The 144,179-nt window shown below is 29.5% G+C and overlaps 2 protein-coding genes across 4 annotated transcripts in view; both read left to right on the forward strand.

The window, feature by feature from the left end:
• Window positions 1-229: 229 nt before the first annotated feature.
• LOC129966718 (NPC intracellular cholesterol transporter 1-like) lies at window positions 230-75,374 on the forward strand. 3 transcript variants are annotated; one of them, XM_056081246.1, is made up of 27 exons: window positions 230-387; window positions 2,077-2,248; window positions 3,413-3,659; window positions 5,684-5,932; window positions 8,452-8,675; window positions 12,328-12,414; window positions 13,366-13,660; window positions 14,661-14,793; window positions 16,102-16,304; window positions 18,531-18,707; window positions 22,439-22,499; window positions 25,450-25,578; window positions 29,405-29,587; window positions 29,679-29,793; window positions 36,152-36,279; window positions 38,241-38,387; window positions 38,465-38,554; window positions 38,651-38,844; window positions 38,925-39,055; window positions 39,167-39,278; window positions 43,105-43,169; window positions 46,710-46,857; window positions 49,120-49,351; window positions 51,246-51,359; window positions 52,375-52,534; window positions 53,134-53,234; window positions 75,258-75,374. In XM_056081246.1, exons 1-26 carry the CDS (start codon window positions 301-303, stop codon window positions 53,232-53,234), a joined length of 3,984 nt encoding a protein of 1,327 aa, XP_055937221.1. In that variant the 5' UTR covers window positions 230-300; the 3' UTR covers window positions 75,258-75,374. The 3 variants fall into 3 exon arrangements, with proteins under 3 accessions (XP_055937221.1, XP_055937219.1, XP_055937220.1); XM_056081244.1 differs by lacking the exon at window positions 75,258-75,374 and adding an exon at window positions 67,743-68,945; XM_056081245.1 differs by lacking the exon at window positions 75,258-75,374 and adding an exon at window positions 65,863-66,861.
• A 9,386-nt stretch (window positions 75,375-84,760) lies between these two features.
• The window catches only part of LOC129966376 (NPC intracellular cholesterol transporter 1-like), a 69,044-nt gene continuing 9,625 nt past the window's right edge, over window positions 84,761-144,179 (forward strand). Inside the window, exons 1-20 of the mRNA XM_056080798.1 lie at window positions 84,761-84,833; window positions 102,460-102,631; window positions 104,354-104,600; window positions 108,781-109,029; window positions 110,244-110,467; window positions 121,256-121,550; window positions 123,506-123,638; window positions 127,052-127,254; window positions 127,335-127,511; window positions 129,925-129,985; window positions 130,776-130,904; window positions 134,606-134,788; window positions 134,870-134,984; window positions 136,720-136,847; window positions 137,737-137,883; window positions 137,972-138,061; window positions 140,827-141,020; window positions 141,103-141,233; window positions 141,338-141,449; window positions 143,082-143,146. Coding sequence (XP_055936773.1) covers window positions 84,774-84,833; window positions 102,460-102,631; window positions 104,354-104,600; window positions 108,781-109,029; window positions 110,244-110,467; window positions 121,256-121,550; window positions 123,506-123,638; window positions 127,052-127,254; window positions 127,335-127,511; window positions 129,925-129,985; window positions 130,776-130,904; window positions 134,606-134,788; window positions 134,870-134,984; window positions 136,720-136,847; window positions 137,737-137,883; window positions 137,972-138,061; window positions 140,827-141,020; window positions 141,103-141,233; window positions 141,338-141,449; window positions 143,082-143,146 — 3,115 coding nt within the window. The 5' untranslated portion in view covers window positions 84,761-84,773. The remainder of the gene's footprint in view (window positions 84,834-102,459; window positions 102,632-104,353; window positions 104,601-108,780; window positions 109,030-110,243; window positions 110,468-121,255; window positions 121,551-123,505; window positions 123,639-127,051; window positions 127,255-127,334; window positions 127,512-129,924; window positions 129,986-130,775; window positions 130,905-134,605; window positions 134,789-134,869; window positions 134,985-136,719; window positions 136,848-137,736; window positions 137,884-137,971; window positions 138,062-140,826; window positions 141,021-141,102; window positions 141,234-141,337; window positions 141,450-143,081; window positions 143,147-144,179) is intronic.

The raw sequence follows: 144,179 nt of genomic DNA on the forward strand, positions 1-144,179 counted from the left end.
TTTATGGAATTTTATAAAATCCTTGAACTAGGTCAGGTACTTAAGCACTTGTTGAATATTTTTATGCCCGTAATCGGATAAGCCTTTTTTTTGCGGTTGCCTCGTGTAATCCCAAAGGTCTACGAACAATCAGATGCATTGAGCAAATATCATGTTAAGAAGCAATACCAGGTAAATAGTTTGAGTTTCACATTCTTTCAGCTTAATAGTTGAAACAAAACTACAAAAATAAAGTCACTATTCTACTAGCACTCAACAAGTATTAGTCAAATTTCACTACTAACTGTTGTCTTATATTATATGAAATTTTTAAAAATCTGCTGCAGAATGAATTGGCCAACTGTCATTGCTATTTTCATCTACTTATTGCATCAAGCTTCACTCGCCGTAAGTGCTAAGAACTACTTTTATTTATTTATTATTTTTTTATTTATAGTAAATAATTTAAGGCCTATATTTATAATTAGCTCCATTTTGTTACCATTTCGTTTGCTGAGATTAATGGTTGTTAAAAAGCTCAATTAAATTTCTTGTACAACTTGGTTTTAATGGCTTCATCGGTAAATATTTTAAATTTTAAATTTTGATTAAAAAACATAACTCATACTAATTTATGAATCTTATATACATGTCAGCTCCAGTTTTCAATGTGACTTTTCAATGTACTTTAACTGTGCTTATAACTTAATTTTCAATGCTTTTAAAATACTTTCAAACAATTAAAATTATTTTTATACCAAAATTTTAAATTTGCATCCATGTAATAAAATTTCAGTTCAATTATCACTCGCTACTTGCATACAAGATATGTTTTCATGGTATAAGCTCCAAAAATAAAGATTATCTTTAAACCGAATTTAGGATCAAGAAATAAACTACTTTGGCACATTCTAATAAAAACAATGTTTCTTGTTTTTATCATTAAATTTGAAAGATCATCATAAGTTCTATTGTGTTAATGAAATACTTTAGCAATTCTTAATAATTTTCTAAAAATTCCTAAAGTGTGATTTTTAGCCATGAAGAAATCACTTTCCATTAGAAAAATATGCAATACACTTTTTATAAATGTATATGGATTACTATTCTTTTTTTTATAGAACTGTTTATAGAAAAAAATGTCCCTTTTCCCCAATTATTTCTTTTCAGGACATAGCCATTTTTCATGCATCTGTTTTATATATTTCTTCTGACTTAACAACATTTAAAATCCTTTAAATTTTTTTAGGCATAATATCCACGATTGTTTTGATCTCAGAGTCTCTCTTGTAATTTAAAGGATGTCAAGTTTCAATATGCAAATAAATGCATATGAATATAGCTAAACCATTTAATAAAAATATAATTATAAAAAGTGACATCAATTTGTCATTTTCTCTGTAAAAATTAAACATGAATAATTAAATATGAAACTATAAGATATTTGGAGCCATTTTTCCAAATTCCAAGTAATTTTATTTTTAGGTTATCAGCATACGATTTGTTGATCATAAATTTTATTGTCTTAAGTAGTTCACTGTTTACATGAAATTGCTGTTTACTTAGCAAGAACTATCTGTAAATTATAAATAACCGTTACTTTTTTAGTAATATCCGCACGCAAGGTGAGAAGTATCAGATGACAGAAATTCCTTATTTTTATTGCAAAACTACGGAATTTCACACGAAATAGAAAGCAAGAGCTTATTTTCAAACAATAACCAATACAAATACTTATTACTTATATTACTGTTATTTGTTATTATCAAGAGGTGAAATTCATTTATACCTTCCCTTTAGCAAATCCAGGACGATTTTAAACATTTTTTCTTCCTCCAAGTAGTTCACTAGACACCAATTAATCTAATCTTGCGATATCTGAACATAAATTAAATTAACAATAAATACAATACGATAGAGAAAAAAGAATAACCATCTTTGGCTGATGCATCATTATATAAAAAAAATCTATCTTTTGCTATTGGAAAATCTCTGACGAAAACAAATAGTAAAAAATGGTTATAGTTTTATAACAATAGTTTCAAGATATAGATGCCTGTATAGTTTGTTATATGTTAATTTTTTTTTTAATTTTAGGCATTGCCCAAGGAAGAAGGTGAATGTGTGATGTACCATCTCAGTACATCACGCAAACATGTCCCAAGAGTCTACAGAGGGCCACCGAAGCCACTACAAAAAGATATATTTATCGAGGGAAACATTACCGCTGTTGAACTTCTTGAAAAGGCATGTCCAGAATTTGCTTATGGTAAGCTGATATTTATATCAAAATCAATATTTACCGTATATTAAGTATTTCTACATTTTCTTTGTTAAGTTTTTAAAACTCTTTTCAGACTCTCTTATTAGCACAAAAAGACCCAACAACATTGTTACGATATCTACGCGATTGTAGCCGGCATTCAGAATATCAAACAACATCATGGAGATATAGTACAATATCATGTACTTATAGGGTGAACATCAATTTCTGAGGGCTGAGGAAAATAGATACGTTATTTTGTCTAATTTAAAATCTTAATTTCTATGAATGCAATAACATCCCAATAATAAAATTAAATACAAAACCAAATCGAATACAAGATTCCTTTCTTTCCCCAAGTCCGTGGATTGTTAGTCCATGTATTTATTGACATTTATATTTTTAAAACCATAAGGAAAACTAATGAGTCATCCGCACAATAACTAAATAAATTTCGCTAATTTTTCCTTCATATAACAGCTCATAATCTTTAAATGTGCCGGCGTACTGGCATAGGGGTAGCACATCTTCTGCGTCATCTGGGTGTCCCGGGTTCGAGTGACAGTTTGGGCATGATTTTCTTCCTGTTCTATCTGTGAGATGTGTGAATGTGCCCTCCTGTAAAAAGGGGTTGTGCAAGCGAATGAGAGATACGTGAGTAGTCAAGTTGTACTTTTGGCCCAAGTTGGCTTTAAGATAAAAACAAGAGGCTTAGGTCGGCTTAATCCTTAGGCTTAAATCGGCTGACTTTGAACAGCGGGCTTGTCCGTGGCAAGTGCCATAAGAAACAATAACAATCTTTAAATGTAACATCAAAGGTCAACTGAGCGCATTCTTAATCTTTATTTATTTAAGTGACCAGTTCATATGTTGGTAAGATTGAAAAATTTTCAAAAAAACAAACAAACAAACAAAAAAAAAACAATATTTTTACATCGAAAAAAAAAAAGTCGAGCGATACCCGGTCTTCCAGATATTATGAATAATGAGATAAAATTCATTCTAAACATCTTTTTTTGCTTGAAAGTTTTATTTTGACGAATTTTTTACATGAATGATATCTTCAAACCTGTCAATAATATTGACCATAAGAAATTCCTGTAAAATTAACTGAACTAATAAATGAAGTAAAAATACTCATTTTTTTTTTTTTTTTTTTTTTTGTCTTAGGTAATGACCCTCACCTTTGCTGCAGTACTGAGCAATTGTCCACCGTACAAGAACAGTTTGAGATGCTTGATGCTTTAGGATTTAGTCGCTGTCCGTCATGTTTGCACAATTTTCGGCAACTCGTCTGCTTTGTGAGTTGTGCCCCCTGGCAAACCCGATTCATGAGCGTCACCAACTCAGAGTGGTTTGATGTTGGAGATTTCAAAGAAGACGTAGTTTCAGAAGTAGAAGTACATTTAGCAGAGTTGTAAGTTTATTTTTTTACTTAGCAGTTTACATGATTATCATTAACACTATAGTACTTAAATATTATGTTTTCAAAAAAAGTATTTTTGAAATAATTATATCGAAATCATTCGTTATTAAAAATATTTTATAATATATCTAGCATTAATTTTAATACAAAGGCATATTTTATTAAATCTAATACAAATATATGAAATTAGCGAGCATATATTTAATTTTTGCATATTACTCTAATTTTTATATACAAACAAATTTTTTCTTGAAAATTTTTTTTAATATTTTTGTATAGAACTAGGAGGATAAAATATTTCATAATGAAAACATTAATTTTAAATCTAAAACGTAATGAAATATCAAAATAGCTTACTCTGTTAGTTTTGCCAAATAATATTAAAGAATTTGATGAAGATCGTTCTTGTATGACAATTTCATAAAGACATTGAAGAAGATTAATTAGATTCCAACATTTATCATAAATTTTGAATAATTAAATAATCATATTTGGAATAACTCTTATTCATAGAGTTATCCAAAATCATATAGTTATCCATAATAACGAATTATTATGTTATGTCACAGCTACTTAATAAAATAAAGAAGTTAATTGACATTATGCACTAATATGTGTAAAAAAAAACTGATACCGCTTTAGGCTGACTGAGGTTTACTTTTAGGTCAATCTTCGAAAGTCATGTCCTTGATGATCACAGAGAGATCTGGGAAGAGAAAAGTCCATTAGTGTGTTTAATGACTTTATCATGAAATTCTATTCTCCCTCTCCCCCTTCTTCTGTTGGATGGATCTGTTTTTAATCCTTATTAACTTCCTGATTTTTATAGTAAATTGGTACATGCTACTGCATTATGAAATTTTCTCTCATTTTCAAATCCAAACTCCACTTTTTATTTCATTATTTTCAACATACACTCTGCAAAATTATTGATAAATTGCTGCTCCGTGTTTACCACTCTACGACCGAAAGAATGAAAATCCTTAATGACGATGGCAATATTTTAACGACATCCAAGATTCCCTTTCCTAAGTCTACACGTGTCAAAGAAATCTCTTTCAAAATCTCAGAGTAAAATCACTGAAGGGTAAAAGTTCTCACACTCTCTCTCTATATATATGTGTGTGTGCATGTAATGATATCTCTACATCTAAATTAAATCCTAATTAATTTCTTAATTATTATGTTAATTCAACCCATATTAACTGTAATCTAAAATGTTTCCTTATTTACTGTTCCAGTTCCACCTTTTTTATTTAATTAATGCTGCAAAAGATCTGTAAAAAATGCTTAAATAAACGGTTCTCACGTTCCGATTGAAGGGATAAAAATTGTCAAGCTAAGCGAATTCTTTTAAAAGCAACCTATATTCCCCCAGCACGTGTAAAATATCCCTATCAGAATCTCACCATATATAATCACTGGGGATAAATATTTCGCTCCTTCGCTCTTTTGTTGTAATGTAAAGAGGTGTGTATATATATATATATATATATATATATATATATATATATATATATATATATATATATATATATATATATATATATATATATATATATATATATATATATATATATATATATATATATATATATATATATATTATTAGTACTAGTGATTACTTTTTTCAATTCCTACTATTAGTTAACTCTCTCTCTCTATATATATTTATATATCTTGTTCAAATTTTCAGTCGTTGATAAAATACTTTTTATTCATCCACTCAAGTTCAAATACATTTTTTAAACTTGTAGTGGATGACACTTGATGTTAATACAGTTTTTTCAAATATTAATTCATTAATTATTAAGTTTAATTAATTTTTAATGCTTTAAATAGAATTTTAGCAATTTGTAATGAAAATTGAATCAACATGCAGTAGCTCAATCGGTAAAATGCAAGGTTTTCTGTATTTTTCACGCGAAGGTGAAGAATGCGAGTTCATTTCTTGCGGAAGTAGGAATTGACTTAAATTTTTTTATATATATATTACTTGTTCTTTTTCTATTTAGATATGCGTACACACTTTTTGAATCTTGTAAAGGAATGCAAGGTCTAATTCCTGGAACTAAATTGTTAGACTTCGTGTGCGGCGCTTGGGGTAGTTCTCAGTGCAGTCCTGAACGATGGCTGGACTTCATGGGATCCACAGTCGACGAAGGTGCTCACTCTCCTTTCAAATTTAGATACATACTTCATGTTGAAGATGAAATAGAAGTTAAAGGTCAAGCAGTGTTTCCCATTAAAGCACCTCATTTCAGGTTAGTATTACGGAATTTTTTGGTCGTTCGTAGCATGGAGTTAATTACTTAAAAAATGTGTTTTAAAATATTTTTTTGTGTGTGTCTTCTTCGAAACATCACATTAATGCAACACTTGATCATATATTATCCAGGCTTCAGTATTAGAATGCAGAATATACTATAACATGAAACAACATAAAAATTTATGAGCGAGAATACAAATATTGGATAGAATTTAAATAGATTCTTCATTTCTTTAGCAAATCGTTCTTATGAAGTTCAACTTTATTCAATATATTTATTTTTTAAAAGTCTTAAGAAAGTAATAGAGAACTTCTCATAAAAAATGATTAAGATTTTTCAAATATTAATCAATATTTATCGAATATTAAACAATATATATCTTATATTTATCTTTATTAATTATGTTCACCACCATTTCATACCATTCATTGTCAACAAATCTTGTAAAAAATTTTTGCGACGTTTTTTCTTTGTTGTGTTGCGAGTTATATTAGTTACGTGAGAAACTGTAAACTATATAAGAAAGCTGCCTAATGGTCTTAATATTGCTATAATTTTGTAATATTGCTTCCCTGAGCAATTAATTTCTTCATAAGGAAGGAAGACAGTTTTACAGATGGCTCTAACAAATGTTGAATGAATGCCAAAGATACCGGTCTTGGTGCAAATATGAAGGACTCAAAATATTTGAGAATATTAGTGTTAGCTCCATTAGGACTCGAGTTCCGCAGTTTTTTATAGAAAATTTGATGTTCTTTCACGGGAATCATAAATAGCCGAATAAATGAATCGAGTAGCATGAAAATTTGAATGAAATCTCCCTTTAGAGTATTGATCTCCAGGGAGTTCTTTCTGATCAATTAGCGCTATTACGATTGTTTAGTAACGAATTATTGTTTAAGTCTTATTTATTGATGCAAGTGCTCTTTTGTATACGCTTCATCTGCATTTTGCTAATGTTTTGTGCTTATGCTGTCGATATATGTTATAGAGCTAGTTGGGTTTGGGGGTTTTTTCACCAAATATCCACCCACTGGACGGTAATTTCTCTAATAATATTAAGTCATATGGGGTCCCCAATTCTACATTTGAAATATCGAAGAAAAAGATGTTTACAGCATCCCTTTTATATTAACATATCGTATATCGAAAACATAAGAGATATCTAATCACTTGTTTTTTATATTCTATCATTACCTTCAAATTTTACAGTATGATATGAATAGTAATTTGAGTGTTAAAGTAATTTCAAATGTGAAAATCTGCTTTGTGATTTCTTTTAATGATTAAAGTTTGTCAGTTGTAATTCAACAAGCGTTTCAATCAGACAGCTTTGCTAAAAATATAAGATTTATATTAAATGTGATCTGAAAAGGTTATTTTATGTTGATCCTAGTATGTTAATTGTTTTGATATTTCTGCGATTATGTTGTTACGTTGTTGTTTCATATCCCCCCGATAAGAAGAGCTATATCGCGTCTATGAAACTGTACATCCGGAAGAAGTTCAATACTAATAATGGATTGTCAATAAGATTCTACCTGAAGAGATCCAGACAAACAAAAATGTGATCAGGTGAAGCCTCTTCCGTCAAACACTTGGAGCAGACTTCAAAGCTCTTAGAACCCTCAGAATATTCCATAGTTCTAAAGTCTCAATTGAGAAAGCGAGTAAGAGTAGTCTGATCCTACCTACTACAATCAAGAGTCAGAGAGTCCCCTGTACGACTGCTCTTATAACAGTGAAGCACTGGCGGGACAAGCCAAGTGGTTTTGTTTTGGCTTTTAACTCCCTAGGAAATTTTTATGTAGGTTAGAGTTTTCAGTACGCACAGAGGTATCACTAGCTCCTGTTTAGCCAGGAGGTCCTGTATAAGCCAGTTAACAATACGCTACATGAGCATATGCTTTTGTATCCTGGTTATGTTACTGGACTGCGAACCACAAGGTCCCCATCCTCGCGCATTCCAATCTCCAAATTGGTGACCTCGGACGATGAACCTTCAACCTTCGTAACAGCTGTTGTGGCGCTATCTACCCGCAACCAAAGTCGTCAGACTCACTTGACGCAGCAACCCAAACACGCTCGCCATAACGCTTGGCGCTACTCAAAATGGGTACAAACGCATTAGAATCAACAGCCAATAAATACATCACTACTCAACATCCATATCGTTCGTCTCACCTCCGACTCACTGGAGGGAGAGTCTGTGGTGAATGGCATATAAGCCAGTTAACAACTACGCTACAGGAGCATATGCTTTTGTATCCTGGTTATGTTACTGGACGGCGAACCACAAGGTCCCAGGTTCTATCCTCGCTCATTCCAATCTCCAAAGTCCACGAACTTATTATTCTGGATGACAGCATGAGAATGTATCCATTTTAGGTAGATCTGATGAGACAAGGGAAGGCGTTTCAGTATATTCCTCACATTATACCAGTTGTTAAACATCTGAATTTCAGTTTTTTTTTGCATCTCATGTTGTTTATCATGTCTTTTTCAATTCCTAGATGTTCCGAAGCTCCTAACCCGGATTCAAAAGCTTGCACTTGCTATGATTGTGAAGAATCATGCACAGCCAAGGCTTTGGCGCCTCCCGTTTTTCCCGATGATCCAGAACCATTTAGAATTTTCGAAATGGATGGCGCAGTTTTCTTTTCAATACTAGGCTTTGTTCTGTACTTCATAATTATCACTGGGATATTTTGCTTCATTAAAAAGTCTGGTTCTAGAAGTATGTATCGCAAAATTTGCAATATTAAAGAAAAATTTATAAAGTTTCTATTTATTAGGAAACATAGGATGATATCATAAGTTTTCTATTAAATAAGTAGTTTCAGTTAGGAAACATATTGATGCATGTGTTCTACAGATAGCATGAGACTTTTAATGAAAAAATAATAAATTAATAAATTGGAACGTATGCACCCCAGTGATATCAAAAGAAAAATACCGATTTAAAAAATTTAATATCTAGTTTGAAAAATAAGTAAGGTATACAAAATGTAGAAAAGGAAATAATGTTCAAAAGTTAAATCAAGTTAAACTCATTTAATAAAATACTTTTATCTTTCGATAAAATGTGAATGTTCATAAAATCAGATCCATTCTTTTTTTTTTTTCTTAAAATGGTTTTAAGCAATTGGTAGTATTAATTATTTTTCATAAATGCAAATTTCAAAAGATAAAATACTATAATCATCTAAATATCTGTTTTGAGTTTTTATAGAATCTTCCTTTTTTAAACTACTTGTCATCTGAAATACAGGAAATCGGGAAATGTTATGCATCTATGCTTATTCGTCCATGTGATAACTCACAAAAATTGCGTTAGATGTATGGAATTAAATACATGATTTTGATACCAAAATATATGTTTTTTAGAAACTTTGGGATGTATCCATAAACCTATGAACTATGTGAAATCAATAACTCAAAATCACGAAGAGCTATTTAAATATGTTATGTTTTCTTTGCATAAAGCTTGTTTGTTTGTTTCTTATGGCACTTGCCACTGACAAGCCCACTGTTACGAAGACAGCGATTTAAGCCTGAGGGGGAACGTCTCTTATTTTTTATAGCAGCGCCAACTAGGGCCAAGAGTACGACTTTGCCACTCACGCATCACTCATTCGCTTGCACAACCCCTTTTTACAGGAGGGCACATTCACACATCTCACAGATAGAACAACAGAAGAACAACCATGCCCAAACCGGGACTCGAACCCGGGACGCCCAGATCGCTACCCCTATGCCAGGACGCCGGCTAGCATAAAGCTAAATATCTATATCGTATCTTGGACAGAATTTGTCACTGGAGAAAGTTCTTTTTCGAATATTGGCAGTCTGTCTTTTTCCTTATACAATGAAATTCAACATAAATCCTGCTATGCTATGCAAATATACAAGAAAATTGAATTATTAGCCTATTTTCTGTGTGTGTTTTTATTTTACAAGGATGGTTCTTTAAATCTGCATAAATAAGGAAATCAAATGGAAAAAAATAATTAAAAAATAATTTTGAGCTAAAAGTTTTAACTAAGCCTTTTTAGTTATGTGCATACAATCTATTATTATTTGTATATTTTTTTAAGTACTTGCTTCTTCAAGACAGAAATGTAAAAAGTGAATTATTTTATTGATTCAGTATTATGTTATTTATTTAAGACTATTGTACAATGAGGGATAATGAAACGGCTGACCAATGTGAACAAAGACTTCAATAGAATCGAACTACTAGCTCAGATAAGAAGACAGGATAGTAATGGAAATAACAATTTAGTAAATGCATTATAAGTGGAACAGCGACTATTATTGGTACTCAAAAATTACTATGAGAGATAAGAATTAGTGTAAATCTGGCTTGGAACCATCTGTAATATGTTACACTTATGAAAAAATTCGACAGCAGATGCTTTATTATTCACCTGGATCACTAAACGATCATCCCAAAATGGAAAAATTATTTTTACGATATCTCCGCCATATTATACGGCATTCAGAATATTGACATCTTGTGCTGATAGAGCACTGATCCTTACTTTTGGCATAAACGAGCATTTGAAGTTATTTTTTGAAGCGCATTAGAAAATTCATCTCCTATTCTTAAAAAAACATAATTCCAAATAACAGAAATTATCACCGAAAGAAGTTTTTTGCCTACAAAATTCAAGATCAAATAAAGAACCAGGTTACTTTTACTGACAAACAAACAGCCAGTTTTTTTCAATATTATTAAATTTAATTCATGGAGCAATGAATGTTAGATTGATTAGCCATGGTACATTTTCTGGATTTGAGAACATCACACTATCTTCATGCAAATGCAATAACCGTTTTTTTTTTAAAGTGTTTTGATGCATCTTTTTACGAACAACGTACTGATGCCGTAAACAAAATGAAAATTACAGATCTAAGGGAAGTTACCTGAAAAATGGGCTGTGTATTTTTTCTATAAGATGAGTTCTGGAATATAATGTCAATTATCTGCTAGAATTTCAGAATTCACCACCACTTCATGGAATCAACCTCAAAACTTGGTGTCAAAAATCGATACATCTATATCTCAGCTCAGTAAATGACATCATTTAAGCTTGTTTCAAGGTCATCCTTCGTTATTTAGCAATCCCATCCAAGGGTCATTTTAGTCGTAATATCAATTGGATAAGAATATTGGGAAAATATTTCTTACTAATGTAGTGAATAGCTTATAAGTCAGTTAACAGCTACGCTACCCGAGTAATTGCTTTTGTATTGTGGTCATGTTACTGGACTGCGAGCCACAAGGTTCCAGGTTCTAATCTCGCGCATCTCAATTCGCTACATTGGTGACCTCGGACGAGTAACCTTTAACCTTCGTACAGCTGTTGTGGCGTCATCTACCCACAGCAAATCAAAGTTGTCAAAATCATTTGACGCAGCGACACACAACACTTTGCGCAACAGCAACACTCACCCACACACGCTCGCCATAACGCTTTGCGCTTATCAAATGAGTACAGGCACATTAGACTCAACAGCTAAATACATCACCACTCAAGAGCAATGTCGTTCGACTCACTGGAGGGAGAGTCTGCAGTAAATAGCTTATAAGCCAATTAACAGCTGCGCTACACGAGCGATTGCTTTTGTATTATGGTCATGTTATTGGCCTGCGAACCACTAGGTCCCAGGTTCTATCCTCTCTCAATTCAATCCAACACACTAAAAATATCTGTGATGCCCTCATATATGCTTCTTGACTTCAAAAATGTTTCAACTCCCTTTAATATTGGTCTTTATAATTACAACAGACTCAGTGTCAGTTCCTATATGTTGCCGTACAATTATTGGATCAACTATACTTTGCCTATGAACAATTGGATATTGCTCCAGAATTAGCATTACAAAATATAGATTCATCTATTTTTAACGTTATCTAAATTTAGAAAAAGGTTCACAAGAATATGCTTTAAATAACCAGCATATAAATGTCAAACTTGTATAAATAAAACGTGATACTTTTATTAACATTTGTTTATTCATTTTATAAATAGTTAGTTTGTAATTTTATTTGTTATATTTTTATTGATTTTAATTTTACAAATCACAGAAGATGAAAGAATTTTGTGTATTATTATATCTTTTATAAAAGTAATTTGTACGTCAGAGATGCGATTAGACAGCAAAGTATTTTCATTCCGAGCAATGTTGGTTCAAGTATTTTGTATGAAATAAAGTATACTGAGCTCCTTTAATACTTCTATTACATATTTATTTTTCAAATTTGATTTCAATAGATTTTTAAAGTGGGATATTTATTTATTTGCTGCTATAACTATGATTATCAGTAAACTGATTAGATTTTTGAATGCATTTTAATATGCCTGTGTTTTTTTAATATTTAGGATCAGAGCCAGACCATACTTCACATGCTGCCCTTTCCAGTTTAAACTTAGGTTCTTTGGAAGAAATTGATCCTCTCAGATCAAAAAGTTTGGCTTTTGTCATTTTTTAAATTTTAATTGTCATATGTTTGAATTAGAATTATGCTTTAAATTTCATTTTTGTTATTCAGATTTAACTGTTTTGTTGTAATTCTAATAAATTTATTTAATACAAGATAATTGTCAGCCCTATATAGTTACTATATAATCACCATAAATAAGTTTTATTTTACAAAGTACCATATTATGACATTCGGCATCCATATAATACAATGCATTTCATTGTCACTATATTACATATCTAGACAGTATTCTACAATGTACAAAAATATTCCCGAAATAATTTTACCATATCAGCTGATGCAATTTGCAGCTGTAATTTGGTATTTTAACTATTTATTTTAAACTAGACTTAAACCCTTTTTAAACTTGAGAAAAATTTACAGGCTTAGATATGAAGCCGTGTTTACGTCACTGAATAAGCACATAGAACATCAATGCTATATTTTCCTTTGATAAGAGCTCCACTCACATATAAGCAATTATGTATTATGTTCAAGTACAATAAAGAAATATAAAATTCCTATGTAAAGTTACAAAAAAAAACACATGTGGTATGAAATGCTGAAATGAAAACTGAAGCGTTTTTCAAAATGAGCGGTATAAAAAAAAATGTTACTTAAAGAGATTTTATTGATTCTTTCATAGATTTCCTTCAACTGAATTTATTGAATGAATATTAAGAAACTGGATCGCGTATTTGCTCCCCTCTGTAAGATAGTCATTTCTTGGCATTTTCCATGTCTTATTTCTGAATGCTTTTTCTTTGTAAAATGACCTTATCTTTGCAAGTAAGATGATATTAAAATCAAAATACAGAAAAAGTATCAATAAATAGATTCTGTTTAATTACAGCATTCATTTTCTGTCTTTTAAATTTAATTCATATGAAATTACCATTTCTGAATATTTTGTATTATCTTATTTTTCACATTTCAGACCCAATAATTGTGTCCAGCCTTGATCGTCAAATGCTATCCCAAAAGTTGTATAGTAAATCATCTAAGCCTGTCGGAAACTGGTTGGAAATACACCTAGAAGCCTTGTTTACATCTTGGGGTATTTTCGTATGTAGGAAGCCCATAACTGTTATGATCTTATCTCTTTTCATCTGTAGCATTTCTTCGTTAGGTTTAGTTTTGAATTTCAATGTCACGACAAATCCTGTGGACCTCTGGGTGTCATCCAACAGCGAAGCTCGAAGAGATATGGAGGATTACAACAAACATTTTGGGTGAGTGATATTTCTTATCGTTATCAAGTGATTGAAGAGAAAGCGCTGCAACCTGCAGAAAATTTCATCACAGAATAATGTTATTGTCTTGCTTTATGTTCTATAACTTCATGTGTGATGTCTACATATTTGTTGTTAAGAAAGATAATATAGCATCATATAGAATAGATATATCTGATGAAAATTACAAGATATGCATGTGTAATGAAAAGAATAAAACCATGACTTATTTACTATATTAAAGAAACAAAATTTATTGGTAATGCATCAATATCCATTTCCAATGTATACAAAAATATACAAAACGATGAAGAACTCATGAGCAGAAATTTGGGATATTTTCTTAATTAACGATGCATTGAGAAAACTTCTATTATTATTATTGAACCAACTAAAAACCAGTTGGAATAGAAACTGCATCTTTTCTAAATTACAACAAACGCTTAAAAATTGAGTAATTCTTAGATACAAATATCAAAAATTATTGAATTTGATGTTCCTGCTAACGCTGCACAATGCAACTACAAATGTTTCTTAGTACATCATGTGGATTCATTCTTTCTAAATGATTGATTTGCACTTGTCAAATTATGGCTAGAATGGACCTATAAGATATAATATCTGTTTCCTCTTCTTTTTAATTATATTTTTATAAATATTCAAGCAACATAAGTTTCCAGTTAAATTATTAATTAAATTAATGCAATTACACCAAATCATATTTGTAATTATTACAATAGCAGTTAATATATTAATCAATTTGAACTATGGAGCATTAATATATTTTAATAATTCTTTAAGTGAAAGTTAAATAAATGTACAAATTTTTATGTTGTCCTGCATTTTACTTCCAAAAGAAGAAAAATAGATTATTTTATTTCTAAAATACTATAATGCATATGCTCAAGCAATACTGGGAAAAAATAAATATCTGAGAAAAGGGTGTTGGGGTGATTCATGCTGTATTTTTTTTTCCTCCATTAAACAATTCATATTACAGGCCTTTCTACAGAATTGAACAAATCATTATTACCCCAACGATTCAAGAGTCATTTTATCATCCTATTGTTATTAATCATGAATTGAAGAAAATATTATGGGGACCTGTACTTCAACAAGATTTTCTGTTTGCAGTAAGTAGTAAATGAAACTTCTTTTATCGTATACTATTGATATAAAGATTTTTAAAACAAAGTTTTCTCAATTAATTTCTAGACTCTCTACAATCAAATGTTAATTTTTGAAAAAAATTGTTATGTTGGTTTCCTAGCATATGAATCAAAATTCTCATAGTAAAATACATTTTAAATTTATCAACCTTATCAAACTATCATTTATCAACTTTCTTTATGATTAATTTAAGTTATTTTAATTTTCCATTTTGAAGTAATACAAAAACTTTTAAGGGGTGGGAGATAGTCATCTTAGATTTAAGCCGCTGTCAGATGATGAGAATTGCATCTAAATGGCTCTCCTTCTCCAAGGCTCAGCATCATATCAGCAAAAGACAACAAGCCTACCTATATAACGAATTTCTATTAGAATCGAGTTTTTTTTTCCAGTAGAAAAACTTGAGGCGTCACCATTAGATGACGACTTGCACTATGAAACGTTTTCATATTTCTATTTTTTTAATTTTATTGCTTTCAAGTATTAAATTATATTTGCAAGATATTTACACACTTTTCTAAATTTCACAGATAAAAGGAGATATTTATGTTGGCAATTAAAATTAATGATTAACTTTCATAATTCTAGCAGTATTGTTAATGTAGAAAACAGATCTTCATAATTTTTTACTTGTAAATCAGTGAAAAAGTTAAATTAATCAATGCATTTTATCTCTCATGTACAAAATTTTCTTGATTTTGAGTTATTTTCACCAGTATTGAACTTATCATGGTGCTGTTAATAAATTTATAATCAATTAGTAGAACCATTTATTTTGAAAAATAAAGGAATTGCTCATAATTTAGATTTAATTTTAATTGGTCCATTTTTTTCTGCATTTTTAAGGAACAACTTTATTGTTAGTTCTTAGTACGCTTTTAAATATATTCCATTGTTCTTATCATTAAAAGTTCGTCTTGAATTAATAATTTTATATTGAATAATCATGCTTCATTTGAATGAAACACTCATACCTGAAAAAGGTTTGGATAGATTTAGGATAGATTTAAAGATTTTTTTAGATAGATTTTTGGATAGATTTAAAGAAATAGAAAATATTGATGTATATTTGAAGAAGAAAGATCGATTTTAATTTAAATGTTTTATTTGATTTGAGAAAATCATTATTTCGGTAAGATCTGTATTAATATACTATCTACATTTCTTCTGAAACTATGTCACTCCTGTATTTTTGTTATAAGAACCAAAATTAAATATTGTTTAATTTGATCAAATATTTATCTGTGAAGTTCTTTTCTTTTTGATTTCAGGCCTTTGATCTGCAAATGCAAATTGAAAATTTAACTGCTAACACCGGAAACAATACCATACATTTAAAAGATATATGTCTGTCACCTCTGAAACCACTGAATTCAGCATGTGCAATACAAAGCGTTTTTGGATTTTTTCAAAATAAAAAAGAATACTTTCTCAACAAGACTGAATACTTAACACATTTCAAACGCTGTTCTCTGTAAGTATATATATGTATATATTTAATAACATTATTGTCCATTTTAATTTTCTCATTTAGGAAATATACAAAAGAATTTAATGTAATCGTCAAAAAAAAAAATTCAATCGCCAGAATTTAAAGAATTTTTACATTCCAGATCTCAACGAGTTCAAAAAGCATATTTATGGAATTACGTCTGTCTGCCTGTTTATTTCTCGATCTGTCGGTCTCTCATCCGGTCGGTCCTAATCCAAATCAGCGATTAATTGGCAAGAAAGAAATCGCCAAAGATCGAACCTTTATAGGCTCTTTTGTAATTATTGTTCATCAATAATGACATGTGATTATTAATGCACAAATATCTTTATTAAAGAGTATACTAGACTAAGGTCACCTGTGGATTTTATAACCCTTTAAAGGGCCATTTTTTTTCTAGTCATATTATGTTAAAATATTTTTAGGCCTGAAATTAGAATAAGAAAAGGGATTCATTTAGCTTATTATATACATTTAATTTGATTAATTAATTAATTTGGTTCATTAATAATTAAGTATGAAATCAAGACACATCATTTTGTCTGAGATAAAGAACTGAAGCATCTAAGTTTCTGACTTACTAAAAATTTTTGTCAGAACTTATGCCAACCTACATAATTTCATACAAAGATTGATAAATTTGGTGGGAAGCATACTTCCCACGGCCCTAGAAAGGGTTAAAAGAGATTTAGCTTTCTTTTATTACAGTTACAAATTTAATAAAATACTAATAAAATTATTTATTATTTTCATATTACAGTTATAAGATTAATAAGAACCTAATAAGTAACTAATGAAGTTACTTATTATGTTCATACTACGGTGCTGAAAGGGCTAAAATGAATCCTTGGGATAAATCTCAGTAGATGAGTAACAGAAAATGATGCCGAGCCGATCTCATTTTGTAAACATTACAAGTCATGTAATAGGGTAGCGACTTGGGGATAAACAGTGGATATATACCTTTGGTCTTGGGAAGTACAATGAAATCAAAAGATAACTGCGTTTATACCAAATTTTAAAGTAAAATAAGATGAGAGGAAAATAAATAGCAACTTACTCGAAGTATTATTTTCAGTTGTTAAACCACTGATGGTGGTTGAGGGTAAAATAATATTATATCTCGAAGCTTCTAAACCTTGTAACGCTGTTTTTTTTAAAGTGTATAATAATTTTGAATGATATCCATAGCTGTATTTATTAAACGGTTATACCCATTCAATCAATGCAGATCTTTGGAAGGCTTTTTTTTTCTAAATGATAAATGAAGCTGCTCCTTTCACAAGTATAGACGATAAGCTAAATTCAGTATTACATCAGCTTAAAGGCAATGCAAATTATAAATATCCGAGCAACTGCGGCGCTCATTTGCCATCTTTCACTAAAATGGCATTTCATTATTTTATGTGCAGTAAAAGTTGGAAAAGTCAATTTTTCAGACATTAATTCGGTAAAAAATTTAATCTGGTTAATGTATTTAAATTTTTTATAGCATATAGGCCGAGCAGGTTTGCTTCATGTTTATCAAAATAGAATTTCCTATTTGGTTGCTCACTTATTTTTTGATGAGCTAGAAATTTGAAATTTCTCATCTGTCTCGAATAACAATGCCTTATTTTAATAGTTTCAGAAATTAATTTTCAATAAATGATTCCATGTAATAATTAAATTTTGATTCCACATAAATAGTTCCATCTAGTAGTGACTCTGCTGGTGTGGTGTGGTGTGGAGAGTGGGGTGCCAGCTCAGGTGTCGTCCTCGCCATCTGACCGCGGTTCGAAATTACGAGGTCCATCCCAAAATAGCCCTAGTGTTGCTTCAAAGGGGACGTTAATATAACCAAACCAAACCAAACCTAGTAGTGACTCTGAGAAACAATTTATTTCTAGATTATAATGAATAGACTTTTAAAATTTAATTAAAAATTAAGAACTAGAGTGCAGAAAATTATTAAAATAAATCAATTTCAACGATACGAATACAATTATATAAATAAAAGCTTTTCACATTCAAGAATTTTAATAAGAATTTTTTTGAATGCGAATCCTTTACTTGCAAATAAAAATGAAACTCACACTATCAATTTATTATTCTATCGAATTAAACAATCTGAAACTGGAAATACATCAAATTTATTTTCGAAAATCTGCTTATATTAATTTAATTAATACTGTTGAGTGGTACGTGATTTTTTTTCTTCCGTTTTAGTACGCCTCAAAATCCTAACTGTTATGCTCCATTTGGAGGACCAATCGACTCAGCGGCTGTGGTACTTGGAGGATATAAAGAAACATACGATTCAGCTGAAGCATTAGTTATTACTATCCCTGTCACAAATTATAATGACGACAGTAAAAATTTGAAAGCTAAAATCTGGGAATCTAAGTAAGTTTTTGTGCATGCTATTCAATGTTTCTATCTATGCATATTTTCAATTTCTTCAAAAGTATTCAATCAGGGCAGAAAGTATCAGAAATAATGTTATAAAAAATACGAACATATTCAATCAGAAGATGTCCGTATATTTTAACAGACATTTCTCAGAAGGCATTTTTTAAAAGCATGTATGCATCTCCTTTTGGAAACATCTATTATAATATATTTTCATAAATACTTTAAAATATTAGAACAGTCGATTAAAACATTGCTTACCATGGTCAAGTATGTATTACTCCCCCGGAGGCTGTGATATATTTTTTAAATTTTATTTACTCCCTTTTTTTTTTTTTTGTCGTCCACCGGTGGAAGAGACCTCATATGAAAATGAGTAGCTTGTTACCTGCATGGTGATTGGTTCTCGCCACATTAACGGGTGCAGAAATGGTTGGAGTCGGCTACTTCTTTCCATTGACAGGACTGCTCCTTACTGGAAGGGTTTGTACCGTGGCCGATGATGGCCCTTAGGATTCAACCTTAGTTTCCGCCAATGATGTCGCGGCGTCCAGTCGTTCAAATTTAATCCGAATGTCTTTAATTAAGTAGGGCGGAAAATACTTGTGTGGTTATTCATTTTTTGTATGTCGCGTTTATTTGAGACATTTGTTATATGATGTAAGGTTTGGTTAAATTGTTTTACTTTGATCAGTGTGTTAGCTTATTTTGATGTCTCTCCCATATGAATGACGTAGCAGTCACTTAAGTTTTTTTTTTTTTAAATTTTATTTTACATCTGTGAAAACCAGGCTTTCATACAGAATATATTATCAGACACCCATTATAAAATTGTCGTTCAAAACATTGCAATCTGGGTATGAAGAGGGAAATACCCGTGTCCATTCTTAAATTTTCAGCAAAATCATTTAACAAACAAGCAAGATAAAGCTTGATTGTTAAATGATTTTCAAGATAATAATAAACCTGAAATATTATTATATTTTTAAAAAGATGAAAGACAGTACATTAGAGAATCATCTAATGCCATCTTTAGAAACTGAAGAAAAATTATAATTATATTCCTTCGTCGTGCTCATTTGGATATAATTGATTATTTTTTAAAACATGAAGACAGATTAGTAGAACTATAATAATGCAGCAATTTTATAATTTTTGGTTTACTTAATTAATCAAACTTTGTAATTGGTCACAGATAATTACAAATAGAATGCAAACTACCTTTTTGTTACAGTTAAGTAGAACTCGTGTAGGCTTTTGAGTTAAAATAAAAAGGAATCAAATTATTTATGTTTATACTTCAATGATAGAATAATTATTATCTTTGTATATATAAATTTCACATCACTGTATCAAATTTTCATGCATCACTTTGAGATGCTAAAATCATTTTTACGTCATACTTACGCATTTTTATCTTTATATATTTGTGCTTATAATTTAATAAGTGATCTTTTTTAAAATCTTTTATACTTTTACCATTTGAGTGGCGCAATACAGCCAAATATGGTTCTAGTGCCAATAAATCACACAAAAGCAAACAAAACCTATAAATCTTGAAATCTAAAGAAATTTTTGAGACGACAAAATTTTTAATAAGATGCAAAGAAATTAAATATGCGTAACAAATCTTTATCTTGCAATTTTGTGTTAACTTTTTTTAAACAAAGGAACAACGCAAAACACATTTCCTTTTCTAAAACATCTTTGTGCTGAAACATCTTTGAGACTGAAATTGATATGAGAAAAATATTATCAACTTAATTAGAGGAAATTAATTTCATGAATTTATAATTAATCAAAAAGTGTAAACGTTTATTAGGACTTGAGATAAGAATCATTTTTATAATCTCGACAATTTTAGTATCAGGATGCACCAATTTTCTGTTCAACATTAGGTTTTATCACATTTCTATCTCAAATTTAATTGTTAATGTGATTGTTAAGATTATAGTATGTCATCAAAATGTTTATATATCTTTTTCTTTCTTTTTCTTTGGGGTGGGGGGAGATTGTCGACGGGAGATATCGGTTCTGATCAGAGGTAGTAAAGTAGTAAAGCAACTTGAATAAAACTTAAAACAGCTTATTTAGATAAAATAGCGTTTGAAAGACATTTAAAAAATGATGAATTAATAATTAATTGATAAGTATATTTCCCTTGGTATTTAAAAGGGTTAAAATAAATTTACTTTCTGTATTTTCTATTTATTATGATTGCTCAATTCAGCGCTTATTTCGTTTAATATTGTGATTTCTTTGAGATGCCGATGCTTTCGATTTGATATCCACTGCATTTCAGATTAGAATGAAACCCTCATTCCAATATTATGAAATGTCAGCAGATTTATCGCTACCTCTTTCCTTTGATGCTGCCGAGGTATTCAGCGTCTTTTTTTTTATTAATCGGAGCTATGTTTGTAAGTTTGACGTCCCCTATCAGAAAATTAAATCATGAGCTTTTCATAATGGATCTCGAATAAAGTATAATTGTTTCATAGCTAAGTCGGATTTCAGCTCTTTTCTAGAGTCATGATGAGGAATAAAATTATACACGAGTTTCTCAAAAATAGTTGGAATTCAGCGTTCATTTCCTCAAATGTTGCACTTAAACGTATATTTGCAATTTCAACGCTTCAATTAATAAGCTAAGAAAATGCTTGAATACACTTTAAATTCTCCTGAAATTAACCACAAAAAGTTTTGAAAATTTGAATTTTTATACTGTCCTCAAACTGAAATAGTATCAATTAATAAAATTTTCCTCTTACATTTATCTGTATACGAACAAAGCATCATGCTTTTATTCACAAATTTTTCAAAGAAATTAAAAGACAAATTTCTTAATTTAGATGATTTTTTTCTTGTTTCTTGCTCGTATTGAAGGATTCTTTCACCGTGCGTTTCAGGGATAAAAATCATATTACAATAAATTAATAAAAATGCGTAATTAGGAAATAATAATGCATTCTTTAATCATTGAGTTTCAAAAAATGATCAAATGTTACGTTACTTGAAGTGTATGCAGAACATATTCAAAGTGAATATTTTCAATATCTATACAACGTTGCCATCTCCTTATAATAATTGCACATTCGTGCAACTGAATTATGATTACATACAGTATATCTCATTAGAATTTCGAAACTGCCCATTTCCAAGCAACAACCGTCGACATGTCTAAGTGAATGACTATATGCATGAGTAACACATTTCTTTCAATTCATCTGATTGAATCATGTAGTATCAGAAAAATATTAGTTTATGACGGATTTTCTGATTTGAGTAATTTTGCATTTCAAAAATATATGTTTCCATCTACACTTGTGATAAATCTCTCTAAATTTAAAAATAAACATTTGCAAATTTCTTATATAGAGGATTGAATGTGTGTGCATAAATTAATATAAACAAAATAATTTGTGAATTGAGATTTTTTTTAACTGTAAAGGGGTCGCATAAAAATGTTTTTTTTTTTTTTTTTTTTTTTTTTTTTGTTACCAACTTTTACAAAAGCCAAAATATTTTTATAAAATTACTTCTTTTTACATATAGTATGACTAGAAACAATATTTCAAGAAAAAAAAAACGCTTCTTCTATTTCTTTGGAGAACTCTACATATGTTATACTGTCATATTATACTTTTTATATTAAAATATTTTATCTTTATTTAATTATTTGAATTTATTTAATTTTTCACAACTATAATTACTATTTTTTTCAGGTTTCTGAGTTTTATAAAAAATTACTCCCATCCATTAATGAATGTAGCTTTTAAAGCCGAAGTAAGTTACTTTCTAAATTTTAAATTGCAAAAACTTTCATGAAAAAAAAATATATATAAATTCAGCCCGCAATTATTCAATGGTAATTGAAATGTGGTTGAAAAGGATCACTTGCGTCAGAGCAAAAATCGCCAAAAAAGTATTCTGTTGTTATGAGTTTGAATGAAGGAAATAAGATTCAGTTTCAGGAATATGGAAAAAATTTGTAATTTGTTAAGAACATTCCTTAAGCTTTCTGATGAGGACATCTAAAAACTGCAAACTGAGCTTCTTTCTTATGCTGAGAAATGGACATTCTTAATCATAAAGAAGATCTTAAATCCGTTCTTTTATTATTCTTTCCTTTTTTCCTATCTAATATGATTTTTTTTAAAAATTTATTAATTCTTTTTTATCATTTTTCTTTTAAAGCTTAGGCTGTTTTTTATTTATGTTTTCTCAATTGGATGAAAGCAAAATGTTTATGAAAATTAACTGGGGAATGGTCTATTTATATGTTCTTGCAAATATATTTCAAATTGATTTGGATTCAATATTATTTTTATTACACATATATTAAATAGACTTTAAGTACAGCTTATTTTATGTCGTTAAAATATATAAAGAATTAACATTTTACACTTTATATAAGTTTACATAAAATATTATTACAGCACCATTTTGTAGGAAAGATATAATTAAGTTCTTAAAGAATATATATAAAAGTAATGATATCTTTAAATTCTAATTAATGTATTAATTTTTATGTTAATTTAGCCCACAATTTCATTCTAAAATGTCCTCTTATTTCCTGATCCAATTCCTACTTTATAATTTAATTAATACTACAAGCCCTCTCTACAAAACTGCAGGTTCTCACGCATCAAGTGAAACGATAAAAATCTATAATGTTTACCACAATCTTTTAAAGATACTTCATTTTCCTTATCTTAAATCTACACGAGTCAAAGAAATCCCTATCAAAATCTCATAATAAAAAGCAACGAACGAAAAATCTTTTTGAGTTTTCTGTTCTCGTGTCGCGATGTAGACTGACGTAATTCTGAGCACTTATTCTTGTACATAAATTATGCCTTCCGGAATGGAATAAATCGAAGTTTAAAAGTTTAAAATTTTAAAAGTTTTTATATTTGGTCATCCAACTGCTCAAAAATATTTATAATTTTCCCAAATGTTCTCGCATTTTTAAAAGAAGAGAGTGCTTTGAATGATTCTTTTTTTAAAAAAAGAATAAGAATAAAAGGCTTTATGCACAATTTGATATTTAAAAACAAAGTATCTATGCATCGCTTTTCTATTTCAAAGGTTACGTAAACGATAGCTGGAGAATATCAACATTATCAGTTCAAGCGCACTAATGATGTCGATTCAGCATTTATGTCACGCTTTTTGACAAATATTTTCAATTAAACTAAATAACGAACGCATTTAAACCTTGAATTATTAGCGTTTCTTATCACGTTCATATTTCCTCTATCACGGCTTGCACGATTCCGTATAAATTATTATTGTTTCTTAAGAACGACAACATTCTCGAAATTAATTCAACCTGAAAGCATTTGGAAAGCGAGTTTTGCAGTTTGATTCCTGCAATCATTTGCAAGGTTTTAAAAATAACTTCTTAAATCACATGACATCAGATGTTAGAAAGCGTAATCATTTACAATTAATTCTGTTGTCATAAATATTTTCATTATCGTTTCGAATAAAAATATGACGATATTACTTTGAAATCATACACTTTTTTACTAATCTATCCATTCAGGTTTGACGGGAATTGTACCTGAATATTCAGTCTGCAAAAAATACTAGATAGACTTTTCTTTTTAGTTATTCATAAATTTAAAAAAATCGGTTCATGTTATTATTATTATTCAATTTTTTTAGCCCACATGAATTGTGGTTGTAAAAGTGTGGAAAGTTAACAAAAAAAAAGTAAATGGCCCCATTCATACGGAAAACTATAGGACTTACTTTCCTGATGTGGAGTCGTATCCAATTTCACATATTTTTCGGTGTCAACCTTTCACAATAAAGTATAAATGTATGGATGGCTCAATAATTCATTTGCATGCTTTCTTTTTAACTAATGATAGAATCACTATTCTATTGTTCCCTTTACTAGTATAAGCGAATAAAAAAAATCTTAATTGAAAGGATCAAATAGATTTTTGGAGTCTTGGACAGATTCCAGTTAGGTGAACAATTTTTAGTTGAGTTTTAGTTTAAAAAATGCTCTTTCTATATTCGCATGTTTACCGCAACTTTATAACTATACTCTTGATAATTTTACTTTTATGAAACCCAAGTCATATATAAAGGAAATTTTTATTTGGATAATTTATTTAATTCCTCTATATATAATAGAACTTTTTTAAAAAATAATCTGTGTTTGTACTTAGATTACTGTAATGAAGTTTATTATTTGACTGTAATTTCCTTGATATCGTTTGAGCAATTCAAAAAAATTAACTTGTAATATTTTGAAAAGACAGTGAAAAAATAAATAACGAAATTAAAAGTCAAGTTTCCTATTTTGAAAATTTGCTTACAATAAATTATTTTCATGTTTAATAGATTACTTTAATTTGATTATAACTGGGTGCTTGGATCTAAAAAATATTTACGAATGCAGATGAAAAACATTCGAACACTTTTTACTTGTAATGCTAAATTAATGATTATGTTTTAAAATTATGTTTATTACATAAAACGATAATCATATTTTAGAAAATTGTAATAATATATGCAAGAACTGTTGATTACCTTTATTTTCAATGCATATATCATCTGAAAGAAAATAGGCTAAACGTTTTGTTACGAAATGTTAGAACGTTCAAGTATGTTTTAAAAATATTCAGTAAATTTCTTAAGCTCAGAAAATGTAATTGCATAATATATACTTCAAATTGCATGAAAAGTCATTCTGTATCTTCTTCATTCCAAACAGAGATCCATAGAAGACGAAATCGAAAGAGGGAGCAGATCGGATCTTTTACCAATAGCTATCAGTTATGCATTCATGTTCTGCTACATCACTTTCACTCTAGGAGAATATCATGAATGTAAGACACTGCTGGTGAGTTGTATTCAAGCATCATGGAAATAATTTAAGAAACTGATAGTAACCTATTTTATGAGCAAAATTGAAAAGAGTCTTTCACTAATATTGTTTACATCTATTAATTTTAAAATAAAAAATAAGGTTTTATTAATCACACATCCTGTTGATAAAAGATTTGTTTTCATAAATGCTAAATAGTAGCTTTATCTTCACAAACAAATGAGTGATATATCATCAATATTTTATAAATTTGTTTATCATAAGTATTTTTTAACGAATTATCACAGGTGTTTTGAATTAAGTGTCGTAAAAGTTTCGAATTGTGTTCGAACCACATTTAGAAAAGAACAATCTTGAAAGAAAAATTCTTTATTTCTTTACATTTTCTCCCAACTTATTCTAATGATTTAAAACATTTTTTTTTGGTGGAAGACGTTCAAAATGCGTGCTTAATTTTCTGGTACTTGTGTAATAGAATATCAGCTTTAACCACCAGAGATTCAGTAAAAATTCTAAATTCACTCCAGAGATAAATTTTTCTTAATTATTGTTCGCTAATAGCACGTAGTTCGCTAGTCTAATAACCTTGAATACTTCCATCTAAAGAGACAATAGGTAGCAAAATTTGTAAATTTTGGTGATTAGTATAAAGATTAAATACCAGTCAATTAATTTTAACTTGCTGTTATTTTTTTTAATACATGCAATGTACATTCATTGGAATAATCCTTTAAAATAATTAAAGCCCTTGTGTTAAATAACTCAAAATATTTATGATAAACGAAGTCATGAAATATTTATTATATGAATTCGTTCTTCGATTTATCTAAATGTGAGTAAAAATATTTATCTGATTTCACTACTAAGAAGCAACTTCTACTAACATAATATTTTGCCTCATAACATTTGTTGATACAATTAAGGAACGATATTAGTGTATGCATACTATAAAGAGTTTATTTATCTTATTTTGCGTAAATTCTTATTTTTCTATGTGTTATAGAGGTTTAAAATCAAAAGTGTACTATGTTGTACCTGTGATGATGTGTTGTTTCTTTGATTCTATGTTGTATCGCCATAATGTGTTGTTTCTTTGATCGTGTCAGAGATACAATACATTTCTTATTTAGAGGAAATTAGGAAGCATTTACATTTAAGCTCATTTCTTCATATTTTTGAAATTATTCTTGTTTATGGCAAAAAATGACGCAATTATCATGACAACTATCATCAAATGCATCCATTAAACAGGGATGTATTTGCCTCATTCAAAATTCATGAATCCAGACACTGAAAAATTGGATACTAATTTCAAAAATTAGATGTAAAGTTTCTACCATATATGATGTGCCAACATTGGGTCACTAAGTATAATTCTGATGATAACGCTGAAGGTTTCGGTGTTATAAGCTTTGTCCCTTTTGATAAAAACATTTTTACTAATAATGAATTTCTATTCCTAATTATAACAACAAGGTGATAATTAATCCATATCTCATGCATGATTCAGCTATTGTAGGTTCTTCAATACATTCTGACCTAAATTCTTGTCATTCTAAATACAATAGTATTTATCTAGTAGAGATATGCCTTCAAAATGTATGACTTTCCCCAAGAGTCAATAAAAAATAGGAAAAAGTAAAAATAAAGAAGTTAAATCAAATTATCATTAACAGTCCTGAAAAAATAGTTTTAGAGGCATTGAAATCAAATGATACCCCCCCCCTCTTTCGGAAAAGACGAATATTCTCAACAGAATTGAGAATTTGCAAACAAAGCCAATAAAAAATTAATATTGGAAATTGATCTAAAGTACGAAGTTCTCTTCTACATAAGTTCTGGTTTTCTTTGCCATGTAATTAAGCACATACCTGTCATGTGCGAAAATAAAAATCTGAATATATATGGAGTTCAGTGCCTTGGGGAAGATCTACAGTTTTATTCCTGAACTGGGAGAATGTTCGAAACTTTTAGGGGGACCAATTCCACTGGTTCTGTCCTTGTTGTTTCTTATGGCACTAGCCATGGGCAAGCCCCACTGTTACGAAGACAGCGATTTTAAGCCGGTGGGGAGGACCTGTTGTTTTTACAGTAGCGCCATCTAGGGGCAAAGACGACTTAGCTACATACACGTCACAACCCTTTTTAAGGGGCGGGCTTCATTCACAGATCTTAATTTAGAACGATAACTCCCGATCCAGTTCCCTCAGTGGTATCACTCTCGACATGGAGGACTTAGTGACCATGACAGATTCCACAGCCACCAAGCAAAGGGGTATCTTCGGCCGGCGGGGTTCGAACTCGCAACCAAAGGAACGCGAATCCAACGCTCTACCAACCAGGCTATTCTGGCCGGTTCTGTTCTTAAATTCAATCACCAATTTAACAAATTTGCAAGTAATGTTTAAATCATTCAGCCTCTATCTTTGTTATTGTACTTATTGTATTTGTAGAGCAGCAAAGGAAAACGTTGTCTTTTTTTGGAAAAAGAGAACGTAGAAATGGATTTTAGACTCTAGATTTCCTTCAAATGCGCATTCTCAGCAAAGAGGCGACTTTGTTTATCAATCACACAATTTAATAGCGATGTGATGATTTCATGATATAAAAAATGTATATAGAGATGTTTGATCAAAATATTTCTTATTATGGAAAGATATTTTAGGGTGCCAAAAGAGAATAAATAAAATATACCAACAGTAATTATCTCCCCAAATTTTTCTCACATATTCTCTAAAAAAAAGGTGTTATCCCCATCCCTCTGCAAAGCATTGTGGAACTTGCATTCGGCCACAAATGCCTTGCATGACAATGGAGAACAATAGTTACGAAGGATTCATCAAAGGGCTTAAATCTAGAAATTTTTACTGAATCTGTTATCTTAATCTGGCATACGATTAATATAAAAGTACTCAAAAACTGAATAAGTATCAGAAACAACCTATTTTTATGATCCATCAAATCCAAAATTTGACATAGAATTATAACAGTAGTCGTATTATCGCATACTAAATTTCATTTATTTATGCCATTTTAAGTTATTGCGCTGGCATACATGGATAAGCACAGAATGACACACGGTCAACCTTTTGACATATCTGCCTCAAAATTTGATACGCATATACATTATAAATGCCACAACGTAGTTTTCTTATTCGATTGTATGATAACTAGACAGACAAACTTCCTTTGTATATATTTCGTACAAAATTTCATGGAATTTAACAAATTTTCTGTTAAATCAAAATGCCAAATTATATCTCTTTAGATTAAAGAGGTTTTCAGTTATTGAGTTAATAGAAAAGAAGAAGTAATTCCAAAAATGTGTTTTTCGAATTAAGAAAAGTTTTAAATGTGGAGATCGTCGGAATCTCAAGTTCGAATTTTTTTTGGTGATTATAGTACTTTGTATTAAAATACGAGAAAGTCAAACCACTGGAGATATTCCTGTCCTGAAATGCTATTATTTAGACTATACCTGATTCATTATATCATCAGTGGATGGGCATTAAACCGTATTTCTAAAATTGTTAATAAAATGTTTCTCATTTGAATCAAAGATTTGAACTGCATTTTGAATTTTCAAAACATCAATAGGAATAAAATTTGGAATATTTCATTATTAATTAAGTAATTGCGATAAATATCAATTTTTTAAAATTTTAATGTCGCTTTTTTTTTGAAATTCTTATTACGATTAGTTTTCTTCAATTCAACTAGTCCGACAATCAAAAAATTACTAAATTGCATATATGAAAAATTATTAAAATATGCATTACTGAGAATATCTATTTTGAATCATGAGAGAAAAATAAGATCTATTTATTTTTCTTCTGAACAGGTAAAATCTAAGGTTATTCTTGGATTCGTTGGAGTTCTCATTGTGCTTGTTTCAGTATGTTGCTCCTTGGGCTTCTTCTGTTTCCTTGGAGTTCCAGCTACATTAATAATAGTAGAAGTCATACCATTTTTGGTATTAGCAGTTGGCGTAGACAATATTTTCATACTGGTACAAGCTTTCCAGGTAATGATATTTCTCAACAATATTCACGTCAGCGTATGTGGGATTATTATACAACATTAAATATAGCAATATTTCCATTTTAATGTTGCAGAGAGAAGAAAAGAAAGAGGGCCAAACACTAGAAAAACGCATTGGTTTGGTAGTGGGAAAAGTTGCCCCAAGCATGCTGCTTTCCAGTATTTCGATGTCCACCTGTTTCTTTATTGGTAAGAAATTTTTTTTTATTGACATAAATATTCAACTGAGGTAGTTACCTTGGCTATGTAAAATTGGTACTCTGCTTGGCCAAAGACTTCATCACTTATGACAGCAGATCTTTTCATATGAAGCTTCATACATAAGATGCTACTTATATTAATTTATAGAAATTATATATATATATATATATATATATATATATATATATATATAATATTAATTTCTATTTTGCCTGAATATCTAGGACCTCTCCCTCTCCCTCTCTCTCTCTCTCTTTATATATATATATATATATATATATATATATATATATATATATATATATATATATAAGTAATACATAAATTGTTCTTAGTCCAAATTATCAAATAGCAACAGTTAATTGCAAACAAAGTACTATATGAACGTTTCAGACTGTGCTGACGTTTCTGCAATTGCTTTTAATTTAAAGATTCACTAATTAACGGAAGTTCAAAATAATATTAGAAATGCTCTGAAGAGGATTTGCGTGTCACTAAAAACTCTATTCAGTCAGAGGAAAGAAAATTCAAAAGAAATAAAGAAATAGACGTCAAATAGGAAATTCGATAGAGCACGAAAATAGGTTTACCTATCCCAGAGAGGTAATTTCTATGATTAGAAAGTAAAAATTGATGACCAACTAAAAATATTTGTGATAAGTATTAAGATTAATGCTTGAATTCTCGCCTAGCGCGAAAAAATCTTACTAACCTTCCAAAAACTCGCCAGAATTTCGCCATTTTGGATAGCTATAAGAAATGGTAACAAATAACTTTTAAAATTGCACTAAAAATTTATCAGAATTATGTTTTGCGAAATAAATATCGCCTCCGAAATTAATTTTTTGTCCAAATAGACAATCTTTCATCGGGTTCAAATTACAAAGAATTGATATAGTTTGTTGTACGCTAGTTGTTCATCAACCGTTCTACCTTTCTGTTAAAAAAAATGCACAACATTTCATAGTTAAAATGAAAAGTGAAATTCTTGACTCAAAAAGTATTTTAATAGCTTACATATATTAGATTTTTCTCTTTATGCATATAATTTGGTAATTGTGCATAATCGTGATCGCTAATAGGTACTTTCATAATTAATGTTGCTTATGGTATATAGTCAATACATAAACTAATTATGATTTTATCGATACATTATTTATTTAAGGATTCGATTTATCATGTAATGCATATCATGCGGACGTAAAAGATTTTAGTGATTTTAGATGGTTCATAATAATCAGTTTATAATAATTGTATAAAATATAAACAACGTAACGTATTGTAATTCTTACAAGGAGTGTTCAAATATAAAGATTCGAAAAAACACTGTGAGTAAAAATGAAGACTTTATTCAAAGTATGCACCATATGCCTGAGCACAACGATCCCATTGATTAACGAGGCGAAGCATTCCTTGTTCCCAGAATTCCTGTGGCCGTGACGAGACCCAGTCCTTCACAGCGTCCTTGAGTTCGCCGTCCGATTTGAAACGCTTCCCTTTCAGATGCTTTTTCAGGGGACCAAACACATGAAAATCGCAGGGTGACATGTCCAGGCTATAGGGAGGATGATCGAGCTGCTCTCAATTGAACGTGGCCAGTTCCAAGTTTTACCCTTCCGCCTGTGTGTGGATGCGCGTTATCATGGAGCAAAATCACGCCCTCCATGAGTAGACAGGTTTTTTCTTCTTGATGGACCACGGATAATACCGCGCTGCTCCTCAATCGGGGAATTTCGCAATGTGAAAGCCACCCTGTCTTCACATGCGCTGCCACGTCAATTGGACGGCATTCTTTATAAGAGCCACTGCTCTCTCCTGCGCATGTTCCGATCTACGCCGGGAACGCCAAATCGCATTCCTAGATATCTCGCTATGTTCTCCCATAGCGCCATAGGCAAATATGTTAACGGTTACGTTGTTAAGACGTTTCGTACGTTTTCATTTGAGCACCACTTGTATTACATACTTCCAGCCTTTGGCGATCACCTGGTTCGCCTGGGATATTGATTTCAAGTAGCTTAATTTCAACTAAATCTCTTAAGCATAACTTCATGATTCCCTCAACAATTTATTTTTAAGCATTAATTTGGGATAGATATTAAAATAGTGTTAACTGTCCAATTTTTTAGGGTGCAAGAACCGTTTTCACGAAAATATGTTCCATGATATTATAGCGCTATTTAAAACATAATTTCCTGTTTGATAGATCTTTTAATTTTGGAGGAACTATAATTTCACTTTCGTCATGTAAACTAAACAGACACGAAATCAAATCCTCCCTTTTCAACTTTCATTGCCTGTTGCACGTTAAATCCGTCATGACCAAATTTCCTCCTGGTGTGGTGTGGTGTGGAGAGGGGGGTGCCAGCTCAGGTGTCGTCCTCGTCATCTGACCGTGGTTCAAAATCACGAGGTCCGTCCCAAAATAGCCCTAGTGTTGCTTCAAACGGGACGTTAATGTAACTAAACTAAATCAACTTTCATTAATGGAAGTAAATTGAGCCATTAAATATTTTGTAAAACAGTGAAAATAATTGGAATTTCAGAGTAATATAATTAAACAAAAAAATACTTTTAGAAATTTCCAAAATTATGGAAAAATTTGCTTGGTTATTACATTGGGCTAGCAAAAGGCAGTTTTTAAAATTTTGAGACGGTATGAAAATTATTTCTGTGTAATAATATTTTCAGAAGTTATTACAGAAAATTACTCAAATATTTTAATTTAATTTTTAATTAATGGGAATTCTAATTAAAGTTTTTTAAAAAAATTAATCTAAAATGCGCATTTTTATCCTCCAATTTATATCTATATCATATTTAACTGTTGTAAGTCAAATGGACCGTCTAATGGAATGCCAGCATACATATTCGGATATACAAACACACACACGCACATATTCTTTCATTATTAGTAGAAATAAAATTAAGTAGTTCACGTTTTAATTGAGTTAATCTTTGAATTCAATTTTATTTATAAGTAATTAACAGAAATTAGCCATAAAAAATCTTAACAGACTCGAATATTTTTCCAATATATGTTAAAAAAAGAAGTGTCCAGAATCAGAAATCAAATATTCTTAGAAAATCAAATATTCTGAGAAAAATATCAATTTTTTCTTGCTTTATTCTCTAAGGTCAAATAACTTACAAACAAGATAACATCTTTAAGATACGCATACATATATGAGTGCATATATGGCCATAAAAATTTCTTTCGGGTCACAGCTGGTTCATTCAGTACTTGTGTACTTAGCTGTACAATCTCACATAGAACGAACGACACAAAAGAGTCACTCTGACATGTCTCTAGAATTACATGAATTCTTTTTTTTTTGTAGTGATTATAATAATGTAGATGTGGTTTTCACAGAATGAGTGAACAAAATGTTTAATTCCAAAACAAACACTATGGCTGATTTAAACATGTTAGCTAATTTTTTTTTTCTGTATTTATTTTATTATTTATTTCAATTCTTTGTCATCATAAATTTCGCGTCATAAAAATTCTGCGTTTTATGTATTTCCCTGCTATTAAAATATTGAATGATTCTGTATTTATGTAATGGTTCATGAACTTCAGCTATAAATATTTTCGAAATTCTTTTAAAAAGTTATTTTTAAGTACATTGAACTTTCTTGGTAATCAAATTTCAATCGCAAATAAATTATATAGCTTCGTTTAATGGTTCTTTTTTAACCATCGAGATCGTTTATTGGAGATAGGGTTGTTATTTTGGGAGATTGAGTGAAGAGTGATTGTTTAATCAGTTTTAAACAGATTTTTACAAATCATTATATTGATTAATTTAAGAAAAAATGATGCCATTAAAAATCATAGTTTTTATTTTTTGAAGTATCTGGAAAAGAATCATAAAATTGCAATTTTATATTATTTTTTTACAAAATATATAATAGTTTACCGAATAAAAATATTTTAAATAAATTTTTTCATCCAATATTCGAGTCAAAATGCTTTATCTCCATTTCATTTTTTTTTTTTTTTTTTTTTTTTTTTTTGTAAAATTATGAAAAACATTTTAAAATATCTTGAGCTGATATTTAAAATATACGCGTTATACAAAATATGCAATTTTTTTAAAAAAATTTTTTTGCATCTTAAAATGAATTTCTTTGTCAGCTAGTTGTAATTAATTATAAATTAAATATCGCGAACAGTAAAATTAAAAATTTATATTCCTTTAGTACTTACGGTAATTCGCAACAGAGAAAATACAAAAAATATATTTGAAAAATCTATATTATTCTTAATTTTTAATATTTTTTTATCGTCCAAATATTAATTTAAAACATTTCATTTAATAACATTAATTTCCTATATTTCATTTTACAATTTCATATAATTTATTTAATTTCTTATGTTTATTTTATTTGAGATTAAAGGTTATCACTCATGTACAAAGCATTATGCTATTTGTGATTGTTTATATATACATGAACTTTAAAAAATTTTGAATGAATCATGAATTCCTTCATTACTAGCATGGAGAGGCATGGCTAGATCTGTCCTGCGCAGAATTAATCGAACAATCCACCAATTTACCGACTTTTGAATTCCCGTAATCAATTGCTTCTCTTAAACCGATCATTTTTTTTAATATAACTCATACTTAACTCAAAAAATCCTATATTTACTATTTGTCCTTTTACTATCATATGTTTACTATTTGTCAGTTAAGCTATTTCGTTAGAGAAATTACATTAAGACAATTAGTTGCTGTTTACTGAAATAATATAGTAAATATTTTTGTTTGATTATCATTTTATAATTCTTCAAATGTATCATTTTTGATTGCAAACGGATTGCAGAATCGTTAGAACAGAAAAAATGTCTTGTGCATAAGGTATAACTAGGTTCATAATAATTCGTGAGAGAACCTGAAGACCATCTGGGTTTCTTGTTCCTCAGATATATCCTTATGGTTTCGTCTTAGTTTTATTGCTATTAGCAAGTGTATTCCAAGGGAATCATAATCCTTCTTTCGCCGGTATACTATATAGCATGGAAACTCCCGATTGCAGTTGCTTTTTCATATACTTGCCTTATTCGAGCTTATTTTTAAAACATGTTTGATTTAAGATCAACACGAAAAAGTGGTTCCCTAGCTTTTCTGATTCTAAAGCTAGCTTTTCTGATTCTAAAGCTAGCTTTTCTGATTCTAAAGCTAGCTTTTCTGATTCTAAAGCTAGCTTTTCTGATTTTCTGAGTAAACGTGGTTTTTTCCAAAGTGCCCTTTGAAAAACTATTACAAGTACTTTTATAAAATATTTAATAATCTATGCATATTTAATATAAAAATAATTATATATTTGAGTTCAATTAAAAATTTATGAGCGGATACAGGGCTAGCATAAATAAATGGCCAGATATTTATTAAATATTTATATTTTCAAAACTATCACACATTATATAATCAGTGATACATGAAAATAAAGTAATGCATTCCACTTTTTTTTTGTTACAAATTTTTGATGCACGAAACTTCATAACACGACAACATCTAATCTGTAATTAAATTCGTTCAAGTCATTTTGAAGCTTTACATTTTCAATAGCGCTTAATGCAGTATTAATGCATTCTTTAAGTTCATTGACTGTTTTCGATAAGTGAAGGTTATAGAAAGATCTTTGGTGTAATCCCATAAAGAGAAATCATATTAGGTACGATTCTGAGACTTTGGTGACTATGTGATGAAGGGTAAATCAATGTTACCTACTCTTTCAATCAGACGTTGGGGAGGCTCTTCACTTAAAAGCTACGAAAATCCCAATACCAATAGAATAAGTTCCATCTCCTACTGAAAGATAAAATTCGTACTATCCTCCTGTAACATAAAAATAGCCATATTTCCATTCTCAGATAATTGCTACCTTTTGAATTATGTTAAAAAATAATTTAGGACATTTTTCCTTATTTTCATGTATCACTATTTATATCAAGTGTAATAATTTTGAAAATATAATTTTTTTGACATTCAATCATTTATATATACTAAGCCTGTATGATAATTACATAAATGCATTGGTAATCTTAAAAGGTATTTAAGAAATTGCAGAGTATTATCGCATATACATTCGAAATTATTCAAGTAGAATCCCTCATCATAAAATGTAGAATAAGGTATAAGAAACATAGAACCTTTTACATAGGAACACAGAGTACATGATATTTAGCTGACAAAAAACATAAAAATTACCTGTTTGCCAGGCTTACGCTAGATGTCATGACCTATGTAATAGGATTAAAAATGCAACAAAAACAATAAGTTTTTAAACTTATTGTAAACATTATTACTTTTCATTATTTTCATGCATTTGATTCTAGGTACACTGACTGAAATGCCAGCCGTCCGATTATTTGCCTTATATGCTGGTGTAGCGTTGCTAGTGAATTTCTTTTTGCAGATGACATGTTTTTTGGGACTTTTCATTTTAGATTGCAGAAGGGAAGAGGTAAAGATATTCATTTTTTCATACTTCAAAAAATTTGCTTTAATTTCAAGAGTAATAGTTATATCTTGCTCTACCTGATAAAACATTGACATTTCAGATTACATATTAATTAGTAGTTATGTTTAGAATTTTAAAAAATATATAGATAGATCTGCAATTTAAGGTGCATTTTAATTATTAATATATTTCACTTTAAAAAAATACATTTCTGAAAATTATAGAGAAATTTAAATAGACATCGCATTTACACTTTTTTTGATTTAAAAAAATAGAAAAAAATCCACCTTGAGATTTCAACGAAATTTCTTCCTTTTGATGTCTTTCTGAATCAGAAAAAAATTATTTTTGAAGTCATATCTGAGCGCAATCTCAATTAGCCTGTTAACAGAATTTCAGAAAAGACAAATTCGAAGATTGAAATTTGGTACATGACTTGAATACCAAAATTGCAAATTTATATTTAATAGTGTATTTCAGGATGCAATTGTAGCTTTAAGAGAGGGCACTATTTATTATAGGAAATTCAAACTATGTAGACAGTTATTAATCTTTTGCTATTCTTCAAATGATGACTGCCAATAATTAGGAAATCCAACATGGTTGGAATTCCTAAACATCCCTAACTTTTCAGGTCTCCCAATGTTAAAGAACATTATTGTGTCCTAAAAATGGCTGCTAATTAATGAAGAAGATATACTTTTTCCCGTGTCACCATTACAAATAATATTCTCCAAAATAACATTTTTAATGCTTAAAAATATAGCAAATTCTATACTGAGCAATTATTTTTTTACAATTATTACAAGAATCTAGAAGGTTGTCCAGACATTTACTTAGATGCCTTTAGTATCTTAAATTATGACAGCTGTTATTTTATCAAGGTGTGAAAGATCACAAATGTAGGGACCAACATCAATTTATTACAAAAAGCAATGCGCAATGATAATTATTTTTGAGCGAAATGGCCGCGAAGATTCAGGCACTTGTGATGAATATTTAATAGATTTCCTATACTTTCTTTAAAAGACGTTGCCGCCAGTCATATGAGAGGGTTTTTAACGGTTTTTTTAAAGCTTCCAATTAGTTTGAAATTAATTATTTTTATTTCTAACCAGCTCTTAAATTGAGAAAAAAAAATGAAAATTCTTCGGCTCTAAGCCGCATTCTCAATGAAGAAAGTCACGAAATAAGATTGTTACAACGAAAGATAAAGAGTTAATTAAGTCGTGGGAAAGAAAGAGAAGATACTGGAATCCCAGGCTATGGGATGGTCAGCTTGTTCAAATTTGGAAGGTGAGAAATTTTTTTTTAAAAAGAAATTTCAAGGAATATCTAGACTTCAGAGGAGTTTAAAGGCGAATTAAGGTTCATCTGTTATCACTGGAGAAATTTTTTTTCGAAGAGAGTATACGAAACTTGATCCCTTAATATGACATATGCCTGCAACTACGTCTAAAATTAACGATCATTAAACATAATTTTTAAAAATAAATTCATTTTGCTTTCAACATTTGTCTTTTTATACTCCATCGGAATTTGTATAAAACAGCCCTAGTAATTATTGTAAATGACTTCATTTAAGCTTTTCATACTAAAAATTCTGTACTATAATCTTAAAGAAGACATATAATTAATAAAATGCAGGTGTCAGACCCTCTATTCTATGCTGAAAAGTTAAGATCTCTTTGACTAAATGTCCGCTAATTTTCATGGCATTTTCCATGGATAATTGCTGCATTAAATATATTTTGATTTTTATTTATATTACCCCGAGGTGACATTATGATACATATAGCCTTACATCTTAAAAGGTCTATTTCCTTCTGTAAAATTATTTTTAATAATTATGTTCGCGAATTTCATAATGCTGTTGGTTAAATTTTTATCATTTGAAATTAGTTTATAATTGTTTGTCTTTAAGTAAAGAAAGCTTATTCATTAATAAGGAAAATTACTTACAGGAACGTAGAGTGGATCTTTGTTGTTGCTTCAAAATTTCGAAAGAAGGAGAACTCGAAAATATTTATTTTAAAGATGGTTTATTATTTAAAACTATTAAAGAATTTTATGCTCCTTTTCTGATGGAAAACTCCGTGCGATACATCGTGGTAAGATTTTTAATTATTTTGAAATTTTCTTATGAACTTGTTTCCCAACTTGATAATGCCATTTCATATATTTTCAGATGATTGCTTTTGGAATCTGGCTGTGTTCATCTGCTGCTGTAGTTGATAAAATTGAAATTGGATTTGATCAAAAGCTAGCTGTTCCAGAGGTTATATAAATTATGACATTCTAAACTTTTTCTTCGTCTATATTTTATATTTTTAAATGATGTATACATTATTTATTTATTTCCTATTATATTTAGGACTCTTATATGCTGAAGTACTTTCTGTATTTAGAAAAATATCTATCAGTCGGTCCTCCTATTTATTTCGGCATTAGCGAAGGTTACAATTATTCTGATACCAAGGCTCAGAAAATAATTTGCTCTGCTCAAGCCTTCTGTGAATCCAATTCTATAACTTCTGAACTTGGCAGAATGGCGAGAGTGAAAAACAGGTATTTAGTCACTTTAAATTTAAAAAAATCAGAGTTAAAAATGTATTTTGATGTATTTTAAATCTTGATGAACATTTCAGGACGTTTGTAGCTTTTCAACCTATTTCATGGCTGGATAATTATTTTGAATATTTACAAGCGGAAACCTGTTGTTATGAATTCAAAAGCAATGGAACGCACTGTCCATCTTATGTCGCCCATCAATTTAAAGGTATCTCATTATTATCATTTCTTATATCTCGAAAATTTTACTTGATAATCTCTTCCAAAATCCAGGTTCGATTTTCTTATTTTTTTCTAATACCCATTTTTGTTTTCTAAGGTTTATGCCGATCTTGCCGAACTAGAAAACCATCTTCCTTGTCTGAAGCGGAATTTAATAGAAGACTTAAATTCTTTTTATCGGATTCTCCTTGGGAAAAATGTCCAAAGGCGTATGTATCTTTCATTTACTGTATTCTGATTACTCTTCAATTTCTAAAATGAATTTACAGTAAACATAATAAATCTTATATAATTTTTATTTCATTTATTATATATTATTTGTTATGTTTGTATTGAAAAAATTCTTCAACAGTTGCTGAAATCTTCATTTAGACAGTAAGAACTCGTGTTATTTTTCGAAACAAATTTGATTAAAACAATGACGAGGCGATCTTTCCGTTTATTAGTTTTGCTTTAAATATTAACGGGCTATATTAAATCCCATTAATCATTCCACTTAATTTCCACCAAATATTTCAGGTAATTTCTTTTAAATTATGTTTTACATACCAAAAGTAAGATAACTGTGAAGTAAAATTAAATTACAATGAAAAAGCATGGAGATGGAGATAATTATTTTATTCCTCAGAAACAATATCGAAATGTCGGAAAAATAATTAAAAAATTTTTGTAGATAAATATTTAGTTGAATTTTTTTGAAAATATAGTGAAATATATAAAAAAAATTAAAGATTACTTTCGAATTTTTCCATAACCTCAATCATAAATAAAAAAAATCAAGATGTCAATATCTAAACTTCAAAATTTGGTCAATGAAAATGAATAATATATACTGGATGAAAATTGTTTGAAAATTCGGGAAAACTCACTTACTTCTTAGATAAAAGAAAAATAGAGCAATGGAATAAGTGCAGCATAACCACACAAGTAAAATGAAACGGTCCTATAAATCAGGAGTAGGGATTGCAATACCGGGATACCGAATACCGGTATTTTGAGCCATTTGTACAATTTTGTAATACCGGTATTCACAAGTTTAAATACCGGTTTTTCGGTATTTACTAGACATTTTTAAAATAGTCTCCACTATATGTTCAGAGATCGCGAACATAGCAATATAGTATAGGTTTTTGTTTTTATGTCTCCCTAACGGGCGAAATTAATTAGCTAATTAATGGCTTAATTAATTGCTTAAATATAAATTAGCGAAACATGGATTATCCCTGAAAGAAAATATTGTATCCATAACGGCTGATGGAGAAACAATTATGAAAAAGTTGGAAAGTTGATTGGCGAAAATCAACAGTTGTGCTATGCGCATGGAATTCAATTAGGAGTAATAGATGTATTATACCAAAAAAAATAAAAATAAATAAAGAAAGAAAGAACAGAAGAATCCAAATACTGTGGATATAGAAACTTCGGACTCCAACTTTGAAAAGAGTAAGAGTGAGAGTGATATTGACAATGTAATTATTGAAGAAGATATTGCTAATGAGGATGAAATATTAACCTACCAAGAATTACTTCCTATAATTTATAAAGTTTGAAAAATTGTTAAGATATTTAAACGTTCCCCTATAAAAAGGATATATTGCTAAAATATATACTAACTGAAAATAAAACAGAATATATGTTAATATTAGATTCTAAAACACGTTGGAACAGTTTACTCCTAATGATGGAACGATTTTTGAAACTGAGAAATCCAATCCAAAAAGCAATAATCGACTTAAACCTGTAAATTATTTTTTCAGATAGTGAATTCGACTTAATATCCAGAACTATATCAGCTCTACTTCCAATAAAACTGACTATTGAGGCATTATGTGGGAGAGATTCTAATTTATTAACAGCTAATGCAACAATAAATTTCATGGTGCAGTCACTGAAAGAACAGCGCACATCACCATCTGAAGAATTATATATTACATTGAAAAATCGCACAGAAGAAAGGCATACCGAAATTGAAAATGTCTTATGGTATTTACATAATTATAATGATTTTAAAAATGAAAATGAAAAAGAAGAAAAGAAAATAACCAAATCAAATCTGATTAAGTTCAGAGTAAATTTTCTTAAAATTTTAAACCCACAAACCGATCCACATTCAGAAAAATTCGGTTCAATTATCGAAGATTATGATGTCACTACTGTCGATAGTGATAAGGAATTGTCTCTTGAACAAAAATTAGAATTAGCGATAAATAAAAAAAAAAATTCAACGAACCAAAATACAATACAGAAATCAGCTATATCCAAAACCATCCGACGAGAAATCGATTTATTTGAAAATGAGGGATTTAAAGGTAAATGCTTAGAAAAAGTGTATCGCGCATTGCTAACAGTACCACTAACTAGCGTAGATACCGAAAGAGCGTTTTCAACAGCTGGTCATTTTTACACAAAATTACTTTTCATGCTTAATGACAGTACAATTGATGCATTATGTTTCTTAAGATCCATTTCAAACATTTGTAATAATACCACAGACTGAATAGTGATATTTACACTTTTTTTGTGATTTAAATAAATAAGATGTTTCTTTACTTTTTTGTGATTATATACTGTTATAATTTATAAGTTACAAATTATTTTTTGTGATATTTACACTCTCTAACAAAATTGGCAAATAAAACAAAGAAACACCTGTGTTTACTTTCTTTTTCTAAAATTTCTAATACCGGTATTAAGATTTAAAAAATACCGAATACCGGTATTGAAATTTTGGTCCGGTATTGCAATCCCTAATCAGGAGGTTGGATGTTAATGGATCAACAAATTGAAAAGTGTCAAGCTAGATTGCAAATTAAACAAACGCCACTTTAGTTAAACATTTCCCAAATTGAAGATTATTAGAATTAAATTTAACAGAATTTGATAAAAATATAATTATTATTATAAAATTTTAAATGAAGCGTGGGTGAAGCATAGCAGTTTGTGAATTATTGAAGAAATAATTGTGAATAAATGCTACTTATATTTTTGCGAAACATTTCGTAATTTATTGATATTAGGTATTAAAGTGGTGTTTGTTATATAAGACAAGTCCATAGATGGCAACCAAGAAATTTTTGGTAATTTTCAAGTAGACAATTATTAATTTTCTGAGCATTTTCTACATACGGAGTTCCTAAACAAAAAACAGCATATCTCATTGATGGTAATAAATATTTTTTATTGAAATGTCTTATTTGTAATTGCTTAATAAAAAGCTACTCTCATCTGTCAGTTTTATTTTCTGCACAATCAAATTTGCGAATGTCACTGCCTGCTCAAAAAAAGTTACATGATGAGTTTTTTTTTTTTCCCCAAAACAATCAATTTTACCAAATAGTTGAAAGCGTTTTAAAAGCCAAATTCGACAAAATGAATAAGACTTAAAGAAAATAACATATTTTTTTATATAAAGAAAGAAATATTTGTAAATTTGTGTTAAAATTTAAAGTCATAGAATACATTATTTTCAAATTCTGTAATTTTACAAATACTGGACCAAAATTGATGCACCTGCATTCTTATATAAAATTACTTTAATCAATTTTAGTGTTTGCCTATTGAAATAAAATTTATTGGATTTTAAATTTACAGGATTAAAATTTAATTTCGGTATTATATTCAATCATCAAATCTCGAAAAAACACACAAAACTCCTTTTTAAGAAAATACATAATTTGAAATTAAACAAAATAAATTTAAAAAAAATATTTAATAAATAATGCAAACTAAATATTCGTTGTTTTTGTTGTTCTTTGGAATTTTTTCTGTTTTGTTTTGTTCAAAGATATACAAAATTTTATTACACGGTGATTGACAAAAAGACATTTCTATTTTTGATGTTTTCCTTCAGATATTGTTAAAAACTATATTATAAAAGAATATTATTTTTTTTTTAAATTAGATTGTTATCAGTCATAATGTATGCATACATCAAAAAGTAATTAAAAAGATTGTATTTCTTTTCTAAAATGTATACTTCTGCTTATACTGTATGTTATGTTTTGCACTAAAACCACTTGTTTAATTATTTTAAAGTGGAAAAGCTATGTTTAGTTCTTCAATTGATCTATCTTCTTCTCAGAACTCCACAAAAATAAAAGGTGAGTTGCAATTTTTTTCTTCTTATAAAGCTTAAAATCTTTTTTGATATTCGGCATCTAATTTTAATTTCTTATATATTTACAATGTCACAAGGAACAAAATATTATGTTACGATTTTGCAAACTGGATAATCTAGAGTAAGCTTATCTTTGTAATTTTCTGCACCAGGTTATGAAGATACATAAAGTCGAATTGACAGAATAAATGAAAATTCAGTTATTAAACTCAATTTTGCGCTAAAGAAATGAATGGAGCTATGAATCATTAAGACCCAGATTTGATCCACGCATAACGATAAATCCGTCATGCCAAACGTCCTCCCGCTGGTGTGGTATGGTGTGGAAAGAGGGGGTGCCAGCTCAGATGTCGTCTTCATCATCTGACCGCGGTTCAAAATTACGAGGTCCGTCCCAAAATAGCCCTAGTGTTGCTTTACAACGGTACGTTAATATAACTAAACTAAGCTAAACTTGACCAACTCATACTTTTCGCTTAATTGAGCTACGCATCATATTTTACGAACATTGAAAGTAAACGATTTTTTTAAGTGATGCCATCTTACAGAATGTAAGTAGTTAACAAATTTCGAAACTCATTGGTTTTGAAAGAAATCCTTTTTTACTTTTATATACAAAATATGCAAAAAAAAAAAAAAAAAAAAAAAAAACCCAGTGTAACCGTTAAAAAGTTTGAACCCAAGATTTTGAAGAATCTATACTGACAAATCAAACCTCTCTGTCCAAAGAATTCCTTTTTAGAATTCTGTCTGTCTATGAAATAGATAATTGAAAAACGCTTTGATATATATATATATATGGGAAATTTCGTATATATACTTTGCCATATGTCTGTAGATGTCTATGAAAGTTTGAGTGATATCTATTAAGAGAAAGTCTCTCTGCCCTAATATAAGTGATTGTAATACCCATAAAAAATGTGGTCAAATAAAATTTGGTTCACAATTTTAACGTCTAAAATGAAAATTCCTATCAAATTTGATACTAGATCCGACAAAGGGTGTACTGCGTATATTTTATGCACGAATGTAAATGCAATGATTTAAATAAATGAAACTGCAAATGTGATTTTATGATCACACTTGTAACTTTATGTTAAGCTTTGGTTTCATTGGTCAGGAAAAAAGGCTTCCAAATTATTATTCCATTCTCACATACGTTTGGTATTGTGTATTAACCAAATGATGGGGATACATCGGTAAAGATCGCAAGCTAGATTGGTTAAAAAGATAGATTCAAGAGGCAGATTTATATTTTGTCATTACTGTTCGCCAAAGTCATACAAGGCATCTGTGGCTTTACCTAATGTCCACAGTTTTAAAGGAGTTAACACCTTTATTAGAGAATATGTGACGACGTTATGGGGATACTACTCCTTTTGGTTGCACTGTCATGTGATATGTAGAAAAATGTATGTGGTTTTTTAATCATAGTACTCTGCACCCTGGTCCTTATACTGAGAAAAAATAAGAACGACTTCCATTTTCACATTTAAAATAACCAACAGATTTTTTTTTTATTTGAGTACTAAAATTTTCAATTCCAAAAAGAATTTCCACTTAAACAAATATTACCGCAAAAAATCAATTTATACTACAATCATGGACATTTCAAGTTTGCATTAAGACACATTTTATAGGAAGTGGCAGTCAAATATCTTAAATGAAAATGTATAATATTGATGTCGCATGTAATGAAACTCTATATTTAGAATGAAAGTTACTTGATTTTATTGAATTGTTTTTTACTTTTTCATAAACGAAGAATGCAAAGATCAAGTTAAGAAATACATATATGACATTTATTAGGCCCATTTTGGAGTATGATTTACCAGTCTATTGTTGCGCCTCAGCCACCAATTTGTATAAATTGGAGAGAGTTCAACTCAGCGCTGCTAGAATTATAACTGGACTGACACATAGTTGCCTCAGATAAATTGTCCCCTATGAGTTTAATTTGCAACCTCTCTAAACTAGAAGAAAGGCCAACCTTATCAAATATTTTAATAAATTCTCTAGTTATGGTCAGCATAGTAAAACCTCACTTTACCTAAATAACTGGTATTCAAATCAAAGATTTAAGACAAACAGTCCCTTCGGTCATGCCAAACTTATGCGTTTTCCTTATGGTGATGTTGAACCTCACTCCTTAAAATCTTGTCTGAGCCCCTCAGAGGGACTCCCCAGAATCTACTTTCACTTTGACCTTTCTATCCAGGTCACCAAAAGGGGACTTGATTTCAGATCATCTTAGACAGCTGGCCTTGACGATCATCAATGAGATTCCCGATAATGCCATAAAAATCTTTACGGACAGCAGCAGACTGAATGATCATGCTGGTAGTGGCATCTACATTGAGAAGCCAAGGGATAAATTGTCCATCTTACTCCGAAACCCTGATTTCTCTTCCGTCTTCAAGAGCGAATTAATTGCAATTGAACACTGTCTTGAAACTATTCTCAATGAAAATGACTTCGGGGACCTCTGGATCCTTTCGGATAGTCGCAGCTCCCTTCAACACCTCCACAACTGGATCACAGTCGGAGATAAAACAAGTATTTCTATCCTTATCAAACTCAGGCTTATTTCAGAGTCCCATGATGTTCATTTTCAGTGGATACCTTCGCACATTGACATATACGGTAATGAGCATGCAGATAGCTTGGCCAAAGAGGGTTTCAGCCACTCTAGTTCTTCCTCTTCAGTCCTCACATTTTTAGAACATCAATCAGTAGTTACTGCTGAACTTTCAAGGGAGTGGAACATCCCTCCTAGCCATCACTAGTATGTGGGCAAAGAGCCGGTTTCTTCGTTTGTTCTCAATTGTGACAGAGCCTATCGAACGATAATGTCCAGACTGAATACATCTGGAGAGATCCGAGAGATCCAAACATATCTCGTTTCTAGAGGGAAGAAAGACCTTTGTGGTTTACTCTAAATGCCATGCTCAGCAAGCCTCTTCCGAGCACATCCTGGACTGTTTGGGACTTTCCAGAGAGGACATATACTCCTCCCCACTTCTGGTCCTCGACTTTCTCCGTGTCAAAGGTCTAATGAATCTTGTCTGACTTCGTCAAACAGCTGGAAGATAAGCCACAACAACAGAATGCAAAGAGAAACTACTGCAATCATTATTGTATTTTAAATTGTGATTTTAACAAAACTCTATACTTCAGATCTCCCTGAGGCTGAAAAATACATTTTTGGAATTATTCTTCTCAGTCTATCTACGAACACGATATCTCAACAATGTTTCGAAATGGAAAAATGAAATTTTGTTCTGAAGTTTTAACATAGATTTATAGGTTTCTATTAAATTAGAATGAAATGCATTCCCAAGAATTTTGCCCAAATTATATCTGAGCTGAATTCGATGGCTCTTGATCTGTTTTGTAAAGTGCAAACGCATACGCATATTGGCTCACAAATACATTCATCTTTAGTATTCATAGACATAGAGGTAGAGATAGATACTTACATACGATAGATAAATATTTATTTACAAGAGATTTCTTCTTTCAGCTACGAACTTCATGTCATATCACACTGTCCTGAAATCTTCTAAAGATTTCTATGAAGCTTTAGACTGGTCAAGGAAGATTGCTGTTAATTTAACAAAGATTTTAAGAAACGAATCTCATAATGAAAATGTACGAGTTTTTCCGTACAGGTAAGTTTTTTTCTACTTTCAGTGTTCTCATTTTTCTAAATCGTTATGAATCGGATAAACATATTTCAAATATTAGTGCTTGGAATTTTCACAGAAAGTGCTGGACCATATTCAACGCTATTCCGCATATATAATATTTAGATTAAGAAAAGCCGATTTACGAAATGACATTTCCACACCCGCGGCTAAAAATAACGCTGTAGTAATAAATGAAGTAAAATATATATATATATATATATATATATATATATATATATATATATATATATATATATATATATATATATATATATATATATATATATATATATATATATATATATATATATATATATATATATATATATATATATATATATATATATATATAAACATATTTTGGTTGAAGCAGAATGCAGGTTTCAAGACATAGACGAGACGTTGTATTTTTAACTTAGTTTTATTCTCTCTTTAATATCCATCTCGGGAAAGCAATTTATTTACAAGCAGACTCAGTCGGCACAAAAGCAAAAGTAAGAAAGAAGGGCAAAACAAATGATCACTAGTATTAAGTAACATAGGATTTCCGGCCACGTGCCGATGGAATACATATGTTGACCTTTGACAAGGGCAACGGAAGTATCACTTTCATTTGATACGTAGTACTGATGGCGCATTAGTTTTACAGAGGAATTAATTAAACCGAAAATGGAATTGGATCATGAAATAAGAGACTATTTTTAGAATGAAGTTACTATGGGCTAAATTAAAATAAAATTTTGGAAATTAATTAAATTGAAATTAGAATTAAAATAGCTTTATATATATATATATATATATATATATATATATATATATATATATATATATATATATATATCAATCCCCCATAGCTTAAATATTTCTGTACCAATTTGTGTTACGAGTTGTTCTGTATTTTTAGCTCTAAACAACAAAAATTTTATTACGATCACTCTTTATGATAAAATGTACAACAACAGTTTTCCAATACATTTAATCTGGTGATATTTAAGGATAGACATTTTTAGCATCATTCTCATTATTATTATCAAAACAATTAAAATGCACTTAGCGACTACTTTTGAAAAAGAAATAAGAATAAAAATAAGATCTCATGAAAGAACGAACGAATGAACATATGCCTATAGGAGCCAAAAATAACAAATTTTTAAGTGGTACTTCGCCACGCATTAATTAAAAACAATACAGCAAAAAATAACACAAAAGCATTTAACATTTTAACTTTATTACTGCAACGAGGACAGCTTATACCTCCAAAAAAATTCATAATTTTCCTTATACTTAAAAATCATATTTAGTTTCAAATTATCAAAAAAATTTTGATAATTGTAAATAAATCATTAGAAAATATCTTTACAATAAAAATACAAAATATCTCCACAATACAATATAATTAAAAGAATAAAACATTAAAAATTCATTCGTTAATTTATAACAATAATCACGAAGTTAAAAATACAATACACTACAGTCTCAAGTCAGAAAATGCAACGAATATCAAAAGTGTAAACTATCAGAAGTCTTTCAAAAAGCTTGTAGATCATCGCTCACAAAATCTCTATAAACATTCTTAACTACTCAAACTCGGAGCGTATTCAAGAGCATTTCAAGATTAATCCAATCGTAAAGAATTCTTGGAGCAAAATTTATATAAAAAGTGTATATCTTGAATTACTTAAAGTATTTTGTCAAAATGCTTCGCGTTGAAGTTACATTGTTGAATAAGTGCTGAATAAAATTGTTATTTGCATCTCTTAAGAACATTATCAAAAGCGTTCATGTCATTATTTCAAAAAAAAATTGTAATTAGTATTTAAATATAAAAGTTTAACTTATGAAATTCTCGAGATTCAAATAATCCAAGTAAATATTGATAATAAAATTGAAAAATATCTTTTTTATTTTAAAATGATTCAATATATTGATACAATCCATATACTGTGAAATGAAATATAACTATATAGTATATATCTTAAGAAATATTTTATCATAGATCATAGATCTTATCTTCCAACTGATTAAGAAGAAAGAAAGCATTTTCCAAATTTCATTTGTCTACATCCTTATTCGAAAAATGTTTTGAAATTTTGCCCACCTATAATCGATAGAATAATTTGTTAAGGTTCATTGATATTATTATGTCATCACAAAATAATATAAACTTGTTTATAATTTATATTCTGCATGATGGTTTTTCATTAAATTACGTTACTGTTCTGTGATATTATTAATTCATTTCAGTTTTGTCCACGTCTTCTATGAACAATACTTGACTATGTGGCCTGATACTTTGAGAAGTTTGGCTGTATCAGTACTTGCAATATTCGTGGCAACATTTCTGCTTTTAGGATTGGATTTACATTCGGCAGCTATAGTCGCGATAACAGTAATTGCAATTGTGGTCAATATCATGGGTCTTATGTACTGGTGGAACATCTCTTTAAATGCTGTATCCCTGGTAAATCTAGTGGTAGTAAGTAATTTGTTTTTAGTATTTTTCTTATTATTTAGTTGCTTTTTACTGTTACATTCATGTTTCCATTGTAAATTTATTCCTTTCATGTAAACAAGGAATACAAAAATAAAGAATAGTAATCCTCAAAACATTAGACCTAAAGAAATTTTTCTAAGAATTTTTCAGACTTCCCTAGTTAGAAAAAACAACAACATAGGAGTAGTGCGTTATCCCCGCAATCTGGGCGTCCTGGGGTCGAATCCCGGTTCGGGCATGGTTGTTCTTCATCTATTCTATCTGTGAGATATGTGAATGTGCCCTCTGTAAAAAGGGGCTGTGCAAGCGAATGTGCCGAGAATAGCTAAGACGTACTCTTGGCCCTAGTTAGCGCTACTAAAAACAAGAGACGCACTCTCAGCTTTATCCATGGCAACTGCCATTAGAAACAACAACAACAACAACCTGTAAACACACGATTATTCAAAAATGCTTTTACTAGAAGGTTGAAATTTAGCATGTGTTTTGTACACCAATTGTTTAGGTTTCTGTCACAATTCGAAAGAAATTTATTTATTTATATACTTACTTATACTTATACTGTCTATGTAAAAATAAACACAATAACTGTAAACAAGAAACAAACAAGGATATACTAGTTGGTACATATATTTAACATCTGAAGTGAAAATCCTTGCAATTTTTTTACTAAATCAGGGGGTTTTCTGTCGGTCTATACTTTCGAATGCATTTAAATCAAAAAAAAAAAAAAATTAACAACTTAGATAAATAAAACTCGATACACAGTTTAAAGTGAATATTTTTTGTCAAATTTTGAATCGACTATGTCCAAATATTGACTGTCTATGAGTCTATACTTCATATGCATATAAACGCGATAAATAAAAACATAATAACTTAAATAGATGAAATTTGGTATACGATCTTAATTCTTGAATCCTTGTTCTGCATTCAATTTTGGTTTCAGTCGGTCAAAAAAAAAAAAACCCGTAAAATATTCAAACATTAAAGAAATGAAATGCTGGCGTCCTGGCATAGGAATACCTCATTTTGCCCGTGATCAGGTCATCTCGGGTTCGAGTCCCGGTTTGGGCATGGTTGTTCTATCTGTGAGATGTGTGAATGTACTCTCCTATAAAAAGGGGTTGTGCAAGCGAATGAGTGATGCGTCGTACACTTGGCCCATGTTGGCTCTACGATAAAAACAAGAGGCGCTCCCCCTTATGTTTAAATCGGTTGTATTTGAACAGTGGGCTTGTCCGTGGCAAGTGCCATAAGAAACAACAACAACAACAAGAAATGAAATTCAGTTTCCTTTAAGAAGCACAAAACTCTCATGTGTAGAATTCAAAAAATAAAAATTTGAACACTCGTGCTTTTTATTCGAAGAGAGAGTAATAACATCTTGATATGAGTATACTAGAGAAAGTTTCGTGTAGACATTCCCACTAATTTGAAATTTCATTCTATCTACTACAACTACTTATTTAACAACGAATCTTTTATTTAATAGGGATTGTTTCGGAGAAGATCGGTCACCAGAAACAACAGTTCATCAATCCATTTAGATGGAATATTATTTAACATTTTTAGATATACATTCATCAACAATAAAAATAATTTGATCTTGAATATCTATAAAAATTACTTCAGAGTTCAACTTCTAAAGGCAGTACTTTTCCTTTTTGTTCCTTATTTTGTACTTACTTTGTCTTTGTACTTTTTCTTTTTTCCTGTTCGATGAAGAACTTCTTATTCTGAAGCATGTGGTGTAAAAATAATTTTAAGTATAAAATATTTCTTGTATTCACTGGTATTTTTAATGGGCATTTTCTGGTTTTATTCGATGTTTTATTCAAGTTAAATTTGATAATTAGTTCCTTATAATTTGCAGGCCGTTGGGATATCTGTTGAATTTTGCACCCATTTAACCAGAAGTTTTGCGATTAGTACTAAACCTTCCAGGATTTTGAGAGCTCAAGATGCTTTATGTGAAATGGGAACATCAGTAAGACATTCATATTTCTATTTTTGATCAAGAAATATTATTTATTTCTGTTTTCGTTCTTCAAAATAAAACTGCACTTGAATGATTTCATAACAAATCATTCAAAAAGTTAAAATATCATATCTAAATGTAGAAATAAATGTTATTATGCCTCTCCGTTCCGTTTTATAATAATACCTATTTTCATATATGTTTTTAAACTATATCTTTAAAATGTAAATAAGTTTAAAAATATATGCGGATTTCAATTTGACAATTTTCTTTAAACTGAGATCGGGTACGGATTGATTATTTCAGTTTTACACAAAGTTTAGGATAATCTATCTATTCTAAATAATCTATCTTCATGATGTTCTGTCATTAAAATGATCTCTTAAAATTTTAAAATAATCACTTAAAATTTTAAGGCAAACATTTAAATAAATTTTTTAGAATTTAAAATTTTGAAATAAATAATTTTTCCTTCAAAATTAAAATTCTGAAAGAAATTATTGTTTTGTGTTAAGGTGGTAATGTCAATATGGAATAACATTTAAAAATGATTTATTATGGTTCAAACCATTTTATAAATAATCATTGCCATTTTCTCCCAATTAATTATATTATCAAAAATAGTTTGTATATAATTAATTTAATGTTTAATTATATAATAATTCTGTGTGCCTACCTCAATTTTAAATCCAAAGGAGATTTGCACAAGGATGGGTTTTGAAAAAGAGAATAAAATTTTGAGCCTTTAACTTTATAAATCCTATAATCTAATCGTAATTACATCCAAACATTTTTTTAAATATTCTATCTTCTATCTGTAATCTTTAATACTGAAAAAAATGTTGTCCGAAATTGAAAAAAAATATCTTACAGTATTCTCTCCCAATTGATGAATGATTTTTGCCCCAATGTATAATGATATTACTCTTAATATGCAATATTTATAGTTCAAACAAGTGCACTTTTAAAAATTTGCTAGTTGAATATCATCTCTATGTTTCATGATGCATTTCTTTCTCCATAGGTTCTTTCAGGTATTACGTTAACAGATTGTGGTATTTTAGTCCTGATATTTGCCAAGTCTCAAATATTCCAAGTGTTCTACTTTCGGATGTACCTTGGCATCATAGCATTTGGTACTCTTCACGGACTAGTATTCTTGCCTGTTTGCTTAAGTCTTTTCGGTAAGTAATTGAATTGTATTTACAAATTCTCAGATTTTTATTAGTAATGTGTGTTATGTTTTAATAAAAATTCTACATTCGATCTCTGAAAATATTAAAATAATTTAATGTCATCGAAAAGTTGCTTACTCTGATATGTCAAGAAGAAGTTGAAAAATAATTTATCGTTGCAAGCCCGAAACAAGTCAAATTAAATTTTTAAAAAAAGCAAAATTATACAAACAAAAGTTGAATTTAACTTCTCCACTCAATTTCTTAAATATGCTATGAAAAAAATATTTTTAAAAAATTATTGAATTGAAAGGAACGAATCTATCTTAAATGAATTTTTATATCTTTTAATAAATATGAAAAAGAGAGAATTATATTCATAATATATAGATATTTATAAAGCAAAAGATTTGAACATGTTAGGAAACATAAAATGAAAATATAGCTCTTTAGGATGTGAGTTCCACTTTTTCTTTCAGAATTTGCCTTCTTTCAGAACAATTTTTTTAAAAAAAATTCTACTAAAATTAATATCTTAATTTTTGTAGAATAATAATTTTAACTAAAACTTTAAATATATTTTTTACTAAAATATTTCGTCATTTTAGGTCCCTCTTCCAGAACAAAAAGCAACGATAAATCTGTGATTTTCAGAAGAAATTCTGAAATGGTTATCATAAGCAGGAATGAAGCAGAATGCAATTCTTAGGTATGTGACAGAGTACAGTGTGTTTAAGAATTCCAAATAAATTCTGTTGAGAATTTGATTTATTTCGAATGCTGAGACAATTAATAAATTCGTTAGGAGATTCCACGTGGATAGAAAGAAACAATCTATTAAAATTTATTAAAAACAGATTATCAATTCAATTACATAGTTCAGAAACACGAATCTCTTTACAATTTACAAAAACTGTTTTATAACTTTAATAAAAAACTGCCTACCTTCTACAACCAGCCTTTCGTCAACTGTTTTAATAAATTAATTTAATCAAGTCAACCCACTTTTATGAACTGCACCTTATCACAACAAAAGAAAATGTTATTTTATATTATTTTTGAACAATAAACTAGCAATGTAAAGGGCTAGAAATGTTAGCAAATTAACAAATTTAATTGTGGAAATTTTCCGTTGTCAGGGTTAGGAGCTCTGTCAAAGTTTTATTTTATGATGATATCTCTCGTAGCTTTAGGATGTTGGAACAAACGATCCTTGATGATATTCTTAACGATTATGAGATTTCATATCAGAAAAATTTCAAAATTCGTTCAGTTTTTATAACTACGAAATTCGATTACAGTTTTTCTCTTGAAAGAATTTTGGTGAAATTGTATTTTTGAAACATTTTTCGAAAATAAAGTTTGCTGAAAGTCAGTCAGCCACTAATGACGTATCTAGAGAGGATTCCATTTGAAATAAAAATTAACTGAACTGAAATAGTTCTTAGAACAAGAAGATTGATTCTTTAGATTTCTTGATTATTTTATATACTAATCATTAATCCTTATAATTTTTATATTCTTTATATATTGAAAATTATAAGGAATATAAAAATGAAACTACTTCCTTACTTGTTCCTGTCTTATTTCGATCATTGATGTTTCATATAAAAGCTTGTGACATTAAATATGTCAAAAATTGTCATATATCTTTCTACCCATCTAGTCAGGCCGGCGTCCTGGCCTAGGGTTAGCACGTCTTCCCCATGATCTCGGCGTTCCGGGTTCGAATCCTGGTTCGAGTATGATTATTCTGTTCCTTGTGTTCTCTCTGTGAGGTGCGTGAATGAGCCCCCCCCCACCCTTCCTGTAAAAAGGAGTAGTGCAAGCGAATGTGTGTGTGCTATCTTCATTTGAGCTAGATGTCAGACTTCTGCCCTCGGGTGCTCAGGGGTCTTACCCTCAGAAGCTATTGCGCAAAAATTTGGCTTAAAATAGTCATACGACAAAAAAAATCTGTTGTCATCTATCTATCTATCCATTTTTGAGAGAAATCGAAAATATTCTACTTACTGTGTACATTCTATGAGAAACTTCGATGAAGCTTCCCACCCCCAACCATTGAACTAATTTTAAAGAAAATTGGTTTAATATATACGTTCATGACCTCGGGATATACTATCAAAATTTTCCAACTTTCTGCCTATCCATTTCAAGAGATATCAGAAAAAAAAAAAACATTTACAAGAGCTCAAGCTCAATTACAAGTGTGATTTCGCAAATTTTCATTTAGAACAAGATAATTTCGCCACTTTAAGGTGTAGTTAACCAATCAGAGTGCTGTCCCATTATCATGCAAGTGTAATTAAAAATAATACTTATGTTCTCTTTTACTTACAATATTGTAATCATATTTTTATTGTACTTTTGGTGATAAGATGCAATTAATCAAAGATGTTTGCATTGATTAAATTAACCTTATTATTATCAGCCTCCTTCGGTGACTATATTATTGGTATAGATACAGCCAAGTTGATCATGTTCGTTGAAGTATATATTATCTAGAAAAACTAGTGGTAATGGTCACCTTAAAACTTTCTTGTATACTCTCTAATAAATTTGCCATGCCAGAGAACGCCTTATTTGGTAATGGTGTACAATAGATACAAAATGCTAACTTTTGGCATGAATTTAAAATTTTTACTGATTCTATCGTATGAACCTTGGCGAAATTTTTGGCGATTGAGGTCTGACATTTTTTAATAGTATTCAAAAAACGAATTTATGTTTTAGACACATTTTTATCAAACGATTGAAACAAAATTTTGGCACAGAAGTACACTTTTAGTCACAAAATAACATACCAAATTTGAGGCATTTAATGTATCAAATCTAAATGTATTAATGTATCAATGCATTTTTCAATTACCGTGTTTACTTGTTTCTTGTTGGATTTGACTCAAAATTCGAGAGGTGTATACACTACAGATGTTAAATCTGTGTACCAAATTTTATCTATCTAGCTCATTTCGTTTTGTAATTATAGTGTTAACTTATATTTGAACTCCCGGACAGATGGACTTCCTCTGAACAGATTTTACTAAACATTTGACAGAATTCTGCAAAGTCCGTGTAAAGAAAGTATACCGAATTTGAACCTTGTGCCCCAAAGCGTCTTTGAGTTATCTTTGTCACAGACAGACAGACAGACAGGCAGAGGGACATATTCCAAAAGTGTGTGTTTTGAGCTCTGGGAGGTTTAAAACTTGGGGATTCGGTAAAATGTCGAGTTCGATTTTTTTTAACGATTTCTATAGTTTCTCCATACTGCGTATATGAGAAAGTTAAAAATGTAATTTTTAATTATAATATTATTAATTATATAATAATAATAATAATAGATTTTTATTTATATAATAGTAATGAAATAATAATTTATATAGTATAAATTATATTAATAGAGTATTATAATTAAATAATAATATTATTAGTAGATGGATAAATATGCTTGTGAAGTTTCGAAATTAATTGACAGAGAAGATCGGTGAAAACAGTTAAGCTTTTAGAATTCATGTTGTCATAATCTCTCAAAACTGCCTGTGGGTGTATCATCTAACGTACCAGTGGATGCATTATCTGTGATTCGTGTCTACGCTCATAAGCGTCCTTGTGAAACAAAAATTGAAGCAATCAGTGCAATAGATTTTTTTTTTTATTTAGTGGTTTTTCCTGGGGGTAAAGTATCTGGCCATCCACTAAAATGTGTAATAAAGTAATATTTTTACGATTTTACGATAAAATGGTTGATGGTTTAGAGCAAGGGACCTTTGCAGACATTATTGACATTTTAATAGGAAATAAGAATTGACAAAATTATTAACGTTTGCAGCTATGGAACTCCTTATTTATGCAAATTATTTTAAGTACATAGAAGATGTTCGAACAACTGGTCACCGAAAGTGGCTAGTATAAATACATTTTTGGAATTCTAAAAATATTTCATTAAAACAGACCAAAATTAATGATACATATATAATGGGATATAAATTAGAAAAATAAAAAATAAATATAAATGCATGAGGTATAAAATGAATTGCCTAGAATGTCTTTTATGAAAAAATTACAGGTAATGTGTGATTTTATATTAAATTTAACAAATATTCTAACATACTCAAGCCAATTCCACATTAAACAATTTTTTTCTGATTTTTAATTTTACCGATATTGATACTCCGATATGTTTTGAACATTCCTTCTTACTCTAATTTATTTTCAAGAACACAATTTCAGTATCGAATCTTTTTTTTTTAAGTAGAAAGTGTTCCGTGGTATGGTGGTTGTAAATTCATCGTATACATCGTATTTTGAATTTCATCGTATGCGCGAGCTATTTGACTGAATGACACAACCATTTTCTTGAGTAGCTTGTATTTGTAAGTATTGAACATATTTTGTGTCATTACGTTGCTGCAATGTGCTTCAAGTGCTGTAGGTAAAGATTCCCATTTCCATCCGTTTTTTTCACTTCTTGGCATTGTATCCCAGGCTGTCGTTGTTGTTTTGTCATTCAAGGTAGCGTACAGGGTCACTACGTTACAACAAGTTTTAATCCTTTTTTTAATCATCTTCTTGTCATTCTTCCTTTTCTGTAATTCCTTTTTTTAAAAGTTGTAGTATGAGGTCCATCGTGTCCTCCTCTTGTTCAAATTCCGGTATTTGCCAGGGCGTGAACGGTATCTCCTCCGAATCACCATGATTTGCTAAAATTCTGTTAGGAGATAGCCAAGAGGAATTACTTACGGAGGTGGAGGGGTTGGATGGTGGAGTACGTATTCCGTCGGGAGTCCAAAAAAAAAAAATGTTAAGAGAAAGATTTCCCATGCTTCTACAGAATAAAAAACTCTATTCTTTTGTGCAATTATTGGTTTCATTCGAGTAAAAATAAACTATCCTTTTGCATGAAAATATTATTAAGTGAAATAAAAAGCGATTATTGAAGAAAAAAAACGTCTATCAAATGATTCTAATTCTATGATTCTTTTTTTTTCTTTGAATAACAAGACAAATAATGAAAACTTGATGATTTTAGAATCCTTAAAACTATTTTCCTTGAGATTTGCTTGGGTTTGAGACTTTCCGTAGAAATCTTTGAATATTTATTGAATTTTAATTATCGTTTTTTGGGAATCATTATAAAATAAAAATTGTATGAAATAAGAATAATCACTAAAGAATCTAATCAGTCATTAAAAGAAAATGAAAACAAAAGCCTTGATGTACGGTGAACGTTAGATCAGTATTGATTTCATCAGGATCGTGACTGCAAGACTTATTTCCACCGAAAATCTACTGTATCTGCGAATCTATGGCATATTGATATGGATCGTGAGTCGAAAATTCTAACGCTGATACGGAATATAAACTTATCACGGGAGATGAGTTTTGGATTGCCTCACTTACTAGCTGATCCGCACGTCCTTAACGGCAGATTATCGATTTAGACATGCTAACCAACTGTCTACGATCACCAGTATGTGCAACAGGCATATAGATTAATAAAATAAAATTTGCTTAGTTGTCACATGTATAAATTTGTAAGCGATGAAATTCTATAAATTATATGATATTAGAGTAATATTAATACTTCAGTAAATATAACTGGATGGATTCATATCAGTTCCGTTAAAGGATTTTTTTAACTTTTTACACAGGTATTGATAAAACCAAAATCTGCTTAGATAACGTTGAATGCAAATATGGATAATTATGAAATCTGAAAAATTTCTACTAATAAATAATAAAGGAAAATGGAGGTATCTGTGTTTCTGTGAACGGGTGTGAATTAGCTATCTATAGATCAGACCATTTGATTTATAACCACTAAATTTAGCACATATATATTTTCAAGAGTGAGAATGTGCGCTTTGGAGAATTCATTGTTTGGAAATATTAATATTCTTAATTAATAATTTTAAAATTGAGCAAGAAATTCTCATTTCTATACGATGACTTACGAAAGTATTTTTGCACAAAAATAATTTTTATACCGATTTAAAATTTAAGAAATCTTTTCAATTATATTAATCCAGCTATGTAGGTTTTTTCTCTCCATGTTTAATTAACTTTCAAAGGGTTTTTAAGCACATTTTTCAATGTAAATGAACCTAGATTATCATTGTTGCAGCTAATGTTTCAGCTGGGTGCTTTTTTCTAGTATTGATGATGAAGAGAAGATTCAATTTATGTTTTCAAATTGAATAGATTTCTGGTTAAAGAATAATTTTAATAAAAATAATGGTACTGCGACAGTGTCGATGTTTAATTTCAGAAATAAACAAAGGTGAAAAAGTTTTTTTATTCAAACATTTTTAAACATTAAACACGTTTTTTTTTTCTTGAATAATCCTTATTACAGAAATCATGCGAATTTTTCAGAAGTTCATATAAACTTTTGGTGCTGCAAGTTTCTGTTTTTCTATCTTTATATTTTTTACGATCGTGCTTAGATTCGGTAAGTTACTACTAGATTAGTTGAAGTTTAATCCGTTCCATTTTATGACAAAATTTCTACTTTTAACCCTTGAATGAATGATTTTTTATTTTTTTATTGAAAAATATATGTGCTTTGAATAGCTGCATATAATTTAGTAAAATTTAAAAAAAAATCTTTCAATTATTTTTTTATGAATTTAAAATTAAAATTAAAATTGGCTAAATAGCTATATTATGAATTAAACTATATCCTAGTGACTCAAATCACATTATAACAATTCTGTTATAAAAATAAAAGACAATTTTTACCAATATATTTTTTACAAGACGAGAAAAAATATTTTGATAGAATTATTCATACACCAGTCATCTTGGTATTTTTCCAAGTTTCTAGTTTAAATCTAATTCTATTATTGCTATTGCCATTTATTGAACTTTTCAATAAATGTTTATTTAAAAAAGGACTTCCAAGCACTCATTATTTCCCTTTTTAACAGTCATCTGGAGCTTATAAATGGAAATAAAAATGCATAGCCAATTGGCTACACGATGCATTGTAGGTATAAAAGACAATGTGTATAACTGCATACAAGAGTATAGGACAAGGAGTGTAACTGCGTAAGAATTAGAAAATAGCACTTGACTATCGAACTTCGAAATTTTTAATAGCTTTGCTGAGAAAAATTTAAGTGACGTATAAGAGGTTAAACTGGAATTTTACATAACCGATAATCCCAAAATCCAGGCTATGTTGGCTTGTAAACAGCTTGTAAACAGTGCGTGAAAAAAGTATAAGGACAACATGTAATTGCATGAAAATATGCTTTATTTCCATTTCACCTAAATGAACTTTTTATATTTCTTACTTCTGCTGCATAACTTTGTGATAACACTTATACCACATAAAAAACATAATTTAGCTTCAAAATATTGATTTTACAAAATTTAACATTAAAGGAAATACGGAAAAAATTATAAGGACATGTTGTAAAATACTTAAAAAATGTTTCAATAATCAAGAAAACTACCTTTTTTTTCAATCACTTGAATAATCCGAGAGGTCATAGATCCTGAAAGATCTTTTAAAATGTCCACAGATATTTTTTTCCAAGCGTCTTTGATAGCGACGACAAGATCTTGTGTACATTGATACTGTGTGCCGTTTTTATAAACTTCTAGGGCTAGAAGTTCCCATAAGTTTTCGATTGGATTAAGATCGGTACTTCTCGCCGGCCAATCAAATTCCCACTGAAAGTCGACGAGTGGGAAATTCTTTTCGCAAATGAATCTTTTAACTCGGAATTGTCATTTTATGCTTTCAAATATGCAAATTTTTAAATAATTACTGGAGAAAAAGCAATGTCCTTATACTTTTTTCCGTTTTCATTTAGGTTTAAAAATCAAAATTTAAATTTTAGCAGATTTAAAATTGAAAATTTTAATTACTTTAGGCATAAAATATTTTAGTTTTACTTCTATTTTTGCTGCAAAAATTTGCATACGATTCTGTAAACAAGGCTTCTAGATTTGGAGATTTTTTGCGTGTCCTTATAATTTTTTCGGGCACTGTAATAATTGATTCATTTTCTCTATAATATTAACCAAGTTGCTAAAATAAAAATTAGCCTAAAATGAATCATGGGAATGGAATGGCCATTCCTTTCATTGGGCCTGTTAAATTTATAAGCAACAATATTTCAAAAAGACCAGTTTAAAAATTCTTTTTCATTGCTTACCGGTGAAATTAAACCTTAATTTGCAATGCAAAAAAATTTCAAAAATTTTATTAAAAGTTATTTTTATACTGAAATCGATATAACATGCAAAAATGAATCGAATTTTCAAATATTGAACATTAAAAATTATTAAAACGACTTGATGAAATGCTGTAACAACAATGAAAATTATTTGAGTTTCACTTCAACAATGAATTATATTGTTATAATATATGCTTAAAATATTTATCTGAAAATTCACACACAAAAAAAAAGAATCAAAAAAATTATATGTAAAAAAATCAGTATCGCTGAATACATAATATCTTGAGATGATGTAAAAATTAATTTTCGCGGTAGTATTTTCGGAAATTGGTACAGAAAAAGGCAAAATATAACTGAATTTTTAATTATTTAAAATTTTAAAAGTAGCTATTTACATATTTTGACCTTGCAAAATACATGTTTAGTAGTTTTAAGGCAACCTTTCTGACATATAAAGACAATGTGCAGATACAGAGGCAGAGAAAGATTCACTTCATTCTTAGTAGAAATTGATATATTTTCGTAACGCGCTAGAAAAATTTAACATAAAGATGATAATTTTTTTCCCGAAATACGAAAATATTTGCCAATTGTTAATACAGGGTGTTGCCGAATTCGACCGACAAATTAAGAGAGGTGATAGTATGCATCAAGAGAATAAGAAATCACCATACAATATAGGGTCCCAAATGGCGTTTAGTAGGTGAAGATCACAAAAATATAGGGAGTCCGAAAATCGTAGGAAATGATAAAAAACTAATAAAAAAATAACAAATGCTGTTTAAACTATGAATTTTTTTTCAGTGAAAGCACATTTTTAAAAGCTTTTTTTCATGTAGATAACATGTCATTTTATGATTCAGGGGGTCGTAAATTACTCAAAGCGAAATTTTCAACGAACGAACTGAAACGAATTTTCCTCAAACACATGGAAAATTTACATAAGAGAAGGCTTCTTCTGGACTACCTTGTTCCTAATCCTCGCATGCATAGGGTCATTCTCTTCGTAGGCTCATTGTCTTTTCGACGTATGTTTTTGCGATTTTCACCGAATAAACTTCACCTGCGACCTTGTGTTTTTGGGTAATTTTTTAGCTCCTTAATATCTATTATAAACGTTCTGAATTTATCTTTCGGCAAAGGATATTTGGTAATACCTTCTGCAAACATCGGTACCGATGTTTCAGTGGTGTTTGCTGGTCCCATTTTAGTTTTTCTTGAATATCTTAAAAACTCCTCAGTTTTTCACACTACAAGCTTATATCAAATTAAAGAGTATAAAATTCCTCACATTTTTAACCTTTTATTTTTATTCAAATCTTAATATTTTTTCAAATAAGGGTTTAAAAATCACTTTTTTCGTTTTCAGTCATTTACTACCCCCTGAATCATAAAATCGACATTTTACCAGTATGAAAATAGACTTTTAAGAATGTGCTTTAACTGAAAAAATTCATAGTTTAAACAGCAATTGTTATTTTTTTAATTTTTTACCATTGCCAACGATTTTCGGACTCCCTATATTTTTGTGATTTTTCACCTACTAAATGTGATTTGGGACCCTATGCTGTATGGTGATTTTTTATCTTCTTGATGCCTACTATCACCTCTCTTAATTTGTCGGTCGAATTCGGCAACACTCTGTATATACTGACTCTTATACAACGTTTAAATAACTTCTGTTAACGATAAAACTTTTATTTCGTTACAATTATTCATTTTGCAAATTAAACCATTTGGATCAAAGCTACAAAATTAAGCACATAAATGCATTCGATGTCAGAGATATGTATCTCGCAATTTTTTCAAGTTTTAGTTAATTAGAAAATAAAACGATATCTTGGAATTTTTCCGCAATAGATTTTTTTAAAATTTTATTGCACATGATTGATTTTTATTCCATTTTAAAATATAAAATATGTCTCATGTCCTATGATTTAATAACAATATGAAGATCGTGTAATTTGTTATTGAATTTTAGTAATTTTTATAAAAATAGTTTTTTTATTATTTTTAGCAACGAATTTCATAACCTTTTTCTTTGTCTCTTCTTCCATTGTTTAAAGGTGACAAAAGTATATTCTGTTGAGCGACATGCGGAATTAGAAAATAAAATTATATACCCTGAAAGACAACGTGCAATTTAAATAAATTACTTGGAGAATAAAGTTTTTAATGGCAGTATGACGTCAGGGGATTAGACTCATTAGGAAAGTTGACGTATTCAATTCACAAAACAAGTGTAAAGCTATTAAAATATCACAGCGATCACTATTAAAATATTACAATATTAATATATAAATATCTGTCACAATTTTATACTTTAAAATACTTTCTTGGTAAAACCATATACATAAAGTTATGTACTAGAAATTTAATTGACCAATATTCCTGGCTAGCCAGCTGGTCATGAAAGACATCTAATAAATAATCATTCATAAAAATGTTCTCGCTAATTATCTAAAACTTATGAAAGCAGTTTTCATAATTTAATTTCCCTCTGAATTTATGTTTAACACCTGGAGAAATAAAAGCCTTTTCATATTATAATTAATTTAACACCTGGAGAAATAAAAGCCTTTTCATATTGCAATTAATTTAACACCTGGAGAAATAAAAGCCTTTTCATATTGCAATTAATTAATTTATTTTACCAATTTTGAAACAATGGCTCAATCACTTCTGACATCTTGAAAATTGAAAAAATTACAAGTGATGCATCTGTAATTCCATCTGATGTAAAACTGCATGAAATCTATAAAATAAAATCTCATGCAGCTTTAAACCAAAATTTCTTTACGGACGATCCGAAAGACGAATTCTAATAAGAACGAAACAATGGGATAATATTACAGTCACGATAATGGGTATACTAAAACCTACTGCAAAGCACCCAAGTGTAAGTCATTGTATGGTGAAGAGCCTAATTCGAATGCACTAAAGATTCGCCCTGTATGTGGACTCGGTAAACATTACATCTAAAATCATGGGCCAAAAAAAAAAAAAAAAAAAAGAAACGTTAGCTAAAGAAAAGGAATTACCAGCTTAGATGCCGTCTTGGGCATCTAATCGCGGTTCAAAAGAACGTTACAAAATAGTCCTTATATTGTTCCCGAACGGAAAGTAAATACAACTAAATTAAACAATCTTATGCTGAGCAAAGAAGACCTGTCCCTTTTTCCGAATAATCAAAAGGTTTCAAGATTAAATTGTTGTATCACATTTAATGTATATAATATGTACATGTATTGATTTCATTCTTTCATCTGTGAACGAAACGCTGAAAATCTATTACCACCAACTATGAATATTGGTAATTATATTCATAGTAATATAATTCATATAATTATTAGCAACTGAATTTATACTTATTTGTAATAAAAGTGTGTATGCTTCTATTGATACTGTACATTTTTCAGAATATTGAGTAAGTAACACTGGCGATAATTATGGTTCAGTCCTAAAGGTCATTACCGGCCGTGGTACAATCCTTTCAAGTGGAAAGTACGATCAAATGGTTATGTGTCATTTGCGCTCAGTCGCATTTGCGCTACCTCATTAAAAAGTGTCATTTGCTCTCAAGCTTTAAAAAGTTTACCACATTATAACTTTTATCTTTGCATGTAAGATTTGGCGAAGCTTCCGTGAAAAAATGCTGATGACCCCCTACCGCGTTTCAGACGAGTGTTGAAAGTAATAAATAAAATGTGTGAAATTTGCTTTAGAAATTTATTATAAAGGAACATGCTTATAATTTTCCCACACAGAAGACATTAATAAAAATTATAATTTTGATGCGCATAATACAAATTTAATATAATAAAGTAAAATATGTTTTTTGTTTTATGAGGATTTAATCTTTATGTCTCTTACGATTTTATTTAACAAAATGAAAAAAATATATATACTTAGAAAGTGTTTTAAATTCAAATTTAAATGGATACCAAAAATATTTAGTTCTTTCAATATGTATGTATGCATGTATGTATATATATTCCACAAGCTGATACTTAAAATGAGCTAATGTATTTTTTATGTTAAAGTTGTTCAAATAAATTGCATTTTTTTTAAATACTAAGCCCTTTGTTCAAAGTAAATAAGATAGGAATCATATTAATAATTTAAAAAATAATTGCTGGTTAATTCTCAGGGAAAAAAATTTCAGTAAGAAAATGTTGATAACTACTGAATTTTCTTCAAATCTAAAATATATTACCTCATTTTCTAGTTTATTTACTGTCATATTTAACTATACATAATCCAATGTACCACCAACCGACATGTAAATGCAATATCTGTACGTACTACATTAAATTGCTTAATTCTTAGATACAGTATCATGAGCTAAAGTTTTATTCGCAGGTAATATAGTAGCAAATTTCTGCCTATTTTCTTAAAAGTACTGCCAATGATTTATTACTAATTTTCAATTTGTCTTAAATCTATGCACGAAAGAAAACTAGAAAAAAAATATATTACTTTATATTTAATTCGTTCTTGTTTTTTTTTTGTTTTTTTTTCTTCTTCTTCTTCTTTCGTCCCTGAATTTTTTGCCAAAAGTGTAAATTCATGTAGATTGAACCTTTATCGTAATCAAAATTGAAATTACAATAGTAAATATTTAAATATTAGGTCGTAAGATAAGACTAATTTCACAGCTATGTAAGCATAGTTTCTGAAGTCAGTTTTCCCCCTCTAAAAAGCAGTAAGGTATATGCCTGGATTGCCAAGTCAGTTTTTGACTAAAAATCACAATTTATTTTATCGTTTTCGTTGAAAGACCAATTATTTACGTTTCCAAATCTGTGTTTGCTTTGTTTCTACGATTATTATATCAGAAGATGTAGATGTTTCTTTAAACAACATTAACGAAAACGGAACCGGAAGTTGCACGAAAATAACAGGAAGTCAGTTTTTTGCGCTTTAATATCATTAATATTCACTGATTAAAATTCACTAAAGGTTCTGTTTCGAAATGTGAATGTGTACGGCATGTTCAAAAGCGAGTGGTATACTCAATTGAGAGCTTTAGAAAAATCTATTAAAGTTCTTGGATGTAAAGGAAAGTTTACAGACAATGTCATAAATAAATTGCAAAACTATTATGGCGTTGCAATAAGATCTGATGTTGGTAATTTATTGCAGATTCAAAGTGCAACACTTGCTGCATTTGCTTATGTTTGTTCCAGTAATAAAAAGCCAATGCATGGAAAACGCCTAAAGGGAAAGGATTCTTGGCGAAAATACCAACGTGCTCTTTCAGAAAGTAGAAATATAAAGACTCAAGACTCCAAAAAAATATTAAGAATATTATTAAGCCTACTTATATTAAATTATGTGACAGAAATCTTTTGAAAAAAAGCCTTCATGGAAAAACACAAAATGTTATTGAAAGTTTGAACAATCTATTATGGACAACTATTCCCAAAAAATACATTTGTTGAATTGAAAACTTTGCATTTAGGGACTAATATAGCTGTATTGTTATTCAATGATGGTTTTTTCTGGCATAATAGAAATTTTTAATGAATTGGGTATTATTTCAAGTCATTACATGCTAACACAATACAGTAGCTTCGACAACGAGCGAATTGTTGCTGCAAAAAGATATTCTTTGCCTGTTACAAAATTATCCAGAAAAATAAAATGGGCTATTAGAAAGAAAAAAATTAATAAAAAGAGCATTAAGAAGGCATTTGCTATAAAAGTGGTGAAATTTAAGTGTTTAAAATGAAATATTATTTTAGATGTATATTAATAAAAATTTTAAATGCATTTTTTAAAGAATGTGTTTTTTGTCAAAGTTTTACTACGCAAAACATAGTTTCACAAAAACTTATGGATTTATTTTCTTCAAATTCTGTCTATATATTACCATAGGTGTTATGAAAGCAATGTACTAAGGATTTAAATCTAATGTTGATAGTTTTATATTTTTAGCACTTGATTGCCAGTAGTATCTATGATTTTTACAGTATTTTTACCATAAAAATGCTCGAAGACCCATAACTTTTTTTCATTTATATATTTTTCTTAGCTTTTAGTTCATTGCTTTTATAAGTATGATAACTATGCTGTGCAGAAAAACGATTTAAGTTTGAGAATTTGAATTTAGTGTAGAGTGTTTTGCGTTTTGCTCGAATTTCATCAAATTTTACCTAAAATAGCTCAATTTAATTAATTAAATTATTTTTAAATTTTTCTAATTAATGTTATTTATTGTTTTGAGGCATAATCATCAAGAAAATGTACTAAAATTGATAATCGAAGGATTTTTTTTAAATGTGCCTCCGAAACCAGGAAGATACCTTAAGTAGTTTAACAAACAAGTTTTTGTTTTATTAAATATTGCTTCTAGACATACTTACAATTACAAAATTTCATTAAATAAATGTAGGCAATTGTACTCAAATTGCAAAAATTAAATTTTTATATATCCATCATAATTTCAAGTGTGAATTAGTATCATTTTTCTCTTATTTTCATCTATACGTACAAAATTTCTAGAAAATTTGCAAAGATATGATTAGTTTTAAATTTCGAAGGACTGTCAACAAATGTGGAAGAAAGCCTTTATTTCGTAATGCAACTAGTACATCATCCAATCATTATGGTTTCAAAAAAATTGATAATCATGCATAACGTTGTTCACTTTCATTGTTCGGCAGTTGCACTATCGTCTTTATAAAGAAGGGAAGAGAAACTTGAGAAACTGAACATTTAAGCCATCTCAGAGACTTACTGGAATACTCAGCAAAAATATTTTTTTTTAAATTGAACTTGTACAGTTTCTAAAAGAATTATAAGAAATTTTTGGTTATGATGATGATTTATTTTGTATGCAATCATAATGCTTCCCTAGTTCTAGAAGAATACAATGACGTTTTCAGTTCCAAGAATTTTAATAGGCTTTGTGATTTAGTGATTAAAAATTGTAGGATACTTACTTCAACCGGAGAGAAATAGTGAGAATGAAGTGTCATATATGCGATGAAAAAAATTGACATTTGTCTCTATTTTTTTAGGTTAACCTTTTGCTGATTAGGAACAGGCAGTCCAGAGCTCAACTTTCAAAATTGACTGTGTAGAAAATATTTCAACTTTAATAAGTGGCATTCATACAGAATACAAGATCGCCGCCTAAAATCAAACAAATAGGTCCTTTCTTAAGCAAAATCAAAACTTTCTTTTCTGAAAAATTTTGTTTGAAGACATGAATGTTGCTTTGATCTAGATAGAAACATTAATTTAAAAAAATCACATTTGGAAAAGTAAAAACAATTCTTCATTCAAGAAATTCATCATCACTCACAGCTTTTTGTTCTATGTTATATGCTGCCGCTTGCAGACGTTCTTTAGTTGGTCCCATTTTCTACAAGAGTATACTGTGTGGTACCGACAGATTCATTTAATTTTCATTGGGATTATATTTGAACTAGAAATGAATTGACTTTATCTGGATATTTGATAAATCTTTGCTGATTAACTCTAAAAGCCAATCCTTATGTCACATGAACTCAATCACATATGCCCAAGTATTATTAAGGTAATGCAGTTCTGTATAGGTGTTGAAGGTGTTAATTTGGAACAAATTTTTAAACACTTTAATTAATATAATGCCATTCTATTTTTTTAATTTAATGAAATTTAATAAATACGTTATATGCTTTAGCAAAGGGAAGATAGAATTTAAACCGCTTGAAATTAATTAACAAAACTTTATATCCTTTGAGATTTTATTGACCACATTTAGTATTTATTACAGTATAATTTTATTCAAATACTTTAAAGATAAGGTTAATTGTTTTTTTTGAGGGGGGGGAGATCGTCCAAAAAGGGCTTAAATTGGAATTAAAATTATTTCCTGAATTTGAGGTTCAGATCAAGAAGTCTATCATAGCTCTCAGAAAGCAGTTATAATCATTATAATTATCATTAATTGGAATTGAAAAAAACTAAAGCAAAAAGAGAATAATTCATATAAATAGACACCAAACAACAGAAAAAACTAAGGCTGTGTGTTTTTATTTCTTCAGGAACAAACGAATAAAGAAAGAAATGCTACAGTTCTTAAAATATCAAAATTGAGTTCAGATTTTATATGCTGACATGAGCTTGAAAATCAAAACCTATTTTGCATTATTGAGCTTAAAGAAATTAGTAATGTAATTTGAGAAGTAATTTTCTTTAATTGAATTGATGAAACAATTTTAATAGGCTATGTTTTATTCTACATTAAAGTGTATTTCTATAAAAATTTATTCCATTTTTAAAGGCAAATAAAATACAAAAAAATTTTTGCTTCTGCTTTATTGAAATTAGTTTTCTGTCAGTTTTCATTAAAAACTATTCAAATGTGATAAACTTTCCTTATTTTTGCTATTTTAAAAATAATTTTTTAAGTAAGCAACAACAAGCTAATGTTCTTCTTAACGCAACAAATATAATTGCAAAGGAAACAAAATCTATAGAATGATAATTCCGTGGAACAAGCAAATCAGTCTGTTCACTGACCAATTACGTTAGATTTTTTTGTTAATTTATCTAGTTATATCACTGAAACCTGAATTTGAAGCCAAAACTTAAGTCTTGTCAAAGCCTAAAAATTCAATTACCTATGTATTAAATAGCTTATTCTATATAATATGTAATTTTCGAATTTCACATATGAAAATGCCCTCTTTAGACATTTAGTTTCTTTATATTTTTTTATAAAATATGCATTCTCAATCAGACATCATAAGACCTTTCTCTGTATAAAAGCAATATTGATTGTGTAAATAGAATTCACATGGTTTGAAATATTTTTAAAAGAATATTTTACATAAATGTGTGTTGAAATATACAAATATATATATATATATATATATATATATATATATATATATATATATATATATATATATATATATATATATATATATATATATATATATATATATATATATAATATTAATCTTGTATCATTTTTCATAACATAAAGAATTGTTCTTTGAAATAAAAAAAAAGTTTATTTTGCTTCTTAATGCTACTTATTTAAATATCAAATTGACTCCAGACATAACTGAAACTCCGACTGTCAGTATTTTTTTAACTTTGTATATGACTATATTTCGTCAGTATTTTTTAAGTTAACAAAAAATGCAGCATTCAAAAATTTTAAACTGGCAGATAATTGGCAGAATCCTTTGATCCAAGTAATCCACTTATGCACATTTTTTTTTTACTGCATTTTCTTTTCCATTACGAATATGATTTAAATAAATGTTAAGACAATTTTACTCCTACTAAAATGATATATTGAAAACTATTGAGATAAACAATTTTTGATATTTTTATATCTACAACAATTATTATAGAAGTGTGATATTCTAAAATTTGATATATCTGTAGTTTTTAGTGCCAAAGTTTTTCAAAGATTATTTCAAATTCTTTTTGACTGTGTTCCAATCAAAATAGTAATGAAAAGATTTTTTTTTTTTTTTGTATATTTAATATAAATTATAGCTTTGCATGGTATAATATACAAACAAATTAAATTGTTCGAAAGGAAAGGTTATAAATGTAATAATAATTTTATTTTCATTATTAAAAATTCAAATATTGATGATAATTATACATTGCTTGATAATCTTGAACTCCCCTTTTAATTTTTACTAATTGTTTCTTGACGTCGATTTGAGCTTCATCCCGCTTACAAGAATGGTGCATTTCAGAGAGAATACAGTTCTTTTTTGTTTCCAGAGGCCTTTTACACTTTTCGGTCTTTTCGTTAATGCAGCGCCATGTTACCACATTTTCAAGGCTACAGCGATATTTCCGATATTGATATCCATTATACAGAACTGATGGCTTTCCTTTTTATGTTTCGAAAACTTCAATATTGTTATTCATATTTAAAATCAGATCCAAGTAATAGAGAGAAAAAAAATCAAACACGCCAAGCATCTAATCTAAAATAAACTTTCAAAAATGTTCCTAGCATTCTTAGAGAGAGCTTATCAGTTTTACCGTGAGAAAAAAAAAGTGAATATTTCAAGGAAAAGGACCCTCAATCATAAATAATTCTCTTTTCAATACGAGAAATGTGCATTCTCTATAGCCCCTATAGATACACGCCAAATTTTTCTTGCCAAATGTAATTAAATTCCAGTAAACCTGCATATGTAAGCGCAAAAGACACTTTTTAATGAGTTACGCAAATTCGACGGAGCGCAAATTCCACAATCCCGTTCAAATACTGATAGGAAGTAGCCTACCCCCATCATTTCTGTACTCGCCAACCACCATACAAGATGCTTCCAGTCCTAATTTTTGTGATGCCTCCCCCGGTGGGATAAGGTACTAAATAAACCAGCGGGGGTGGTTACGGGTTATTCAAGTCGTTCTTTTATGTTATCGTATTTATATGTTTTCAAAACTATAAGCATATATATGGTCAACAGTCTGACAGATTTGGTTTAAAATGAGAGGAGAATATACATTTTGAATAATTAAAATTCGTAAATTTTCACATATATTCTTTAAATAAGTATATTCGTTAATTACATATAGATTCGATAAGCTTATATTTAAATGCGTATATTTATAAATATACATTCTAAATTTCGTAAATTTTTAACTATTTAACTCTTTCAAGTTTTTTTGTCTTTGCATTCATTTGGGCTCGGAAAACGAAACATATGTCCTGTGGAAAGATTTCGCTCAAATTTTGATGGAAATCTACATATTTGGAATGGTGAAAACATACAAAACTTCACCCATCTTACCCAAAGAATATTTTTAGTTAGGGTTTTACAGACAGAATGACATAGCTTCAAAAATACATAGCTTTAGATTCGTCAAATTTTCGAGTACAAATTTGAAAATTGCAATAGAAAGTTACAATAAAAAAATCGTTCATATTCAAAAGTATTATATTGTAGAAGTATGAATCATAAACCCCAAATTCTCCAAGTTTCCTAGCCCTCTACTTATGTTCGAACCGCGGCCTTTCTGTTACAGAACGCACATCCAAGAGGTTGTTGAACTCGTTCGATATATTTTATACTATCATCCTATAATATCAACCCTTAGACTATACTATATAATTATTTCTTAAGCTTCAAACTATAGCTTGCAGAGCATTTTAAATTCTTAAAACTAAAATAATACTCTAAACAATTTAGAATTCCATCGGCTTTCAACTTAACAACGTATCTTACAAACATTGCCAGATTCCAGAATGTTTACAATTGATCATTAGCTATTATGCAAAAAATAAACGAAATAATATCAACAAAATATGTTTATAAAAAAAATCGTTTGCTTTTACTTTTTAATAATATTTTAACAAAATAAAAATGGTAGCAGTTATAAAATGTCTGAAAAGGAATCGTCTGCTAAATGTCTATTAACAGATTTAGATTATGATATTTACCGAACAGTTATCATTACTGCACTGATCCGTTCCCTGGACTTTCCTAATATTTTTGACAGTGGGGTGACATTAACAACTACTACCTTAACATGCCTTCAAATTAAGAAGTCACAAGACATTCAATCAAATGATCCAAAGGGTAGGACAAGAAACAAAGCGAGTTTATCTTCGCCAATAAACTCAATCCTGTGTTCATCAATTGTCTTTGTATAGAAGAATTTGAATCTAATGAATAATTGCCCCATCTATTTAGATGACAGACTGCCTATAACTATAACTTCAACTCTTTTCAAGTAACTTGCACCTATCACAGTTTACTTGCAGAAGAACGTCCCATGCATCTTTATCTGTGAAATTGCACAGGATACAGTCATCTATTTCAACTGCCAATGAATTTTCAATGATCACCCTTGACAAGATGACGCTACAGCATGCATGAGGGAGTTTTAACTATCTTGTGAAAAGTGTCGAAAGTGTATCGTGTGCTCCTGAGTGGGCACGTAAAACATTTGTAAAATGTGTAACAGTTTGTGACTAATTTACAGATCACTCATATTTGTACGTATAATACCTTTGAATCTATAATGTTTTGAAAATGAATATATCTTTCATTGAAGATCTATACTTCCTCTTTATATACAAGGGAGTAGTAATTTCGCTGTTTTATATTTTAGAAACATATTAAAATTACTTGTAATTCAATTGAGAATTTAACCAATTTGCATTGGATAAATTCTCATGTGCACGAATCACACTACACAAACGTGCGTGTTCATGGGAAATTCAAAATTTTATCCAATATAATGGGCTATCTATACTTATAATAAAGCTCAATGTGTGTGTGTGTGTGTGTGTGTGTGTGTGTGTGTGTGTGTGTTGGCGCTCTACAGGCCAGGTCATTTGACATACAGCTACCAAATTTGGTACATGTCTACCTTAGAGGTCGGGAATGTGCACCTGGGGTCCCTTTTTTTTGAAATTTTAATTAGAATTTTAATTATTAATTAAAAACTAACTTTCCCGCCAAAAAAATCTTCCATTTTCCCCACCGCCAACTTTTCCGCCAAAATAATCTTCCATTTTCCCCAAAGCCAAATGATTTAGGCTTTAGTTCTTTTTTTCTCCCAACAGTAATGAGGCTAGGGTTAAGATTTTTCGGCGGATTATTTCAAACGATTCTGTTTATTTTCTTAATGTTTTATGCATTTAAAATTAAACATTGTTAATTAATCCATGTTTCAGATTCATTCTGAAGTACTTTTGAATTAAAATAACACAGAATAAAGGAAATTAAAAATATATAATCTGCATAGCGTTACCCCAACTGGCGTAGAAAAATTCACGCATTTGCGTTACCGTAAAAGGCGAAGAAAATTCACGTATGCGCACTGTGTTCTGATTGTTGGCATGGCAACCATTAGCAACGGACGATTTAAATTACTTTTAGGTTAGTTGTATGCTTTTGTAAGTAAATTGTATTTATGTTAGTTATATATTTTTTTGTATATTCTTATAGTTTTAAGTACATCGTTTTTTAAGTAGTTTTTTTTTAACCTCTTTTCAATGATTTAAATTATTTTTAGGCTAATTGCATGCTTTTGTAATTAAATTGTATTTATGTTAGTTATATATTTTTTGATATATGCTTATAGTTTTAAGTACATCGTTTTTTAAGTAGTTTTTTTAAACCTGTTTTCGACCAATTATTTTAAACGATTCTGTTTATTTTCTTAGTGTTTGATGCATTTAAAATGAAACATTGTTAATGAATCGATCCGTTCATGATGAATCTGAGAAAATTTTATTGACAAATTCTTGAGATATTATATAAATTAAGAAAGATATTCTTTAGTGCCCATAAAGTTTAAACGCTGAGTGACTCTATTTTCATTAATCAGATTATAAAAAAATTCTTTGTTTCAGTAAAAAATATTATTATATTAATTGCAGATTAATCCTTTCCGCTTTAATTTAAAGTATAAATTCTATGGGAGTCAACAGAAAATGAGAGAGATACATATCACGTTATGACTGAAGGCCTTTATAATATTATGAGTGAATTATATGACTATCAAAATTTGAAGTTTTAAAATATTTTGCTGAAGAATCTATTAAAGTTGGAATTGCATAAAATATTTAATTATTAAAATTTTAACGAACATTAAGATTGGCGAACCGGCTGGTCGCCAAAGGCGGCTAGTATATAATAAATAGCGAATATTCATTTTGCACGAGAAAGTACTTTCTTTTAATATTTAATTTACTTAAAAAACGAAAAACAGATTGCAGTTCTAAATAAATGAAATCATTTTAATTCCTTCGCAGAAATTTAACTAAACATTTATTTTAATATTTAAATTAATGTGTATTAATGAATTTGCTAAATATGGATATTACTTTAAAATTCCATTTTTTATCTTCTTGTGTATGAAAAACAAAGAAAAAGAATTACACTTATCAAAAAATAAAACACCAAAATTTTGCCGAATCTCCATTTTTAGAACTCCTTAAATCTGAAAATCACATTTTTAGAATTTTATCTGTCTGTCTGTATTTGGAATTATATCTGCTTTTGATAGAATGATGAAAGTTTAGTATGTGATCTTTATGTAATAGCTGTAGATTTTTATCAATCTAATCGCCTTTGGAAACTAGTCTGCTCGCTTGGATTACTGACTTTATAAGTTGTAAATGATTAATCTGAACTACTTTTAATTCACTTCTTAATATGATCGAAATGAAAAACAGTACTTGAATAAATTTGAAATAAAAGCTGAAATAAAAATCCCACTACGGAATTAATTATTGGCAAAAGTAGGCGATTGAATGTTTTGATGGATGAGTTGAAATTCCAGTATGATAATTAAAAACATAATATACCAAAATGAATTAAGCTTTATTATTAAAATTAAAAAAAATGTATAAAAATGAAATTTGTTTCATTAAATATGTAATTTTTGAATCTTACAATGATAAAAAGACAAATTTATGTGAAATAATTGTTTTGGAAAATATGAATCTATCAGTTTTCATTCAGAGGCCAGCGATTATCCATCTGATAATGGTTAAGCCTACTTTTGAAATCTTCTGTTTTTAATGTATTTCTTAATTTCTTTTATAGCTTCTTTCAGTTCATTAAATGGATACTTTTGGTGACACGGCGAATCCTTCAACTTATTTAATAATATTTTGCAACTCCATTAATCAACTAAACGAAGCCCTTAATTCAATGCAGCTGTGAAAATACTGAATAAAACAGTCTGAAATTCTTACGATAGTTTGTTTACTTTTGACCGTTGCCATTCGGCAATAAGTAACAACAGCGATTACTGTTACTTATTGTCCCTTTAATGTTTATGTAGGTTAATGTTTATATATACAGATTTTGAACAAAATTCATTTATAGGAAGTCTTTCTGTCTGTATAACCGATAAAAGGTAAATACGATAGCTACAAAACTCAAAATCATAGATGGATTATATTTGGTACACAGATTTAATGTCTAAAGGCCAGATACATGTCACATTTTGAACGGAATCCAACATGGTATCACCATCATATATATAGTTGATTCAAAAACGCAGCTACTTAGATAAAAGCAATTTGATGTGAGATCTTTTTTTTATAAAATTGTAGCTTTTTTTATCATATTTTTACATTTGATAAAAGAAAAGATGCTTAATCAATTCCATATCATATACTCGATTCTCCTTATTGAACAATGAAACATAGAGCACTGATTTGCCGGACTCTGAAACAACAGTTTGAGTATCCGTAGCGAGTATTTGAGTATTATGCGAATTTATTTATGAATGATTTATGATTAAATTATTAGCCAAAAACCAGCTGAATCATCTGTTGGTCTAATTGGAATCATAACAAAATATTTTCGAAACATTGCATTTTTTCAAAAGAAAGAAATAAAACACATATTTATTATTTAGATCATCGATATTTAAGGTTTAAATTTTTCTTCTTTTAAATGGATAGTCAAGGACCTTTAGAGGTCAAAGAAAATTAACTTCTATCTCTACTAATTATAAAAAAAGCATGTGTCTATGTATGTTAGCAGTTTGCAGGTCAGACCACTGACCTAGAGTTAATTATCAATATGGCACAAACATTTACTCAAAGTATGCGTTTCAGAGCATTTTTTTAAAAAAATTAATTAGATTTTTGATTAATTTAGAATTAAGCGAAATTTTGGTGTTTCAGTGCTATAGCTTCTGAAAATATAATTCCATAAAATAAATTTAAACTCCATTTTAAAATTTAAAAAAAAATATTCTTTATGTATATCAATTTATTTGGCTAAAAATTTCATAATTTTTGAAATATATTTTTTTGTATAATTTTGAAAGATAAATTTCATTTTTTCAATTAAAGTAAACTGTTTTCACTATTCTAGCAAATGTTTGATTTCGAGGCATTTTTTCTACTATTGAAAGTTATGGAAAAGAGATTCCTATCATAGTCTGAATAGTTTTTACAAGGAATCAGAAAGTGAAATTACATAACTTCAAAAGATTATGTGTAATTTAAAATGCAAACACTTAAGGTCTTCATCACAGTGTGCTTCATGAGATTTGACTTCATTCGGATGGCTCATGTACAAGAACAGGCGTAAAGCTATTAAAAGTATCTCTCTAATATTTATATCAATTTAAAATAGGAGAAAACAGAAGAAGAGAAAATCATGAGCATCAGATCATGCATAAGATATTTAATAATTTTAGCACGATACTACTGATGAATCGGCTGGTTGCCAAAAATATCCAACAGAATTATAAAGAGAGCATATATAAAGTCTTCAAACAGGCAACGAAATATAATATATATATTGAAGCCATCAAAAGTCATTAAAATACTTTAAGAATACAAATATTTTTGACTTCTTTAGAATTTCAGAGAGCTAACATTATACAAAATTATGAATTACTTTTAACTGGCATAAAGTTTTTTTTTTTAATCTGGATGAATTTTTTCATGTAACACTTCTTCAAAACTGGCATGAAGTGTTATATAAAGTAACATTTTTATTTTAGTCATATAACTAAGCAGATTTGATAAATAAGAAAGATTATACATCCTCTATTGGCTTTTTTACTACTTGTATTGATTTGATTCCTCATGAAGCGCACTTTTAAGTTCAAACTTGTAAATTACAAAGAGCTATAAACAATCATTGTTTTATTCAATAAAGTAGATTTTTTGAATGTGAATTACTCTTTTTACTGCTTGTGCTCAGTTGATATCGCATGAGCCGAATTTACAGCTTCAAGCTTGTAAATTTATTAAGCACATCGATAAGCATTCGTCATTTTGTCCCGTATATTTGATTGGTTTTAGGACCAATAATATCGAACAATTTTCTATGAGAGATAATGTAAAAGAATAATATTTTTTTTAGTAAAGTTTGGTATAATTTATCTGATGTAACTTATCAATAATTCTAGATTTGATTTTGAGGTTTATCTGTTTATCAATTTTCAGGTTACAAAATTATGGTTAGACCCATTTTTAATGACATGAATTAAAATTAAACATTTTAATCCACTGCAATTAAACTCATCCAATTTGTTAAAATTCTAACGCATTAATTGTATAGCATTACTTAAGAGGCTTCATTATCTGGATCATTTCATTCATACATATATAACGGGTGAGTTAAACGATTAAGAATAAAAATGGTATTGCGAAACTTTTTAATTTATAAATACAAATGGCTACGTTTGACAATACATATGTTAAAGTTTGAAACCACCAAAAAATTATCTCAAATCTTTTGATATGACAAAAAACCATCAACACAGATTTAAACTGCAATTTTTTCAAACTACGTGAAAGAAAAGTATTTATAAGTAACAGGAGTGACCGCACCGAAAATTTAATAAGTGTGACTACAACAGGGGTGGCGAACCTTTACGGATCAACATGCCAATTTTTTCTAAAGAAATGTTTAATGAGGTATAGACGTGCCGTCAAATAATTTTGACTTGTGATTATTGGGAAAATAATAAAACTAAATACTAACAATTCTTTATTTACTACGAAAAAATACATTTTGTACGGTACTGTAGTAAAGATTTTAGTTATACGTGTAATTCAAATTAAAGTAACATTAATGTGACTTCTTCTGTTGCAGATTAGATGACAACTGTTAATTTATATTAGGATTTCAAGATGTTACTTTTCACAGAATGCAAGCTAAATTTGAGTCATCTGCCAAACTGTTTCTAAGCGAGTCTTTAATGTTATTCATATCTGAAAATTCTAAGCGAGACTTTAATGTTATTCATCTCTGAAAATAATGACTCGCAGGCATAGGTAGATGAAAATAGGGTTAAAATAGCATAAGCCAACTTCTCCAAACTGTTAAATGTGTCTGGAATCGAATTCCATGTTTCCAAAATTTCGTTATTGGCATTTTTACTTATATTACTTGTTAATCTTTTTGTTTAAGTCAGTTCTAACTTTTTTCTTATTTCAATAAATTTTTGAATCCATATTGAATTAGACTGGAAATTGATCTGTTGCATTTCAAATTCTTTAATTTCCAACTAATCGAATTGCGACAAGTTCAGTTTATCAAATGAAGTCGCGTCAGGCAGGGTACATAATACACTTGAGCGTTTCCGATAAATATTTGAACTAAGAAAATCTGGCTAAAAATTCCTTGATTGGCGAATCAATTACGGAAATAAATTATTCAATAACTTTTTCTTCGTCTGGTTTTCTTATGTACATTTAAATCTTTGATATATTTTTCTTCAAATTTAGGAAATACTTGTAGTTTTTTAAATAATATTGTTCCTAAAACATGCAATCCAGCGTCAAAAGCACGAATGAGATCCATCATGGCGATAATTGTTTTATTTGTACCTTGAAACTTTACGTTCAATTCATTGAAATGTTGGCATATGTCTGTAAAAAACATCAATTTTGAGAGCCACATAACATCCAACAACTGTGAATATTGTTCAATTTCCCCCTCCTTTTGCAGAAGCAGTCTGATTTCTTCCAAGCAGTTATCAAATCCTTGAAGTACGTTACCGCGGCTCAACCAGCGAACATTATTATACATTAGTAAGCCATTATACACCGAGTTGACTTCATCCAACAAAGCCTCAAACTTTCGCTTATTTAAAGCCTGCGACGATATGAGGTTGACTATTTTTGTGACTAACGCCATTACATTATCAAGAGATGTAAAACCACTCTTCGAACACAAGGCTTGTTGGTGAATAATGCAGCGGAGTTCAAGAATCGTTTGTTTAAAATAAACTAATGAAACCGTTTTTTTTTGTTTTTTTGCCTACTATATTTGGAGCACCATCAATTACTGAAAAAATTCTTTTCAAACCAATTTCTTTCTGAGCAAGCGAATTTTTAACAGCCGTACAAATATCTGTGCCCCTTTTTAAATGGAATGAGAACACTCGCGTTTGTTTATAATATTTCACAGTGAACTTTGTTATTTTGAACTAAAATGCAAACCGTTTTGATCGGCGGCGTTCTCAAAATATTGTGTGGCGTGCCATCATTGGCATTCGTACCAATGGTTCGCCATCCCTGGACTACAATATCAGTGTTTTTTTGTTTTGTTTTTTTCAATTTCTTTAAATCTTCGTTACAAACAAAAGTAATAACAAAAAATATACAATAAAAAAATCAATAAATTGCGATGAAAACATAGAATTTCTACTGAATAAATCCTGCTGAAGGATAATATTTGAAAAAAAATTTTAGGCTTTAAATTATTAACTATTAAAATGAATCAATATAAGTAGTTCTTCGAAAACCTTTTTTTCATACTCCTTATTAAAAGTGTTATTTCACCTTTATCCCATATAAAAAAAAATTTGTTGATTTTGCCCGAGATTTGGAACATTACGAGTATTCAGATTTTTATTTGCAAGCTCCGTATATGATGGCTTTGTTTTTCGTAATTAAGTAGCAAAAACAGTGGATGCAGTTTGGGGGGGGGGAGGGGTGACTGATTGAAACCCATATATGACCCAGTATTACAATTCTAGTAATAATATTATATACTAAACTTCATTTGCATTAATACTTGTTTTTTTTTTTTTGTTTTGTTTTTTTGAGTTATCGCTCAAAAAAATGCGAATATACAGACTGACAATCAATCAACATGTTGCAGTTTTTGGCTTAAATTTTAATAAATATCTATACTACCTTAGATACTAAATCTGTACATCAAATTTTGTCTATCTATATCTTTACTTTTTGTCGTTATCATGCTCACATACTCGTGGACACAAATTTTCTCAGAATGTATTTCATTTAAAATTTGATAAAAATCTACTAATACAGTGTAATGGCCACACACTTAATTTTATCTTGTTCAAAATGTTTCCGTTTATTCGTTTCGTTCGTTTTTCAAAGGGTCTACAAGGAAACAGATGGACAGACATAACTTCAGAAACATGTTTATTGGGGAAAATTGAAACTTGGTAATTCGTCAAAATCTTAGAGCTCAAATTTCTTGACGATAAGAATACGAAATCCGTTTTAAAGAAGTTTGGTTGTCAGTCTTTCCATGTACAATAAGGGAGATCAAGGCAACAAGGTAAATATATGTCAGCACTAATATTTCTTTTTGATTTATTTGCTATTATTAATAGGCAATATTAGAAAATATATAATTACATAAATTAGTATAATGTGTGTCAGTGAATGAAAAATCAACTAAGAACCATAACCGACTAATCCAACCACCTCAAAGGCACAAGAATTAAATTCGATTTATCGGAGTGTCTTGACAACATAGGCGAAAATTTGGAGGAAATCTAAGGTCCATCACCGGCCACGATACAACACTTCCCGTAGAAAGTGCACCCCAGCATTTTTAGGGAATAGCCACAATGCAATCACACAATCATTTATGTACTCTCCAGGGAGGCGAGAACCAACCGCCAAACTAGAAACTACTTACCCTCAAATCAGGGGTGTCCCGGAGAAGATAATGAAATTCAATAATTTGAATGATAATAAGCAAAGCCCTTGAATATTCTATAAAACACAAAGCACAGGTAACAAAAGCACAGATAAGAATGAGCAAATATTACCTGTTGAAATTAAAAACGCAACCAGACAGCAAAATACGATATCGAAAACGGTAATAGCATCGAGAGAGCTCTTCCTTTGAACACAATATGAAATAGAGATTGGTATAAAGTCTCTTGATAAAGCTTGACGCCTCATGGATTTCTCTGGAAGAATCTCTAAATATCGGTTCCTAATAAAGATAGAGAACCTTCATTTTTGTGTTTAAATTCATCTCCAAATGGTTGACGATTTTGACCCCAAATTTGGGAGTTATTGAATCATTCATTCAGGTTTCTTTCTTTAAAAAATATCTAATAAGTCTGTCTTTCTAATCAAAAAAATATTAAAAGTTATTTAAAAAGTATAGCATTGCTATCTTCTATAAAGATTGCACGTTCCACCATATCATTACATATAACTATAATCAATAATTCAGTTTGGAGCTAAATAAATAATTTGAATGACTTTTGGCTTCGCGTTTGGCGACCTCTGAACATTGCAGATGTCATCATTCAATTTCAAAAAATCGGATTGCATATTAACATTGATCACTCTGTTTAGAATGGTCTGCTACTTTGGTGTCTTTACGGTACTTCGTTTGCAATTTATTTGGTTTATCTTCAGCTTATATCTGAGCCTAGCTATTTCTGAAAATTGCATAGCCTCCAAAAAAAAAAAAAAAAATCGCGGAGGTGCTGCACTGTTTCCGTGCGTGACCATTCAACTACTGCTCAATTTTTTTTCTGGATCGATTTCAATTCTTTTTGCTCATGTAGGTAAGCAACTTCTTTTTGGAAGAATCCGCATATCTTCAGACAAAACGTAAGGTTAGTATTTTGCATTCTCAGGAATTTTTTCCGAATATTATTATAAAATTCTTCAAATAATCTTTCTGTTATTATAATGTCAATTAGATATACCTACTAAGCAGGCTTTGGTTTATTCTATTATTGTTCTATTTGGTTTATTCTATTATCAATCTATTTTATTTTGGTTTATTCTTGGTCGATATCATTCTATTCTATTGAATAGAATAATAATTCTATCATTTTCCAGAACCTTAATTTTTGTCGCCAAATTCATCGCCAATTCACTTATTTTGACCCCATTGTGGAAGTTATACTTGGAGTTATCAGTATCCTTTAGTGTCACTGTAAATTTTTCTTTCCAGTCAAACTATTAACTAGAAAGGTAAGTGACAATACAAATTTGTAATCTTATAGTGTCGTCTTAAATTTCATTTGAGTGTTATTTTCTTTTCTCACTTAAAAATACTTTAATTTAGTGAATCCTCTTTAATTTTTTTAAAGTCTTGGTGGCTCTTATTATTAAAACAATTGTTAATTTTACAGAGAATTTTTAGAAATAAAAATTGCTTTGAAATGGTGAATTTAATTTCGTTCCGAACGTTAATAATTTAGTGTTTGATGACCATTTCAAATGTTTTTCATCTTAAATGAGTATCAAATTTTAGCAGCGATAAAAACAACTTTTGGAATATTGTCAGTTTTAGACAAAATTTGGCTCATGAATAATGAAAAAAATTAATCATAAACAATAAATAGTCGTTTTTAGTGCAAAATATATGGCCAAGTTATCATAGCCCTCGAAATGGAAATTTTATTGCATCATTTATAAATTAATTTAAACGGATGTTGCTAAAAATCTAGAAATATACATTTGTTCATAAGTATGGTTAAACTTTATAAGTTTTCCTCCTTTTTTATCTTAAATTGGTGATACTCCTTGATTTATATGGTTTTAACGTGCTTCTTACATCCATCTGAATCAATTTAATTTAAATTTAAAATGCTATTCTCGAGAATTCTTTCAAATCTAATATACTTATGCAAGAGCAATCAATAAAAGTGTTTCAAATACAAAATCTAAATTTAGCTTCTGCCATTATTTCTATTTTAAACTTCTGATGCGAGTTTATGATTAATAAACAGCTGATTAAAACGTTTGGCCTTCATAGAAAGAATTTTGATCGTATTCTTCAAAATGTAAATCTTCTAGAAGCATCTATAAAATTAATCTAAGCGGATATCATTTATGAACCAGAAATATAATTTTATTGTTACTTATGGCACTTGCCATAGATAAGTCCGCTCACGAATTCACGATTTAAACCGAGTTTCACGATTCACGATTAAACCGAGCAGGAGCTTCTGAGGGTAAAGACCCCTGAGTACCCGAGTGCAGAAGTCTAACTTCTAGATCATTTGAAGATGATACTCGCACATTCAGTTGCAAAGTCCCTTTTTCAAGAGGGTGGGGGCTCTTTCACACACCTCACAGATAGAACATAGTGTAAAGAACAATCATACCCAAACCAGGACTCGAACCCGGCACGCCCATATCGCGTGGAAAACGCGCTAGCCCTAGGCCAGGACGCCGTTACAAACTTCCGTTCACAAGTATAATTAAATTTATATGTCGCAGCTCCTCCAATATTTTTACCTGGTAAGTCGTGATTGATTTACATTAATTAACTTTAATGACCTACTTTTACATCCATATGAATCAATTTAATCTGAATATAAAATGTCAAATCAAACACACCTATGCAAGCACAATTAAGACGGGAAATGAATATAAAGTTTAATTTAATGTTCTGCTATTATTCATATTCTAATTTTTCTGATGTGCGTCACCAGTTACCTCGTTAAATATCATATCGAACAAATACGAATCACTCAAAATAGAAACATTGTACATAGACGAGTTTTATCGGTAGCGGAAAAGTTTTAAATACACACTTTACTAATTAAAAGTTAACGATACATTCTGCCACTAAAGCAAATGACAAATACGATACCTTAATTTAAATCATATCAAGTGCACCGTGTTATCTCTCTCTATATGACCTTTATTTTTCCAACACTTTGTCGTACTTAAGTACTCCCAAAGGGAAAAAAAAATCTTTCAAATGTGATCAGTATTCATGTTATGATATTTTTGAAAGGAAAAATTTTTTTCTTTCAAAATGTGTGTGTGTGTGTGTGTGTGTGTGTGTGTGTGTGTGTGTGTGTGTGTGTGTGTGTGTGTGTGTGTGTGTGTGTGTGTGTGTTGTGTGTGTGTGTGTGTGTGTGTGTGTGTGTGTGTGTGTGTGTGTGTGTGTGTGTGTGTGTGTGTGTGTGTGTGTGTGTGTGTGTGAAAAAGGAATCTATTTTTACCTTCCATTTCACAGATAAGAATTTTTTATTTGAAGACAACTATTACATTGTCTAGACGGTTTCTGGTGCATAAATCTATTCTTCAGATTAAGGAATTTCCATGTTCTCCGACACGTCGGAAGAATCCATTTTTACTCAAGGGTTGAGAAAAAGTTCTTAGGAGTGAGTAATAAGTAACAAAAGAATAAAGAGTCAAGATTGAAAAATATTTGCTGGAAATCTTATATCTGATTAAAGAATAAAATTATCCTGAAGTTATCTCCATATAATCTCAAGTAAAATGGTAATGTATTCAATATATTCATTTCCTTTATCTTACTACATTTATAATTTAAGACAGATATTTTTAATCATCTTCCACTAGTATTCTAAAAGCAGAGAAAGGCACAATGAAATTGATTTTCTTAACGAGTATTTTCATCACTTTGTTTTCTGAAACTTTATTGGAGGTAAGTTTTAAAATTAAAATGTTTCTGAATTATTCTTCATTTAAATGTGATACATTCCACACAAAGCAATCACGTTTTTTAAAACAAATAAATTATAATTATGAACTTTCGTAATTATAAACGTTCGATACTTTTTATTGTTCAATGCCATATTAAATATTAAAAAAAAACTTTCGAAGTTAAAAACATGAACAGAAAATCGCAGCTAAATCAAAATAAAACTCAAAGGTTTTATTATAAAATTGGTTTTTCTTTACTACTTAGAACACTAAGTAGAGTTACATAAAATTATTGTAGACGATGTAGTTTGGTCTTCAAGAAAATTCAAACATTTATCGAAACGATGCTCTATCGATAAATGAAATTTTATATTTAATGATGAAAATGTTTCTACATTTTCTATTTTTTGAAAAAATTATATAAATTACTTTGAATGCACGAGATATTTCTTAGGAAATTTTTTGTAAAGTTATACAAAACTTAACCTCAGGAAATTATTTGAATTGATTAATAAACTGTGTTTTTATAAAATCAGTATACATATAGTAATATTCCAGTAAATAATTATTTAGTAAGATATCATAGAACACACGCATCAAATTTTAAGCAAAAGACGCAGTATTAATTTTTATGTTTTTATAATTCAGAATCAATATTCCTTAAATGCTATTTTTCCTATAATTCCTTTTTTTTTGTGTTCTGATATTTTTTTTTTTGTCATGCTGTAATTTGCTAATAAATATATTCTCGATTCTACGAAATCGAATGGTAAAATTTTAAAAACTTCTAGACAATTTTATAGATGAACACTGAGAATTATTTGCTTCGGATTGTTCATTTAATAAAAAAGAAAGTTATTAATCATACACAAGTTTTGGACTGTTTTTAAAAATTATTTGGAACAAGAAAAAGATCCCTTAAACCATTAATAATATTTGAATCGCTTTCTTATAAAGTATATTTCCTTTGTCCTATTTTTTATTCCAATAAATTTTATAGAATTATATTCCTTATTACTTTTTATTTTTTTATGAGTGGAACGTGAAATTCAAAATAGAAATTTACTAATTGATTTTTCAATCAAAAGTCAGGACTTTCATTTCATATTCTCAAATAAATATCTCATCAGTGTAGAGTTTTTTATTTTTTTTATTTTTTCGAATCGGCAAATCTCAACACTCTAAGTTTCGAAATTTAAAAATGATATAATTCGTTGAATTCTATAAAAACTTTCAGAATGCTGAAAATTGGTGACTTCAAAAGATGAATTTGTCGGGGGAATTCTTGTATTATTTTCTTTTCCTTTTTTTAGTTTAAAATTCTTGTTTTATTATAGATGACCTAACTAGAATAATTTTCTAATTCATTGATGCAGCATTTTAAAATAATATAGCCTTTTCCTTAAGAAAGAAATTTTTAAATAAAGATGCTATTAAAATTAATTGCATCGTTATATTATATAAATTATCTTTATATTACATAAATTGCATCTTTATATTATATAAATTATCTTTATATTTAAATTGAATCTTTATATTATATAAATATCTTTATATTTTATTAATTAATAAAATATAAATTCTTTGAAAATATATTTTGAAGTAAAACTCTTAAATATTACTAAAGTATAAAAATTGGGAAAAAACTTTGGGCTTCGATGATAATATGGCAAACGGTCATCTTATCATCGAATTTACTTGAATATATTTTGATGCTTTATAGTTTGGCATCTCTTTCTTCATCTTACTGTCTGCATTTTCACCTTTATTCCAAACCAATAAGAGTGGTATCTCCAGACTTTTCTCGCATATTCACTATTAAAAATGTTAATTGGCAAGGCTGTAAACGCAATGAGTACTCAGATTTCTATTTTCTGTGTCCCATACATGAGCACTTTGTATTGCATATTATAATGGGAAAAAAAACTCATTGGAATTACTTTTTCCGAATTATTGAAATTATAATTTATCGCAGAATTGAAATTATAGTGAAAGAAATTCATATTAAAGTTTTTGTTTTTTGATGAAATTTCGTCTCGCTAGTATGGGAGAAACTGAAATTCGAAAATCTTTTCTTCAATACTAAAATAAAAATCTCATTTTTTAATACATCAAAGCGTAAATTATTTTGTTATGAATTATAAACTTTTCTAAAAACATATTTAATTCTTTTTTTCCTCCCTAGAAATTATGATAAAAAGTTTTCGGACTCAATTCCATTAATAACTTTTTTTAACTCTGTCAATAAATTTCAATGTCATTTATTAAACGACTCTCTCACTGAACTTTAAAAAAATATTTAAGACAATTTGTAGTAAGAAAATTCCACTTAAATTATGTTAATATTATCTTTGCGATCTTTTAATAGCAGATATAACGGAATTTTTTACAGGGAATTTAAAATGTGTTTGTAGATTTGAAGAACAATTCATAGATTTTCTTTAAAGGAATCATATTTTTTCATTTTTTAAGATTAAGAATATTTCATGTTGTAATTGTAATCCTTTATTACAATTGAAAAATGCTTTAACTATTATTATCTTTTAAATTGGATCAAAATGCTGTATGAATTCTTGCTAAAATATTATCTTAATAGAAAGACAAAAATATTAAAAAATTTTATATGTATTTCATTACTTTTGATATATATTAAATACATATTCATAAAAATCAAATATTTTTTGTATAACTTAATAAAATGAACATTTGATTATATAAGATCACATTAGATGTCCCATATTTATAAATACATTTTCAGATTTCAATGTTAAGTCAAAGGATTTCAAATTGAAGGAATATTAAATTAAATTAATTATGTTTTTTTAACGGTCAGTCTTCATAAACACAAAGCATTAATTCTTCGGATACATGATATTTCAAATAAAGCTTCTTATTGTTAATAAACTCAAATAAAGCTTCTACGAGATTTTTAAAGTATTTTCCATTTTTACTTTTAAGAAAGAAAAATAATTCAATCAACGGAAATTCATTCTTGGAAATTAATGAAATTCTGAGTTTAAAAATTTCAAGAGCGCTAGAAAAGTCTTTCTTGGAATTATATCTCTCCGTTTGTCTCCAAACGTCATAACGCAAATACGTTATGAGATAATGGATCAATTTAGTATATAGACTTAAGAAAAATATTTATATTTCTACAAATTGTAATTCTAAAGTAGTTCAGGTATTAAAAGAAATGCAACAATACATTTTATTAATAGACACACAAATCGCGAATTTTGATTGACGAAAATGTATTCATCTTTTAATTTTTTTAAATCAATATATTTGAATTAAAATATCTTAAAGGGTTTTTGCTTTTCAGAAAACTTGGCGAAAAGGAAAAAAAAAAACTGTCGTCTAATAATAACAATAGGATTTTAGTTAACCGCGCGTAGCAAACTGGGTTTTTTTTTTTTTTTTTACTTTTTCTTATACCAAGTATACAATGATTAATTATACAAATAATGTAATCGTCAAGTATACAAATTAATGTAATCGTCAAAAGATTCAAACTCGAGATTTTACGAATTTTACGAATCGTCAAAAGATTCAAACTCGAGATTTTTACGAATTTTACGAATCGTCAAAAGATTCAAACTCGGGATTTTTACGAATTTTACAAATCGTAAAAAGATTCAAACTCAAGATTTTTACGAATTTCCAAGTTTCAAATTTTCTTAAATCCCAAAAGCACATTTTTTTCAATGATGTCTGTGAACTGAAAGAAAGGCTGATGTCTAGATAACCGAAAACTGCTTTGAGCTAGAAAGAGGAATATTGGTACATGGATTTTACATCAAATTTGTAGATTGCATTCAAATTTTGAACCAAATCTATTCAAGAAAATTCTGTCTGATTGGATTTGCTTGTACAATGAGAAATATATCAACACAGAAATCCTAAAAATTATTAGGTATAAGAAATGAGACAATTTCAATGATCTAAATATATATTCTTCTTCAAACTAATTCAAATTTGCAAAATTTTTAAAATTTTGCAAAATTGAACAGCATGTTTGCCAAATTTTATTTCTTATTGCTAGTCAAAATTTTGAATGCAAAGACTAAAGAATTTAAACATGCGCATTTTGTTTCAATAGATTTTCAAGTCTTTATTCCTACCTAAAAACAATACAGAATACATGACTTAAATGTCATTATTTTCTATGCAAGAGGACCTTTGCCTTTACCTTTAGGTTCTCTTCTATATGCAACATAGAAGTACTTCTATATAAAAGAAGAAGCATACATACTTCTCATAACTTTTATAGAAAAATTTGCACAAAAATTTGCACTTTTTTTCATGTAGAAATTAGATTTCGGAAGAAAATATCATCTCCTTTTTTTTTTTTTTTTTTTGTAGATAAAGAGCAAATAACGCTATTGAAATAATAATTCACATAAAAATAGTTATTAGGAATTTTTCTGCATATTATTATAGGAAGAAATTTTCAGCCGGCGTCCTGGCGTAGGGGTAGCGCATCTTCCCCGTGATCTGGGCGTCCCGGGTTCGAGTCCCGGTTTGGGCATGGTTGTTCTATCTGTTAGAAGTGCGAATGTGCCCTCCTGTAAAAAGGAGTTGTGCAAGCGAATGAGTGATGCGTGAGTAGCAAAGTCGTACTCTTGGCTCTGGTTGGCGGTACTATAAAAACAAGAGACGCTCTCCCTCAGGCTTAAATCAGCGGGCTTGTCCGTGGCAAGTACCATAAGAAACAACAGCAGAAATTTTCCTTTAAACAGTTTTTACGTCTGATATTAACTATATGTTATTTAAAACTTTATTCGTTCAAACCTTTTTACCAAAGAAATAGCAATGCTTATCTGATTGACTATTTGTACAAAGAAACTATTTTTTTTTAAGTTATAAGTCCTCGTCTAAAGATTTTTGCAGTAACTAGATATCTAACAACTTAAGAAATTAAGACTGTAAATGTCGAACAAGCAATAACAAATTCATAAGTTAGGAATAGTGTAAAGGCTTTTTGGTTTTTCGGTCTCTAAAACGTAGAGATTCATAAAAATTTCAAGTTTGAAATTTTTGACGATTAAAAATATTTTTTATTTTTAAACTTTGCATACGAGGAAGTAAAAATGATCTATCACAGTTTGCACTTCTATCAAATATCAGCACGATCTTTCATTCTTAACTGTCTAAAAAAAAGAGAGAAAGAGAGAGAGAGCATTTAACAACGCGAGTTTGCAAATTGTACAGACTAAGTCTATGGCAAAGAATGCCTACGTTCTCTGATTGGTTTAAGCCTTGGCATCTTTTTGGCAATGTTTTGCACTCATAATAATGTAGTTTTCGCTTATTTGGCTCACACTTTGTACCTTTCATTAGTTTTATGGAAGATACGAGTGAATAGCAACACGATCTAATTTTTATTAATATAATTGTTTTCTCTAAATATTACTAGTAATGCTACTAATACTAATTATTAATAATAATAATAAATATTACTAATAATACTAGTAATACAAGTAACTAATGTTGTTTATGCAGAGAAGTATAAAAACTAAATGAAAGTAATTACTCAACATATGATGCAGCAATTAAATTTCTTATTTTTCTATGATTTTGGTGCTTTTATTAGATAATTTATGCAGTCATTGAAACTTGTTGCGGAGCGTTTGTTACTTTCCCATTAACAGCATATGGGGAGATGATTACTTAATGCCCAAAACGTATAATTATGTAAGATTTAACGGAATATGTGATTTCGAAGCTAATTTTTTTAGTTATATCAAAATAATATTAAAAAAAACACACACACAAAATATTTTTAATAAATTTTAATTTTTATATTTCCTGAATTTAGGTTTCAGGATTTGATCTTTTCTGCCGTATATATGTTCCAGATTAATATAACATGTAAACAGTAAAAAATAGGCGGGGAGTGGGAAATTCACAAATTTTATTTATTTTTATAAAAATATACTTCGGTATGGCATTTTTTTGGCAAAACATTGTCAAAAAGATGCCAAGGCTTAAACCAATCAGAGCACGTCGGCACACTTTGCCATTGACTTAGTCTGTGCAATTTGCGAACTCGCTTTAACAACATGCTTCAGTTTTCTATCATATAAGGCGCACATTGCTGTTGAGTCTGTGTTTATAATACATGTAATTAGAGAGAAATGGGCGAGCCATGTATCCAAAATTATCATGCAACATGATCAGTAAAATTATTTCGTATGAATTTGTGACTTATATTTATTTCTTTGTATATGTTATTGAAAATGATACTGTACGCTAATTTTCAATTCACTTTTTTTTCGTTATCTTATTTCATATTAATGGCTTCACACTTTCGCTTTAAAAAAAACTTTTTACTTTTTAAAAACTTTTTACTTTTCTAATACTTTTCAAAAATAAACTATGTATCTTCACAGCTCGTAGATTTGCTCCCTATTGGACAAAATCTGAACTTTCTTTTCGTTATATATAGCCGAAAACAGATGACACGTTCGAAATTTAAACTTCTCGTTTATTTCATCCCGGAACGCATGAATTATGTACAAGCAGAAGCGACGAGCACATCAACACAGAACGACACAAGATCGAAACGAGGAAAAGCAAATTAAATATTTATCCCCGTGATTATATACTGTGAGATTTTGATAGGAACTTCTTTACATGTGCCGATTTAGGTAAGGGAATTATAGGGATTTTTAAAAAGAATGTGCTTGGCTTGACAATTTTTATCCCTTCACTCAGAGCGTGGGAACTGGTCGACTTCAGCAATTTTACAGGAGCTTCTGTTGGAACTAATTTAATAAAAAAGCCGTAATCGGATAAGGAAATAAGAGAATATTTTAGAATGAAGTTAATATAGGCTAAATTAAGCTAAAATTTAAGTGGGATATTTATCTAATTTTACACAACGCATGATTTTAGTCTTTCCATAAATAATATACAGGTGGTTATCAAAATAATGGAAACACCTTAGATTTATAAAGAATTTATTAGTATGATGTAGGACAGCCTTTTCCATGTAACACAGCTTGGATTCGTCTAGGAATCGATTCATACAAGTGTTGAATAATTTAGAGGAATATTGTACCATTCTTTCTGGAGATATTGTGAAAGTTCTGGTAGAGATACCGGTGGAGGATATCGATTCCGTATTGAACGCTCTAAAATAGACTACAACGGTTCAATTATATTGAGGTCGGATGGCTGCGCCGGCCAAAGCAGATATTTAACTTCATCTTCGCGTTCATCAACCATAATTGGACAAGTCTTGCTGCATGGATAGGTGCATTATCATCCTAGACAATTCCATCTCTTGCAGGAAACAAAGTTTGCATCATAGGATGGACCTGGTCAGCTAAAATTTCTCAATACTTCTCACCGGTGGTCTCTCCTTTCAGGGTTATGATTGGTCAAGCAGAAAACCACGACATGACTGCCTATATCATGACAGATTCACATCCATGCTTGACAGTTGGAAGGAGAGAATCACAATCATACACTTTTGCATGTGTCCTCCAAAAGTGCATACGCCCTGTTGTAAGGAAAAGTGTGAAACACGATTCGTCAGACCATATTACTTTTTTCCACTTATCAATCGACCAGGTTTTGTGAGTGTTTATTTTAGTTTAGTTTAGTTTAGTTATATTAACGTCCCGTTGTAAAGCAACACTAGGGCTATTTTGGGACGGACCTCGTCATTTTGAACCACGGTCAGATGACGAGGACAAACTTGAGCTGGCACCCCCCTCTCCACACCACACCAGCGGGAGGACGTTTGTCATGTGCAACAGACCCCCTTACACGACGGTTCTTCGGTAGAATCGGGTCTCGAACCTGAAATCCTACGGTTCACAAGCCGAGATTTTACCACCAGCCCACCGTGACCAGGTTTTGTGAGTGTGACACCACTGTAGACGACGTTTACCATTAACATCTGTGACAAGTGGCTTGGGAATTGCTGCTCTGCCATAAATAATCCGTTTATGAAGGTTCTGCTAACTGTAATCACTGGAGAATCCAGATGGGTATTGAGTTCTGTGGTCACTTTTGCTGCAGTTGTTCGCTTTTTAGACATTACAATCCACTTCATCCGACAGTACATTCCGGTCTCTTTCATTGAGCGTCTATTTCCGCCCTCTATTTTACTTTGCCGAGCTTGTCTTGCCGCACTGTGTACATGCTGTCATGACTTTAGACACCTCTAGAAACGTTTAAAAGTTGGGATGTTTTGGTCACACTTGCTCCAGCTAGACGTACTCCTACAATTTGGCCTCTCTGAGAGGTCCGAGATTTTACGCTTTGGAAGAAAATCCAAAAATTACAGAACTTCAATAAAACTGACACATACTACCAGACTATATACATTGTTATTTATAAAAAAAACTTTTAGATATTATTATATTTTAATGCTTGCAAAACGCATTCAAAAATATCACTTTTATTCACAGGTGTTTCCATTATTTTGATAACCACCTGTACATAATCTGTGTTATAATAATGTATAAAATCTTCATAATCTATGAATCACGTAGCAGGATTTGGCAATAACAAAAGAACTGAAAATAACACCTTTTGTCTATTGAATATTAATATAGAAATGTATTAGAATTACAAAATAAGCGCTAAATTCAATATCAGTTTAAAATTCTTCTTCACAAGAGGACACAGTTATGAAAATATGCCATATTTCAGAAAAATTATTCTTTCCAAATAGCCTCACATATTTTGAGTTTTCTCTTACTTTCACATGATCTACATCCAGTTTTCTATTCACAGGAGAGAAGACATAAAAATTCGAGTTCGAAATGATTTTTGGTATATTGCTTTAAGATGTTCAATCTGTGAAATATAAAACGTAATAGTTAAACGTTTCCTATAAAATAATTTCCAAACTCTAGCTTAGCTTGAATACTTGCAAGGTGCCACTGTTGTAAAAATGCTTTCCAGCTTTATGGTATCGAACGCGACTGCTAAGCACATCTTCAAAATTCAATTCTACCCGCTATATTTCTTTTCCAATATTTATCGCCGATTATTTTTCAAATAATTTTTTATTGATAACTTTCAAAATTATTTCAAATCTAATTAATAATTTATAAATATTTAAATTAGTAAAATTACTGATATTTTTAGGCGAAAAATAAACATTTATTCTTCTAATGCTTGAATTGTAGTTAAAATTTAGTTTTTAATTAAACCACTGAAAAACATTAAACTTTAATTATAATAAATAACAATTTAAATTACCATTATCATCTTAAATTCTTTAGAAGGTGTACATTTTTGCGTTTTAATTGTTAAAATTCTTCTTTTTAACTTCATAAAACCGTTTTAATCCTACAATGTATAAAGAGTTAATTTGTTAAATACCTAATCAGATAGTCCCGCCTTTAATGACCGAAAGGGAAATGTGTTGAGAAAATATTAAATTAATGAACTTTCTAACATTTTAAAGCTTATTTTTATAAACAAATAAAAAAATCTAGCAAATAGCATAATCAAATAGTCAAGAAAATACAAAGATACCAAAAAAAATATTATAGCAATTTTATTGATTTAAGTGTTAAATTCTACGCTGTTTTGTACAAGGTTATGTTAATGAATACTCAGGGGAAGCAGATGTGAAAACTAAGATAACAGTTTCTCGAATTTAACTAAAAAGATATTACTTTAATTGCAAAACTTTCAATTTGATATCGATTTCTGTGATAGTTTAATTAGGTCAGAAATAAATTTAAAAAAAAAACAAATGGGAAATACATTTTTCCTTTTTTAAAAAAAAAAAATCTTAATGAAATTTTAGGAATCTCACATGCATATTTGCTACATAGACACGTTATAGGTAATAACTCTATCGATATCTGCATTTTTTTTTTAATTCGGCATTAAGAATCTATTGAAAAGTGCCTATAAACATGTTTTAATTACTCAGAATTCGTGAATAAAAAAAATAATAATCTTATTCTATAATTGTTACTCAGCAGATATTATTCAGATATGTTCAATTGTTGCATATATCATTCAGATATCTGATATTGATTTTCAAAATAAAACGATAAAAATTAAGTTTGGAAGAGAAAAAAAAATCTGTATTTCTGGCGACTGGTTCTCTGAAAACATTAAATAATTGTACTCGCAAGAATAACAGTTAAGGATTAGAATTCCTTAGGGTTTAGTATTTTTTTATGCAAAATATTTATTCTTAATTTTCGCCACTTTTTTCTAACTTGTACACTATGATACCATTTAAAATCCTAGAAAGGCGTTTTTAGAATATTTTTTGTCCTTGAATTCTGAATGATATAAAAGTACTTACAACCATTGTTCTTCGACTTAATTTTAACAACAAAAAAAAAGATTTTTTTTAAGAACAAATTAATATAGACATTAATTTTAAACTTTTATTAATTATTCTTTTTTATATTGCACACGATTATGTGAAATTCAAAATATTTCACTTAAATTTCGAAAAAGTTAAGAATATTTTTTTTAATTTGAAATTTTTTAATATTTACTCCTGATTTAATTAAGCTAACATAACGTTCAGCATATCATTTGATTGGTCATTTGAATAACTGCAATTTCCCGAGCTTCCTACTTAAATCCAAAAAACTATCCAATTTTCGGATGCAGACTTAGAAATCTGTTTTGGATAGCAAACTCAAAAATCAAACTAATAAAACTGCTGTAATGTAAAAATATAATTGACTGTATTATTATACAAAATTTTGTTTAATTGATTGAATATAATAAATTTTGAAGATTTATTATATGAAAAGTATGGATTCCATATAATAAATTGTGAAGATTTATTATATGGAATCCATACTTTATTATCAATTAATATCTTCAGTTTTTAATTATATTATTCAATATGCTCTCAACTTTTTAATGAAAAAAAATATTTCAAATGTAAATGAATTTTGTTTTGCTATAAATCCCTTAAAGAAACATTGTACTTATTAACAATTTCATTTATTAATAGTGCAAGAACCAAAATACATTTTGTTGTCTATGTTTTTATGATAATCATCTCTATTGGATGTTTTTGTGAGTCTTAGTGCCAGATCACTTCTACTTAGATTAAAGTTGGTTTACACTCGGCCAGTTATAAGACGGCTAGTAAGATAACGCATGCGCAGAAAGGGACTGATTTATGTTTACCATAATTTTATTAGATTCAGGCATTCCATACTTGGCTATAAACTGCCATTTGGGGGTCTCTGAATTTTTTTATTTCACTGTGTATCGTAATAAAATGATGGATATTTACTCAAAGAAACATGGTAAAATAAAAAAAGGTCAATATACCTAAATTTGGAAAACTATAGAAAAAAAAATACCAAATAAAATAAAAAATAAAAATTTTCATCAGAAAGAACAAAGAACAAAAAAATATTGGAATTAAACTATGATAAATAATTAATTTTTTCATGGATGCGCAGTAAGAAAAATATACTATACAACAGCATGTCGTTCCGTCGGAACAAGTACTTGTCACGAACCGAACAGCATTTTTCAGTCTTTCTACGCATGCGCTGCCTATTGGCCGAGTGTGAACCCAGCTTGAGTGTAAAAAAGGAATCATTAAGGATAAGAGCATTTTGTACTAATGCCAGTGCTGAAACAATGAAAAGCAAAAATGTTATATACTAGCTCTTTATTATTGGTTATGATGATAGTTTAAAAATGCAAGTAAAGTGAAGCATAAGTATTGGGAAAGATTTTTAATAGATTTAAATATAGGGTGCTGTTTAATAGTTGTTGCTTCACTCGCTAGAATGTTTCATTTTACAAATATTCTGATTTAGCTAAACCTTTATATATGCCCGATTTTTCTTTAATTTGGTGAATTATTGAAAATAATCAGTCCATCTGCAAAGCATTTCCTTGCTTTCTTTAAAAATAATGTTCAAATTAGACGCAACACCTTTTTAATGCACACATTTCACATAAAAAAAAGAGAATGTGCATAAATGGCACGGACAAAGTAAAAGCAAGCGAAGAAAATTACTTTTCTTCATTTCACTTCATTTTTCTCGTGAATGACTTTTTCATTGTAATGATGTATAGATAGAAATATTTTTAGGAGTTGTAAATCAATCAGATTTGATCTCTAATGGTTTTTAATATTACTTAGTTGGTTAAAAAATTTCTAGAAAGTTCTTTAATATGCTCTTCAATTTTTGGTATTTTTAAATTCTTATGGAGAACAGCGTTGCGTATGAACCATGATGCATTTATGATTTCTTGATAATTTGCTTTGCATACTTTGAACTTTCTTATGATGCATTTTAGTTGCAAGGCCACAGATAGTAAAAATCTAGGTGAGAATGGGACGTAGAATTTGTTTGTGCAAGTTGAAAGAAGAATTTTGTTGTTTTGTGAAAGTAATATTCGTCCTATTAATGGAGTTGTTAGATACACTTTTTCTCAGAGTTCATTCTGGTTCTTCTACACAATTAAAAATTACTAAATGTAGAATTAATTTCTAAATTAATGAATAAAAATGAAGAATGAAAATTCTTATTCATTACCAACTAACTGCATTATTTATTTATATTCGTACTTTGCCTTGTTTTTTTGTTGTTTATAATCCAAGGAAAAGTTTCTATTCCCAACTGGCAACGTTTCATTCGAAAAAAATAATTTCAACGCATATCAAAAAATCGTTTGGAACTCTGTATTGTTCTTTAAAAAAATGCTTACTTCAGTTTCCTTTTTATTCTCATACTTCGTTTGTAAATAAAATGCTTATTTTATAAATATAAAATGTTTTCGTGTATCCAGAGAATTTATATATGCCTAGAGAAAAAAACAACTTTTTTATGTGAGTAAATGTATTTGATATTTATCAGCATTAAAGTTATATTTATAGTTATTTTAATGTTTAAAAGTTTACTTTCAATTAAAATTCAAGTATCATTTGAATAAACATTATTTTTATATAAGAAATTCGTAGCATATTAATTAACATATTTGCAAATTTTAATTTAATCTGAAACATTTTTTTAACTGATTTTTGACCGAAATTTGATCTTTCGTCTGTAATCTCGTACATGACCACCAATATTGGATGCTCTTGCAAGGCTGTGGTGACTTATCAATATATGAATGTGCTAATGAATGTAGTACAGAAATCGCTCTTGTTTTATACTGTCGGAAGACAAAGGATATATGCAAACAAATCGCTAAATGAACATTTCAGATTGCTTTATGGAACGTTTTCACAGCTATACTTAATTCAATGCTTCACTAATTAATGAAACTGCAATATGTTCTGGATATATGAAACTGCATAGAAAATTATGAAACTGCAACAGAAATGTTCTGGATAGGAATCACTTACAACTCTATTCATTTAAAAGAAAGATGGTGTAAAAGAATCAAGAAACAGGCGTCAAGCAAAATTAAATTGAATGCGACAGTAGGCTTAACCATTGCTAGTTAGGTAATCACTGTGACTTATATATAGAAATTGATGATTGCATCTTCTAAAACTCGCTCTTATGATTTTTACATTACCGTTTTAATTATATCAAGTTCATTTTTTTTGTACTACGTTTTCTAATTTTTTAATAAATTTTTTGGTTGAAGCGTAGTTTAGTGTGCCCCCCCCCGAGTCTGTCGCCAATATGGCAACCCAACGAAACAATTTTCTAGCAACCCTAATGCTGTTTTGTTTTTTATTACTACTTTTTGCGATGGCACAGTTGAATGAATTACAACTATTTTATGAAAAATGTTAAATTAAAAATAATAAAAAATTAAAATGAATTCTACGACCGCAACTTTCAAGTTAAGATGTGAGAACATTATTATTTTTTAAATCCTTATTTGTCTTAATTAATTAAGTCATTAACCAGATTTTAATTTTTCAAGCTGGCAAACAAAGTTTTGGAACTCGAATCGATTTTGAGATGAAATAACAGCTATGATGTCATAGTTCTACGTCAACCTTTTAAAAACACATCTGCTGTCAAAGAAGCATACGTAATAATAAAGCAATACTGGTAAAAGCAGGCCAACCTTTTAAAAACGCATCTGCTTTCAAAGAAGCATGCATAATAATAATGCAATACTGGTAAAAGCAGATAAAAAAAATATATGCGATTAAAAGATGTTGATGAAAATTGCCATTTATACTTTATTCATTGCTTATGCGATTTCGAGTTTCAAAACCCCCTAACCAAAACAACTCACATGATAAAAAAAATATCTATTAAAGATTTTAATTTAGTTCTGTATTATAATTAAAAGTCTTTTTACTACTAATAAGACACTGCAATTTTATTTTTAATGTGAATACGAACAGAAAATATTTATTCTTTTGCAATTTTTAAGTGTCGGTATGCGTTTTAAAAAATCGTCTGAATTCTTACTTTAAAAATCTTCTGCAATGGAATTCCTTGTAGTTCTCGTAATCCTTTTTTACCTATGCTCAATGTGCTAGCGAAGCTACTAGGTTCCCGTTACCGCTGCTAGCAAAGCCGTAGGATGTTCTTTTCAGGTTAAAAAATTTTGCCCGGTGCCCTCTTCAGACGCCGAAAGGCATCGTATGCTCTAAATTTTGCTCTTTACACAACAGGCCGGGCAGCCGGTTTTAAAAACTTCTTTATTTCAAAACTGTTAAGATAAGTAGTAATAGCGATCCCAAAGGTTAAAAAAATAAAAATAAAAATCTCAGATACAGATTAAAATAAAAATTACAATACTTATCAGTAAAGATCATAATTTTAATACAGAAAGTGGTAACCATAACTGTTTCGCAGAAGTGTTTGTTTATTTTGTCCGTCATCTTTATTGGCGACTTGGCATCCTTGGCGCAGCAAGGGGTACACTAAACTACACTTTTACCAATTTTTTAATGAATTACACAATTTGCAATAGTTAATTCTTAATATCATGAAATTCAAACGCATCTCCAGAGAAATAACATTAGAGATATGTATATTTATTTATAATGTATTATTATTATATATTATTATAATTTATTTTGGTTTGTAAGGTGTAACTCATATGATATATATATATCATATGATATATATGATGATATATATATATATATATAGATATATATATATATATATATATATATATTAATATATTAATATATATATATATATATATAGCATCATATGTTAGATGAAATGGAGTTAAAATTAGTAGATATGCATTCCGCGTTAACATTTAAACACCCTAAAATGTCAATAATATGGGAGAGCAAACTGGTCGCCAAAGGCGGAAATTTAGTATATAAACTATTTCGAAAATTTGGAACTCATTTCTTCGGAATCGACCTATTATACTAACAATAAACTACATCTCGACCCGCACTCAACTTTTCAAACAGTATCTCAATCAAGGAAATTTTAATCGAAGAACGTATGTTTAAAAATATTTTTGAATTATGTTAACGATGAATACAGTTGACGGAGTCATATACAAGCCATTCTTTTTTATATATAATAGATAATGTTCGTTTGTGTGTGTCCTCCATAGACAAATGGACTGATTTTATTCAAAATTTACATACAGAGGTATTGAAGCATGCGAATGTATCTTAGAACGTTTCGTGATAGTTAACCAAATGATTTTTTCATTTAATTAAAAACTAGTTTACGTGCATTTACAGTCCGCGCCTCTGCCTCGAATTTTTCTACTTCTTACCCTACGCCGATGGGGAAAAGTTATTGATTCTTTTCCTACGGCAATGAAATAAGGCCTCTGGTGGCATGTGAAATTACTCGCACATGTGCAGTGAGGATAAACTGTTTTTCTCGCCTATAGAATTTTAGAAAATAAGCAATTTTTTTTTTCCTACGCCAAAGAGATTAAAAGTGCTTGGCCTACTGTTTCAAAGGAAAATATTTTTTTTTAGCTTTATGCAATGATTTTTATTATTATTTTTAATTTTGTAAAATATTAATTTTAATCCCTTATCGTCACTGATTTGGATATTGAGGAGTTCATATGAATGTCTTTGAGTTAAAAGCCGATATTCTCATTTTAATAAAAATTTCAAAAACTAGGTGTTTGAAAATTTGCACATTTTTCCGCCACATAAGTATATCAGCTAGTTGCAACATAAAGAAATATTAAGCACAGGGAGTTTTAAAGCCCAATTTATATTTAGCTATATAAAAGTGGTGTACTAATATTTGATTAATATCTCATTTGGACACGGTTTTTTTTTCCCGAACATGTTTTTATTTCTTCTCAAATGTGAGTTCAGAAAGATAAGATGGAAAGGTAGAAAGCTCATAGAATGATAATGTTCCAATATGAAATATGCATACATCCCCACCCATTTTCAAATAGAATGCTAACCTTGAAACATTTATTATAAAAAGTAAGAGAAAAAGGGTAAAAAAAGACAGATTCTACTAATTTTTGTTTACACAATGAAGAAGCTCAATTTGTACAACAGCCATTTAAATAAAATTCCGAAGCAATTTTGAAATAAGTTTCTGAGAAATATTCATGCGCATAAATATGCATAAGAATCAAATTTTTGTAAATGTTAAGAAAGACACATACAAATCAATAACATAAACTTATCTAAGAAACAAATATAAAATTTTAAGAAATAAATCATAAATTAATATATTAGAGCATGTTAATTATTCGCTGTCTCAGCCTATTAGACATTAGATGCAAGGAATATTCATTGCATTCAATGCTTAATGTTTCTACTGTCTGATTTTCAAAATAGACTAAGTTAAAATATTGTGATGACCTGATCGCAATATTGGTAAATCTACACGATTCAAACATTCTTGACTTCGAAAAACACATTTGTGGAATTATGTCTTCTGTTGCAAGTGCGATAATTCAAACTAGCTTCGAGTTAGATAAATGAAAATTGATATGAGAACTTAAAATCAAATTTATAGATTTCCATCAACTTTTGAATGAAATATATTCAAATAGACAAAATGAGTTTTGTCTATCTTTCCAAGTACAAAAGGGCACAACAACTTCGAAGCACAAGGACTTAGTACGTGAAATTTATGTGGTCGGCTTTAACTTATAAAGCATGTACCTGTATCAAATTTTGAACTATATCTGTCCATAGTTTGACTGCTTGTTGGCCTTTACCTTCGCGTACTTGTAAATGTTGTACTGAAAAATGCAACATGAAAAGTGTTATATTATCTAGTTACAAAAATTATAGTTTTGTATCTACTTCTGATTTCAATTAGCTGATAAAAAGGTGTTCAAAATGTGCAATAAGGCTTCTTCTTTACACTGTAAAGCACAAAATACACTAGCGTGGTATTCTGGAAATAAAAAAAACATTCGTAGTGCTCGTGGCATTGCTCAAAATTCATATGTTTTATGTGGAAGGCAAGTGATATCATCTTTATAGAGAGTATGCGAAAATCTTTTAGATCGACCAAAAAGTTTTATTTTTTATTACAGAGTTAGCAAAAACAATATCAGGTTAAAAATATTATATGATAAAAACCAATGAATGGTGATAATGAAAAAATCTTTATTTAATGAATAAATGAAATGAATGATAATGCCACTAAAATTTTTCTTTTCTTTTAAGGAAAAATCTGTTTATTAAAGGAAGCTCTAAAACTAATTTTTATTTTAAATTTTTTTCTAAAAATTCTACAAATTGTGCTATTTTAATGTTTTAGATCTTACCTAAAGAATATGATCACTGTGTTTGCAATGTTAGCCAAGGTTTGGATACAATTGTAGTCTATGTCACCAACGGCCCACCAGAACCACTGGACAAGGAAGTACTTCTTGATGACGAAGTAACTGCTGGTCAATTTCTTGAAAAATTATGCCCAGAATATGCTTATGGTAAGTTTTAGTCAACGGAAAATTTTGAATTTTCTTATAATCGAGAAGAATAATTAAGATTTCATTGCTTAGAAAAAGATGAATACAATCATCATTAAAGTAAGTGTCTACATTCAAAAGTCACGTTTTGGCGAAAGTATCCAATATTTTAAATAACATTATTAATATCTGAACAGTTTTCAATAACCTTTGGAATTTTATTCCTAAGTTCATTCATTAAGAATTTAAATTGATTTTTATGTTTGACTAATTCAAGTTTTAACGCAATTTCACATCATTAAATATTATTTTCTCAAATTCTTAAGATTTTCATATGAATATCCTTTTATAAATTAAAATTTATTGTTATTTTTATTTAAATTTATTATAATATTTTCTTAATAGTTTGTATTTTTTAATTACAAAATAAGTAATTTGTTCATTTTTTAATATTTTTTTAATTTATTAATCTCAATATTTTACAAATGTTTAAATGTTTTACATAAAATTTAAAAGTTCCATGTTATTTATCATTCGAATCCCAAAATTTAAAAATTGCATAGAAATACAGCTTATTTCTTAGTTCAAGCAGAAATACACTCAGAGAATTATTTTAACTGGCATTTTTTGTTCCATAGGTAATTTTTTAACCCATTTTATTCAGAATTTCAAAAATGTAAGTATTTTACAACATTTTCGAAAAATTGATCTCACATACAATAAATTTCCTATACACAAATATTTAGTATTCTGCCTCTATTTTAAAATTAAATATTTCATCAAAAAACGAAAATTATTTGAACTTCCAAGGAACAAAGTAATCTATTGCTGAAAAACAGACAAAAAATAAGTTTTAAAAGATTGCCAAAATCCAGTAAAACTCTACACATCTGTTAAATTGGTATCATTAAAACGATATTTTTTAATTTTTAAAATGGTGTAAAAATCCATTTTTGGGTACTAATATTTTTTGATAGTTATTATGGGAAAACGGTAAAATTTCTTATAATTTTTGATTTATAAAAATTCTACTTGTATTTTTTAAATCACTCCGAAGGTCATATTCCCACCCTCCAAAGTACATATGGGCCAACTTTAATGATTATAAGTCAAGCAATCATTTCGGTAGAGCGCTAGCATACACACAAACATTCATTTTTATTATTAGTAAAATTAGAAATAATTTATAAGCATGCAGCTTTACGTTTAGTTAAATTTTTAATCAAATTCTAAAGTGTTGATTATCTTTGGACCTTAAGCATGATAAAAGTTCATATTTTAATAGAGAAGTAGGGGTATTCATTGCACATCGTACAGAACTACATAAGAATTTAAACTGTTTCATCTTACACATATATTAAATTTTAGTTTAAAACTTTTTTGCTGAAGAAGCTACATAAAAAACTACAATACATATTTTAACAACCATTTATCTCTATAAACCAGTTAATCTTCAAAGCCAGCTAATAATAAAAATGAACGTTTGTGTATGGGAAAGAGAGAGAAAAAGAAAGAAAGATAGAATAGCTATGAGTGAAAAAACTTTTAAATAAAAATTATAGAAATTGAATAGAAACAAGAATAATATTACATAAACGATCAATCATTTCTCAATTAAAAAGTGGCATTTGCAGAATAAAAGTAAGTTTTATTTCATATATCATGAATTGTTGTAAATTTATAATATATTTCGATTATATTATATTCGTATTAATAAAAAATTAATAAAATTGCTTTTTACAGATGAAAACCCTCGTGTTTGTTGCTCTCTGACACATCTGCGTGAACTTCACAAAACTATTGACTTATTGGAAGCGCTAGGGTTCTCTCGTTGCCCATCATGCTTTCAAAATCTTCTCCAATTACTTTGCACCTCGAATTGTGCACCCTATCAGAACCAATTCATGCAAGTCACCGAGACAGCCTTCATTGATGATGGCGACCACAAATCAGAAATAATCAAATCTTTGAATATACATGTATCTAAATTGTAAGTTTACCAATGCATTTACTCATAGTATTTGTAATTAGTATGGCATATTTCGAAGACATGCAAAACTAATTGTTTACATTTATTAATTCATTCACTACTAGGTGTATTTTGAAAGAATTCATTTGTTGTGATGTTGATTGTATTTAGTTTCAATAATAACTTGATATTTATTATTCTCTCAACAAAATAGTATATCAAATCTGCTATCGCTTCCCTGCGTAGTTAGTCTACTAGTAAGGAAGAAAAGTTTACAGATATTTTGAAAAATATCAGGTCAGTGACTCCTGCTCTTATGAATTAAAACTGGTAACAATATGGCGAGTTGACTGAACATTTAACGACTTTGACTGCAAATATTTTCTAGAAAATGCATGAATAAAGATGATATCTCCATTAAGCCTCGAGATTTCTAATTCTTCTAGATGCTTCGATGACTGCAAATCTATATAGGGCGAGAGACTAAAATGAGTTCGAGTGAAGCAACTAAATTCTGTGTTTGGAGTTTGGTCGTGAAATGGACTCTCCCTTTTGTTATCTATTACTATTGTGCTATGTTTTTATTTAAGTAGTGATTTGTTGATTCTGTATATGGTGTTTATTTCTTCAGGTACTCTCTTGGTGCACGTTTCTGCCGTGTTTTGTTGCTTATATTTCATGTCTTCTTGAAAATTAAAGTATCCTGATCCTTTAATGAGCTTAATGGAATCCTAGACGTAGAACCACAAGATGGATTTCCCGAAATAATATTTTTATTTTACCAAAATGTCACGGATTTTATTATCGTGTTATTTATTAGCTTTACATTTCTCTGCCCCGACGTCCTGGCATAAGGGTAGTGCGTCTTCCCCATGACCTGGGCGCCCTGGGTTCGAGTCCCGATTCGGGCATGGTTGTTCTCCATCTGTTCCAACTGTGAGATGTGTAAATGTGCCCCCTTGTAAAAAGGGGTTGTGCAAGTAAATGTGATGCGTGAGTAGCTAAGACGTACTCTTGGCCCTAGTTGGCGCTATTAAAACAAGAGACGCTCCATTGGCTTATAATTGCTGATAACTTCAGCGAACTTGTCGATGGCAAGTGTCATTATAAAAAACAACAACATTTCTATGTAACTTTAAAAATTACGAAGTTAATAACAGATAAAAAAAATTTCTTTCTTTAATGGTGCAACTCCAAAGAAGATTTTCGTTTGCAACATATCATGTTAAAACTTAATCCTCAATTCAAAGTCTATGAGTGAGGCAGGTTTATTTCATTTGATAAGTTTTGTACTCTGAATTATTTCGAAATGCCTAAAATTGGTACATTCGGCCATTGCTGTTTTTTCAACCTTATATTATCTCGTATACGTAATATAAAGAAAGTATTGTAATCGGCAAAATCTCCGAATCCGAGATTTGACGGATCTCCACGGAATCCTTTGGAAAATTTCTGTCTGTGAAAAGGACAATTTAAAAACGCTTTGAATTAGACAGAGGGAATTTACACAAAATTCGTATATATCTTTCAAATTTTCAGAGGAAATCTGTCTGTCAGACTGCCCGAATATACGTTAACATAATAAGTACAAAACAAAAAAAAAGTTCTATAGATAAAATTAAGTATACATATTTAAAATCTACAGTGTAAATACTTATTAAATTCTATGCTAAATCAAACGGGGGTTGACCATCTGCCATACTTTCAAAAACACGTAAACGCGATAACTTAAAAACGCAATGATTTAAATATATAAAATTTGATATGAGATTTTGAAACTACAAGTGTAGTTTTGTGTCAAATTTTTAATATAATCGGTTGGATAAAACTCGTCTAAATTACAAATTCGATTTTCGCATATTATTAATCGCTTCGGATTAATAGCTAAAAAACTCACTAAGGATCACAACTCATGCCAAAGGTTAATATTTCGTAATTATTGTTCCCCAATGCAATGCAAAGCCGTCTTACCAAAAATCCATCATTTTTTTTACAAGGTGAAGGATAGCCCCTTTATCAGAAAGTACACGAAAAAGGTTTGGGGGCACCCCCCCCCACACACACACTGGTTTAAAAAACTATTTTTGTCAAAGTTTGAGACACCCGATTATGTACATAAATAGTTGTTTTGTATTTTATTTAATAATGTTTTATTCATTTATATAGTTAACATTATAAAATTTTTAAAGAGTTTTGTTTCTGGGCTTTTTTTTTATTCAATAAGAATTTCAATATCAATCTATTTGAAAGATATTTATTCTTGGAAAATCTTTTTGCAAAGGTGAGTACCCCCACCCTCCCACCCTCAAAAAATCTAAAATCACGAATGCTCTAAAATATTTAATTATTGCTATATAACTTAGTACAATATGATGAAATAAGTTAAAATTCGGATTACTAATCCTTTACTCCTTTTTCTTTAATTGGCTAAAAAAATTTGTGGTTTCATGCAAAAACTTATGAACTTATTTAACTTATGAATTTAGAAATTGATAAAAAATAATGCAAAATATAGTTTTGCATTGTAAAAAGGCACAACTTTTGTCTTTTTTGATGAGTATTTTAATTAAAAATAATAATCATTGTCAAATTCATTTTATATTTAAAAAAACGGAATTCTCATTTATCATTAGGAACTAAAAATGTCAGTTGTTTATAATTCGTCAATCTTTTTTTTTTCGTATATCGTTGTGTAATTCGTCAGGTATTATATCTATTCTATTTCTATCTGAAAAATTGGATATGTATTCGAAATTGGGGATGCTATTTGATAAAGGATTTTGTGTAAATCATCTATCCTCTCTCTCTTCTCATGCGACCTCTTGCATGAAAAAAATAATTCTTTCATTTATAGAGAATTTATTTCTACAATGATATTTACAATTTTGTTGTGCGATTATTTCTTTCTGAATAACAAGCAGTGCCTTTGCACTGTTTATCACGGACTGTGCTCAGTTATGGCATCTAAAGTGCAAATCTTATCAAATTTTGATTAAAATTCTTCGAAGGGTTCCTCTGTCGATTTATACAGGGTGGGCTAAAAATTCGCTCAAAACTCACAAAATTATTATAAAAAAAGTAATTCTCGAAAAAAATTGCGGTTTACAGGAATATGATTAAAAAGTCCTTGTTTTTGTTTTTTCCTTTAAAATAATTCAAAAAATGACTGATAGATGGCAATTTAAGGTCAAGCCGGACGGTTTGTGGAAACCAGGATAACTATAAAACACAGGACTAGAAATCCGTCATTCGACGCCAATAGCAGGTTATCGTTACCGGTTTGAGTGTCAATGGTTAAACTTTACTATAAAAACGGTGACTTCACTACTAAAGCAATGTTTGGTGAAATGAATCAACGCAAATAAAATCCATTTACATTGAATGGGATACTGAAATTAGTACGCTGTTTTGAGGAAACGGAGAGCTTGGAGGATGGTCCATGAAATAGCAGACCATCCATCAGAACGAACGGTGTCTCTGTTGTACAAAGTGTCATGGATAATTTGGCAACAACGGAGAATAGCAGTGCATGTAAAGCTGATAATGTAATGGATATTCCGAAATGGACGAACGAAGGCAACGGAGATTCGATCTGACGCATTATGTACAGAATCTTGAAAGTGTATCTGTGCAAGACGCGGGCACTTCACCAAATATTGTTAGCAGATTTTGAGAAAAGACAAACCTTTGCAATATGGGCACTTACAGACATGGAAAGTGACGTACAATGGTTGCTGAAAATCGTGCTCAGACGAAGCCCACTTGTCATTGCAGGGTGACATCAATACTCAAAATAATCGTACCTAGAATCCAAATAACATCTTCATTAAGTAACATGCAAGAAAGTTCCGAGGAGACCACTCCCTCTCATTCATAGCGGGGTGCCAGTTCAGGTTTCGTCCTCGTCATCTGACCGCGGTTCAAAATTACGAGGTCCGTCCCAAAATAGCCCTAGTGTTGCTTCAAACGGGACGTTAATATAACTAAACTAAACTAAACTAAACCCTCTCATTCATAAGTAAAATTCGAATTTGAGTTTTGAACTAACCACGCTCTACTTATATTTGAAAAATCAGAAATGGAGCAGTCTTTAAATACATTATACTCTTAAAGGTGTTATTATTTTAAAGTCAATTGATTTGTAAATAATTTGCAATAAGATTCTGTAAAATCCTTATACATCGTACGGTTCTGTTTCTAGATATGCTTATAAAACATACGAGTCATGCAGTGAAGTACAAGGCCTCTTTCCCGGCTCTCTTTTATACGACTTGTTGTGTGGCGCTTGGGGTAGCTCTCAATGCACCACTGAACGACTACTGGAGCAGCTGGGAAAACCTGTAACTGAAGGTGGTAAAACCTATGCTAGGACTTCCTTCAAACTTCACGTTGAGGAGAAAGTAGTTGTTAATGGACGCACATTTTTCCCTGTCAAAACACCATATTTTAAGTGAGTAAAGAAACTAGATTACTCTTTTTCCAAAATAGCATTTAATTTATATAAATTAGTTGGAATAAACTTTCAAACAACAATAAGGTAAGACATGTTTTATTAAGAAAGGAAAAAAAAAATTCTCAAAATATTCAAAGATAATAAGATTTTGGAAGGTCGTTTTCATCAACGAGAAAGTACGAAAATATCACTACAGCTTAGTATTTCAGTTTTTCTTTCAAAAACTCTTTTTACCACGTTTTTAAAACAATATTGAAATGCCATTAATTTTCGAATGATAACTTTACTGAAACAAATGAAAGATCTCAAGTTATTCTACTATGACTGTTCAATAAGTATATCGTCGAGATAGACTCAAAATGTTTAAAGCTGCAGACGTTTTTCAAATAATACTTTTTTAGCAATATTATTTAAATGATCCTGCCTTATGGTGTTCAGCATTCTTCTTAATATTTCTTAGTATTTACTTAAATAAAAAATGCATATAATAAAAAGAAAGAAAAAGAATTGATATTGCTATAATACTCGTGCATTTATACTTATAATTCATATTAAGAAGTACTATTTAATTAAAGATCGTTTCAAATTGTAATGTAAATTCATGAATAAATTTGTTCGAAGAAAAAAAGTTGATGACACAAAAAAATCACAAAAAAAAACCCACTCAAAATAAAGCAACATATTACCTCTTAGATTTTTATGTTATTTGTGAATTATAAATGCAAATCACTTTATAATTTTAATATTTAGTTCCGAAATATAATAAAGTTTTTGAAATACTATATTAGAGATTGTTAAATTATTTAGAATTAGCAAATACCTTTTTTTATTTAACAATTTATATAATCTGGCTCCAATCATAAATTCTAATGATTTCAAATTAACTCATTATTCTAAGCTTTTATAGATTTTAATATATAGTATTTTACCAGGAAAAGTGGATTTTTTTCCCTTAAAATGTCGTACCGAATAATTTTTAAGCAATTCGAGTAAATTTAAATGTATATAATCTTTTAATTTAATTTGCCTCTTTGATACTTATCTATAAATGAAATTTTATAAGTATTATTAACTAGTACAATAAATTATGAGCTAATAATAATAAACCATGCTTTTTTTATTATAACTAATACTTTCTGCGTCATCTCCAATATCTAATCCTTTTGCATCGTTCATCAAATCATTTTTAATATTTCCTTTTCTTTACCTAGATGTTCAGAGGCTCCCGGTCCAAATCTGAGTGCTTGCAATTGCTATGATTGCAAAGCATCATGTGCTGCTAAAGCTTTAGAGCCTCCCGTTTTCCCTGAAGAAGGAAAATCATTCAGCGTATTTCAAATAGATGGCTTTATCTTTTGTGCAATATTGGGTTTTGGTTTATTTTCTACATGCGTCACAGTGATATTCTGCTGTCTTAGCCATCCTTGTTTCAAACGTAAGTGCAATAAAAAAAACAATTCTAAAAAATACTTTCGTTTCTTAGGCTTGCATTATAGTTATTATAGTTTTTTAAAATGTTTCCTGAAAGTGTTAATGAATTCGGAGATCTATCTACCGTCAGGTATTAAATGAAATACTGAAAACTATTATTAGCATTAATTGTAATCTCTTATTATTTTCTCTCATTTCACTGATCTGAATATCGTAGACTTAATGTGAATGATTTTGAATTTTAAGTCCATATTCTCATTTTGATAATAAGTTCAAAGATTATGTGCACTTAAATATTTATACATTCAATAGTATTGATCCCTGGCAATGCTGGGTGTATCCGCCAGTTGAATATAAATATCCACATAAAATCAGCTTCATTATAAAATATTGCTTCCAGTTTTCACAATCCCTATAAAAAATATTGATACAGTACAAAGAAAATGAATGTAGTTATTAATCAGTATGGCATTCCAACCCTCATTATTTTTCTGCTACTTATGAATAACTTACTACAGAAAAGAGACAATAATTATATTAAGTTTATATGTAATTATTGTGGCATGTCATTCTTACTGAAGGGTTGACTGGTGATCAAACGCTAACTACGCAATAAAATTTAATTCCTTTATTTGAAAAAACTAGAAAACTAGCGATTAACTTAACTTAAAAACTGGCGATTGGAAATCGAAATGAATGTAGGCAAAACTGCATAAGATTCTACAATTGACCAGAAAAAAAATTTTCATCTTGATTAATTGGGGAAATAAAGTTAAATATATCTGAATTAGTTTACACAAAATGTAACTCTTCAATAAATCTATAATAATAAATCTGAATACATTGGGGGGTGTATCTTGGCACACTACATGCTAGACCATATGATCTAGAGCTATCAAACTTGGCCCATGTATAATCTGGTGGATGAAAATGAATACCCCGGAGCGATTTCTTTGAAACTTTAATTAAAATTTTATTTAAATAAAAATAAAAAGAAATCTTTGCATACTTTAGGGATAACTTTCGAAAATATTATAATTCAAAATTGATTATTACATCACCTTAAAGTTCAAATAGTAATCTTTTCAATGATACTAATGTTTTAAACTATAAATTAAGTTTCCATTTTTAATTTTTCAAAATATTTCAATTATATTTTCTATCAATTTATTTCGAACAAAATGAAAATAAAATTTAACCTATAGGAGCACGTTTGAGTGTGTGAGAAAAATTAGCTCTTAGCAGCGCGTTGCCGTAACGATGATAAAAACTCATATTGAAAGATTAAGTTAAATTTTACAAAACTATTACGGGAAACTAAAAATCTGACGAATGCGTAATATTCAAAATGCATTTGCATGTAATGGAATAAATACGAAATGTGATATTTTCTAAAAAAATGAATGCCAGAAAAAGTTTTCTTTGTTGTTTTAAAATGGTTATAATATTAATTCAGTTTTAATTAAGGCATACATAGTTTAGTATATACAGAATATTCAGTGCCCAAACTAAATTTTTAAACTTAATTAATTCGTGTATATATCTAATAAAAGAACCCTAATGAAATAATTATATTTTAGGTAGTTTAAATCAATAAATGAATTATTAATTTTAAATTTTATGCAGATTCTCGGTTTTACTATTTTAAATAAAAAATGTCCACTCTTTCTCAATTAAAACTGACTGAGTTATCAAAATTTGAATGTCTCTACTCTATAAAAACGCACGATTGTCTAAAATAATAAAATTGTTGATTATCCAAAATTAATGATATTCAAAGTCTTATAACTCTGAGAGGCTTCATCGCAGAGGATTGAAATGTTAGTTTGTCAAGATAATTTTATTATATACTAGCCGCCTTTGGCGACCAGCGGGTTCGCCAATCTTAATGTTCGTTAAAATTTTAATAATTAAATATTTTATGCAATTTCTACTTTAATAGCTTCTTCATCAAAATATTTTAAAACTTCAAATTTTAATTATCATATAATTCATTCATAATATTATAAAGGCCTTCAGTCATAACGTAATATGTATCTCTCTCATTTTCTGTTAGCACCCATAGAATTTATGCTTTAAATTAAAGTGGAAAGAATTTATCTTCAATTAATATAATAATATTTTTTACTGAAACAAAGCATTTTTTTATAATCTGATTACTGAAAATAGAGTCACTCAGCATTTAAACTTTATGGGCACTAAAGAATATCTTTTTAAATTTATGTAATATCTCAAGAGTTGGTCAACAAAATTTTCTTAGATTCATTATGAGCAGATCGATTAATTAACAATGTTTAAAATTAAATGCATCAAACACTAAGAAAATAAAACGAATCGTTTAAAATAAACGGTTGAAAACGGTAGAATTTATGCTTTAAATTAAAGTGGAAAGAATTTATCTTCAATTAATATAATAATATTTTTTTACTGAAACAAAGCATTTTTTTATAATCTGATTACTGAAAATAGAGTCACTCAGCGTTTAAACTTTATGGGCACTAAAGAATATCTTTTTTAATTTATGTAATATCTCAAGAGTTGGTCAACAAAATTTTCTTAGATTCATTATGAGCAGATCGATTTATTAACAATGTTTAAATTTAAATGCATCAAACACTAAGAAAATAAAACGAATCGTTTAAAATAAACGGTTGAAAACAGGTTTTAAAAAAACTACTTAAAAAACGATGTACTTAAAACTATAAGCATATACAAAATATATATAACTAACATAAATACAATTTACTTACAAAAGCATGCAACTAACCCAAAAATAATTTAAATCATCCATTGATAACGTTGCCATGGCAACAATCAGAACAGAATGCGCATGCGTGAATTTTCTTCGCCGGTTACGTAACGCAAATACGTGATTTTTTCTACGCCAGTTGGGGTAACGCTATGCGGATTAGAAATTTTTAATTTCCTTTATTCTGTTTTATTTTAATTCAAAAGTACTTCAGAATGAATCTGAAAGATTGATTCATTAACAATGTTTAATTTTAAATGCATCAAACATTAAGAAAATAAACAGAACCGATTGAAATAATCCGCCGAAAAATTTTAACCCTTGCCTCATTACTGTTGGGAGAAAAAAAAACTGAAGCCTTTCTCGTTTGGCGCTGGGGATAATGGAAGATTTTTTTGGCGGAGAAGTTGGCGGTGGGGAAAATGGAAGATTTTTTTGGCGGGAAAGTTAGTTTTTAATTAATAATTAAAATTCTAATTAAAAATTCAAAAAAAGAAACCCCAGGTGCACATTCCCAACCTCCAAGGTATACATGTACCAAATTTGGTAGCTGTATGTCAAACGGTCTGGCCTGTAGAGCGCCAACACACACACACACACACACACACACACACATTGAGCTTTATTATAAGTATAGATAGATGATTTATAGGATCGAAGGACTGTATAAAATTTAGACTTCATAATTGTTTTCAGAAGTACAATTACTGATTGAAATAAAATAAATAAAATATTATTTATCGCATTTAAATCTTTTTGAAGGTAAAATTGTATTTTATGATGGATCAGAGAAATTTTTATGGAATAATTCATTGAAATATTGCATAAGTTATACAAAATATTTCAAGAAAAATATTTTCTTATTTAATGAAGTTTTATCTCTTCCATTAAAAATTCAAATTTAAATCTTAGGGCAGCTGACAACAAATTAGAAAGATATATAGTGAGGCTTTTATAATAATATGAGTTATCTGACTATAAAAACTTGGAACTTAAAACTATTTTGCTGAAGAAGCTATTAAGGGACCAAGGCACATAAATGTTTAATTAAAAAAGTATTAAGAGTATTAAGATTGTTAGTTAAGATATTAAGAGTATTAAGATAAGTTAAAGAGTATTAAGATTGGCGAATCTGCTAGTCGCCAAAGGCGGCTAGTTTCCAATAAAAGTATTTATTTACTCTACCTGGGAAGTGTATAATATTACAAAGATATTTTTATTGATGCCAGAAAGATCATGGAGTTTACTTTTTAAATATTTAGGATTTAAATTCATTAAACTGCACATGCTTTCTACTGACGCAAGTCGCATTTCTTCAAAGTAAATGCAATGCAAGAAATTTGTAAGTTACATGCTTTAAAATTCAACAGTCACTGCACCATAAATAAATTCAATTTGTGTTGCAATATTTGATGAAGGGCGTGAATTTTTGTAACACAGAACTGTAAATGTGTATCTTCAAGACAAAAAAATAAGTACACCTTTTTGCGGGATTAAATAAGTATTCTTTATTTAAATTATTGTTGAGTAGCCTCTTAGCCGTTGCAGTTCCAGAGAACTGCACCGTTGCCCAGGGAACACCGCGTGGAGGTGTGCTACTCTCGTTCCCCGCCCGCCAACCCTCCCTTCATCGCTGCATCTGATGGCTCTCTTGATTCCAAGACAGCATCTTTTAACTGACGACAGTCTGTGAAAGAGCAATCGATGACAGTCTTTGAAACCGCATCTGGACGCCGATGACAGTTTTTGATGCAGCATTCGGCAACCGAAGAAGACAGTTTTAAACGTTATCGGGCAGCTGAAGACAGTTTTGATGTTACACTGCATTCTGCCGTTGTTGGTACTCAGCTGGCAAGTCCAGGGCCATGCAAATTCGGAAGACCGCATAGGACTCCACAACTGGAGTTTCTATAGGAGCCAGGCGTGCAGGCAAATCCAGTGCGCAGCACATTTTGTAAATCGCAAGCGATTTTACAATGGGAGCCCCAATCTTCTGAACTTTAACAGGCATCAGTTCAGCAGGTAGCTCCAGAGCCTGGCAGATCTTATAAACTGTATACGAGCGCACAACAGCGACTCGTTGAACAGGCGGATGAAATGGAGCATCCGTATCAAGATAAGAATTCAGATCTGAATTAACACCCCCAACAGATGGTGCGTCGGGGAAGAGGAAATATTCTACTATTTCCCACATCGTCATAAAGACGAGGAACACAATGATGGCCGAAGCCTCATTGAAATTTTCGAAAATCGCACTAAGCATCATTACTCAGCAAAAAAAGTCACACAACGTTCGGTTGCAAAACAGAGAATGAATTTCAATAGAAAGAAACAGAGCAGGGATTCATTGTTTATTCTGTTAAATTGTTTGCATTTGTAACTTTGTTGAGCATTTAAACAGTCATGCTGCTGTTCATAACAATGACAGCTGGTGACTATTGAGGTATTTTGAGTTTATTAACAATTGAAATACGGCGAATAGTTATTACCATCTTAACAATTGAAAGGCAACAATAATGCTTTGGAAATTGGTTGGGGGGGATAGGAATAAATATCTAAATGAATTATGAAGAAATGAATATAAAAACTTATTTAAAAGTGATTAGTCATTAGAAATTCTAAGGACAGTTAAAATGGCCCCATTTTATTTGAAACTACACGGAAGATAAAAAAAATAATATTTTCATTTCGCTTTGTAAGTGAGAAAATATATTGCACCTTTTTACATCATATCTGGAATAGGAGACATGAAACAAAGAGGGTTAAGTTTACGAAAAGAAGTGGGGAACAAGAAGATGAGTAAATGAGTGTTGAATTGTTTAATTACATATTTGATAAATTTTAATACAGTAATTTATATTCATTTATAATCAGTTTTTTAAAGGGAAAAGGATTTAGTACAACTGAATTAAAAAAAAAGCATATTTTCGTGAAAATAAAATATAAATTTTTCCATTTTGATTTACTTAGAGAAATAAGTATCTGGTATTTAGTATGTTGAAGTAGGAATACAGCTATGTGTTGAATGAACGTCCTTCTTCCAAATAAAAATGATCGCTATAGTTCGTCAGCGAATGTTAATATTTTTTGACGTTACAGAACTATCAGTTTTTTTAATAAAGACTTTCAGAAATGTTCTTACCGAAATTCATAATGCAGAAATCAATTGACTAGTTTACAAAATTATTATTACGTAATAGTGACGAGTATCTAATCTTCCGAAACGGGCCATAAGTTTATGAATACTTACTACTTCTGATTTTCTATTTCCGTTCTTATCGTTTCAAAGTAATCATTTTCCTTCTTCTAAATAGTAGTAAGACTGCTCGAAGTGGCGATAAAAATGGAGATGTCAAAGTATACAGTAGGTTTATAATGTGTTTCTGTTCATTTCAAGAGTATAAAAAATATTTTTTTAAATTTACAATTTAACTAACATTCGAACAATTCTCACTTTTTCGAAATATTTTTGTACTCGAGCAAAGAACATACGCTTGAATAACGAACAAATTAATCTAATATATAAAAATGAATTTTTGATTTGCTTGTATATTATGCGCTGACGTACCGTTCATCAGATTGCTATAAAACTTTGCCAACTTATTATTTGCTTTTGAGCGAAAGTTATAGGAACAATACAATTATTAGCATTTATTTTGAATACACTAAAATTTACAAATATATACAACACAATAAAATCGTTTTATACGTTTTTGTTATTTATCATTTTCTTAAAATTGGCAAAAGGCAAACAGTAAACGGCAGACGATACATGTCATTTGAAGTGAATCACACATTTATCAAACAAAATAAAATTATTATCATCGATGCCAATCAAAGTGAGTGAAATGAAATCAAAAATATTTAGTGCAAGGGCTAATTTTTCTCTTTTCCTTAATGAATAATCATTTACACAAGGTATTGTCATTCAACGTGCACAATATTTTAGCTGCGATGAATCGCATATGTTATTCAAAGTTTATCTCACATATGCAAAATAGAATTAATATTATCGATGCCGATCAAGGTAAATTATATATAATGAAAATTTTCCATTGCAAACAGTAAATGTTCTATTTATTCAGTGAATCGACAAACTATATTTCGGTTATACAAACGTATATCGTGTGAATTGCTTCGTCAAAAAATATGCCTCTCAAATGTTCATCAGTTAGTAGATCTACACCGAAGCACACAGAAATAAGCAAATTTGTTCTTTTCGAACAAGCGAGCGATGAAGCAGTTCGTTTATGAATTGCAAATTCATGTGTTTCAAAATCAGAAGACCAACATGCGGCAAAAATCGCGACAACTGTTCTTAACGGAAAATCGAAGAGAGAAGATCTGCTCTTTCTACGCATTCCCATTATTCCCACCGACATGCTTTTGATTTCAAACGACTGTTACTCCTCATTCGATTTGCATTCTTCATGACCATCAACAAGGCACAAGGTCAACCACTTCAAGTGTACTGATTGACTTAGAAAATCCATGTTTTTCACACTGCGAATTGTATGTTGGATGGTCACGGGTCGGACAGCCAAGAAATTTATTTGTTTTTGCTAAAGACGGAAAAACAAAACAAAAAAAATTATTGTCTATCCTAAAGCACTTGAAAATTAAAATAAAAAAGGAATAGAATAAATATCATTTATACTCTTCTTTTGTATATCATTCAATTTCAATGAATGTATTCATTGTCGACAAGAAAATAAATATTATTCTTTCTATCATTCCTAATTAAACAGGATAGCTATTTCAAATTTCAAACGCTATTTCCAAAATTATTTCTTCTGCGACAGCAACACTCCGGGTACCAGCTAGTATCTAAAAAATTCAAAAAGCTTCAAACTTTCAACGAAAAATTTTTAAGTCATCTACTTTTCGGTTTGCATCCAGTCATATAATATGTCAGCCACAACTTTTCATCAAGTATAGTCTCTGGGGGACTTGAAACTTGAGATTAATAACAAATATCTATATATCTATCAGTGTCAAGGAGTTGCTTATATAATTGCAACACAGCCATTTCAGCAGCCGGCAGCTACTATTTACATTTTGCCGACCTCTTTCATCTTATGAATGCAAATTAGAAACACTAATTCATTACTCATAAGATGATATGGTGATCATACGTTTGTTCCAATCTTCGTTTCATTCTTTTGCGTTTGATACTCATCTGGTTTACAGTTTATATTACTAGACTGTATTGTAATGATTGAAATTTTCTTTAATTAATCTCTGGTATTTTTTTTTATAATTCGTTAAAGGAACCTCCTTTCATTTACCATATTCTCCATTACTTCATGATTTCCATTGCTTTTGTAATGGGTTAACATACATAGTGTTGAAAAAAGAAATTGAGGAGAATTAACAAAAGTAATGTAAACCTCTGAGCTCTGTGAAGAAGAAAAAAAATTATTTTCTTCAAATTGTCAACTTAATCTATATTTAAAATTATTTGCGGAATAACTGTGTGATTCTTTTTTTTTTCTGATTTTTGGTGTGAAATGTATTTTTGACAAATACAAAAGTATAGACTATATATAACAAAGTGCCTGTCGATTTAATTTCGAAATAATTCTTTTTCTTTTATTTCAATATATTTTATTCAAAACAAGGTTTTAATATTTCCACAGACTAGGTGATTCATAGAACCTTAAATTAGTTGCGTATAATACAGAACGTTTATTTCCAATTTAACACCGAGGTGAAATGTACCATCACAAGCATGCAGAAATGATCCTTTAGTGATTGACGAATGAGACGCAGATTGCAAGTGAATGGTAATGAAGTACTATTCGGAATTAGTTCGAGGTACAAAAGGTGCACATATTAAAAGTATAACAGTGAATTGCAAAAGATATATATTCTGTAATTAATTCTGACGAAAAAAAATTTCTATGTCAGCTTGTATGTTTTTATGCCATTTTTAATAAATAACCTTACCTACGGACAATATTAGAAAATATATTTTTTTTTATCAAACGGGAAAAAAATTACATAGATTTTCAGTACAAGTCACTATTTTCTGCATAAATTATATGAAAAATGTACATGTATTTTTTTTTTTTTTTTTACTGTTTATTGGTTGTAATTAAGATGGAATGTGTCAGGAGAGGTGGGATGCGCGTGCGTTGGCATTCGACGTTACAGACCTTCATCCAGAGCAACTTAAGTTTCAGTTTGTTTGTTCTTTATTAGCTCTGGATTAAAGTACAGGACAGAGTTAAATCCAGAGCTACTAAAGAAACTCAAAACATTTTCGTTGTTGCTATAAATATTTTATTTTGGATTTTTCTTCCGTTGTTAATGATAAAGTATCCAGTTATTCTCCCATAATGAATAAATTTCCAACTAAAAAACGCGTTCAATATACTATTTTTTTAAAACTGTTGTACTTATCATTCTTATTGCTTGAAAATCCGCTTCTTATTTTAGTCAACTGATTTTTTTCATAATTCATTTAGAGATTTTTTTTATTAGATAATCTTCTAAGACATTACAAAATTTAGAAAAAAAATATTTTGTAAACTTCTATACTGAACGTTACATTTTAAATGAAATTATTTAGTTTCAGCCAAAAATGTTTTTGTATTAGCTGAAATTTAACTACTTCCGTTTTACGAATTAAAATTAAAATTTTCGATGAGATGACAAAAAATTAAGGAGATGCGTTACACAAGACAGAGAACTACATTAGATTTTTAAGACTGTACATGTTTCATGACTATTAATATTTTTAAAAAACTTCACTGAGAAAACCTTGAAAGGCCAACTACTATACAACTAAAATATTAAAAATTTTAGCAACTATTAATCCGTTCAAACCGGTTAATCACCGAATTTGGTTAACTTAATGATAAAAATCCATCAGTGATTTTTTCAATATTCCAAATATCATATTTAGCAAACAATTTAGTCCGATATCGCATTCTAAACTTAAAATAGTATACCTGTATCGAATACAAGAAAGGTAATCTCTCAAATCAAAAAGTAAAACAAACTTCAGTGTTTCGCTAATACTGAATAGGCTTTTTCTCTTACTTAGTAGACGTTTATTTCTGCATTAGTTCCAAAAATTAAAAAATCTATATACAAAGCTAAAGACTGTTAAAATCGGCCATAATAATTTCGTTTCTCATTACATGTTATAAGAAATTGACGTTCAGTAGTTTAAAAAAAAATAGAGCCGGCGTCCTGGCATAGGGCTGGCGCGTCTTCCCCGTGTTCTGGGCGTCCTGGGTTCGAGTCCCGGTACGGGCATGGTTATTCTTCCTCTGTTCTATCTGTGAGCTGTGTGAATGTGCCCCCCTGTAAAAAGGGGTTGTGCAAGCGAATGAGATGTGTGAGTAGCTAAGACGTACTCTTGGCCCTAGTTGGCGCTACTAAAAACAAGAGAGGCTCCCTTGGCTTAAAATCGCTGACTTCGTCAACGAGTTTGTGCATGGCAAGTGCCATTATAAACAACAACAACAAAAAATAGAATAAAGGAGAAATCATTTTGTAAATAAAATCCCAGTGCTTGAATTAGTTTGGAAAGTATTGAAATTCTGGGCCAATGGCTTTCAAGTTATTAAAGCTTCTAACACATACAATTTTAAGATCCTCTTTTTGGAAATAGTTCTTCGATAAAACTGTAATGAGCCCGAAAGCACTGTAAAGACTGAAAGAATATTAATATTGTATACTATTGAAAAAAACTCAATGTAGTTCAAGATTTGAACCTTACTTCTGTTTGTTTGTCTCAATAGGAATCGGGAAGAATAAAAGTTTGTAGAAATAAATACTACACAAAATATTATTCAATTGCCAGCAGAAAAATAAAATACTTCAATTATCTCATAATTTTTGATTTTTGTTTCCTCAATTGCAATGAACTGTTCACTGAAATATGTATAGCTATGATCTAAAACATATAAAATGGCAAAATTTCTTATGTTTAATTTAATTTTTGAAATACAACTTATTTAAAGTTAATTTTATTATTAAATCATAGTTATCTGTCCTGAATATTCTTATATTTGATCATTTTTATTTCAGGTCCACTTTCAAAGACTAAAAATGACAAAAAATCATCATTTGAAAAATCTTTCTATAGTCCTTCCAAGACATTTGGAAACTGGTTTGAAGAACGATTAGAGACAGCTTTTATGCATTGGGCTATTTTTGTTTCTAAATATCCAGTACTTATCGTGATGTTATCTCTTTTTATTTGTAGCATCTGTTCATTAGGTTTGGTTTTCAATTCCGTCATCACCACGGATCCAGTCGAACTTTGGGTATTCCCAAACAGTGAGGCTCGAAGAGATATGGAAGATTATAATAAACATTTTGGGTAAGGGACTCATTTAAAATGTCATGATTCCATGAAATTAAGATATAATATAAAGCAATATTACAAAATAGTCCAATAGGTCAGAGGTGAGTGTAATCCAACAAAACCTTCTTCATTGCACGAATATTCGACGAAATTCTCAAGTTTAGCTTAGTTTAGCTATATTAACGTCCCATTTTTTTAAAGCAACACTAGGGCTACTTTGGAACGAATCTCGTAATTTAGAACCGCGGTGAGATGACGAGGACGATACCTGAGCTGGCACCCCTCTCTCCACACCACACCAGCGGGAGGACGACAAAATGCTCAAAGATATACACAAAGAACAATTAATATGTACAAATTAATCATATAAACAGACAGAAACAATACAAGCAACAGTTGTCATCCTCTAACATGTTGTCATTTTGTTCTACGAATAAAACTCCAGGGACATCTCGGATGTATATAGATTTCCTACAGAGTATGATGGTATTTGGAATTCCCCTGAAGAATTTTAGATTTTGATTTTTAAAAACAGTAGAGCTATATTCTTTCATTTTCCAAAAACTTTATAGTGTCATCAAATTCATCGCTAAATTAACAAATGGTCGCAAAAATTGGAGTAATAGGTTTGGTACATTAAGAATATCTGCAAATCTCTTTTTCCTACTAGTAGGAGAGTGGTTTTACTGTAATCAACACTGAAGGTATTACTGAATATTCCTATAAAGACCAAAGACATTTGAATTACAAATTTAGGTATAATTATATATATATATATATATATATATATATATATATATATATATATATATATATATATATATATATATATATATATATATATATATATATATATATATATATATATATATATATATATATATAGGGAGAGTTAGATAGATATGTATGTAGTGTCCAGATCGTCATCCTAGCGGCGCTCACGTCATTACTCAACAGACAATACGAAGCAGTCTGATTCCGCCAACAGAACTCTGCATTCAGTCATGTAAAAGCGTAAAACGGCCCAGCCGTTCGCAAAGTGCATGAAATTCATTTGTTATCATATAGTGTGTGATCTATATTGTTACGAACCTGTGATGCTGCTTCCCAACATAGTTGGTTCCATGGGAGGTCCCAGAGCTTGGTGACAAACTTGGCTACCATTTGTCGACTTTAGCGCGAAAATAGATTATACCCGAAACATCGAGAATTTTCCCGATCCGTCCAGTAGGAACCGAGATACGCCTCGAACGTTCCTGATTGGTTGAGAGGCTTCTAGCCCCGCCCCCTGAGACCTATAAAAGGAGGCGGCCGCGGCTGCCAGGGTCGTCGTAGTCGAAATCGACGGTAAAGAACTGGCCTTCCAGAGATTAGCAGAGCAGCGACGGAATCAAGCTAGTGCTGAACTAAGCTGTGCGCTACTGTCTGTAGTAGAGAGTCTTGTTGTATGCTGCTGTGTATACTGTTGTATGCTGCACGTCTCAGCTGAAGATAATCGTCTTCTGTGCTGTATATAGTTGCCCTTGTTCTGTCCTATGTGTCTTCGTGTAAATAAACGTCGTTGTTTTATTTTCTACTGCCGCCTGCTGATTGAGCGTTCTCCACACCATATAACTTCCACTATCCAAACGAACCCCGGGAAATTTCGTAACAATATATATATATAGTGACCGCTCTCTAAATATTAATCTCAACCGGGCTTTCCCCTAGGCCCCTTGGGAGATATTTGATTTGATATATAATCCGGTTAGTAGAGGCCTGTTTTTCGAGTAAGAGTTGCCTGTTTCCTTAGTTATTTTTTTCCATCTAATTATATAGCAGATAATTTTCTTTCTTACACTTTAAAGAAATTGAACATTGCAATAAGAATGTTTCGTCCTTTAAACTATTATTTCGATATGTTCATTGAATAATGTTAAATTTACTTTTTTAACTAGCTTCTTACTGTTTTTTCTTCGCTTTTTTTTCAGATCTTTTTATAGAGTTGAACAAATCATTATAACTCCAACAAATCGAGAGACATTTTATCATCCTATTATAGTAAACCACGAATTAAAGAACATTTCTTGGGGGCCTGTGTTTCAACAAGATTTTCTATTGGCAGTAAGTTTTATATCAAATTTTCGTAAAATACTTTTCTCTTTAAAAAATGTTGTGCATATGATATGTTTATTATAAATATTTTTAAAATATCATACAATGAACAATTTCAATACTCTCGAAATAAAATAAGAACAGGTTTTTGACTAAAAGAAAAAAAATCATGTTGTTATAAATAAATGGATGTAGTAACATAGTGAAAACTCAAAATTCTAGCTCATAAGTAAATTAAAAGAAATCTTTTTTTCACTTTTTTTTTTTTTTGGATACTTTCTCAGCAAAAATTCTATTTCTATTCAGACCTTGATCTTGCCCTCTACAGAGATAAAATGGATGACCGACTTTTGAAAGAAACACCAATTTTAGGATTATCTTTCAAGGTTCAACTAGCAGCTAAGTTTATTACAACTAACTGGACTCGGAAAGTTCAATTGCAGTTATCTAATTTAAAACAATTTTTAAGAGATATTATGATTGAAAATGCACTCATATATCTTAACATCGCTTCCGATTCTTGATCAGTGCATATATACATCAAATTGTTTTGTTACAGATGTGGGAAAGAAACTTTTGTTCTTTGATTTTATTTTTTATTTAAATATAAAGGATGATTTTCGAATAATACATTTAAACTAATGGTTAGAAATAGTCCATTAACATTTTGGTGAATTATAGTAAAAGTTTCATTTTTATTAAGAAAAACCTCTTAATCCAAGCGCATAGATCAAATCCGTACCCAAAACACTAAAGCCATTAAATAATAATTTTTCAGACGAAAAATGACATTTTTTAGTTATTTGTCATGAAAATTATTTGCTAATTATTATTCATTACTATCGCCTATAGAGACAGTTTAATTCGTACTTAATAATTGTAAAAAATTTCAATTAAATATTTTGCGTAATGCGTGATCCATAAAATAATTTTAAACAAATTTGAATAGACATATAATTTGTTCTTTCATAGAAATCTGGTGTGGTTCTGTTTTGAAACTGTGCATTCCCACCCACCCTCTTTTTTTTTTTCTCTCTATCGTTATGCATTCAGTTATATCATATGTAACAATTCTTAAAAATGGATGCAGTTAAACATTTTTCATCAGTACTTGATTATTTGATTCTTCTTAATCGTAAGTACAACAAAATTTCGAAAATTTTATTTGAAGTAAAATCTCTGAAAGCAGCTTACTACTTAAAGCTAAGTCGATTCTTCATATAATAAATATCAAGGATGAGAAAAAGTCAAAATATTAGTAGTCCAAATGAAAACAAATCTATATTTCACTTCATTTGATGGTAATTTACTTATTTGGAGTAAAGATCGTGCACTAAATTTCTTCCTTCTAAATCAATGCCTTTTTGATTTATCGTGTTCACAATCAAACATAATTCTCAAAATGTGTTTTGTGAATTCATGGAAGCTTGGAGGTATGAAATGTGTCAAAATCTCGAGTTCGATTTCTTCCCTTTTTTTCTTACAACTGAAATATTTTCCAGAATCGAATTCCCGAGATGACTTTTCTACCACTATAATACTTTCTTTTTTGTAAATATGGCATAAGAAACGATGTAAATAGTTTATATAAATTCAAATAGCTAAACACAGCAATTTCCATAAAAAATATAAATTGTTGGATTAGCGAATTACGAAAAGAGTTGATTTAAATGTTTCAGTTATATCTATACTTATAATAAAGCTCAATGTGTGTGTGTGTGTGTGTGTGTGTGTGTGTGTGTGTGTGTGTGTGTGTGTGTGTGTGTGTGTGTGTGTGTGTGTGTGTGTGTGTGTGTGTGTGTGTGTGTGTGTGTGTGTGTGTGTTGGCGCTCTACAGGTCATGTCATTTGACATACAGCTATCAAATTTGGTACATGTATACCTTAGAGGTCGGGAATGTGCACCTGGGGTCCCTTTTTTTGAAATTTTAATTAGAATTTTAATTATTAGTTAAAAACTAACTTTCCCGCCAAAAAAATCTTCCATTTTCCCCACCGCCAACTTCTCCGCCAAAAAAATCTTCCATTATCCCCAGCGCCAAACGAGAAAGGCTTCAGTTTTTTTTTCTCCCAACAGTAATGAGGCTAGGGTTAACATTTTTCGGCGGATTATTTCAAACGATTCTGTTTATTTTCTTAATGTTTTATGCATTTAAAATTAAACATTGTTAATTAATCCATGTTTCACATTCATTCTGAAGTACTTTTGAATTAAAATAACACAGAATAAAGGAAATTAAAAATGTATAATCTGCATAGCGTTACCCCAACTGGCGTAGAAAAATTCACGCACTTGCGTTAACGTAACTGGCGAAGAAAATTCACGCATGCGCATTGTTTTCTGACTGTTGACATAACAACCAACGGATGATTTAAATTATTTTTAGGTTAGTTGCATGCTTTTTGAAGTAAATTGTATTTATGTTAGTTATATATTTTTTGTATATGCTTATAGTTTTAAGTACATCGTTTTTTAAGTAGTTTTTTTTAACCTATTTTCAATGATTTAAATTATTTTTAGGTTACTTGGATGCTTTTGTAATTAAATTGTATTTATGTTAGTTATATACTTTTTTGTATATGCTTATAGTTTTAAGTACATCGTTTTTTAAGTAGTTTTTTTAAACCTGTTTTAGACCGATTATTTTAAACGATTCATTTTATTTTTTTAGTGTTTGATGCATTTAAAATTAAACATTGTTAATGAATCGATCTGTTCATGATGAATCTGAGAAATTTTTGTTGACAAATTCTCGAGATATAACATAAATTAAGAAAGATATTCTTTAGTGCCCATAAAGTGTAAACGCTCAGTGACTCTATTATCAGTAATCATAGTATTAAAAAAATGCTTTGTTTCAGTAAAAAATATTATTATATTAATTGCAGATTAATCATTTACACTTTAATTTAAATCATAATTTCTACGAGGGGTAACAGAAAATTAGAGAGATACATATCAGGCTATGACTGAAGGCCCTTATAATATTATGAGTGAATTATATGATTATCAAAATTTGAAGTTTTAAAATATTTTGCCGAAGAATCTATTAAAGTTGGAATTGCGTAAAATATTTAATGGTACGACCGGAGTTTAACCTCCTGCTTGGAGCAATTTTTAAAAATCGCCAACAACGACCTTGCGAAATGTTCAAAAGCAAAGGAGCAGATGTTCAATTATAGTGCATAATAAAGATTGCCAGCTTTGGAGCGTTATCGCAACTTGGCGAAGAAGGGGGTTAAACTCCGGTTCAACCTATTTAATTATTAAAATTTAAACGAACATTAAGATTGGCGAACCGGCTGGTCGCCAAAGGCGGCTAGTATGTAATATTTCCCTGTTTTATATTTAACTTTCAAAAAATTAAAGATTGTTTTTAATTATCACAAAATAACCCAAATTTCATTTCTTTTTAAATATAGGCTTTTAAACTGCAAGAGCAGGTTGAAAATTTAACTGCAACACTCGATGGCACTCCTATACATCTGAAAGACATATGTCTAGCACCTTTGAAGCCTCTGAATACGGAATGTGCTATACAAAGTCTTTTCGGATACTTTCAAAATAAAATTGAACGTTTCTATAATAAGACGGATTATTTATTCCATTTTAAACGCTGCTCATTGTAAGTATTTTAGGGGCTTTTTGCCTAAAGGCATAAGTCTTCCATTCGTAGAATAAATAATGATTTTTTTTCCTTCTTAGGGCAGATAAAACTATTGCCTGTTTCGCTCCCTATGGAGGACCCATTGATGACATGTCTCTAGTGCTCAGTGGATTCCATGAGACATTCGATTCGGCTGAAGCACTGTCTATCACTTTCCCTCTTCTCAACTATAATGAAGAGAGCAAAAATGTAAAGGCCCGAATGTGGGAATCGGAGTAAATATCGATTAATGTCATTTGTATTTATCTTTTCTTTTGTATTGAAAAAAAGTTTGACAAACGGGAAAACGATCAAAAAATACATTTTATAGCATGTTAACCAAATTTTAAGCAACAAATAGTCCTGGTTAATCAGTTGCTTGTTTGTAAAATACATAAATTGTTTTTGGTTTTCCTGTCAGTATGAGTAGATTGGGATAGAAGGTTCTGTAGTAAATATTACAACTGTAAAGTATATCTAATGCAGGATTTTTGTGTATTGATTCAGCTGAACGAACACGCAAAATTCCTATATGGAATTTTAAGAATGCATTTTAATTCGTATTGGAATTTTAAGGAAACTCCTCAATGAAATTTTAAGGAATCCACAACGGAATTTTAAGAAATTAACTCTTGGATGGAGATTTTTTTTATCAAGCTTTAATTTTCATAAATGAAATTGATTAATAAGATATTTTATTAACTTCCATGAGAGCTAAATAAAGTCTGAAATTATCACTACAACTGAGAAAAATTTTGAATTTTAATTTATTTTATTTTGTCTACACAAAATTCATTTTGTAAACCTCCAAGCATAATTATCAACAAAATTTAAACTTAAATTTGAATAGCACAAAAAATATTTTTAAAACCCTTTATTTGTTGCATCTCTTAAAATTCTTTTCAAAGTATGCTAGGGGCTTCGGTGACCTGGTAGTAAGGTCTTGTCCGGATGGCTTCAGGTTCAAGACTCGGTTCCACCTAAGAGCCTTTGTGTAACTGAGTCTGGTGCACTTTAAATACGTTGGAGGCCAAAGATCCTGCAGCTAGTGTGAAATTTTGGAGAGGGGAGTGCCAGCTCATATGTCATCATCTGACTGCTGTTCAAAATTAAAAGGTCCGTCCCAAAATAGCCCTACCATTGCTTTAAAACTAGGTCTTAATATAGCTTAAAAACTACCAATGTGTGCAAACTTTTTAAATTTAATTTAGATGCAAGAAAACACCCTATAATATAATTTTCATTATAAGTCGTCATCCAAGTCCTTAAATACGTGGGAAAATAATTTGAGCCATTCAAATCATGACCGGATTTTACAGAAATACTATTTTTGTAATAATAATGTTATACTATTTCATATTGTTTGAAATTTTAATAATAATTTTAAAAAATATAAAAATTAAGAATTTAAACAAATAATTCTGTGCATGAAATAAAAAAATAATAATAAATAAAACATTTTTATTACCAAAGTATGAAAAAATAAGTATTTCATATACATAAAGACATGGATTATTTTCAGTTTTCTAGATATTATTTGTCTTGACCTTACATCATTTTGTATATTTGTTTCTAGCAAGATTTCAAATTGAAGTAATCTTCTGCTTCCATTTAACAATTGAAGAATGAACTTCATAGAAATGAATTTCAAAATCTCAATGGATCTCACAGCATTTAAAGCAATCTAGTATCATGGAAAAACGGATGAGACTTGTAAGTCTCGTCAATAAATAAAGAATTGAAAGTGTCGAAAATTAAAACCCTTTTATGTCCGGAATTCAATCTTCAGTTTTGTCTATAAAATTATCCTTTAGTCTTCTACATTTATCTGCTGTAAGTTTTCTTTTTATTCAAGAAAGGAAAACTGTTCGCCCACTTATTTAAATCGATAAATATCAGACACGATATATTTTTATAAATATACTTAATTGATATGCTTAGAGTTGCACAAAATGAAATTATTTATATATATTTTACTGATGAAAAAATTAACTATTTTAGTAATTGTTTACGAAACTATTACTAAAACCATTCTTATAATTCGTTACAAAACTGACAAATTTGATATACTATTGGAGAGGAGTGGATAAAGAAGGCTATCTTGAATTTCAAATTAAATATTCTTTTAGTTGCTTCGCTGCAGTAAAGTGGTTGTCTGCTTGTGTATGAAGCCCGTGCACAGGTATTTTTCTCCGATAAAGTAGAGAAATACAGATCTTTATGAAATCATTTCTACAGAAAATTGAAGCAGCGCAGTAATGACTGGACCAATGTTTTTTTAGACAGTAATAAATAATTTTGAAATATCAACCATAAGTTCTAAATACTCTTGTAACAATTTTTTAAATATATCAGAGCTAAATTTATCTAACAGTATATTTTACTTCTGACTATATGAGTGGTTATCAAAAATTATTACACAATTATTTCATAAATAGCCATGAAGTAAGAATGACGATACACATAAAGAATCTATATTGCTTCCATATCAACTTTTATATTCACAAATAAATTTCAAACAAGTGAAGCTAATCAATAACATATATTTATTCCTACAATAATGAATTCAAAAGGGTTCTATAATAAAGAAACATAAATATATTCTATGTTTGGTATCTTTACCTGATTTAAATTCTTTCTAATTTTTAGATTAGTGGATTTTTTGAAAAATTATTCTCATCCTTTAATGAATATAAGCTTTATGACTGAGGTAAGTATTTTCATTATTCCCTAAAATTTGGAATAAAAATTTTGAAATATCCTGAAGTTACCGAAACATTTTTTTGAAAATTTGGATTGGGACTAGTTGTTTTGCCTTTTTTGTTTTACCTTCATTTGGCAGATTAGTATATATATATATATATGTGTGTGTGTGTGTGTGTGTGTGTGTGTGTGTGTGTGTGTGTGTGTGTGTGTGTGTGTGTGTGTGTGTGTGTGTGTGTGTGTGTGTGTGTGTGTGTGTGTATACACACACACGACTTAATTATTTGTACCTTGTACGATATTTTATGAAATAGAAGACTCTTTTGCATAAAAACAGCAGATTGAGATATGTACTAATACTAATATAAGTAAAATTCCGTCTGAGGAAATGTAGAGTATTTCTTGTCATTTCAAACAAATCGATGAATCTGATAATACATCTAAAACATGCATTTCCAGATATCTCGTAGTCACTTGAGTGGTTGGGAGTATATTAGGTGAATTGATAATTCTTGAAAGTGAAGGTCGTTAGTTAATAAATTATTTTGAAAAGAAGTGTATTGTTTAATGAACCTTGCAGAACATAATAAAATTCTTCCTAATCTCATACTATCAAAGGAGAGAAAATAACGCCTGCAAAATTTATTCCCAAATGTCCTAATTGATCCTACAACGTCAGAGCATCATATTTCCACATATTTTTACATGTTATTAAGAATGAAATAAATATATGTATTAGATTCTGATTTATTTATGATACTAATATTGAAATAGTGAACTAATTGATTCCAAAACAGAGATCCCTAGAAGATGAATATATTAGAGGAAGTCAGTCTGATATTTTGCTGATAAGTATAAGTTATCTCCTGATGTTCTGTTACATTGTCATCACGCTTGGAGATTATCATAGGTGTAAAACATTTTTGGTAAGTTTTTTTTTTCATTTTTTATTAATATTCTGTTTAAATTTTAAGTAAATCAAAAAGCTTTCTGTTTTGCTTTTTTATTTCTATAAAACCGTTCTTCTAGAATTTGTTTAATAAATACTTATTTATTAAATTTAGTAAATTAAACTTAACATACACCAATTATAAAAAAAAGATGCACATACCAACTTCCACGTCTGTCACATAGATCTTCCTCATTTAGATCGCTCCAATTAAAACAATATGAACTCTAATGATGCACTGATGCTTTAATTTAAGGCAACAAAGTAGAAAATTTGTTGGCCACAAAACAGGGTTTTTTTTTAATATTTAGAAGATAAATATAGGAATTAAATATATCTAAATAAAAATCTATGAAAGTTCAAAAGATAATAAAAGATAAATAAGAGCTATACAACATATACAGAGAATCCTTAAAATAAATTTAGATAGTTCAATAAAGAATTTGTCGTGCGTCATCTTTGCAAAATTATCATTAAAAAAAGTATTTTTAAAAGTATTAAAATATTAAGTATAAAAAATTTTATGTATGAACGAAAATTTTAAATTGATTATTTTCACCTTAGGATAAATTTATTACCTTGAATAGGATCTCTAGTAACATAATGAAGGTATTTTATGATGATATATTCAATAAACAAATGAAGTAAAGAAAATTACAATAATGTAAAAAGAGTGATAAATAAAGAATTTTAAGATAAATAGCATACTATGTAATAAATATCAGTTATGTAAATAGTTAACAAGTTGATGTTTTTGAGAATTCTTTAAAGCACAGTATTCCTGCCATTAATTTCATTTTTACGATCTAAGTTTTATCGATCTACCACCACATCAAGAAAAAATTTACTCTGCTGATAAACAGCATCTCGCCTACTAAAAGTCAATATTTTAAATCACCGAGAGTTCTTTATAAAATATTGAAAAAATCCTAATTAGTGCAAAACTAAACCAAAAGATCGCATTAGTTCGTGCGAAAAAATCGTATTATCTAAGACATTCAAATTCTTCTTAGAATAAAAAAGTTGATTTCATCACAAAAATTGTAACATAATCGGACCAACATTTTGAATAAATTGTCGTTAAACATATTACCACATATTAACTAAAAATTTCGCTTCAAAATATGCGTACGAAAATAGCAATTACCTAGGTACTCTAGAAGATATCCCTTCCATTTTATCTTTTAAATCATGATTGTAAAACATAATAGCAACTTTCCTTACATACAAAGATGATTATTACTCCGGTTCTACTGAATAAATTCGGAATCTTTATAATCATTTCTCTAAACCAAGGAAATGACGCTGAACATATTCTCCCTCACTTTTTGAAACATTCAACTCATAGAACAGATCTATGGAACATGCTTGATCTGAATCAGTAATCGATATTGTCTTTTCAGATTTTTCTTTAAAAAAACTAATGAATTTAAATGCCATTTGCAAATTTTTCTTTGAAATGTCTTAGTATATTTGATACCTTAGTACTACAGATGGCAGCCATTTTTTATAAAACTCATAATTATTAAATTTCAAAATAAGGACTATCTGAGAGCAAAAAATTCTTTCAATTGTCTTTTTCTGATATTATTAATATTTTTTATTTAAAAATTAATAATTAAACTTTATTATAAAAAATTTAATTTCTTGAGAACGCCACTATGAACCTAGAAACCCCATGTTTCTTCCATGACTAACTACACTCATGTCCATAAATTAAAGATAATTCAGAGTCACGCGGAAATCGAACTGTAAAATACATATATCACCCATAAAATGACTACACATATCATCAAAAATCGGAGCAAATTGCAGGAAACCACCAGATGACACCGATAGTACGTCACAATGACGAGAGTGTAAGAAAGTGATGCATAAGGAATACAGGCAAGAAGTAAAATTGTTCGCAAGCGCTTTATAAGCCTTTCAGTACAATAACCGCATAGTTGATACAAAGGATGCATTTGGATGATTTTTTACGTGGTAGAATTATCGGCCGTCTGGAATGTGGGCGTACCCAGCTGGAAGTATCCAAGGAACTTGGAATCACCCAAAGTGTCATCTCCAGGCTTTGGTAACGATTCCAAGATGATGGTAATGTGAGTAGACGTTGCAGCACAGGTTGACCCCGAGTTACAATGTCGAATGAGGACCGGTATTTGGCAGTTACTGCCAAAAGAAACAGACGGAGCACAACATCAGACCTGTCTCGTCAACTCTCTTCAGCCACTGGTACGACAGTTTCAAGCCAAGCCGTGTACAGGCGTTTAGGGCAGATTGGTCTATATGCTCGTAGGCCTGTCAGATCTGTTCCACTTACTGCAACACACTGTCGCCTAAGGCTAGCTTGGAGTAGAAAGCATTCATTGTGGACACCGCAACAGTGGGCTTGTGTGATGTTTTCCGACGAGTCTAGGTTTAGCTTGCAGTCTGATTCTAGCCGGACTTTCATATGGAGAGCGCCGGGTACCCGTTACCACCAAGAGAACATCACTGAACGACACCGTTACGGTGGTGCAGGATTGTTCGTTTGGGGAGGAATTATTCTGGGTTCCAGAACTGACCTGCATGTTCAAATTGGAACCATGTCGGGCCAAATCTATCGGGACGTCATTCTGGAACAACATGTTTGTTTCGGAGCGCCATGGGCGCAGAATTCGTGTTTATGGATGACAACGCCCGTCCTCACCTTGCAAACATCGTAAACGAATGTCTTCAATTGGAGGATATCACCCGTATGAACTGGTCAGCATTCTCACCGGACTTGAATCCAGTAGAGCATGTGTGAGACATGCTTGGCCGACGAGTTGTAACCCGTCAACCACCTCCTACATATCTACTGAAACTTCGAAGAGCATTGCTTGATGAGTGGTGTAATATTCCCCAAGAGCAGATCGATAATTTGATAGTCAGCATGCCTAGGCTTTGTACAGACTGTATTGCATCGTCTGGGTGCATACTATGTATTAACCATCATACCAACCATGTAATATTGGTTTTTGTAATTTTTTTTTTTTTTTTTGTAATTTGCTCCAGTGAGCAAAAAATCGCAATTTTATTAATGATATCAAACATATAGCATCTTTTTTGCACTTTACCTTTTGTTTAATAAATAGGCTTTACAAATAAGTCACATTTGTTTTCCTTCTGACTTTTTCTTTCCTTGAACTTGCATTATCCTTAATTTCTGGACATGAGTGTATATCCAGCCAAATGCTAGAGTGGGAACTCAGAAAGATCTATAAATATTTTCACCAAAAGTAGAGTGTAAAAATATATTTTTATCCAGGTACTTTAGAGTAGTAAAGGCTGAGGTTAAAACCTCTTATGGATTGAACATAAAAACAGAAAGACGTAGAAATAAATACGGTATTTATTTATTTTTTTCTTATCCACATATGGAAAAAATAGATGCAAGTAGAGCGCGAGTATAATTCTTGATCACTTAAATCTTTTTACAAATTCAAAAATTTTCTATATTGTTACTTTTGCAAAATTTTCTTACATCACCCATTTCACTAATGGAATTTTAACAATCATGAAAAAAAACTTTGATTCCTTTTCGTATAATTTCATTACGTTAATAGTATACCATTCACTCAAACAAACTAAAACATAAAATGATATTCAAAACCGTAATAATTGCACGTTTCTTTATATAAAATTTTCTTTTTAAAGTTGGGATCCAAATTTTGTCTGGGTTCCGCTGGAGTTCTCATTGTGCTCATCTCTGTTATCTCCACTCTCGGTCTGCTTTGCTTCCTCGGAATTCCTTCTACGTTTATTGTTTTAGAGGCTGTACCATTCCTGGTATTAGCTGTGGGAGTAGATAACATATTTATACTGGTGCAGGCCTATCAGGTATCTATTTACCTTTATTAACTATTATAGTGTAAAATGTAAAGGTACATGAAAATATGCAAATTTATTCCATTGTTGCAGAGAGGAGAAAAGAAACCTGATCAATCACTAGAAGAATATATTGGATTGGTTGTAGGAAAAGTTGCTCCAAGTATACTATTATCGAGCGTTTCAATGTCAAGTTGCTTTTTTATTGGTAAGAAATATGTGCTCAAACTTTGTCTTCAATCTTTAGTTTGCATAAAAATTTAAGGAAAAAATGGTAAAAAACACTATTATTTATCTCGCCCTGAAATTTTATAAGCTACGGATTCTGGTTGTTTACAGCGTCAAAATTCTTCTTTTTTTTATATCAGAAAATTATTTTTTTTTAAAAAAATCCCTCATATCTAATCCATTATATTTTTTAAAAAATCATCAAATTATTCATGAATTTGGGCTAAAATTTCAAAACTCCTGAGAAAATTAGTGGCATATTTTTCTTCTGACATTCACCTACATATCCAGTATTTTATGAAATTGCACGATAGAGAGCAAAATATACCACTTATAGCAACAAGGAGAAGTTGCTTTGGAAGCAGAAAAGATAACAAAAAAATAACAGTTAAAATGTACTGAAAATAAAAAATAAGGGTAAATTAGGGTAGTTCGTGAGACTGGTAAGCAATATGTTGATCATATCATTGCATCACAGGTAATGAATAGTAAAATCGCTGCAAGATAATGGCATTGACATTAATTAACTTTTCTTTTCTTTTCGTCATAATATATCCCCAATTCGGAGGCTCTAAAATTATATCTAGATGAATAAAATTTGGTACAAAGATTTATCTAAACTCTATATACTTATCGAATTTGGAAGATCAAATTTCTCAGATCGGCTGTGGGTCTATAATTTCATAAGCATATAAGCTCGATAACTGTAAAATGTTATATTTGGTATGTGATTTTGTAGCTACAACAACAGTTCTGTGCCAAATTTTAGTGACAATTGATGGGAAAAAAGCGTTCAAAACACACATTCGTTTTTCTGGAGCTTGTGTATTAACTGTATCTCAGGAATTAATGCCCAGAGATCGCACTTCTATAGGCTCTTTCGTAATTGCTTACATAAGGTAAATAATGCGCAAATATATTTACTAAATATATTGTTACGAAATTTTTCTTCTACAAATACCGCTAATTAATCGCAACATATTTAATCGCTATAGTTCAGCAGCTAGCTTGCTGTCTAATCCTCCAGTTTCTTTACTTGTCGGTGACTCCAACTCCTCTAACACACAACTTCTGACGATCCACACAACTTCACTGCAGCTTCAGAGTGCCCGTTTTTTATAGTTCCGGGAGGCGGGGCTAGAATCTTCAGACCAATCAGGGCGTATCTGAGTGTATCTTGGTTCCTACTAGATGGATCGCGAAACTTCTCGAACTTTCCAGTATGATCCATTTAGTCGCCAAACACGCCAAATTCGTCGCCAAATGGTCACCAAGCTCAGCATGCACAGGATAGATCTTACAAAGGTTTTAACGATTTTTCCAGGATGACACTATTCGTGCCGGGTAGCAAAATTACAGATTTGTAACAATATTTTTGTTTAATATTATACAAATAGATTAAACAGAGTGTGAAAAACTTCCGGGGAAAGGGGGTCCTTCCCATTGGTTTATACTTCTGAGACACAGAAAAGCATTTTTTCTCATTAATTCATTGTGATACAGGATCAAAAAATTCGATGCAACGTCAGATTTTGTATGCATTATATTGAGTAAACAATGAATGCATTGGAATTCAGTGACTCATAATAAAAAAAATTTATTATATTTTAAACGAAATGTGAAGTATTTATTTGAATTGTAATTAATTTGTAAGTTATAAAGGTACAAAATATTCTATTGGTCGTAATACATAATTTTAAACTCTATTCTTTTAGGTGCATTGATGAAATCGCCAGCGGTCTGCTTATTTGCATTTTATGCTGGGGTGGCGATACTAGTGAATTTCTTGTTGCAAATGACATGCTTTTTGGCAATTTTTATTTTAGACTGCAGAAGAGAAGAGGTAAAATTTGATTCCGTAACATTAGGTGTGAATTTTATATTTTAAGCATTATACCTTGTCTGCAATGATTATTGAGTAAATAGAATTATTTTATAAAAAACCCACCAAACTCGGGTACTGAAAAACAAGTAAAATTCACCGCCTTGCACGTAATACGTTTTCACTGAAATTTAATTCTTTGCCTTTGAATTCGATAAGAAAAATATTCTACCAACTGTAAATGTGTAATTAGGTGAGAAAGAAGAATATTGTTAATAGAAATATTTAAAAAAAGCTATTAATAATTATGAATTAGCAATATACTTATGATAATATATTATTGATTTGTTGTTCACAAATCTTCTTAATCTAAAAAAAGCAGCAGAAAAATTCCTTAATAATTAGGGGTTTTTTAACCCTTTCTAGGGCCGTGAGAAGTATGCTTCCTACCAAATTTATCAATCTTTGTATGAAATTATGTAGATTGGCATAAGTTCTGACACATTTTTTTAGAAAGACAGAATTAGATGCTTCAGTTTTTTATCTCACACAAAATGATGTGTCGTGATTTGGTACTTAATTATTAATTAACCAAATTAATTAATTAATCAAAATAAATTTATCTAATAAGCTAAATGAATCCCTTTTCTCATTCTAATTTCAAGCCTAAAAATATTTTAACATAATATGACTAGAAAAAAATGGCCCTTTAAAGGGTTAAAAAAATGTCTCTTTCTCCGAATTTTTGAAACTACTTAACAGAGAAGTAAGGTTTTCTTGAGAGTTTTTATATTGCTTCTATGCCCAAATATGGCATTAATAGCACATAATTACAACAGAAATATTAGATCCTAAATTTATCAGTTTCACAAAGAAAACAATAAATAATTTTTTCAATTTTTTTTTTCAGAAACGCAAATTAGATTTCTGTTGCTGCTTTACAATTTCAGAGGTCAATGATGCTAAGAAATGCCATTCGAAAAATGGAGTAATACATAGGATGATGCAAAAAATATACATTCCTCTCCTTATGAAAAATTATGTTAGATATTTTGTGGTAAGATTTTAATATGATTAATGATCAACATATTCTAAAGTTCTAGTTTATTTGTTGAAGCTAATTCATTGATTTTCTTTTCTTCCAGATGATATTTTTCGGAATCTGGCTTTGTTCATCTATTGCAGTTATAAATAAAATTGAAGTTGGATTGGAGGCTGAACTCACATTTCCAAATGTATTCATATTCCTTACGTATACTTTATTATAGTTATTTTTTATTTCAATCTGCTGTATATTCATAATTACTTCCAAGGCTTGAAAATTATAATTAAAACATGATGAATATAGCAAAGTTGTTTCAAATCAGTACAGAAAATCACCAGCTACTCGGTCACATATTTGTGATTACTGATCTGTCGGGTTCGTCTCAGCGTCTTACAATCCATATCTGAAATTGTAAAAGTGATTCATCCTCACTTCCAAATAGCAATCTTTTCGATTAAAAGCTTAAAACGATTTTTTATACAAGAAAATGAGATTTTTTGGCTGTATTCGTCACAGTTATGACTGTGTCATAACCCCAAATGGATTATGAGTTACTTTTACTTATATGTATTTGAAAGTAGAAATACAACGGACCCTTAATTATATATACTTCGTGCTATTCTGCCTAGTTAAAAATTATTAAATTAATAATAATAGAAATTTACTTTGCCAAGCAATTGCTAGTGTATATCTATTACAATTCTGGTTCATTTTTTTTACGTAATTTGATGTATGCAAAAGTTTGATCTTTACATCTTGGAGCTGCTTTATCAAAGAGTATCATCATTTTTCAAATAAATAAAATAGATTATCAAAAATTTATAAAAATTGAACCCGCACTTTATTAATACTAAAAAAGTATATTATATTATATTGTGTGTATTATTTTATGTTTCCTATAAATGCATTTCTTAAATTGTGTAGAGTCAAAGAAGGTAATTGGGAACAAGGAGTAATTAAGAACGGAAATGACAGTGCACACCAGTGAAACATTACGGAGCCATAAAGTACTCAAGAGGCAGATCAGCAACACATTCCTACTTTCTTCAATGTTATTCTTTAAATTTTTTTTTATTCTATTACAACTGTGTTCACAAGGGGAGAAATCGAAAATTTCCTAATCGCTGGCATTATTCATTCCTCGCATTGATTTTTAACAACATAAGTCAGAAATCATAAATTTTTTGAATTTTTTAATATAACAGTTACAAGTGAGATTTAATATTCAGTTTGCACTTCTTTCTAAGAAACACAAAATGCTCAACAACATTGTTATGCTATCTTCACAATATTCGCCAGTATTTAGAATATCGAATAACACTGTGAAGATATCGTATAATATCTTATGCTGTTGTTGTGGTTGTTTGTGAGTTTTAGTGGCGCAAGAGCCAACCTTGGTTAAACTGCGTCAAACGTATGGTTAGAATATTGACGATTGTGGAATAGAAACAACGTTAAAATAATTGTATCAAAAGATTTTTAAAAGAGTTACTTTAAAAGTTAGAATTCCACACGGTAAAAAGTTAAAAAATGGTAAATATCTTATGCTAATAAAGTAGTATTCTCAATTCTGACGATAGTTTTTATCGCAGAAAAATTAGGAACAGGATTTTAATTTAATAAAAACCTATATTTTATGCATTTTTGAACAATATATTGAATAATAGGAAGGGATACGTCAAGAAGCATGGTATTATCCTGTCCCGTGAAAATGTTTATTATTTTATGTCGAATTAAAAATTGACATTTTTCAAAGTGTCTGTCATATGATTTACAATACATAATACTTCTCACGAATAAAGACTCTATATTAATAACGATTTAATATGAAAAAAAAAACAAAAAAAAATCTGACGTTGAGGAAAAAATAAATGACGTTGAGAGATGATATATATTCCTTTCAAAAACAAATGTATGTAGGAAACGGCTTATCACGAATCACTCTGGCGAAATAATTAAGTAAACTGTGATCAACTAAATGTCCTAGATTTAAAGTTCGCCAATTTGACTAAATCAAAATTTGTTTTAGTGTTTTAAGATAATTTAAGATTTTTGAGGAACATATAAAAGCTATTCTACCAGATTTTATCATTAAATCCTCTTCAGGTATCTTAGAAGTTAAAGATGGATGAATTAATACGCGATATAACATTCTATTTTAAACAAGAGCTATACTTTCTGTTATTAAATTGAACTATCAGGCATCATTCAATTTAAAGCACGTTTCTAAGTGTTAAATATTTCTATCTCGTGCCTCATAAAATTCAGTCCTTTCTGCTTTTAAAACGTTTTATTTCTTGATTTCTTCTGTCATAATTGGAGATAAAATAATTATAAATTACTCCAAATTGATGTTTTAAATAGTTTATAAGTGATATTCAGTGAAATATAATATATTTTTATGATAAAAAAATACAATGCATTGGGGTCATTGGACCGGATGATAAAATAAGTTTTAAAGCAATCAGGTTTCTTATTATTTGAAATATATTCTCTTAAAAGTAATTCTTTACAATGATGAGAAGCTAAACCGGGTGTTCCCAATTACACCTATAGTCTGTGGAGTAATTGGTAAAATTATGGGATACTTATGAACGTCGCTGTAATTGAAACTGGCTAAATGATACATTAATTTTGGGGGAAAAGGTTGTTTTCTTAATGATATGATTATGTGCTCATAAAAGTTATAGACCTTTTTTCCATCCAATATGATTATTTTAAATCAAAGGCTGCAAAATTCGTTTCCAGTCACTTAATTGACTATATATTGTTTTTATTTTTGAATAGCTCGTTTCTAACAGTTCTAAAGCAAACAATAAATATAAAAAAAAAGTTTTAATGATATGGATGGTATAGAAAGTAATAATTAATGAACTATGGTCTTCCTTACTATTAGATATAATCATATAAGTAAAAATCTATTGCATCTTTATAGCAGATTCTTCGTTTTTCTAGGATTCTTACCTAGTGAATTACTTACAAGATATCAAAAAGTATTCTTCCATTGGACATCCTGTTTATTTTGGTATCACTGGTGAATATAATTATACTGATGTGAATGCTCAGAAGAAAATTTGCTCTGCTCAAAGCTTTTGTGAATCCAATTCTATCACTTCTGAGATTGGAAGAATGGCTAAAGTGAAAAACAGGTAGTGTAAAGATTCTTTTTTCCTGGAAAGGAATAGAGGAATGAAAAAAATACATGCCGTTCATCTTTGCTGTCTTTTTCAGGACATACATTGCCTTACAACCCATTTCTTGGTTGGACAATTATTTTGAATATTTACAATCGGAATCGTGTTGCTATGAGTTTAAAAGTAACCGAACACATTGTCCTTCTTACATCGCCAATCAGTTTAAAGGTATGTTGAATTTTATAGTTAATGAATATAAATAAAAGATTCTTTCAGACTATGTTTAAATATCCTTCTATAAATCTTTGTTCATAAAATGCGTGTTCCTCAAGGCCTGTGTCGATCTTGCCGAACGAAAAATCCATCCAGTTTATCAGAAGCAGAATTTATTAGAAGACTTCAGTTCTTTTTATCAGATATTTCTTGGGAGAGATGTCCAAAGGCGTAAGTAATGTTTGTTTATATTGTATTAATGACTGCTTTTCATTTATGCATTTATAATAATAATCAAAACTAAAATCTAACTCTCTAGCCCCCCATTGCTCCAATTTTGCTATTTTTATTTCAACTGAAAGTGCATAAAATTTAGATGCATCGTCAATGATCGTCTGTTCCCCACAGTTCTCCATTTTCGAGTTCAGCACATACTGATACCCGAAACACAGACTAATCTTGTATGTGACTTCACAATATTTCCTCGTCACTCATTCTGAGAAACATCGAACGTTAAGTCACTTTATTTTATTTATTTACTGCATTTTATTCTGCTCGTTATGCAAATCACTCGTTATTAGAGGTCTCTTTAGGAGAGATTTGATTGCACTTCTTTTACTATGTTTAAGTAAGAGATAATCAAATATATATTTCAAAAATAAAGTCTTTTACTTAATTTTTCAATTTTCCAGCCAGTATGATAGTAATTATTATAAAATTGCATCTGGCCTTCAATTATTTCAATGCAATGAAATAAAATTTTATCCTTGCTTCTAATGTAAAAAGTAACTTAACTGTAAATAACTTTTTTAGTTCCAGAAATGGGTCCATCCATACTGATTTATCCTTGGGTTTCCATTTTTTTTTTTTTTTTTCCTTTCTCGCTCCGACAATGACATTATTCCCTTATTTTATTGAAAGGAATCAACTAACTGGACTTGACAGTCATCTGATGAACTAACTGCCTATGTTTCTGATGTCTGATTGGCACTTTACAATGTTGCGTAGGTGTATTTTTTCCTCCAGCTGAATGCGCAACGAATTTAAAAATTAAATCTCGCATAACATATGGTATTTATCTTGTCAGCACATACTGGGAAACATAGCAAATTCATACTTTGAATACATATTAATCAGTTTAGGGTTATTAAATTTGTTTACATTCGTTTTACTGAAAAATTATTGTTTCTCTTTTTGATAATAGCAAATGATCGTCGTTCGCTTTTTTCGATTTTGTCTTTCCATCTAAGAAAGATGAAATATTTCGTTCAAACAAATATCTTTTAATATGTAATTAGAAGTTTCGAAATACGTATTTTATATATGATTTTAGAAAGAAAATTCGAAATGATTTTAACTTTTAAATTACATTAAAAAATTTTGTCAAAATGTTTTTATCGTGTTTTCTACAGGACCTATTGTTAGTACTTTAAATGTAATGAAATCATTATTCCTTATACAGTCGATCTGCTACGTTGTAATATTTATTCTCAACATTCTTGCCACTAACCAATCATTCCAGCTGAACAGGGTAAACAAACCCGTAGTGTTTAGACACTTTTAAAAAAAACCTCTCATTATTTTCTTCCGCATTATTTTCTATAGGGACATATTATATTGATGCTATAAATATATATGTGAAAACAGAAACATAATATTTATTTCTTTTTATCATTTATTTTAACTATTTATATAATATACATTTTCGTAAACCTATCTATATATATTTAACAATTATTTATGTAAATAAAACAAAATTTACTTTGTCAGTGGTGTTAAAATTGTGTATTTCTTATAAAAATCATCAATTTTTTTAAATAATTTCTATGAATAATTAATGCCGCCGTGCTACACTTTTTAAAGGGGTAACGCCATGTTCGGTACTGCAATCGACATTTCTCCTTCAAAAAATTCGACGAAAATAAAAGGTGAGCAACTTGAAAATTTCCATCTAAGAGGAATTTTATAAAAATTCCTAAAGGTATTTTTCTAATATAAATTAAATTTTGTAATTTTATATTATAATTGTCGTAACTTTTATATTTTGAATATACTTATAAATTATAATTATTTGAACTTATCTGGAAATTATCCAAGATTACTACACTACCAATGTCTTTCTTTAATTATGTAGACATTTTAAGGAGAGTACGTTTTGTCGATTTATAAAAAATATTAACGACTTATGTCAAATTATATATCAACTAAGTATAAAGTAGATGAAAAAAATTTACGTTTCATTAATTTTGCTTTTTATTTGCCTGATCTTTTTGTCACACACTTTTCATAACGAGAATTTGGGATAAACAGAGACTGGAAAAATCACATTTTACTTCAGAAAATGATAGAAATCTTTGACGCCATTTTATAGCCAAATATGCTATTCAATAATGAATGTTTTGTTTAAATTTAGATAACAACGAAATGTTAAAGAATATTTTTTTTGTTTTTTATTCATTTTTTTCAATCATTCTGTAACATTTGCAATAAATATTACAGTCTAATCAAATAAAATGTTTTTTACACCCATTCATTAACTTAATAGAGAATTAAGGTTATTTTCATCACTTATTATAATAAATTGCTCTATTTCATTAACTGTAAACAGCAATCCATTAAAAGAAATACAGTATATCTTCCGAAATTAAAAACTAAGAAAGAAAATATCATTTGCTCGTCTTCAAGCAGTTTATGCATGAAATTTCTTTAAGATAGAGATGTTACTTAAACTTATCTACAAAATTTTATTTGAGACTGTTAGATAACCATAAATAGACCATTAAGGGTTTTAAAATAAAAGAATTGCTGACCGAATTTAAAAACTAAAACATAAAATCTTAATTTCAATATAAATAGAACATTTCAATGAATTTTAATCAGAGTTGTAACTTCAAAACTGATTTGCGTTCAATGCTTCGATAAAGTATTGCCTATAGTGAAATAAAGTCATATATCGGATAA

The sequence above is a fragment of the Argiope bruennichi genome, chromosome 4, assembly GCF_947563725.1.
Source record: "Argiope bruennichi chromosome 4, qqArgBrue1.1, whole genome shotgun sequence".
NCBI classification, from domain to species: Eukaryota; Metazoa; Arthropoda; class Arachnida; order Araneae; family Araneidae; genus Argiope; species Argiope bruennichi.

Coding starts and splice junctions, on each gene's coding strand:
- LOC129966718 (XM_056081246.1), top strand. CDS start 301: ATGAAATTTTTAAAAATCTGCTGCAGAATGAATTGGCCAACTGTCATT. Junction 14,794..16,101: donor AACAAGATTTTCTGTTTGCA/GTAAGTAGTAAA, acceptor TTTTGATTTCAG/GCCTTTGATCTGCAAATGCA. Junction 38,555..38,650: donor AAAAGCTAGCTGTTCCAGAG/GTTATATAAATT, acceptor TATTATATTTAG/GACTCTTATATGCTGAAGTA.